This window comes from Orbicella franksi, chromosome 7, assembly GCF_964199315.1.
Source record: "Orbicella franksi chromosome 7, jaOrbFran1.1, whole genome shotgun sequence".
NCBI lineage: Eukaryota > Metazoa > Cnidaria > Anthozoa > Scleractinia > Merulinidae > Orbicella > Orbicella franksi.
In genome coordinates this window covers 10,919,253-11,044,252 of record NC_138151.1, presented here as the reverse complement: position 1 = coordinate 11,044,252, position 125,000 = coordinate 10,919,253, and the positions used below count along the sequence as shown (strand labels likewise).

Here is a 125,000-nt window from a genome sequence, read left to right as displayed (position 1 = left end):
AGAGAGGTGGATTGAGTGATCGCATCAGTGCTGTAATAAGTTCAATTGAAAGTCGCCTTTAAATCCAAACGCGGCAAAGGGGCGAACGTGTATGTCAGGCAATTTGAAGAACGCAGTGTCTGGCGCACAAAGTCGAGGAGCCAGTGTTGAAGTAAAGAAGAAGATGACTGGTGAGCAAGTTAAACATGCTAATGTTGAAGGGAATGGTCAGGACCCCCCTGCACAAGGCAAAGAACAGCATGTCGGTCCAAATTCCACAGTCTGTGATGAACCACGCCTCCTTCAGATGATTAACATTATGCAGTTGCCGAAGGTTGAGCTTATGACTTTCAATGGGGATCCATTAGAGTTCTAGATGTTCATGCGTAGTTTCGATAATAGCATTGGAAGTGCTGTTATAGATGATAGCACAAAGTTGAACAGGCTTTTTCAGTATTGTAAAGGAGAAGCCCTCAAAGTCATCAAGTGTTGTGCCGTCATGAGTCCTTCAGCGGGATATGCGAAAGTAAGAGCACTGCTGAAAGAGAGGTTTGGAGATGACTACAAGATCTCTGAAATGTGGGTTAAGAAAGTCACCGAGGGATCTATTGTAAGACATGGTGAAGGGCACTGCCTTCAGGAACTGGCGGATGATCTTAGAAGTTGTAAGGAGACTTTAGAAGCCATGAGCAAACTTCAAGAAATTGACACTCGCAGGAGTATGGTCAAGATTGTTGAAAGACTGCCACAGTCACTTCAGATTCGATAGAGGAAATTAGTTGCTAAGACCTTGGAAGCAACAGGCAGATGCCCCTCAATTGTCAAGTTGACACATTTTGTCTCGGAAGCTGCTCGGGAGGCCACCGATCCTGTGTTCGGAGTCTCGGAAAGCAAGTCTAAGGATTCCAGTGGAAGAAACCCGCGAAGGCCAGGAAGAACCTGGATCTAGTTTTGGAGTGCAAGGCCATGAGGAACAACAAAGCCCGGAAAGTCAGGGAAACATCAATGATACCAAGTTTAAGAACGCTAAGACTACACAGCATGTTTGTCGGCTGTGTAAGGGGGATCATGTCTTGATTGTTTGCTCCCGGTTTAAAGCTATGTCGCCTGGGGAAAGACTAAGTTTTGTTTGTGGTAAGAAACTCTGCTTCTGTTGTTTTGATGGTAGACACATTGTTAAGCAGTGTAGAGCGGACGTTATATGTGGTGTAGAGGGATGTACTATGAAGCACTCTAAATTGTTGCACCAATCCTTTGGACGATCTGGAAAGGAGGACCCTGCCTAACAACAGGCAAAGCCTAATCCTGAAACTAGAAGTCAACAAATTGAAAGCCACACCCATGCATGCAGCTCACCAAAACAAGGGCAGATCAAGTTAGCGCTGCCCATAGTTCCCGTGAACGTGAGAGCCAAGGGTCAAACGGTTTATTACTACACACATGCCTTGCTCGGTTCAGGGAGTACCAAGACCTTTTGCTCCGAGGCCTTGATTGAGGAACTTGGAGTGAAAGGCCAACAGGTGAATCTTTCCCTAACTACTGTAAACAGTAGAGAAAACGCCGATGTGGAAGTGGTGGCTTTAGAAGTAGCAGCGGCTAAGAGTGGGATGGGGAAAACCAGTGTCATCTAGCTGCCAAAGGTGTACGCCCTGCCCAATCTACCTACCTTGGAGAGTTGTATAGCCTCCGCTAGCGACGCCATTAAGTTGCCTCATCTCAGAGATCTTCACCTCCCTCGAGTTGACAGGTCGAGCGTTTCTATTTTGATAGGCCAAGGCGTTCCTGAAGCTCTTTGGTCCCTAGAGCTGCGAAAGGGGCAAGAAGGACAACCTTATGCCACCAGGACTCGCTTGGGTTGATCCCTTCATGGTCCCTTGGAATCTGAACGCCTGATTGAAGAGTCCGCCCTTTCCAATCTTGCTCGTGCCGATGAGAGTCTGGATGTGCAGGTAGAGCAGTTTTGGAAGATTGAAACAAGTGAAGCCTTGGCAAACAGTTTGTTACAGTTTTCAGTCGAAGATAAGGGAGCTGTTGATATATGGGAACAGTCGGTGGAGGTAGCTGAGGGACATTATCAGATGGATATCCCCTTCAAGTCCAAGCTCCCTAATTTGCCTGATAATCGAAGTGTTGCTGAAAAGAGGCTTCAGTCGTTGGCGCGTCGGTTCCGGAAAGACCAAGAGTTACACGCCAAGTACAAGGGCGGAATTCAAGACCTTCTTGACAAGGGTTATGCAGAGAAAGTGCTTGACGAGGAAATAGGTGCAACGCTTGGGTAGACTTGGTACCTTCCCCACCACAATGTTATCAATGAAAACAAACCCGAGAAGTTGCGAATTGTATTTGACTATGCAGTGACCTTTGGTGGCACGTCGCTGAACACAGAAGTTTTGCAAGGCCCTGACTTTACAAACAATCTCGTAGGCGTCTTACTACGTTTCAGGGAAGACCAAGTGGCTGTAATGGGAGACATTGAAGGAATGTTTCATCAGGCTCGGGTCTCTCCCAAGCCCCCTGATGCCTTGCGTTTTCCGTGGTGGAAGAATGGTGAGATTGGATGTGTGTGCATCTGTTTGGAGGAGTGTGGAGTCCGAGTTGCGCTAGTTTTGCCCTAAGGCGCGTGGCAGATGATCACTGAATGGATTTCCCTGAAAAGACGATCCCAGCTGTGCTGAAGAATTTTTATGCTGATGATTGCCTGACGTCTGTTGGTACTACTGAGGAGGCCATCAACATCGTACATAGCTTATGCAAGTTGCTTGCGCTTGTGGGCTTTCGACTGACAAAGTGGATCAGTAATGAACCAAGAGTATTTGAGGATATTCCTGTAGAAGAGAGAGCGAAGGGAGTCAAGAACCTCGATCTTGACCGCAGTTCTCTGCCTGTTGAGAGGGCCTTAGGGATTCACTGGATTCACTGATCAATTTGGCATTCAGATCAAGACTAAGCAGAGAGAGTTCACCCGGAGAGGGCTTCTGAGTATAGTTAGTTCTGTTTACGACCCTTTGGGACTTGTGTGCCCGTTTGTTCTTCGTGCTATGGTGATCTTCCAAGACGAGTGTAAGTCTGGCAAGGAATGGGACGATCCACTGAGCCCAGAGAATCAGGTGCGGTGGAGTAAGTGGTTGGAGGAGTTCCCACTATTGAATCAGTTCAAGGTTGAGCATTGTTTGGTGCCTGCCAGTTTCGGAAGGCCGTTGAAATGTGAACTACATCATTTCTGTGATGCTTCTATGTCAGTCTACGGTTCTGTTTCATATCTCCGCCCAGTGAACGCAGAGGGAAACATTCACTACTCTCTGTTGTTGGGGAAGTCCAGATTGGCCCCGATTAGGCAGATGACCATGCCAAGGCTTGAACTGTCTGCTGCCGTGATTGCCGTGAGAATGGATCGAATGCTATCCCGTGAACTCTCTTTGGAGATTCAAGACTCCGTATTCTGGACTGACAGTATGATTGTTCTTCAATATATCTACAGTTGTAGTAAGAGGTTCCAAACCTTTGTGGCGAACCGGCTGTCTGTCAATCATGATGGGTCAATGCCGAGAAAGTGGAGGAAGGTTGGCACAAAGGAAAACCCCGCTGATGATGTCTCCAGAGGTTTGAACGGGTTTGATATGATTTCCAGTGATCGTTGGAAGCGAGTTCCAGAATTCCTTTGGCAAGATGAGACTGCCTGGCTCACCAATCCAGCTGTGCCAGAAATTACTTGTGAAGATGAGGAAGTAAAGAATCAAGTCAAGTGTTGCGTTTCAAATGTGCAGTATGATGCTGGGGATAGGGGGGAGACACGGCATGCCTAGAGCGGATAAAGATCAAGAATCAGAAGACCCCATGATCCGTTTTATAGAGAGTTACTCTTGCTTGCATCGTCTGAAAAGGAGTGTGGCTTGGTTACTTCGCTGCAGGGATTGGCTGAGAGCGAAGACGAGAAGTAAGGAAAGGCCACCTTCAGTAATCGCTGATCCTCTGGACCCACCAGAGCTGCAAGCTGTAGAAACAGCTATCGTTAAGTCTGTTCAGCACAAACACTTCAAAGGCGAAGTGGGGGTTCTTAAATCAAGAGAGCCTGTTGTGAAGAAGAGCCCGATCTATATTCTGGAACCGTTTCTGGATAAAGAAGGGATACTCCGAGTAGGAGGCCGTCTGAAAAATGCACCCCGCCCGAGAAAGCTCAGCGTCCTATCATTTTGCCAAAGAATCATCACGTATCAATGCTTGTTGCAAGACGAGCTCATGAGTTTCAGAGCGGGAATTCTGGTAAGGAGTACGTACTCTCCCTCATCAGGCAGAGGTTTTGGATCGTAGGGGCTAGACCACTGGTGAAGCGGGTCCTGAGGGAGTGCGTACTGTGTAAGAGGCTCAAAGGAAAGCCAGGAGTTCAGTAGATGGCAGATCTACCTGCCGAAAGAGTAAAGCCAGACAACCCCCATTTTCCTATGTTGGTGTGGACTGTTTTGGCTCTTTTTTGGTGAAGAGGGGCCGGAGTCAACTGAAACGTTACGGCTGCTTATTCACCTGCCTTACTATGCGAGCTATACACGTAGAAAAGCCTGACAGTCTTGAAGCTGATTCATTCATCAATGCTTTCGTGGGATTTTGTGCCAGGAGAGGCGTACCAGAGAAGGTTAGGTCGGGCAACGGCACTAATTTCGTTGGGGGGGAAAAGGAATTGCGTGAGGCAATGCGGAGCTGGAGAGAAGATAGCAAGGCGAAAGCTCATTTTCCGCAGAAGGAGATCAAGTTGGAGTTGTATCCCCCGGCAGCTTCCCATATAGGCGGGATATGGGAGAGAGAGATCAGAACGATCGTAGATGATGAACGCTTGTCCACCTTATTCTGCGAGGTGGAGTCTATCGTGAATGGAAGACCGTTCACAGTTCTATCTGATGAGCCGAATTATGAAACCCCCTTGACACCAAATCATCTTTTACTTCTTCGTGGAGGACCTCATCTGCTCTCCGGCCGGTTTGACCAGAGTGATATCTATGGAAGGCGTTGGAGACATGTTCAGTTTCTCTCTGACCAGTTTTGGGAGTGCTGGGTTCGTGAGTATTTACCCACTTTGCAGTTGCAGGATGGAGATGTGGTCTTGATCAGGGATGAGAACACCTCCCGGAAGAATTGGCCTTTGGGAAGAATAATTCAGACTTTCCCCAGAAAGGACGAATTAGTCAGAGCGGCCCGAGTGAAGACCAGCTGGTCGATCCTGACCAGGCCTGTAACTAAGTTGTGCCTTTTGGAGTCTACAGGTGGCGAGATGTGAACCTGTATGCGTTATGCGATACACTATATACCGGACTTGTCTTAAGCAGGAATACTTACTAAAAAACCGGACTGTCGATCGTTTAAACACTGAACTGTAGAATTCTCGGTAAATGCTCGGTACTTACCTTTTCTCGTTTAGGGAACCGGGATGTTAGAGACAGTTTGCCTTACCGTGCCCCTCTGTACCCCCCTTGTGCGAGTCACGTGATTTTTGCGACCATGTTCTCTTAGCAGTTTGATGTGCGTTGTTTTGTGTGTAGGCGGAAAGTTTGCTTTTACCTTCGCCCTTTACTTTCTCGATGTTGACATCTTGATTAGGCCTGAAGATGCCCAAAAATATGTAAGTGGTCGCTCATTTGTATTGTTTTTTTTTTGTAATTCAATATTTGTTCGAGTCGCAAGCTTTAAATTTGCAACTTTCAGCTGTACCGAACCGACGGAAGGACGAGTAGCAGAATAAACATCTTCAATGTACAATTTGTGTGTGGATTTCTTCAACACCATGTAAATAGCACTTCCTACAAGTCATGCGTATAGCTCTGTGTACCCATAAGTACCGTCTAGGATGCAGTCCCCGCAAGTACAGTAGGCAAAGTTCTGTATGTGTCCCCACAAGAGTGTCCCACTAATAGATTTTCTAATTTCAAAGAGATGTTTTAAGAGGCCAAGAAGTAAGGTAATTAATACCCAAGTATTATTTGGATACCTGCTGTGGAAAAGGGTGTCCTCGCAAGTGGGGTTTAGAAACATGGTCCTCACAAGTAGGTAGGGGCGCGTATGTATGGAGTTCAGTTCAGTGTTGGGGTCAACAGCTTCAATACTTTAAAACTGACTTTCATGACATTTTCTTACCTTAAGGACTACCTTAATAACCAGTTAGACAAAGAAAAAACCTACTAAAGTAAGGATGAAGGAACATGGAATAAAGTTTTTTTTTTCATTAATTTTATTTGCTAGTATATATATTTGTTCCGTTTCCTCCCCTCCTGGGCTGAAACAACAAATCGATAAAAACAAAAATAGTCGCACAGACACAGAAGCCACTGAGCGTATCTTGTTTGTGCGGTTGCTTGGGCTTCATAAATAAATGAATAAATAAATAAATAAATGAAAGGGTAAATAAATAAATAAATAAATAAATAAAATCAAAATGATTTCGTGATTGCAATAACAGCAACGAACGGCTAGAACAACACGTTAATCATTATTACATTAAAAGTATTCACTTCCGCTATACTAACGTGCCGAGGAAATAATTACCAATTATCCAATTCACAGGAAAAGTGAACATTGGTGAATATTTACCGAGACGAAGTCGCGGTAAATATTAATCAATGTTTAAATGTAGTTCGCCTTCGGCAAATATTTGTTTTAGCATATAATTCAGAGTTGAAAATCAAAAACTTTAAAATAGCAAACGTGAAACGTGGAAACACAGGAATTGCAAGCACAAGTGCAGCCGTAGTTTTGATAATACGCCGATTATGATTCCATTTACACATCGTTCTAAGCGACATACTCTAAAAGAAAGAATTTACCCTGTACCGGGTGGGTGAAGGGATATTGATTCATCATAGTGATACTACCCAGCTTGGTGAACAATATCCCTTCACCCACTGGGTGTTTAATAATTTGAACCAAAAGCTTCAAACGGTCGGTGCACGGAACGCACTGTCAACGTATCATTCGACGAGTCTCGATGAAAAAAAAATTTTGGTCCCGGTGAAACGCCATACTTTGCGAGACAAGTGAATTGTTAAAATGAAATTTGCAAGGCACGTTAATCGGCAAAATTAATTCAGTTGGGCCAAACTTCCGTTGCTTGCCCGAAACTTTTTATCCTGTCGTATTTATCGGAATAGAACTCGCCAGGCGGCAAATCTCTGAGCGCTTTGCCGGTTATCTTAGCTTAACAGATATTTTTTAAAAAGGATAATAAGCTCATGCTGGGCGACGCTTGTTTTCTTCAGTATTGTGTTATAGTACACCTAGCTCATTAGTTTCTGTTTTTTGCCTCTACTGTGAGAGGCATGTTGACTCGATAATAAGAACCTTCTTCGAGGTTTCAACCCTGGTATTTTAGATCTTCATTCCACGTTATTTTAAGGGTGATAATGGCTCACAGGCTGAACTGACATTGGCCTAAACCTAAACTTTTTCCACACTAGGCAACTCTCTGGTTGTTATGTGGAAGAAGAATGCCACTGAATATGCATGCGCCTCTTTGACTTCGATCTAGAAATCTTCCGAGGCTTTACGTAAATTCTGTACACTTGCTAGCTCATTCATTTCAAACTCTGCAAACCTAGCACAAGCCTGGCTCAAGAGGACTCTAAAGACAGAGAACGGTAAGCTACAATGTGTCTTGCAATGTCTTGAGACTGAGTTAGCAACGGCAACTGAGTAACCATTTAGACGCCAAGCGTGGCTTCAGTATTAAATTTTGTAATTCACTGGCAGATGTCAAGCAAATTTAGTCACAAAGATCGGGCTGAACCAATGTCCCTTTAAGAGAAAATATGCCTAAATATGGATAACTTTTATCCCAAAATGACCGAATGTTTCACTCTGGAAACCAGTATGTCTTTTTAGAGAGCTTAGTGTGTCAGCAGTAACGTTGTCCCTGCGCTGGGATTTAGCTAGGTTACATCTAACTTAACCTAGCTGTCACGGTTTAATCGGTTTCTTCGGCGGCTACAGGAAAAACGAGTTAATATTGCACAATATTTCAACTTTATGTTTCTGCTTCGCGAGTGCTCTGCCTTAATTTATACCAGATATTGAAAAAAAACAAAAATGGCTACGCAAAACGTTTTGCCCTAGAACGTGATCGGTTTCGGCAAAATCAGTTTGCAAAAGACAATGCAAGGTTATGGACGTATATCTTCGCGAGAAGGTGCTCCTGAAATTCGAAACTGGCGTTAACCTTCTTCGGCATATTGCGAAAGTGATGTTGTAAATTACATTCAGATATTCTAGAAAGAGATTTCGGTCACTCGATGACACAGTTTGTCATGGTTACTTTGCGAGACAAACGAATTGTTAAAATGAAATTTGCAAGGCACGTTAATGGGCAAAATTAATTCAGTTGGGCTAAACTTCCGCCGCTTTAGTGGCTGCTTACTCCAGCCCTAAACTTTTTATCCTGTTGTATTTATCGGAATAGAACACGCCAGGTGGCAAATCTCTGAGTGCTTTACCGGTTATCTTAGCTTAACGGATATTTAAAAAAAAAGGATAATAAGCTCATGCTGGGCGACGCTTCTTTTCTTCAGTATTGTGTTATAGAACACCTAGCTCATCAGTTTCTTTTTTTGCCTTTACTGTGAGACACATGTTAACTTGATAATAAGAACCTTCCTCGAGGTTTCAACCCTGGTATTTTAGATCTTCATCCCACGTTAAGAGTGATAATGGCTCCCAGCCTGACCTGACATTGGCCCGGCTAAACCTAAACTTTTTCCACACTAGGCAACTCTCTGGTTGTTATGTGGAAGAAGAATGCCGATAACACTGAATATGCATGCGCCTCTTTGACTTCGATCTAAAAATCTTCCGAGGTCTTACATAAATTCGGTACACTTATTAGCTCATTCATTTCAAACTCTGCAAACCTAGCACAAGCCTGGCTCAAGAGGACTCTAAAGACAGAGAACGGTAAGCTACAATGTGTCTTTTGCAATGTCTTGAGAAAGTTAGCAACGACAACTGAGTAACCATTTAGACGGCAAGCGTGGCTTCAGTATTAAACTTTGTAATTTACCGGCAGATGTCAAGCAAATTTAGTCACAAAGATCGGGCTGAACCAATGTCCCTTTAAGAGAAAATATGCCTAAATATGGATAACTTTTATCCCAAAATGACCGAATGTTTCACTCTGGAAACCAGTATGTCTTTTTAGAGAGCTTAGTGTGTCAGCAGTAACGTTGTCCCTGCGCTGGGATTTAGCTAGGTTACATCTAACTTAACCTAGCTGTCACGGTTTAATCTGTTTCTTCGGCGGCTACAGGAAAAACGAGTTAATATTGCACAATATTTCAACTTTATGTTTCTGCTTCGCGAGTGCTCTGCCTTAATTTATACCAGATATTGAAAAAAAACAAAAATGGCTACGCAAAACGTTTTGCCCTAGAACGTGATCGGTTTCGGCAAAATCAGTTTGCAAAAGACAATGCAAGGTTATGGACGTATATCTTCGCGAGAAGGTGCTCCTGAAATTCGAAACTGGCGTTAACCTTCTTCGGCATATTGCGAAAGTGATGTTGTAAATTATATTCAGATATTCCAGAAAGAGATTTCGGTCACTCGATGGCACAGTTTGTCATGGTTAATTGGCCATTCACGAGAAAGGTCACAAAAGAAGTTAACCGTCATTAAAGCCAAATCGTTTTTAATTTCATTCTAAGCAACTGTCAGGTTGTTATGTGAAATGCTGAAATGCTGTATACAACATTAAAAATACAACAAATTATTTATTCTCTTTCACTGGCACCTTTACGTACACTGTACTTTTAGCTGCTTCATACCCAAACCGCAGTACGCAACGAGCAAACTCTGCCGACAAAGAACGGTACGTGTTACAACACCCTTGTAAATATTTTCCTTAAAAAGGTGCGGCAAGCAGCTCCGGGTTAAATACTTTAAGGACTAGAGTGTGTCACACTTTATGTATTACATTAATTCTAACAGAGGGGTGTAAATCGCCCTTTCGATGGTCTTTAACTGGCAAGTAATCACGCCATTATAGTGAATGCCAAGCACCCAATAACGGATGTACAGTTACATTTATGTTTATACAAGAGCAATAGATTTAGTAATTTCAACTTTTTAATCACGATTATAGACAGTTTGACCACGAAAATTAGGGCCAATTAGCTTAGCGTCTCAGTATCACCATTAGGGAGTTTACGAAACCACGACGCCGACGCCGAGGACAACGTTGATTAAAAAATGAATTTATATTTTACCTACGAATCTCGCGATACTCTTGAGTCATTCACTTTGTTTATCACTGTCAAAACTATCGCAAAACTAAATCCGGAACATAGCGATAAATTTGAAGTAAAAATTAAAAAAATTAGACGTCGTGGTTCACGTTCTCCAGACAACGCAAAATTTGGTCATTTCACGTTGTTGTTTTGCAGAGGACGGCAAAGAAATGTACCAAGAATTATAACGCACGTGCACAGCCATTGTACTGCTCATTAATTCTTTTGTTCAGTGACGTTCCCGTTGCCGTCGTGGTTTCGTAAACTCCCCATTGTATAATTTGGTAATATTCACTTTGTTATTCAACATTGTCCCTACGCAGGGATTTGGTTAGGTTACAACTAACCTCACCTTGCTGTTTAATCGATTTTCTATAGAAAAAAAAATACCACACGATATTTCTAATCTTCTTGCGCGTTTATGTCTGCAGTCTGCTTCGCAGTGTGCTCCCCTTTAATTTATACCAGATTATAATAAAAAAAATGTCCAAACCTGACTTTTGGTCTTAGAACATGATCAGTTTCTGGAAAATCAGCTCGCAAAAGAAAATGCAAGGTCACGGATTCAAATCTTCGCGATAAGGATCGAGCTCTTGAAATTCGAATCTTCGGCATAGTACGAAAGTGTTATCGTAAATTACACTCAAATTCCAGAAATATGTTTCAGTCACTTGACGCAGTTTGTCGTGGTTGCGATCTACGAAACCGTTGCAGTAACGATTTTTAAATGCCTTGAATAGTAGTTCTCTAAAACACTTTTGGTCCAATGGCGATGACAGTCACTTTTATATTTCCGTTGCCATGAATAGTGATGTTTTTTGATATTAATGGAAATTTCATTCAGCAGCTATCTACCTTACTGTTTACTTGCATAAGTGGCAAACGTTGCGTAGCTCACTAACCAGCCACTCAGATTTTATATTCACCGCCTAGCACGGTGTGCTATAGCCGGAGTCAGCGGGGTTTACTAATTATTTCAATTTTTGGTACAGCGCGAGAACATGAAAATTTGGATTTAGCTTTAGCTGAATCGAACCTATCCTTGTACACATATTGCTAACTATATGGACACTTCTCTGTCACAGACTTTTCACTATGCCCCAGAAAAAATCAAAATTCGTACAATCTATACCAGCCCGTACTAGCACCTGTTGCTTTTAACAGTAGAAAAGAGAAACGAAAACAGAGAATAAGAAGTTAACCTTCTCAAAGCCTTGTAAGTTGTGCTGGCTGGACTTTAGACCATTTTTTTTAAGCAACTGTCCCGTAGTTATGTGAAATAAGGAATGCTAGAAACATTAAATATACAGTAAATTATTTCCCCTCTTTCACCGCCTCCTTTACGAGAACCGCTCTTTTAGCTGCTTCATATATAACCATTATTCTCCGCAGGTTCAGTGAACATTGGTAAATATTCACCTCGACTTCGTCTCGGTGAATATTCACCAATGTTCACTGAGCCTGAGGCGAATAATTGTTTCAGAATAATTTTCAGAGGTGAATATCAAGGACCACAAAATAACAGACTAAAACATAAAAACATAGACGCACTTGTTCGTTTGCATACACGTATGCAGTCGTAGTTGAACTAATGAGCTTGCATGTACATCGATTGTTAATCAATTTACTCATCGAGTTCAACAAGCGAAACAATACAAGAATAAATTCACCCGGTACCTTGGTCTTATCGTTGTTGACTTCATGCATTCACAGTTGTCATCATCGTCTAAAATGAGTAGCGTTAGTTTGAAGAAAAATAAGGTTTCGTCAATCGATCTGACTTGCTGGTGATCAACGTAACCACTGCGTTTACGATTCTTAATTAAATGCCTTGAATTCGAGTTCTTGAAACGACGTTTGGTCCAAGGGCGACAACCGTCATTTTGAAAATTCTCCATCCTTTCAAATATCCTGGACTTGATGTTTTCCGAATAAATGAAAATTTCATTCAGCAACTGTCCGCCATATGTTTATTTGCCGAGATTGCAAAGGTGACGAGCTTAGTAACTATGCTTCGAAAATGTTATATTCGCCGCCTGGTGGCATGTTATTGATCTCAGTTTCAGACATACACGAAAAGGGTCGTCAAACATAATTTGCGCTATACCAACCACGCCTCGGAACAGGAAGCCTGTAGCAATGACGACCGCGACCTCAAGGACGACGCCCTCTACAAAAATGGATTAATATTTTACCTTCGAATGTCGCAACTGTGTAGATCTGTTCAGTTCTGCGCCAAAAGGTCTAAAAAACATGCTCAGGTTAAGTATGTAATGAAAGCGTGTGATTCCCAAAGAAGGCACGTCCTCCACAATAAGCAAAACTTGGTCTTTTCAGGTTTTGTTGTTGTTGTTGTTGTTGGTTTGGCAGTTGACGGGGAAGAAATGTACGCACCCAAAAGCAAAAGCTTTGTTCTGCTCGTGAAACGTTTTGTTTGTTGACTAACCCGTTGGTGTTGCCACCGAGGTTTGCTAAGGCTCCCTGTCAGTCAGGTGCCAGCATTAAGCGATTGCCAATGAAGTGATTAATTAAAAAAAAATTTGCAATTTTGTTACACTTTTAGGTCATAATCATCACTTTTTCTGCGAAACTGTGGATTGTAGATATTTTCAAGCACGTATGGATGCTCCTATTTTCGCCTTCTGTCTCTTTCTTTGCTTTTCGAATGGTCTGATAGCCTGGAAGAAGTTGATGTCGAAGATGACATTTTGGACATGCTGCAGGTAACGGACAATTTGAAGGAGGTGCCTGAAAAGGTAAGCTGCTGTGCCGCTGTTTTGCTTTCTCGAGTATTGCTAGATTTTTTCTTGGTGTGTGGCACCTAAGGAGAACGTAAAATATTCCTAAGTTTCATGGGTTCATTTTCAGAGTGAATTGATCCAAATAAATGCTGTTGCAATTAACGTTATAGCATGAACTTCATGGCAATCACGAAAGTGACAACTCTTATTAATCGTACGTACATTGCCACTTTTTTAACCCTTAGCTCTTTCGATTGTCTTTTTTTATTACTATTTTTCTTTGTTAACTCCTCATGCTAAAAGAGGATTATTTGGCGGAGGAGTAAGTAATATCTCATTGATTCAAATTTAATGTGCTTAATAGGTAAAGGGTAACTGAGGCTGCCTTCGGGAAAAACTTATCACCATAAACATAATTTACCATCGAAATTAAAGAGAAGCATTGCTGCTAATTTCCTCGAGCAACCAACTAATCACGCTTTTCGAAACATGATTGAAGTACTGTTAATTTCGCTAGGAATCATAAAAATTACAATTTCCTCGATTGTGATTGGTTTAAAAAACTCCTATTTTCCACTAATTCACTTGCCAAGTTGTTATCGGACAGTTTGTTATCGGACAGTTCAATAAGCCAATCATATTCAAAGTTGTAGTTACGTGCGTGGGTGTGTGTGCGCGCTTTTGTGCTTTTGGCGCCCAACTGCCGGTAGGAGGCGCGGTGGCCTTAAAATGTTTACATCTCCTTTGTAGGTATTTTAATGCAAATTTTCCGTTTCTTTCATAACTTGGCTATTCTTCTTTTCTCGGCAATTGTAACTTTTACGATTAATTGGAAATAAGACGTGTCGTCCAATTCGGTGTGTAATCATACTCGTGATAAACAATTCGGACTCCCGCTGCGCGGTCGTCCGATTTTGTTATCACTCTTATGATAACCGACCCCGGCGAATTGGACTCCACTCAGTCCTATTACCATTACTTAAAGTGCTACAATTATCAGTTCAATCGCGCTGCATGCACGTACTTTCTCTCTGGTGGAGAGAGGTACGCCGATAATGATTAGTGTTTCACCATCATGCATTCCATCTGCTCCAAGCGAGGATGCTATTGATTTATAATTCAACGCGGAAATTCAACTGTTGCAATTGAACGTAAAGAGCTTTTACATTCACCCGGTTTGCTCTGTTTTGCAGAACTTTCGCAACCACTCCCTCTTTCTCAATGTATTGTATGACCAGGAGGTTACAAGGTAGGTATAAATACTGGACACAGGAAAGTGTTTATAATACAATAATAAAATAACCTCAAAAAAGGATAACTGTAGTCTCAAGTGAAGGACATCTCTAGGAGCTGTTTATTTTTTTTTTAAATCTTGGTGTTTTACTTTCAAAAATGTATTTGCAAAGGACATGCGTTGACTTAAAAAGGTAAAATTACTCGGAACACTACTTCAATTCTATAGGATAGATGAAGCAAACATCGTATTTCAACCGTCGTACATGCGAAGGAAAGTAAAATCCAAGAGCATTCATCTCGAGCTAGAGCAACGCCGATAGTAACAACGTGAATTCTTTTAAGCTAGTGTTTTAGGTTTTAGGTATCACACCGTATCGATATACCGTAAAATCCCACGTTAGAGCCCCTCCTAGTCATAAGCCCTTCTATTTGCTAACAAAGAAATTATTCCGGATAAACCCCCCCCCCCCCGGATACAAGTCCATCTTCGGGCCTGTTTACAAGAAGGGAGGATTACCTTAGCAAGCGGGTTAATCCTAGCTGAAGGGCAAAATAAATCCTGGGTTTAAAAGCAAAATTTCACAGGTAGGGCAACCCTGCAACCCGGGACAACTTAATGCGCGGTTACACTCAAAGGGTCTGCAAACAAGTAGAAAGTTAACCCACGTAGGCGGGTAAACCCTACCTGTAGTGTTTACAAGGGAAAAAGTTAACCCGCCTGCCAGGGTAACCCTAGCACGCAGGTAGGGTAAGCCGCCTACCAGGGTAACCCTGGCTGCCTTGCAACCACGACGAAGAAAAAAAGAGGAAATGGAGAGTGCTAGGGTAACCCTCTCTCCAGTGTAAACAGCCCTAATGTATAAGTGCGTTCCTTTTGCGTTTCTTCGCAAACATCAAAATTTGTGTTCGAAAGTTAATGGTATATTAACTTTAATTCGTTTCTCAGATACGTTTTATCTTTTCGTTCCAAAGCATTTATTCCGCTTATATGCCCGCCCCGGATATAAGGTAAGGTAAGGTAAAGTCTGCATACGAGCCAAGTGACCCATCAGGTCGGAACTTATCTCGGTTTCTGTAGCATGAGGCGACTAGGAGTATTTCTACTCCCCCCTGGATGGGATGCTAGTCCATCGCAGGGTTACCCCCAGCATTAAGTTCGCCGGTACCCATTTATACATCTGGGAGGAGAGAGGCACTGTGAGAGTAAAGTGTCTTGCCCAAGAACACAACACAATGTCCCCGGCCAGGGCTCGAACCCGGACCGCTCGATCCGGAGACGAACGTACTAAGCATGAGGCCACCGCGCCTCCCATGCCCCTCCCAAGCCCACCCAACACTCCTTATGAAGTCATATGAACGGCCCAGTGATTTAACATGGTTTACGGTATTGTAATTTGAGTTGGTTTTTCTTTTTCCTTAGCTCAAGCGCAGTCTAGTAATTCTAGACCACACGACGATATGTCAGCTGGGGGAAAGGATCGTTCTCCATTTATTCAAGGGGAACAACCAGTTGCCGGTGGAGGGTTAATGTTGTTTTTAGGCTCAAATGTCATGAGATCGTGTTACATAGGTGTAATTGGGATATTTCTAATTATTATACTGTCTTTAAATGCATGTATGTAACACGGTAAATGGGACTGGAATAAAACTGGGCTACAAACTGCTTGCTCTTTTGTCTGTGGTATTACATTCCTTCTAAGCCATTTAGGACAGTTCGTTTGGGAATCTGTTGGAGGCAAGACTTGGTACTCATCCACATAACTAGTCTAAATTTTTATTATTACCTGGTACCTGTGGAAGAATTTCGAGTCTTACAGTTCTCCTTTCCCAAGGCAAGATCGAGTAAATGTATGTTTTCGATGAACCCAACTGCAAACAACTTTGATAGCGGCCATTTTTGAAACCAGTTTTACTCTCTGAAGTCTGAACTTTTTCCAGTCTTTGGATGGCTAAGGACACTTTCCCGTAATATACTCCTAGTAGCACTTCATTCCCCCCTGCTGAGATTGTTATGCGTCAACTCGAATCGTTGTAAGTGTTCAAGTTGTAAATAAAATTCCATTCAAGAAAAAGGATAATAAAACAGATTGAGAGGGAAAAACAAAACAAAACAAAACAAAAAAAAAACAATACAAAAACAAAAACGTTGTAATCGACTTGTTGTAATTTGACATTGGTCCAGCAAGCCCATTTTGACGAACAGTTCAAGACAGATTTTGGTCTTTTTACGATAATTCTTGCTTCTTTGTTTTGTTTTGTTTTGTTTAGTGTTTTTTTTTTTGTTTGTTTTTGGATTTTTGTTTGTTAGTTCGTTGTTGTTGTTGTTCTTTTTGTTTTTGTTTTTTAAACTCCAATTTTCTTATGCATCACTATAAAACGGTCCGAGGACTTTTAACTTAACGCAAAATAATTCTGATTTGCCTCAGCACAACCAGAAGCCAATTTAACCATCGGTTGAACTAGCGACATATTTAGAAGAGGTCAAAACAGGACTGGTGGAGTTCCAAACATTTAAGAATCACAACTTCGCCTACGATCGAAAATGCAACATCGTCAATGACTAATTATCATTAATTATTATGTGGCTGTGTTTCACAAGAACTGGGAACTACCGAATTCACGAATTTGACTGGCTGAAATCGATATTGACCGCGGTCTAGATTTTCCCATCTAGACCGGCATCTGTAGACCGGTTTCATTTTGCGTTGAAAAAGTAGCAAACTAAAACACAGAAATTTTCACCATTTTCTTTTATTTTCTTCTCAATCATTTATGGAAGTGCCAAAAAGCCTGATGACAAAAAAATAAAGAAGTAAAGAGGACGAGCAAATTTCGGCAGGTTTAAGTTAAGCTCATCGCCGTTCGCTAGCAAAATGTCAGCAAACCAGTTACATTATAAACGAATTAAAGCTTTCTTCTTTGCCATATAATAAACATCTTATTAACCGAGCTAAGTCGGTCTGTATGGGAGAATCTTGACCGAGGTCGTGAGTACAGACCGAACGCAATGAGGTCTGTACACACGACCGAGGTCAAGATTTTCCCATACAGACCTCCTGGCCTACTCGGTTAATAAGAGCTAATTAATTAATTATTAGTTAATTAATTATCATCGTCATTCACTTTATTAGCGAATAGAAATCCTTCGTCTTCTATCGGTCTCTACGAGTGCTTAAACGGTATAGCTAGCCACATTTCCATCGGAGTAAAAAAAGAGACCCGTACCATTCCTCAAAACATCAATACATTAGCAACTGATCATGACCAGATTTGAGGAAAGAATCGAGACTGCAGTCTTGCTGGCGAGAAACTACAGGGAAGAAACCATCCCTACATCACGACGAACTACTTGCTAAAGCAGCATCATTGCGTTCAGAAGAGTAGCCAGTTATTCTGACGACTAATTGCTAAAGATAGACGACGAATTTTCAAGCGCGAAAATCCAACCGACAGCAAACAATTCAAACCGAAAGAGCGCCAAGAAGGACAACTACTCAAACCGACGAAGTCGTATAAAAAACGCCACTGCGACGCCCAGCAAGGCAGTTACGAACACCTACAAAAGAAAAAGTCCAGTCCGATTTTAGCATGAAACTGCAGAGAACGTCGAGGAGAGGATCCCAAAATCGGAAGAGTTGTTAAGTAAGCTGCGATACGACGCAAGGGTGAATATTGTCCCCGATGAACAATTCAAACGCGAATTTTCAGAAAGCCATTTTCAGAAAGACCGCTCTGCAGAAATTTACATATTGGCACTCGAATTAAGTTTCACTATAGACGAGCAGAGCACAATGCAACCAAAATCCACTGCCTATTAAACAGCCAGAAACAAAGAAAAGCAACCACAAAAAGCTAATTAAGAGACAGGCAAATTCAACGATCTATAAACGGAGAGTAAGGGTGCGTTCCTTTGGGGTTATATGAGTCAGGATCAGTGATCCAAGATCACTGGGAACATGTGTTGCAAGTGTAGAAAAAAAGAGCCACATCCATTATCTAATACAGTACCCAGCCAGATACTTACGATCCGCTTGATTACTGAATCGCAAATGGCTGAAATGTTTGTCACGTCGTTAATTGCAGTTTTCAAGGTCCTTTCTCAAATCTAGTCGACCGCTGTTCAGAGATGCGTTTCATGAGGCCGCGATATTCGCGGTCAATGTTTCTGGTCTTTCAACCTTTCGACGACAGCTAGTAGTTGGTAAATGACACTGTGTTTTGTTGGAATCACAGGATTTCGATCTTGGTATACTTATTTCACGGTGTAATTTTAGGCTTGGTTGCATCTTTGTTATCTTTAGGATTGTCAAACCTAGCTTCACTTTCTACGATTACACTAGCTTCACTAGCTTCACTTCACTTCTACGATTACGTATTCCGAGGTAAACATTTCGACGAAAGAATGCAACAAGAAATAGGCAAATTGAGAACCGAAAAAACACAAATACACGGCTGGGTGGCAAGATGTGACACTGTTACCTTACTGTTACCTTTGATTTCTACGATTTTAATTCCCCGTATTCTCCTTAGTTTTAGTTTCGATTGAGTAGATATATCAAACACTCAAGACAGTGTTTGATCGCATTTCCAAACACCTCGAAGTTCGTCAAAAATACTCCGTTACGCGTCGTATTTGCAACTCTCTTCTCAGTGTTTGGAAATGTGGTCAAACACTGTCTTTCCTGTTTAGCATATTACGTAAAGGCAACTCTGAAATGGCTTATTAAATGCTCGCTGAACCCTACAAGTAATAGCAACTACTTACATCGTCAACAGTTGTTGCCGCTTTCAGCCACGGGTAAATGAAAAGTAGTGAAGCTCTTAGAAAGGGAAGATTCTATTCCCGGAAGCCATTCAGAAGTCCCATTTTCCTAGCATCTGAGCTTTTATTCAGCTAGACGACAACTTTGACAGACACAAATTAAACAAAAAGATGCAATGTCTTAACAGTTATAAGAAATCGTTCGTAAGGATGCAACACGTACACTAATTTTCATCATTTCTCCAAAGATCCGTGGCACGGTGTAATTAATTGGCGCGAGACAACAATAGGTTGTAACTAGTTTATTTACACTTTCAGCTCTGTTTAAGATTAGGCAATTTGTAACACCTTTTCAAAAGCTTTTGTTATACCTGTAAATTCTTTAATTAACTTCATTTAATAAATTGCGGTCTTAATATTAATAGTTCAAGCGAACAAACAGCTGCGGACTACAGCGAATTGATATTGCATTGTCTTTTCTGAAATGAATAAATTTTCCACGTCTTTGCTTGTTGGAAAAGCATTGTCATTTGACATGGTAATTAATTAATTTTCGACCAAGAGAGAACCCAAAATCCAGAAGGATAATTTATCTTTCTAATTAAGAAAAATGAGTTGCTAAGTGACCAGATGTGACATTTTCATCTTTCTTATGATTTAGGGTGTTAATATTTTATTACTTAGAGCGATAATAGAAGAGCTCAAGCAATGACGATGAAGACCCCGAGGACAACGGCTAGTGAAAAATGACTTTATTTTTTACCTTCGAAACGCGCAATTGTCTAGCTCTGTTCTGTGCACCTATTGCGGGCCTCAGAACTTGTTCAAGCTAAATATGTAACGCTAGAGTTTATTTCCGAATGAAAATACGAAAAATTAGCCAACGTGGCTTGCGTTCTCAAAATTACGCGGAACTTAGTCATTTCGCGTTGTTGCTGTGTAGAGGACGGCAAAAAATGTACAAAGATTTATAACGCACGTGCAGAGCTATTGTTCTTCTCAGTAAACCTTTTGTTTGGTGGAGTTCTCTTTGCCGTTGAAATAGTGGTTTGCTTAAGCTATCTAATATTTTTTTAAGTGCTCTGGCTTTTTACCAGGAACCCTTCTGACCCAGTTCTGTAATTCCTTTAACACAATTAACATTTTGCAAAGAGAAAATTGGAACATTGAATTATTAATTTTGCTTACCTCAGATTCATAAAAATTAAGTAATCGTCCCTATTATTGAAAGAAATTGTCAATTAAGCCCGAAAAAATAACGTGGAAGTAGCCATCACCAAAAAATGAATCTTTTGCATAGTTAGTGAAAGACAACATTTTTACCTGAATTATTTGATATGGAAATTAGGGCAAATAAATGGGTTAAAAGTTTCAAGTAGTCCATTATTGTTTGCAATTGAAGGGTCGCTGAATCCTTCAAGTAATGTCAACTACCTATAGCCGGTCTACAATAGATGGCAACAAGTGTGTAAATGGAGAGCAGTAAAGCTGCTTGTAAATAAAGATCCTCCGACATATCTTGCAAATTGTCTGCTTCTGTAAAAGGTTCTTGGCGAAAAATTTACAGTCTAAACCTTTTTTCTTGAAACTGGTTAATTGTGTATATCTTATATAGAGATTAAAGTAATTGCCTGATTACTTTCGACACTTATTTAACAAAAAAAACCCCGCTGTAAATACTATTTAGAACTAAAAGAATAAATAACATTCTTAACTTTATTGCTATATGTGCAAATCAGGGATAGCGGCGTGTATTTTTAATTGAGAGGGTGGGGGGGGGGAGGGGCTTACAAGCGAGCGACAGAGGCGCTAGCTTGTAGGGGGGTCTGGAGATACAGACATACAATGCTGGATCAACGATTAATCTCACGCAATGGACGAAATTTTTCCGTACACAACGCATACAAAAGAGCCTTCGGAAAAGTGAATCTCATAGTTTTGCAAGGAAATTCTAAAGTTGTTTTCATTATATCCGTTAGCCATTCTATTTCAAACCCATCTACCCAAATCACAGTCGTGACAAACGCCGAGAGACAATTCTTTAGCTTAGGTTTCGCCCGGGGTTTAACTGATAGCTGAGAAGTGATTAAAGTTTTAACTTTCAGCCGAGAGATGATTGGTTTTCAACTGATAGCTGAGATGTGAGATCAGCAGGATTGCTAATAGCTACGAAATGGGCTGCAATCTGAACTGATAGCAGAAATCGCCAAAAAAATAAACTTACACCTGAGATTTCTGCACCGCAGGCTAGACCTTGTTACTTTTTAAAATACAACCCTTATATAATATATGTGTACTACCTGATTATTAATAAGTAGTACAGGCTCCTTTTCAAGTCATTGGGTAATGCTATAGTATTGGAAGGACCCTTACAATTTTTGCCCCGTTAATGATCAAGCTTTGCATTTTTCTTCCTTTACCTAGACGGAGTTAAGCTATTTCTTACTGCAACCTGAGTGCGGGAATTTGTCCAAATCATTCAGGTGCGGAGTTCGTTTCTCACCCGACTATTTACGAGGTCAGTAAATAATTGCTCACAGTCTGTACATGTTTAAGAATCCCGGATACACCGAAGAAATGTTTGTTCTGCCGTCTAGCCCGGTGTTACTTGCAGTTCTCAAAATCCTGTCTCAAATCATGCTTCATATGGGGCCGTGATATTCGATGTGATCGTTTCTGGTCTTCGAAGCATTTCATGCTACTTGGTGGTTGGCAATTTTTTTTCACGGTGACTTCTCGGAATCCCAGGATTTCGATATTAATTTCAGCGTTTAATTTCAGGGCTGGTTACATCTCCGTTACCTTCACGATTGTCTTACCTCGCTTCACACTTTCACCATGGATTGTTGCCCTCGTTTCAGCGATGAATGAAGGCTGCTGCAGATCTAACCATCTAGGGAGCTGCTGCATGTATCAAGCGTGGGAGCAGACAAAGCCTTTTTTAACATAACCACACTGGGTGTTCCATGATAAAAATGAAACACATTAGTTGAATTGCAAGATACTGATCTTGCCAAGCGCTGGGTATGTTTTCCTACTATGTGCTGCTCTGGCGACCTAAATGTGTCCTTTTGCCTGATAAACTGAACGGCACCAACTGCTGACTGTACTGCTCGACGTTTTTTCATCCCTAACAGCTCGCGAAAAGCGTTCCTAAAACGGTGGTCTCTATAACAGTAAAGCAGTGGATTAAATAAAGAGTTCAACTGCAAAACCAACTGTGTAAGCCGGATAGAGACATTTGTACGAAAGAGTGGCACTACATTTCCTAATATAGCAAAAACAAATATTGGGATAAACGAGGATATTATCGCAGCGGTTAGCAAACCAGTTGTCTTGGCAACTTTAGACTCCAGTTTTGCTTTCATTAGAACGTCAATTTGAGAGATTTCATTTAGTTTACGATTTCGCATTACAAGGTAAACCTTACGATAAAAGAATGCAATAAGAAAAAGACAAACAGCTTCTACAGCTACCCAACCGGCGAAAACGCTGTTCAAAATTGTACTATCCCCAGAGACCACTGTTACAGAAACGTATTGAGCTGTTGGGAATAGCGAGGATAGCCAGGTAGCTATCGCAATCTTTTTCAGGCGGCCGTTTGTGATGATAAGCTTGTAGTCCATCCATTTTTGTACCGCCACGTACCTCTCCCAGGCAATGATAGTCAAGTGATGCAAAGTAGTTGAGAAGAGTAAAGGGAAGAAGATGTTATTCGCCGCAAATAACACACAGGTATACTCAGACAAAACTTGACGTAATGTAAAGAAATAAATAGCGGCAGTGAGCGGCATAACTATTGCGCCAACTAGAAGATCTGTAACGGCGAGGCTTGACAACATAATGCTTGAGGGTTTTTGCAGCTCTCTTCTTTGTTTTATAGCTAGGATTATGAATGCGTTCAATAGAACGGTGGGGAGTGAGAGCATGACCGTAATGATGCCTAAAATCAAGTCGAAACCAGAGCCACACGTTTCGAATGATACGCCGTGAGGTGCAAACAGGCAATTAAACGTTGAGCTGGAAGAATTGATGTTTCTTTCGTTGTTGCTCATATTCATGCTGAACTTTCATGAAGAATCTCTCTCGTTGGGATGTATACAGCGCCGTGAAATAACCAGTCACCTTTGTCACTCACACGTGGTCTTCAGCTTTAGCTCTTATGCCTGTCGATCTACAATGGTGTCAAAAACTCCAATTAATGACGTAAGATTTGAACAGGAACTAGGGTATCTAAAATATAGTATTGCTGCGGCACATTCTGTTGATAGTGACATAATTTACGAAGTGATTCATCTACTTGCGCGTTCCGAGACTTACATTAACCTTTATTTCTTAAGGTAGTGTCAAGTCGTGGGAAATCTGTCCTTGTATGCATCAACTTCATGCATGATAATGCATCGATGGCGAGGTGTGACAAGGGATCGTGACAAAAAAGCACATAGTGATCTGAACTATGTTTGGACATGAAACGATGCACATCAACCTCCTCTTTACCAGATCGCGAAAATCGAAAGATGTGGAAATTGTAGGAATAGAAATCTAACTTAAAATAAATTCTGTGCTGGTAGGTATTATATGTCTCTGTCTTAATGTTTACGGGCTGTGTCGAGGACGCGTCCATCGCGATGTGTGAAAATACTACTGCTTTAGCTTAAATTCAGGTTTGGATGAAAAGGAATAGATCACAGCATATATGAAACTGGCGTGTTCTACGGTTTTCGTTTGTTTTAATTATTCTACAAGCTTTAGTAACGACGAGACTGCTCGAAAATGATATACTAAGTTTAAAATTAAGATGTCACAATTAAAAAAACTTTCATATACTACTCCTGTACTGCATTAAGAACAAAAGCAAGAGTTGTGAAAGTCAAGCACGATCTCCTTCACATCGGTTTACGGGTAAATCAGAGTAAAACGTAACCATTAAACCTTTGTCATTGGAATCCATGAGCAAGGACGGTGTGACATCCTCGCGTTGTTCGTGGCGCAATGCACTCTGGTAAAAAGTGGTGCAGTGCACTTTGGTTAAATGCAGTGCATTCTGGTAAAAGGTGATGAATTCGAGAATTCGTACCCCTTTCTATATATTCTTCTTAGATCCTGATTATGTTGCTTCTCAGTCGCTACGCTCGCTCCGAAGTAATAATTACCTCTAAAATAAGCTTATGTTTCCTGACTGTAATGAACTTTAAGGTTTAAATAACAAGGACGACAGCTTTGTAAAGGCTCTGTAATTCCTGGCTCAACAGGTCAACACAATTTAACTCGTGGTCGATTCTGACTAAAGCGCTGGCGACCAGGCCGTATTACATAATAACGTTATATCCTCCTCTTTCTTAAATACAACATGACACAAACTCCAAGTGGCAACAAATAAAACAATATCACGATTAAGTCTGTAAAATAAAGAATGAAAGATGTCCACAAAGGCAAATTTAAATGCCCTGCACAAAGTCCATCCTAACATAGTTCAAATGGAAAACACAACAAAGTTACAGTTCTGCTTGACTGCACCCCTCAGGGTGGGCAGTAGTCTTTGAAATGGATTGGGGTCCTAATTAAACGCCCTCTGGTGGATCTTCTTTCAGATGGCTGTGGGATCTCTGGCGGCCTTTGAGGGGTCCCTGGTCGCTCTGGAGTTGTGTGGGCAGGTAAAGGCGTGCCTGGCTGAACTGGGTCAATGACTCTCTGGGACTGGTCGTCCGACGGGAGTGGCTCATCTGGTTCCTCTACGTGGCTATCGATTGCAGGACTCTCTTGTGTCGCTATCAAATCCTTTCTGTTTCTCCTGTATCTCTTCCCTTCGATGACTACTTCATAGGATCTTGGCGCAACTTCCTGGAGACTTTCTTCCATAGCTTTGTTCGATCTTTTGGATCTGGCTTCATTCTTACTATATCTCCAGGTTTGAGCTCTTTTAGTAGTTTGGCCCCTCTGTTGTAGTAATGTGCTTGTTTCTGCCTTTTCTTTGTTATGAGTTTCTTGACAGGCTTTAGAAGTTTGGGTTTCAATAATCTTGCTGAAGTTGGGAGGAGAGTCCTGGTTCTCCTTCCCATCAGCCTCTGTACTGGGGAGGAATCGAGCTCTTCGGTTGGAGTGTTCCTCCAGTCGAGAAGAGCCAGGTAGGGATCTTTGTGGTCTAGCTTTGCTTTCTTGAGGATTCGTTTGGCCATGTTAACTGCATTCTCGACTTTGCCGTTTGATCGAGCATGGTATGGAGAGGAAGTGATATGCTCGAAGTCCCATTCTTGAGAAAATGTTTTGAAATCTGATGAGGAGAATTGAGAACCATTATCACTTCTGACTGTGTTGGGGATGCCGTGCCTGGCAAACTGCGATTTCAGACTTGTAATTACTGACGAAGCTCTCGTATCGGACAGGGCTCGTAACTCAAAGAAGTTGGAGTAGTCATCCACTATAATGACATACTCTGTCTTATCCAGTGTAAACAGATCCACCGCAACCTTTGACCAGGGCCTGTCGGGTACTTTCTGTGGCATGAGGGGCTCTTTGGGTTGTTCCATGCGAAGTGAATTGCATGTCCCGCAGGAAGAGACACAGTCCTTGATGGCTGAAGTCATTCCAGGCCAATACAGGATTTCCCTTGCTCGCCGAAGGCAGCCCTCAATGCCAATGTGGCTTGCGTGGATTTTCTTTAGCATCTCAGATCTCATAGCTGCTGGCACTACGACTCTGTTCCCTCTGAAGAGTATTTCATCTTGTACTGTCAGTTCATCTCGGTAAGAGTAATATGCACGGATTTCTGAAGGGACTGCTTCTCTTCTCTCTGGCCACCCCAGCTCAATAGTCTGCTTCAGCTGCTGCAGGACTGCATCATCCTTTGTTTTCTGTTGAAATTCTGCGAGCCGCTCTCTGGTCACAGCAAGATGTTTGGTCATGTCGACTTCCTCTACAGATCGAATGAATTCTAGTTCGTTTTGTGAGATATGGTTTGGTAAGGGTAGGTATGCCCTGCTCAAGGTGTCTGCGATGTACATCTCTTGGCCTTTTTTGTAGACAACTTTAAGCTGGTAGTTCTGCAAGCGCATCATCATTCGCTGGAGTCTCTTTGGGGCTGTGAGTAGTGGTTTCTTTAGTATAGCCTCCAGGGGCTTGTGGTCAGTCTCGACGGTGACCTCTCGGCCGAACAGGTACTGATCAAACCGCTCGCACGCGTGTACAATCGCGAGAAGTTCCTTCTCAATCTGAGCATAATTTCTCTCTGAGGTTGTTAGCGCCCTTGATGCGAAAGCTACTGGCTGGCCCTCCTGCAACAGAGCGGCCCCAAGACCTGATTGAGATGCGTCGCACTGCAGGGTGACCTCTTTTGACACATCATAGTAGCGTAGCACGGGATGATTAGAGATGAGTTGCTTTACGTCTGTGAAGGCTCTTTCGTGGACTTCATTCCAGTGCCATTCAACATGTTTGTCTTCTAGTCGCCTCAGTGGTTCCGTGACTGTGGACAAATGCGGCAAGAACTTTGAGAGGTAATTTGCCATTCCCAGGAACCTCTTTACTGACTTTACATCAGTGGGCTTTGGCATCATCAGGATTGCCTCTACTTTCTTTGGGTCTGGTTTCAGTCCATCGGCTGTAAGCAAATGGCCGATGTAAGGTACTTCAGTAAGTCTCAAGCGGACTTTGTCTTTGTTGAGGGTGAGATTTCTCTCTCTGGCTCTTTCAAGGACGATCCTTAGGTTCTTGTCATGATCTGAGGTGGCAGTCTCCATGTCGTCACCTTCTCCGTACACCAAAAGGTCATCAGCAATCACTGCAGTGCCTTTAATATCTCCAAAGGTATCATTCATCCTTTTCTGGAATTCCTCGGGTGCTGAGGAGATGCCAAAGGGCATGCGCAACCAGCGGTACCGACCAAATGGGGTATTAAAGGTCGTAAGTCTGCTGGAAGCGTCATCTAGCGGCACCTGCCAGAACCCACTTTTGGCATCAAGTACAGAGAACACCTTTGCTTTGCTTAGACTGGTGGCAACTTCTTCAACAGTAGGGAGAGGGTAGTGAGGCCGCTTGATGGCTCTGTTTAGATCTTTAGGATCGATACATATTCTGAGCTTGTTGGGCTTGACCACTGTAACCATACTTGATACCCAATCTGTTGCTTCGCTCACTGGGGCCAAGATGTTCTCATTTACCATTCTTTCCAATTCCAGTCTTAATGGCTCTCTTAGGGTAACAGGTACCTTGCGGGGTGGGTGTATCACTGGTTGTGCTGTTGGGTCGATCTCTATGTGGTAAGGGTCTGCGAGGCATCCAAGGCCTTCAAAAACGTCTGCATACTCTGTAAAGAGGTCATCATCAATGACTGTCTTCAACGTTGATGGTGTAAACTGGCTGTCTTGAGTCACTGTATCCACATGATGGAAGGAGTCTTTCACCAGCACTTTTAAGAAATTCAACCTTTGGCATGTTTCTGCACTCAGAAGTGGTCTCACATCTCCGTCAACAACTTGGAACTCAAGGACATGGGACGAGCCATCTCTCGTGCACTTGAGCTTGCACTTCCCCACTGGGTACATAACGGCTCCGTTGTACATGGTTAACTTGGCCTTGCTTTTCTCCATATAGAGGTCATCAGGATCTCCCATAACTTTTGCATAGTCCTTCAGTGGTAGAAGGTTACAGGTTGCTCCACAGTCAAGCTGGAATTTGACATATGCATTGTCGTTTACCATCATCGTCACAAACAACTGACTTGCAACTTTATCATTACTCTCGGTGTGCAGTGCTCCGATTTTGTGAGTGACCATGTCGATAGCAAATTCGTCTTCAGTATCATCTTCTATTTCAACCAGGTGGAGTCGTTTGCCTGTTTTCGGTGGTCTTGTTTCCCTTGTTTTGCACTTTATTGCAAAATGGTTTGCTAGACCACACTTCTGGCACTTTGAACCATATGCAGGGCAAAGATTCTTGTTTCTTGGATGTCTTCTGCCACAAAATTTGCAATCAATCACAGGTAATTTACTAGGCTGTTTTTCAGGCAGTTTCTCAGTGTTAATGGCACTAATTGATTCATCGGTTGTTTTGTCTGCTGCCATTTGCTTCAGTTGGATTTGAGTGAGCTCGGCTGACCTGACTTTCTCGGTTGCACTTTCCAAGGTTAGCTTTGCATCTCTCAGGAGTCGTTCTCTTACTGAGGAGTCTCGTATTCCAAAAACGATCCGATCGCGGATAAGCGACTCTTTGAGTGCTCCAAATTTACAAGTGTCCGCTAAGTTCATCAATACAGTCACGTAGTGGTCGATGGACTCACCACTGTCTTGATTTCTCGAGAAAAAAACATAGCGTTCATAGATAGTGTTCTTCCTCGGGTTGCAAAACAGCTCGAACTTCTCCAAGACTTTTTCAATTTTGAGCTCGTCGCCTTCTTCATCCCACGTGAGTGTGTTGTAAACATCGACAGCCTCTTCGCCGATTACGGTAAGTAGAGTCGCGACACGTGTTGGTTCATCTTTCTGTGCTACGCCGGTTGCTATTTCATAATTGCTCCATTTCTGTCTGAATTTCTTCCACTTCTGGGCTGTGTTCCCTTGCTGGAGTTGTAGAGGCTCCGGTGGAGGCAAACCAAATGAAGCGGCGGCCATGTTGGTTTTCTAGGTAAGCTTGTTCGGGTTTGTTAGTTCGTGGCGTTCACAAGTTAACGCGAATCTTTGTGTGTAAATCCAAGGTAACCACTCTTCTGACACCATGTAATGAACTTTAAGGTTTAAATAACAAGGACGACAGCTTTGTAAAGGCTCTGTAATTCCTGGCTCAACAGGTCAACACAATTTAACTCGTGGTCGATTCTGACTAAAGCGCTGGCGACCAGGCCGTATTACATAATAACGTTACACTGACTCCTGTTCAATCTCATTAACCTGTATTTCGTACTTGAAAGCAAACCATATTCCAAAGGTACTAATGACCAATTTTCGATAAATCGACTCAAGAGAAAAGTAAACAAAAATACAGATGCTGCGTTTTTTGACACCGGTTTTCTTAGGAACCGAAAAGAAAACAGGCAATATGTCTGATATAAGGATATTTAATGACACTCGCAAGCAGGGCGCGTAAAATTTTGTTGCGCTAGCTAGGGCTAACTGCTTGCCTTATTTTGTTGTTGTTGTTGTTGTTGTTCGGTTTCTTTAAATAAAGGTATGATAAGCATTGGCCCTTCAAAAAGGAGATTGTCTTCCTGGATTCCATTGCCATTGCAGTTTTGTGTTAGCTAAGTTTATACTCAAATGCATTGTTCGGGAAAGGAGCTCACCCTTCTCTTTTGAACCAGACACGAGAGAGCGGAAGAAATCGTGCCTGTATGCAAAAGAACACTTCACTCACTGAAATTTTCGTTTCGAGATACGGAGGGAATATACTTTGGGGAGTTCTTCCGGTGTAATGAGATAATACCAGGAGCCATAATCGGGAACGGAGACCGTAAGTCTTGGGATCCGCGGGCACCTATGATATGGGACAACTTTTCTATTTTTAGAACAAATTGCGCCATCCTGACGTCATATATCCGCGCGGATCCACGCGCATGTCGGGAGCTCTCGCGGGGATGTTGTCACGTTGCGTGATCAAATGGTGAGAGTTGAGAGACCTTGAGAGATTATCTTGCGTATTTTTCGCAGCGATGGCAGGGAATAAGGCAGGGAATACGAAACAGGGCGCTTATATGTAGTTTTATGCTCCGAACTAACGGAAAAGGTGGGTTTTTCAGGGGCGAAAACAAGACTTCAATCTCGCGCTGGGAATGAATAATAAGATCTGCTCGCGCTAGTTGTAAGCTTACGCGTATGTTTAGTTCTGACTTAAGAATATAGGAAGAAAACTCTCTACTCTGGTATCGAGTTAGTTTGTGAGTTTCTCAGACAATGGTTAATCATAACCAAAACCTGTTTTGGTGGTTTCTTACTGTTTCTGCTTGTTTGGTGAGTTTGCAAAAGTTTTTGAAAGGAAAGTCTGACGCGTACAATTAGCTCATTTGCATAGTGCAGCTCGTGCACTTTCAAGTCCGAGTCGGTGTTTTCAATTGTCAACAAATCTTGACAAAGATTTCTTTTTTTATCTTTTGTGCTGAGATGCTGCAACAAATTTCACGAACGCAAAAAAGGCTACCAACACCATATGTCAGTTTCTTCAACATAAGCATAGTGAAGTTTTACACTGCGAAAATGAAAATAGACAAAGCGTTTTGATAACTCGATCAACAAAAGTTGATTAAAGAAAGTGTCATCGTAACTTTGCTGATTATTTCTGCTTTATTCACATATTTCCAGCTTAGCTTTTAATATGTTCTCAAACATTTATCAATCTCAAACATATTTAAAAACTATAGAGTTATTGTTTGAGTTCGATGTACGCTTTCACACGAAAGTGCGGTGGAAGTACAATTTGTCATGTACAAAACACGTATCGGCGGGCGCTCTCATTCATCGACAACAGAGAATTCATTGGATTTTTACACGAATAAAACTGAGCAGTATCTACGGACGTAAAGTTATTGGGCCTTGATGAAACATCAAGCGTTGCTTACAATTCAGGCGAAACTCAAACTGACCAAACTAGCAATTATTTTGTTTTATTTTTCAGTCGCGATAGACTGGCAAATTCCTCGCAAGAGTGTGGCAAGAGGAGCCAGGAAACTATGAAGTCCTGAAGCTCTGCTATATCTTAATATATCCAGCCAGTTTTTCGCTGTGTAATGGAAAAGCTGTTAATCTTCGACATATGTGAAATTTAAAGTGGAGTAATGTACAGCTCATGTAAAAGAAGCGTCCGTCGGAACACAACTTGGTCAGCGATATATATAAGCTTACAGCGGAACATACCTAAATTCGACACTGTGTTACTTCACTCAGACAGGAGCAGCTTACGACAAAAATACTTAAGCAAAATTCCAACAGACGTAAACGCGTTGAGTTGTGGGCAAAAACATGAAAAATTTTGGGATTTTCGCACGCCATTTCCCCCGCGCGACATCCGCAAAAATCCTCGCAGCATGTACGCGCGTGTGCCGCAGGCGATGGCGCAATTTGTTCTAACAATAGAAAAATTGTCCCACATCATAGGGACAGCCCCAATACTAGAAATGGCGCGCGCTTACGGTCTCCGTCCCCGATTATGGCTCCTGATAATACGCAAAACCACCGCTCGTGCGCTCAGGTTAGTAAGAAAATAATTTTCGCTTCTGTTTCTTCCCTTCGATTTTTCAAACGCCTTAGCCACGAGATATACCGCTTCGAACGGCGAAAGCGCCAAGGAAGTAATATTTAGAGAATTTCAAACGTCTTCCTGGGCCAATGCAAGCAACTCGAAGCAGGAACCTTCTTCGCTTAGCAACGCATCAGCCCAATTCTCATCGAATGTTTTTGAAACGTTTTCCACCGACGTTTTCCTCTGCGGTGCTTTCTTCGCACTTGCAAATGGACACGAACTTTTGCATTTCTTCAACGAAATATTTAAGCTTAAATCAACAATCTACAAACGGAGAACACCCAGACCAGCTCGTCTACTATACCAAACATCATTCATATGAGGCAATCTGTCACCCAATTAACTTTTAATGCAAGTTTGCTTCTCGTGACAATCCGTCGACAGCTATCAATATAGACAGAATTTTATAACACTTTGATTAGCGTTCATGCAAAGCGTCTTCTACAACCCACAAATATGAAATCATGAACCTAAAAAACAATGACTTAACTATCTCTGGGGAAAATATCAAAGGATTTGGCGCACTATAGCTAGCGGTCAGCTTTTTGACCTGTTACATTGGGGTTATTTTAGACTTTTCGTTCTAAAGCAAAACGTGTATCTAATTATTCCGGCCCAAATTGGTTCATGATGAACTGCAGATTAAAATGAAAACATATATTGACTGAGGAAGGACCACTGTATGCCGAGTCGTCGAGATAATTAGGAAAAACTACACGTTTCTTATTTAGTCACTTAATTAACAATAAAATGTGTACTTTGCTAAATCATTTTAACATGAAAACTCCGAAATTCCCAGAAGTCCATTATTTGAAGGGTCGCTGTGTGCTTCAATTAAAACTTTATAGAACCTAGTCATATCGTTTTGAACTAAGTGCACACCCAATAAAACAACAACAGAAAACATTTTGCTTCACATGGTTCACTCAATATCGTTTTAATAACAACTGACAAGAAATTTTATATAAATGGTATAAATGACAATCTTTATTTATCTTTATGTTTTGTTCAGACAATCAAATAACGACTATAAAAAAATAAAATTGTCGCCGTTAATTATCATTAAAACGGGAGAAAAGCAACCAAGCGTATGAAAATACAAGAGTTAAAATACAGGCATTGAAATAATATCTACCCTTCAAAATTGCACTTACCGGTACCTCAGATTCGCGAAATCAAGATAAAACGATTGGCCTCTAATAATTGTCCGCTATCTTGTTAGGGCTCAATGATTTCGCCAGAAATGCACATTTGTTCTTATATAGTCATACAACAAGACCATTTGTCGCTGTATCATTTGACATGGAAATTAGTAAAAGTAAAAATAATCGAATATTCCAAGCTGTGCATTACTGGAAGCTTAGCTGAATCCTGCTATTAACACATCAGACAGGCCAAAAAGTGCCGCTTTCAATTAAGTAGAGAATTGGAAAGTACTAAAGGCTTTGAGTAGGAAAGTCGTCAAGACAAATAACAAAAACGACTTCTGTTTGTTGGAAATGGACTTTGGCCGCTAATATATGGTTTGAACTTTTGACCTCTTTAAATTGAGAAATTTAGCGGCTTTCGTAAACAGTCTGCAACTATAAATAAATAAAAGATATATTTTTTAAGATTGTACTCGCATTACGTGCTCGAACAGTTTCGTGAGCCGTTTAAAGATTTACTCGTGAGACATTTATTACAAATATTATTAATTGTTGTCAAAATCATGCGATTACCTATACAAATTACATTCGTGGCATATATAAGATTATAGTGTTCAAGCAACCAATTACTAATCTAAGAGCGGATGAACTCGAGAAGCGTTTGAGAAATAGAAAAAAATAAGCACGAACAACATGAATATATATATATATTAAAGAGAAGGGGTTTCCTTCACTAACTTATATGTGCAAATTTCGAAATTCTATGGTGGCATCGTCACATACATACAGCTTTTCCATCTTATTCTTACGATCGATTTTTCTTTTTCTGTTACGTGATTTACATTCAAAATTATTTTATTACGCATGTCCATCCTGATTCATTTAGTCTCACTTCTTATTGAATAAACCTTTTCACCTTTATAGTTCAGGCAACCAAACAGAGGCGACATGGAATCTTGAATGTAAAGGTAGATTATGTTTAAAATTTTCATAAACGGAATAGACTATGTTGTAAAAGGGTAAAACTAATGGTGGTGATGTTTGCAATAACAATTTAAAAGCGGTTTCACTCTGTATGGAAAAGAAGAGAAGGGAATTTTATCCTTGTATTCGTATACATTTGAACCTTCCTTCTTTCCACCCAAAATGGCTGGTCTAGGAGGTTGCTGACGGGAGGGGGTCACTTACGGGAGCTTAGACCATATTAGGTCAAAATTTTGCCTCATATGGTTACTGCAGTGACTTACCCCAAGTTTTAAATCTTTTATTCCTGTGAAAAGTCAATTTCGAGAAAAAAATGTGGTACTTCCCATTGACAAATTTCCATCCCTTGTACTTACCAGGAATATAGTGCGTTAATATTACAACGCCTTACTATCCAATATCTGCGCAAATTATATAGCTATGCGACCACCTCTCGTACGCGACCGCAACCATTTTTATAGCTAAAAGTCTGAGATTTTCTTTTGTTTTTAACATCCTGTTAGCGACCATTTGACAGATAAGTATATGTAATAGGACTATACATGCTGTCCAATTTGGAACTAATTGGATGAGAAAAATACCAAGGACTGCCAATTTAATTATATACCTTTCAAAACAGATCAACATGGCGAACTTGCGGTCTCGTAGTATGCTGTAACTCTTTCCGTCGTTCTTTAGATGGTATTCATCTCCGTTTTGCTTTCTTATCTCAGCACAAAATCGGCAAAGAACGTCGTCAAGCTAGTCTTCGGGAATCTCTTCAAGCTTTCTCACCTCCCTTCCCTCAGCACGCCACAGGTCAAACACTTTAACCCAGGTTTTTGTGCTCCTTTGCGTGTTCATGTACTGATTATTCTCCCTCATCCTGAGTAAATCAGTAGCATCTATCTCTGGAAACCTAGCTGAAGACTCCATTTGAAAGTTTGAGACGTCAAAAAGGTGGAGAGAAAAGTCGGGAAAAATTCCGCGATTATCAAAACATAATAAAACTTAGCGAGCGACAATCGCTCGCAGACGTTTGATGGCAGTGATAATAGCTGCAACCTAATTGGCCAACGCTCGGTTCTTTTATTTATCTTGACATTTGATTGCTTGATGGAAAGTATCCAGATTTTTCTCAAATTAGACAGTTTGTTCAAAGCTAAACTAAACGTTCGAGCAAAAACTATACAATTTATTTTAAATTTGGACAGTTCGCAAAAATTAATGAACAATACATTTGCTGGCAATATTGGATTTTGATGCAAGAGATTCCAAATACAGTGAATTGAATGGGAAACTGCTGGTATTTTGGAAAACTGGTCACAGAAGAGACGTGGTCGCTTACGAGAGGTGGTCGCAGCCGGAGTTTCGACTGCATTTAGAACAGTATTCTCAATGTTTACCAAATTAGCGTTATCGTAATTTTAGGGTCTGTACATCTAATATATCTATCCGCTCTAAGGTGTTCCGAAACTAATTATTTGCGCGTTGGTCACTTTTTCCCATCGCTGGTCTCTTTCGTGCTGCTTCGTCTGTGTAGGCTGGGAGCTAGGAGGCGGGGAGAGGGAATAAAGGAACGCTTGAGCGTGTAATTGAGCAGTTTATTTTTACACATTGTCTCTGCAGACCGCAGGAAGGCTATGGAATCAGTGTAAGCATCCACTCGAGCATCATTAACGAGATATTTTGCAGCCTGAAGGATATTGACAAAAGCACGATCGAGCCTCTTTGACTACAACTAGAAGATGTCGCATCTCTGCCGTAAATTAACCATAAAATATGGATGTCCAATATCAAAGATGTAGCTACGGTAATGGTGCCACTGTTATTTATCAAGGTATGGGCTTGGCGTACGGACGTACGGACGTACGAACGTGCGGACAGTCAGTGTATTTTTTAGATCGATTGGCTACAAAATTTTCTAAGGTGTGGAGCTCCACTTCCGCGCCTTCGGCTGTAATGTAGAATTTATTGTTGCTTATGATTCAAATCTAAAATCTTTTATCGCATTTCTCTCCAGCCAGAAAACCCTCTGGATCCCTAAAAAGGACATATTTTGCTAAGGGCTTCGCTGAGCGTTCGGGAACTAAAAGTACAGAAGACGTCGCTGAGACAGCGACGCTTTGGGGTTTTCCCCTTCCAATCACACCAAAAACCTGACATAATATAGCGCACAGCTTTCTTTGCACAGAAGTAAAACGTTTTTTGACGGTTTAGATTACCCTAAGAGCATCAGAAATAATACCCTAAAGCCAAGCAAACCTGAAGTTTCCCGTCCAGGGACAGAGCAATATTATACAATCCCTTCAAGGAAGCTTTGCCAAAAACACCACCCCGAGAAAACAAAAAGAACTTTAATAAACCTTCCAATAAGTTTAATACTATATATGTATTGCGCAGTCTAGGCACGAACAGGCCCAACTGAGTACACCAACGTTCATTTAAATCTGCGCATTTCCAAATTAAGTGCCCTTCCTTTCTACGGTGAAAGCATTTGCCCTGTGTGCGAGGGTGGCGCCTCCCGCCATCAAAAATCCTGAGAGCTCGAAGAAAACGGCCCTAATGAAGCGGAGTTCGCGCGCGAGAACTTCCCGGACTAAGTATAAGGGCCTTAAAACGACGCCGGAATAAAACTGGATTTTAAGAGCTTATGGATTTGGACAGCAAACTGTTCCTCTATTTTGAATACTTGAGTACACTCTTTCTTGTTCTTTTTTTTATAAGAATATATTTTATAAGAATAGCGAAAGAAATAAGAAAAATAAGAATATTCAGTCTTGGCCGCAAAAACAATATTCTTATAAAAAAAAAAGAGCACTGTTAAATAATAACATTTGCTCGTCTCGCTTCTCTAACTACGCTTTAGGAGCCTGCTTTTCTTGCTTGAGGATGCCTCAAATCTCTTGCACTCCGGATGTTGATGGTTGGTGTCCCGGGATACATCCTCCAATTGCTCTATGGCAGCGAGTAGGGCATATGGGACAACCAAAGAACCGACAAGACTCGCCAGCAGTTGACGGATCATATCGAGAACTGAGTAAGCCGTATTCTTTGTGACAACTGATTGCAAAGTCTCAATCTTCTTTCGCAAGGCTGCAAAATCCTGAAAAATAAAGAAAATTGAAACGAAGCCATAAATTAAGCTTACAATTAAGTAGTGTCTGAAAAAGCTCAAAACAAACAACAAAGGCAAAACAAATGATCAATGATCATAAACTACTCAGTATGACGACTCATTACAGGAACTAAATTCCACACCGGATCTCTTGAAATAAATCTAGAGAGGCACCTTGTAAACTAACAGGAGCAGGAAACTTGTCAAAGACAAAACCACAATAACAATAAATGCAAAGGTAGCAATACATCGAAGAGACTTACGGAAACAAAAAAGCTAGACGGGATAAGTTATAAGTTAAGCTACCAACAGCTGGATTCACGCGTTCAACATCCCTACGAAGGCCGAAACACACATACAGAAAAAAAAAACGCAATACGGCGGGAGAACCCGCCGGAATGATTCTACAGTCCGTATAACGACAAATTTGTTGAGGGCGCCAAACTCGTTCTCACAACTTAAAGATCCGGCGAGAGAGGTACAAAATAGTAAAATACAAATTGCGCGCAAGCTAAATGACAGGACAGAATGGCTTAATCGGGTGAGACTAACTCACAAAAAGACGAAAGCAACTCACAGCGAGACAAAACCCGTAATCTACGAAAGCAGTATGACTCAAAAAAATAGAGTAGGCACGAACGGCCTCCTCAGAACTATATCTTTCTAGTTACGACATGAATTGTTTTGTGTAAATCAAACTTACAACTCGCTTACGACTATTGTGTACATCAAAAACGTGTCTTAGCATTTTAAAACATGTTTTAACACGCTGAGAAAATTGTAGCCGAACTGGCGATAGAAAATGATGTATTTGAGACAAATTTCTACTGAGTAGGGGCCGGGACGAAGTAGGTGAAGTTTTCTTGCGTCAAAATGGCGGACGAAATTATTATTTTACGATTCACATGAAGTCGTCTCGAGAAGTACTGTATGGATTAAAGCGAAAAACATCCCTTAAAAAGTTTTTTTTTTTTAAAGCGCAGGACAGCTTAAATATTTGTTTACCGTTTTTTTAGAACTTTCGCTTCGAAAATCCCGGTGAAAACATTAGAGTATTAATTTTGTAAGTGAAAATGACGTGTGCATGTAAATGGTCCTAAGTCATGTTGTAGGCCTGTCCTTTACCGTGTAAATCGACCCTAAGAAAGATTGCGCTGCTGAGTGACAAGATATGTTACTTTCTATTATTATATGGCTAGTGTGTGTAGCTGATATAACGAGCGCCATCATTGGCTGGGTGTAAGGCATTTATATCCCGTAATGCTCATTGGCCGATTAGAGGCCTACAAGGCCATAACAAAAAGCCATAAAATAGATAACTTATTAACCTCAACTTGCTAATCTCCCAATTGTCGTTAAGACCTTACATTGCTTACAGCGTCCCTATCTTTTAACGCAGGCGATGGCAAAATCGAACGAACCGAGCGTGAGTGCGAAAGCAAGATGGAGTGCATGGGGGCACTGAAGCGAGCAAAGGGACCCCAACGAAGAATAGAGAGACTGTAGACATATTTGGATCGGAAAAAAAGTAGACTTATTATGCTCCTCCCCCTGTTAACACCTTCTTGCTAACAGCTTCGCCCCTTGACCAATTACTTAAATCGGAACAATAAAATTTGAGCGGTAAATTGCTTGTCTAATTGATTGCAAACAGCAACATGTGCGCGTGTTCGGTACTGAGGATGTCGTCGCAGACGACGACTTCTTGAACTCCAAGAATACTTGTCAAAAGATAGAAAAAGCCGATATCAAGCAGTCCTTTCCATTTTGGCAGGATATTCGCTTGTTCCTTTGCTAATCGTTTGAGAAAATTTTCGCAAGACGTCTTCATATATCCAGGGGAAATTTATTTGTCGCGCCGAAACCCGAAGGTGTTACGTGGAGAAATTGGCGGACAATGAGCGTGACACAATTGAGCAGCGGAGAATATTTGTTCTTTGACATGTTTTGGAATTTTGCATCCATCATCCGCTGCACCGAAAACAAGCATGTATTTCGCTTCTCCTGTCGGCAACTACTTATAGCGTCAACAATACTTGCCACTTTCAAGTAAGTTTGTTAATGGAAAGTAGCCAAAAACTTTTGTGTAAACTTGAGAAATCGCTTGTTCGTGTGAAAGGTCTTTGGCATTTTTACCGAGAGCCCAAATGTCAATATTCTACTGTAATAGACGTATATATGCCATAGTATTAAAGTGCCACTAACCCCAAAAATTGATTTTCACTAATATATTCCTGATCTCCCCTGGGAAAAAAACATTGTACCATTCGCCCGTGGAAATAAAGGTCCGGAAAATTCACACCGAAATTTGTGGTCGAATGGAAAGCGCCCCCTGTCTCAAGTCGATTATGCTTCATATAGGGCGGTGATATTGGATGTCACCGTTTCAGGCCTACAAACAATTTCATGATACTTGGCGATTGGCAATTTTTTTTTTACGGAGATTAGTTGGAATCACATGATTTCCATCTTGATATATTTATTTGAGCGTTTCTTTTCAGGGTTGGTTGCATCTCCGTTACTCTCAGGATTGTCTTAACTCACCTCACACGCGCGCCGCTTTCACCATGGATCATTGCCCCTTGTTTCAGTAATGTATGTATAGGCTGCTGTGGATCTAAGCTATCTAAAGAGCTGCTGAATGCATCAAGCGTGGGAGCAGACAATGACCTTTTTAACATAACCACACTGGGTTTGTCATGAATAGAATAAAAAGCATCAGTTAGATTGCAAGATACTGATCTTGTCAAGCGTTGGGTATGTTTTCCTACTATGTGCAGCTCTGACGACTTAAATGTGTCCTTTTGCCTGATAAATTGAGCGGCACCGACTGCTGACTGTATTGCGTGAGATTTTTTTGTCCCTAACAGCTCGCGAAAAGCATTCCTAAAACGGTGGTCTCTATAACAGTAAAGCAGTGGATTAAATGAAGAGTTCAACTGCGTAGCCAGTTGTGTAAACCGGATAGCAGCATTTGTGCGAAGGAGTGACACTACATTTCCTAATATAGCAAAAACAAATAATGGGATAAACAAGGATATTATCGCAGCGGTTAGCAAACCAGTTGTCTTGGCAACTTTAGACTCCAGTTTTGCTTTTATTAGAACGTCGATTTGATAGGTTTCGTTTAGTTTACAATTGCTTATTCCAAGGTAAACCTTTCGATAAAAGAAGGCAACAAGAAATAAACAAACAGTTTCTACAGCAGCCCACCCGGTTAAAACGTTTCGCAATAGTGTAGGATCCCCAGAGACAGCTGCCATAGCAAAGTATGCAGCCGCTGGGAAGAACGCACAGAGCCAGGTACCTATCGCAATCTTTTTCAGGCGGCCATTTGTGATGTTACGCTTGTAGTCCTTCCATTTTTGTACCGCCACGTACCTCTCCCAAGAAATGATAGTCAAGTGATGCAAAGTAGCTGTGAAGAGTAATGGGGTGAAGAAGATATTCACTCCATATAACATACAGGAATGCTCAAATGAAACTTGACTTAATGTGAAGAAATCAATAGTGGCAGTTGCCGGCATAACTATAATCCCAACTAGAAGATCTGTAACAGCCAGGCTTGACAGCATCAAGTTTGAGGGTTTTTGTAGCTCTCTTCTTTGCTTGATCGCTAGGATTATGAATGCGTTTAAAACAATGGTCGGGAATGAAGCCATGATTGTCGTGAGACCTGTAATCAAGTGAAAAGCTGAGCCTTTGACTTCCCATGATACTTGCGGTGCGTACCGGCAATGAAACGCTGAGCTGGATGAAACAATGCTTATTTCGTTGTTGTTCATATCCATGGTGAAATTTCATAAAGAGAAGAATGTCTCTAGTTTGAATGCAGGAGCCGCTAAATAACCAACCACCCTTGTCAATCACACGTGGTCTTCAGCATCAGCTCTTACGACTGTCTGCAATGGTATCAATGAGTCCAGTTAATTCTGTGATATTTAAACAGGAATAAATATCTTTAAAATAAACTCATATTTCTTGACTCCTCTTCAATCCCACTAGCCTGTCTTTCCCACTGGAAAACAAACCAAATTTCAAAGGGACTGATGACCAATTTTCGATGAAGGGACCCAAGAGAAAAGTAAACACAAGTACTACACATGCTGCATTTTGTAACACCGATTTTCTTGGGAGCCGAATAGAAAATAGTCAATATGTCTGATGAGTATAGGATATTTAATTGCAATTGAAAGCAGCGTAAAGTTTTGTTTCGCGTAGCGTGGACTGTTTGCCTAAAGCTTTTGATCGTTCAGTTTCTTTTAATAAAGGTATAGTAAGCGTTGGTTCACGCCTAGTGCCTCCCAGGCCCTCGCGGTCAATTGATTTCGATGACGTATCCCAGACGAACAGCCCGGAGTCATTCTCGTCCCGAGGCCGCACCCCTTTTGGTCAGCACCAAGAATCGCGACCTCTGGCCGGGTCCAATTTTCTGAACATGCGCAGAGAATTCGTTTTGTACTCTCAGCCAATCAGATTTGTCAAACTTGACTCTGAGCATGCGTAGAGTGACGGGAAGTCCATGAATTGCGGACTTCCGGTGTTGAACCTTCCCAGAGGTTGCGATTCTTGATGCTAACCAAAAGGAACGCGGCCTCTGGGGACGAAAATGGGCCCGGAGTAGGCTAGAAAATAACAGAACGCGAATGTGTTTAGATCAGCAGTAAAATGCTTGTTGTTCATGTTGATTATGCTGAGGGATTTCAATTCATGGTCTTTCGTAAATATTTACGTACAGTAGAAAACCGAAGGGGCTCATTTACTCGATTGACTTTGCTACCCGGACACCTTCAATCACTCTCACCAAACAACTCAGTCGGAGAAGATGCTGATTGCTGCAACTCCTAGGAAACTGTATCTTCACTCTTTCAGCACGTTTTAATTTCTACAGTTTGGTACAGAAGAGGCACTTCCTTAGAACATACGTTTAAAACTTTTATGATGCTCGTCACACATTTTTTTTTCTTTATTTGACATGCATGAAGCCTAAGCGACGAATTGTATCAAGATTCGAATGCTAGCAGGTTGTGATTTATTAACTCTGTTCAACTTCGGAGTGTTTTAGTTCCGACTATTTAATGTTAACTCGACAACTGGAGAGATATTTCGCTTCGTTACAAATTTGTCATAACAAATTTTTAAATCTCTGTATAATAAAGAGAATTGTAGAAAAGATTGTATAGTCTCTGTTTGGTAAATAAGCCTGTGATTATTCGTTATGTGGTTCGTACAGAAATGTAGGTATTTAAATTGCATACAAGTTTAAGTTTAATTTCGCAAGGTAATTACGTAGCATAAAAATTGTCGGTTACAAGACAGCACTGTCAGCGAATTCTTGCTTACACAGCAGTCAAACCATAGTTAATTAATTAACTTACAAAATACCCTTGAACCGAAATTTAACAAAGTTTGTAATATTTTCTGTACTTTGATCGAGCGCGACGGTTACGTTTAAAAGAACCCTTCAAAGGTATAAGTATTTTTAGTGTAATCAGTATTTGCCTGTGGTTTGAAAGCGCGGATGCTTCTGACAAGATTATGTCCGTTTGGATCCAAATGAGCCGTTGAACTTGACCAGTTAACATTTAATCAAAAGCGAGGAGGTTAAATTGCTTTTCTCTAGCGGTCACTCCACAGGCAAACCACTCTATGTGTTGAAACGAACAAAATCTATGAGAGTTCTGAATAAAGCTCTGAAAATTGCATATCTAAATTACATGTAGGTCTGAATATCCCAATAAAGTTAAATGAAACTTTAATAGACTCATGTGTGGTGTTGTTTCGCTTTCCTGGGCCGTCTGAAGCGTCTTTTTACGAAATTACTTTTGTCTTACCGGTCTCCGGCCAGAAAATGACATGTATTGTGATTCAATTCTACCCTGATTACAATTTATTTACTTTTTTTTTTCTGGTGTATGGAAATAGATCATAATGGATACGAAAGAAAGGAAAATACTAAATTGTACCAAGGGTAATATTGAACCACGAATTGTGTATTCGGGGCATGAGAAAAAAGACCTGTTGTTATGTAGTCACACAACTAGAGAGGTATACCGCCTTATTATATTGAGGTAAAAGGCTCGAAAACTCCAAGTAGTCGATTATTTAAGTCGTCGAGATGAATATATAGGAAACACTAATTGTTTGTGAAAAGGGATTGTAGCGGCTGCCATAGCTAACATAACAGAGTTTTTAATTTGGGAAAGTAAATTTAGAAATTCTGGTAGCAGTCGACATCTATGAACGTTCACAGTCACAATTAGTCACTTTTTGAAATTCTGGTGGCAGTCGACATCTATAAATATAGTATTTCTAAGTGTCACGTATTCTTAATAATTTACTCATTCGTTCCATGTTACATAAAATTCAGTTGAAGTTAGCATATGAATCAACAATGGAAAGATGAACATAGCTGGTTTGGGTGGCCGTATAAACGGGATAAAACTATAAAGAATTGTATAGGTTGGGATTTCAGACTATATGGTCGTAATAACGAGGTGACTGTATTGACGAGGTGTCCGTAAGGCGGGATTCCACTGCAGATTTCATGTTGCCATGTCTCTATTCAGTAAATTAATTAGATCCCAAAAGACGTCAAAATCTGGTAAGAATATCAATGACCCACTCGGCTATCGCCTCGTGTGCCACATTTTTGTTCTTTCCACCAAAGTTATATATTCTTAGATACTTTAGTTTAATATTTATAACAAATTTTTCATACATTTTTACTTCGTTATTTTGGTTTCTTGGCGCACCTGTAAACTAGCTCAGCGTGCGTCCTATAGACTGCTTGCCCGGCAAGTCTATGGCTGTATGGGACGCACCGTTACCATAGCAAAGTGTGTTGTCCAAGAAAAATAAACTATATGTCTATATGTCTATATGTCTATGTCTATTTGTATTTGAAAAGACTCCGGCCCGCATTAGCCTCAACTGCAAGCTAGTACCAAAACAGAACCGAGAATACAAACATGGTGCAGTATTGCTTTTACCTTCGATTCTGTAAGTTAAAGTGCATTGATTGCGCCAAAGAATCGTTCACTTTCCTGAACGGAATTGTCGATTCAGCCAGAAATTCATATTCTGCGCAAAAAATCCGAGAGAACTAAAACGTTTTCTTATTTAGTCACTTAACAATAAGATGTGTACTTTCCTGAATCAGTTTATCACAAAAACTTCGGAATTACAAGAAGTCCATTATTTGAAGGGTAGCTGTGTCCTTCAATTAAAACTTTACAGTCACAACGTTTTGAACTAAGTACACACGCAATAAAACAACAACAACAAAAATTTGATTCACATCGTTCAGTCAATATCGTTTTAATAAAGTCAGAGTGCAACTTTAAACGGTAAATTAGAATTGTCATATTTTCTTGCTCAGGCAATCAAATAACGACTGATGAAAATGGAAATTGTTGGCGTTAAGCATGATTTAAACCTAAGAAACGCAACCAAGTGTATGAGAATAGAAGAGCGAAAATAAAAAGGGAACTGATCCCGAAATTTAATTGCAAGGAAAGTAAAACCTTCAAGCATTAAAATATGTGCTATTCAAAATTTGTACATACCTAAGTTTCGCGAAAGCAGGATACAACGGTTGGCCTCATCAAATAATTGTCCGCTATCTTCTTGGAGGTTAATGGTATCGCCAGAAATTCACGTCTGTTCTTATGTAATCATGCAACAAAACCATTTGTCGCTGTATCACTTGACACGGAAATTAGTGACAGTAAAACTACGGGATATTCCAAGCAATCCATTATTTGAAGGTACGCTGAATCCTTCCATTACGACATCGGACAGGTCGAAAAGCGCCGCTTCGAATTAAGTGCACGGTTGGAACGTACCAAAGGCTTTGAATGTGACAGTCGAGATGAATTACACAAACGGCTTCTGTTTGTTGGAAATGGACTTTGGCCGCTTAAATATGGTTTGAACTTTTGGCTTGTATAAATTAAGAAAAATTAGCGGCTTTCGTAAACAGTTTACAACTATAAATAGATGCAGCATTTTTTCTACAAATTGCAGTCGCATTAATTATTGGCTCGTGTAATTTTGTGAGCCTTTTGAAATTCAATTTACTCGTGAGACATTTATTGTAAATTGTTGTCAAAACCATGCGATTACCGTTACATTAAATTACATTCACAGTCAAGCAACCAATGACTAATCTAAAAGCGGATTAACTCGAGAGGGGTTTGATAAAGAGGGAAAGATAAGCGCGAACAAGGTTTTTTTTTTTTTTGAACAGCTTCTTCATTTCTTCATTCGACATTAAAGGGAAGTAGGGTTTTCTTCACTGTCTTTTATGTACAAAGGTGGCATCACCACATACAAACAACTTTTTCATCTTATTCTTGCGGTCTTCGTTGCATGAATTGCATTCAAAAGTATCTTATGACACCTGTCCATTACTCATTTAATTTCAAAGGCTATTGAATGGAACTTTTAATATTTATAGTTTAGACAACCAAACAGTGGGGATATGGAATCTCGAATGTAAAAGTGGATTATGTTTAAAATTTTCATAAACGGAATATATTGTAAAAGCGTAAAAATAATGGTGCTGATGTTTGCAGCAACAATTTAATAGCGATGTCACTTGCTATGGAAGAGAAGAGAAGGGAATTTATCCTGGTACATGTATTTTAGCACCATATTTTCAATGTTTACCAAACTGGTGTTATCGTAATTTTGGTGTCTGTATATCTAATATATCTAGCTACTCTAAGGTGGATCGAAACTATTTATTTGCGCGTTCGTTACTTTTCCCGACCGCTGGTCTCATTTATGCTGCTTTGTCCGTGTAGGCTGTGAGCTCGGAGGCGGGGAGAGGAAATACAGGAAGGCTTGAGCGTGTCATTGCGTAGTTTATTTTTCCACCTTGTCTTTGCACACTGCAGGGATGCCATCGAGCAAGCATCCACTCCAGCATTAGTAACGAGAGATTTTCCAGCCTTTAGGACATTGACAAAAGCACCATCGAGCCTTTTAGACTACAATTAAAAGATGTCGCATCTCTGCCGTCCAATAATCGCGGGTCTTGAAACGTGGACTAACAGGGACGTTAATTATTCCACCCCAGACAAAATCTGCATAAAGCATCGCTAAAAACTTTCAAAAGTCGAACATGGTACTCCGGCAGCGATGGGAGACGACCTTCCTATGAATCAAGAAAATGCCGGGATTCGATGTTCTTTCTTATATCATCTGAAACCTTAAGTAACCGGGGCGATTTAATAAAACCGGATTAGGCGCGATAAATCTCTTTGGCAAAGAGCCGGACTGCAGGAAATGCAGAGCAGTAGGATGAAATTTTGCCCGCTATTCGTTGAAGTGTCTTGATTGATACTGCCCAGTAGGATAAGATGTGCTCATGCATGCAATAATGAAAACTTTTCTTTCTTGTCCACCCGTAAAATGAAAACATATTGTTTGGAGTTTACCGAAAAACTAAGAAATCTTTCGATGCCGGAAGGATGACTCAGAAAGGTCCAGAACGTATCCCAGGGTGGTGGTTGTGGGTGGGGGGGGGGGGGGGAGCGGGGGGGGGGCAGTACTCCCAGGCAATTTGTGTGAGGGTGTGCGTCCCGCTTCCCTATTTATGACCGACATGGAATTATGGTCTGATTCAAAGTTAGTTATCTTTTGGCTTCGCTCAGACTCCTTCCTTATGAAAGCATTTTAGGTGTTCGTGTCCCAGAGGTCCCAATCCACATGGATCGAAGAGATTGGAGACCGACCTTTACCAAGCAGATGATCTCAGCAGAAGACTTCCCACCGAGGAACTCGATGGCCAATGGATGAAAGGTCCCGCTTTCCTAAGGAAACACAGGGAAGAGTGGCCCGCAGAGAAACTGGACACCCCTATGGCGAATGACCCCGAATGCAAAACACAAACAGGTCGGAGCTGTTGTCCAGAACCAAGATATTTTAAAGCCAAGTACCTTCTCAAGCCGGCAACGACTGTTCAGAATTGCCTACTGCATGCGTTTCCTGTCTAATGCAAAGAAAAAAGCAAGAAACCAGGTTTCCAGTAGGGAAGTACGCGAGGGACCACTTGTTCCAGAAGAGATGGAGCAAGCAGAGTGCTACTGGATAATGTCGGCACAGAGGGATCCGGAAGATTGGCAAAATCGCTTTAGCGATTTGGCACCATTTGTTTTAGAGGGCGTGGTGAGAGTAGGAGGAAGGCTAAGACATGCACCCCTTACCTATGAAGAGATCCACCCCATACTTCTGCCAACAAGCCATCTCATGTCCAAGCTGACCGTGCGAGAAGTACACACTCAAGCTGTACATTGTGAACCCGAAAGAACCCTGTCAGAAAGTCGCCAAAAGTTCTGGATAACTCATGGGCGAAACCTTGCAAAGGGCGTGGTCAAAGATTGTACAATATGTAGGAAGCTTCGCCAACCAGCACACAGTACCCTGATAGCCGATTTGCCGCCCGAGAGGTTGAAATCATTTTCTCCTCCCTTCTCTGTGATTGGTATTGATCTTTTTGGCCCCTTCAAATTGAAAACTGGACGAAACAGAACTAAAAGAGCCTGGGGAGCACTATTCACCTGCGCAACTGTTCGCGCCATTCATCTGGAGATTGTAGAAGATCTGTCCACTCAATCATTCATGCATGCCCTGCGGCGTCACGCAGCACACCATGGATGGCCACACACTATGATCTCGGACAATGGCAAGTCAATTGTTGGAACTGAGAAGGAGTTGAAGAAGCTAGCACAAGAGGGAAGAAATCAAATTGAAGAGTTTTCTGTTCTCCACAGAATTCGCTGGAGTTTTACCGCACCCCTCAGTCCACACCAAGGTGGAATTTATGACAGTCTTTTCAAGCAAACGAAGCGCGCCTTGAAAGCAATCGTCGTTTCTCAGTCTCTTTCCTGGAACGAAATGTCTACAATTTTCGCAGAAGTTGAATACCTCATCAATAGTAGACCATTAGGATACCCTTTGTCTCCAAACCACATTATCCTTGGTCGAGCAACAGCAACAGCACCCCAAGGCCCGTACCAAGAAACAAGAAACGTGATCTAGCTATGAACATGAACAAGAACAGCCCGTGATTTACGAAGAATGCGTGACTTTGAACAATGCAGGATTATCGAAATATGCGTGATTATTTTTCCATGTTTCTCTGTGGTCTTAAATAGTTTAGCGATTGCGGTTTCTAGTATATGGCAGCTCATGAATAGTTCGTTTTCCTACATTTGACAGCTCATGATGAATAGTTCGTTTTAGGACCAGAATTTTAGGTTTGGATTTCCGTTGCGATCAGCATAAGTATTGAAAACATTCAATTGTATTTAAGCTTCATCGTATTAGTTCTTCCATGCCACAGAGATCCACTCAATCAGAATCTACTAAATCAACTACAATAAAAATTAAAGAAATCTCTGGTGGTTTGACACGTTTTTTACCTTCTGCACCACCGACAAACCATTTTCTCTTTCGAAATTTGCCCGCCATTTTGACACCAATCAATCCTTGTTTTCGCCCACTTCGTGCCTTGTAATTTAGTGACCCGAGTGATAGCGGAACCCTACCTTTGAATTTTTTCTCGTAAACCTGGGCCTGCTTTAATCCCCTTCCTAAGTTAACCCTGAAACTAAGATTGCCCTTTTTCCTTGTAGTTAGGACCTAAGGCAAGTGGGCCTATACATGGACAGAGGGCTCACAACATAAAATGAATTACTTTTAGTTAGGTAATCATGCCACGTTACAGATTAAGACTTGAAGTGCTATTGCTATCTTACTAGTTCGATTTACATATAAATAATTGATTCATTGTTAATTAGCTACTTATTAATTAATTAATTAATTAATTAATCGAGTTGTACATAGAATTTTTTTATTAATTTAATTTTTTAATGGTTCCTATCTTGAGGAAAATGACAATATTTTCCCTTCAAAATATAATTTGCTGTTGCATGATAACTGAAACGGCACCCAAAAATTGAATTTCTTAAAAATGGCAAATAACTATGACAGAAAATGAAAGTAAAACATTTAAAAATGTTTTTAGATGCAATGTTTATTGAGTCACTAACGTCGCTATCTGCGTCTCCAAGCTTCTCCAAAATCAAAAGTTCACCGTTGTTGCATCATTAAAAAATATTAATCCAAGAAACTGATTCTCATTTAATGTCACAAGCGATTGACTCAATATTTTATATCTACCTGTCATTTATGCCTCGTAAATTAAGATACCATCTTGTATCAGTTCACAGGTTAATTCTTTGGTGACTGTATCTCTGGCGGGTGAACAACTACAGCTCAGTTTTTAGCTGCTTCATTGCAGCTAGTAACGAGAAAACAAAGGTTAAGTCTACAGTTCTTCAAAGTTCCTCTTGCCAATTGGTGGGGGATCAAAAACTGTACACGAAGCTGGCAAACTACATTGGAGTAGGACTTCAGCTGACGCCTTGGCAAAGTTTTTGCACACAGCGTTTCCCAAGTACTTGTCTCGGTTCTCTTCAGTCGTCAGATCTACAATTTGGCAACTCTGGGGTAATTTATCCACTTCAAACTGGCAAATTCTCAAGCCCGTCAGACCTTTCTCCCTTCCCTTTTCCATGTAATATTTGGCCACGTCCAAGGAAGCTGATGTTGATATAAACTGGGAAGCATACTGCGGACGACTGCCGCAGTTAACGTGGGAAAGAACAGTTTTTTGGGCAGCGGGATTTTTTGCGACAATTCCCTCTGGATTCTCGTCTGGTCGTAATATTCGATAAATGTTTTCTGGCAGTGTAAGAGGTTCTGCCCATAATTCTTCCTCCTCAAGGGAAAAGCTCGACAACTGGCACCCAATGGCATCAAACTGGGACTGGCAAGGAGGAACACATCCGTATCCGTCACAACAGCTCATGGTATTTTTGTTGCAGCACGTTTCAGTGGCATTCACCTTGCAGCAAGAATTTTCACCGGTGCAACAATTCTTCCCACAACAAGCAGCTTCGTCCTGGCAACAGCTTTCTTCGTTGCAACAAAATAAACCCGCCTCACAACAATTTCCTCCACAACATTTCTCTTCAGCCTCGCAGCACTGCTCCCCGCAACACTCGCGTTCATCCAAACAGCAGTTTTCTTCATTACAGCAAAAGCTACTAGCCGTGCAACAATACTCTCCACACAGTTTTGGATATCCCTCAGGGCAGCAAAATTCTGGGTCTTCTTCAGGTAAGCATAGTCGGTTATCTGCAGGGCAACACTTACTCTCCGGATTCCCTGGTGAGCAGCATCTTTCATCTCCTGGGCAGTAGTATGTCACGCCTTCAACTTCAAAGCAGACCTCGAAGTTTACCTTTGATTTATGCAGATCGCTTTTCTCAGGACTCGCAGCTTTTCTCAAGGCTTTCTTGCAGCCGTTCTCTCGACGTACTTTATGACCTGATACAAACAGGCTTGTCGCAAGGACAACGAGAATAATGCCTCTTAGCCTCCAAGCAAACATTGTTGCAACTGCCGTTACATTGTTCGGAGCAACTGAGAAATGAAGCAACCGCGCTCTAGGAAAAATACTTCCTTGTGGCGACACCGAACTCTCAGGATTGACATGGTAGTACGTCACAAGCCCGGAATGGCATATGCATGTTTCCTGAAATAGTGTCTAGGAAGTCTTGTCAGCACGCGTCCTGATGATATGAGGTAATTTGTTTTTCTTTCTTAGGATTTCGAAAGGTCAAGGCGTAATGTAGTGATTTCATGTCTTTTCAAAACACGCAAGGCAAAAAAAGCAAAAAAGTGTCTATTGTAAATCGCTCACTTCTTGAGCGATGAGCGATGGAGAATAAGGCGAATGAGAGCACTAGTAACCAGTTCCTTCTCATGAAATCTTCTAATTAACAGGTTCTTAATTATTTTCTTCTTATGTCTATATTACTCATAAGATAAATGATACATATCTTATGTTACAAATAAAATAAGAAATATAATAATAATAGAGAGATAAATATATTCGTTTAGCCCAGAGCATTTTATATTCAAATATGACATATTTGTTTGTACATTTATTCATTCATTCATTTTTTTTTTTTTTTTTTTTTTTTTTCACCGAGGTCCAAGACATTAAAGTGGCTTAGTGCCTTGTGACTTGTAGCCAGTCAAAACAGTCTCTCTTGGAGTCGTCACGAAACTTGGGAAAGGAGCCTTATGCAATGCTTCAAAAACAGTTTCTCAATATAAGGAAGTATCCGTAAAAAACACAATAACCATTTTTTAAAGATAAGTCTTGACTTGTCTCATACTACATTCATCATCTAATGGCTGACTAATGTGCTTCTGTAGTTATCTTTAGCGCACGCATTATGGCATTGCGTATTTGAGACAAATATGCCCTTTTTTGATTGTTTGTGTGTTTGTTTATTTGAAATTTGTGCCTGCCACTAATAATTTTATTGAGGAAAACCTCAGTATATAAAGACATGAAAATCCATTCGTCAAGTTGAATACAAATCGGTGCAGTGGCGAAATTCACACTTTTGCACGCACATATCCTAAGTTTTATGTTTTGGATCGATGTCACCATCAGCAGTGCTTTGCTGTGGCGTTAAATGGCAGAAAAATTTAGAAACAAGACAAGCCTGGTGCTGACGATGACAAAGGTGAACCCACAAGTCTGGCTGGCCTCTCCTATGGGCGATAGTTCACATTTCATTCCATTTTTGGCTGCTCTATTAAGGAGGGGGGGGGGGGGGGAGTTGGAGACTATACAAATCCCATTTCCCCCAGCCCAAATCCTAGCTTAAGGCTCGAATCTCCCTCAAGATCCCATTCCTAGCTGCAACAAAATTTAATGATTCAATTCCAATTGGCGTAAAATGCGAATCTTATTTCGCATTTTAGGCCATTCTCAGAGGCCCAGGGGCAGCTAGTAAGCGAAGGTTTGCCAGACACTTACGAAAATTCCTTTCCACCTGACTTACTACACAGGGTATCCGATGATGATCTTATCCCTTCAGGACCCTCCATATGTCATAAATAGATAATCATTTCCATGTCTACACGGTTGCTCAGATATTTCTCTCCCTTTATTTTTCTATCTATTTCCACAGGAGCAAAACCCTTAACATGATCTTTTACACGAAAGTTAGCTTTAGCCTTTTAGTTGTCTGCCTCTTATTTCACTTTATCTGCAAGAAGGACAGTGTAAATTTGGCGTCTGGAATTTCTAATCGACCCTTTTAAAAGTTAAATTCGTGATTTTAAGCGCGCAGATAAGATGACGTTTCTGAAAATTTGCTCCATAGATTCGAAGATTCGATGGGTCTTATATAATTGATATTAGTGCATTAGTCCGGCTAGTAATAGTACATTTATTCCTCGTTCATATTTTTTGCTTTGTTGTTGTGCGCTCAGCAACGACTTATTTGAAGGATAAGCTGGAACCAGCCGTTGACTCGTGCGACTTTCGAGTGACCCTCTTTACTTGAGCCTGCTGTTTTGACAACCCAACGTTTCTGTAGAAACCAATCTAATGAGTATGTTTTACCTTTCTTTAGTTGTCGATGTAGCGCAGTAGAGTAGATGGTTGCCCTTACAGGCGAGAGGCCGTGATTTCAAATTCTACAGGGCACAATGTAACACGGGCAGGCGGGCGGGCGGGCAGGCGGGCGGGCGGGCAGGCGGGCGGGCGGGCAGGCGGGCGGGCGGGCAGGCGGGCGGGCGGGCAGGCGGGCGGGCGGGCAGGCGGGCGGGCGGGCAGGCGGGCGGGCGGGCAGGCGGGCGGGCGGGCAGGCGGGCGGGCGGGCAGGCGGGCGGGCGGGCAGGCGGGCGGGCGGGCAGGCGGACGGGCGGGCAGGCGGGCGGGCGGGCAGGCGGGCGGGCGGGCAGGCGGGCGGGCGGGCAGGCGGGCGGGCGGGCAGGCGGGCGGGCGGGCAGGCGGGCGGGCGGGCAGGTGGGCGGGCGGGCAGGCGGGCGGGCGGGCAGGCGGGCGGGCGGGCAGGCGGGCGGGCGGGCAGGCGGGCGGGCGGGCAGGCGGGCGGGCGGGCAGGCGGGCGGGCGGGCAGGCGGACAGGCGGGCGGGCGGGCAGGCGGGTAGGCGGGCAGGCAGGCAGGCAGGCAGGCAGGCAGGAAGGAAGGAAGGAAGGAAGGAAGGAAGGAAGGAAGGAAAGAAGGAAGGACGGAAGAAATCCATACCTATCTCTCTTATTAATGTCTACGTCATTGTCCGAGTTAAAAACGATATGATATCCTGACATGCGAAGATATCATTTTTGATAACACTTTTTATTGTTCCTTTAACTACACTTAAATTTGTTTGTGTGTGATCGAAACATCTTGGGATTTTCTTCAGACGTCTTTGGTAATCTTCAGAAAATTTCCAGAAATCATCGAAAAATGTTCGGAAACGTTCGTCTGGCCCTCGCTTAAATTTTGAAAAATCTTCGGAAATCTTCGGAAAATCGCCACAAACGTCGTTATCTATTGTGAATATTTTATATGATAAAAAGAAAATTACATGGTCGCTTGGAGATGCGAAATTTACCTTCTCGTGTTGAAAAATACTTCGCTCGTTTGCTGCGCTCACTCGTGAAAAATTTTTCAACACTCGAAGATAAATTCTGTATCTTCGCGCGGCCATGTATTATCCTCTATTTAATCAAAACTAGACGCTTTGCTGCGTGTACCCAGGCAGTCGTTATACTAAGAAGCACGAGCTATATTGCAATTGAGCTAAATGTTCTGCATTTGAAGTTGTACGAAATTCAATCGAATCGATGTGCTTAAGCTATTCTGTTTTTGATTGCATTTCTTGGAATTGATTAATAGCTTATTACTCGTTTGCAGGTCTTTAGGGCGTGAAATGAGTCCAGGTCTTTATATCAGCCTATAAACGTTACGGTCTATTTTCCTCAGCCTTTGTCGTTGTTATTTGCGTTTCTCGAGCAAGCGAGACATTTTGAATTTCAGAGTTATGGCAGTGCGTGACATAGACCTACGAACGCGTTTGTCGAAAAACATATACTTATCTCGTGATTTTTAGCCCATTCAGAAGTTAAAGTACTTGGAAAAGTGCTTATGTAAATGCTTGTTTGTTCCGTACAGATAATCAGTCGCCTAGATAGCCAAAGTAAGCTCCAGATGTTTACACCATTTTCCGGCCGCAATGTTGGCGTACCGCGGAGGTACACCAATATGGCGGCTCTATACTGGTCTCTGTGAATTTGTGCAAAATATTTCGACGAATATCTGAGCTTGGGAAAACGTAGAGACTTAAAAATTAGAGAAGTGTCATCTTTATAAATCTCCTATCACATTACAATTTCTGATTTAATCCACTCAATGGTTTTCGAATAATTTTTTTTATTGCGTCAGGATTGCGTGACAGTGTAAGTCAAGAATTGTTTTGCTAGGGTCAACATACGTGTACATTGGTTTCTTTCAGCTAAAATGTACACTAATTCGCTACATGGGTTTCACTCATGTAAATACACATAACTCTGTTACAAGAAAATTACGAGAAAACATCGTTTAGTTCGAGATTTTATCTTTATTATACTTAACGAAGTTTCTCAGAGCGTTTTACTTAGGTGTACTCGGACAGATAAATTCGTAAACAAATTCTCTAACCTTTATGCTCTTGTTGCTCAGACGTTCTTGAGTTCGTGATGGGATTCTACTTGGTTCACGATCACGTCTAAAAATACGATGACGCTTCTGAGGATGCTTTTTATCAAGTTGAAGAGTTGATAGCCCCGATTGATGGCTCCTTTGGTATAACATGATTCTTGATAAATTCACTCAAAATGTTCGCTCGTAAATTGTCTCTCGTAAGGCTTGCAGACCGACCCGTTCCGAAAACGCTTAATGTCCTTTAGTGTTGGTTATCTCGAACGGTGTGTTCGTTTTGTATATGATTTCATCGCCCTGGGAATAATGGAATCCGTGCTAACTTTTCACGACGACAACTTCTGCAAATTCCATGTGCTGTACGCATGCACAGGTGACGCATGTGCTTTAGAGACCAGAGGGCGATTTGTGACTGAAAGAGGAAAAAAAAAAACGGAGCCGAAATTTAAACCCAGGCCTCACTGCCTGGGTAATAACATAATGGTGACTTAAAGAAATAATACCGGCCTGCATAAAAATAACGAAAACTGAAAATATTTAGCTCTTATTAACCGAGCTAAGTCGGTCTGTATGGGAGAATCTTGACCGAGGTCGTGAGTACAGACCGAACGCGGTGTGGTCTGTACGCACAACCGAGGTCAAGATTCTCCCATACAGACCGACTTAGCTCGGTTAATAAGATGTTTATTATATGGCAAAGAAGAAAACTTTAATTCGTTTAATGTAACTGGCTTGCTAACATTTTGCTTGCGAACGGCGATGAGCTTAACTTAAACCTGCCGAAATTTGCTCGTCCTCTTTACTTTTTTATTTGTCACCACGCTTTTTTTGCACTTTCATAAATGACTGAGAAGAAAATAAAAGAAAATGGTGAACATTTTTGTATTTTAGTTTCCTATTTTTTCAACGCAGAATGAAAGCGGTCTAAATGCCGGTCTAGATGGGAAAATCTAGACCGCGGTCATTATCGATTTCAGCCAATCAAATTCGTGAATTCGGTAGTTCCCAGTCCTTGTGAGATATATATTTTGGTTAAATCAGAAACTGGTATCTGTAATTTATATTTACAGCATATGTCATTAATAACATTTTCCAAATGATATTTTCTTTGGTAAACTAATTTCTTTACAACTTTGTACTTGCTTTCATGAAAATCAATGTATTCACTGGCTATATCATAACTGTTAACTATTCCACAATTACGGCATATATGAGCCTTTGTCATTGATATTGTCTTGTTTTTCACAACATAGTAGGTATGTTGTTGATGGTTGTTGTAATTCTTGATCACAGAATGGGCAATCTATATACTCCATGGTAATCATTTCATTGTGTAATTCTGTATTGCAGTTCATTACTATTACGTTACAATAAATTTAGTCAGAATCTGTTGATTGCGAAAAATCTGGTGACCATCCTTCACCCGAAGATTGAGAATCCCATGTTGAACTCTGACTTGATTGGCTTGATTGACTTAGACTTTGGCTTGTACTTTGGCTTGATTGACTTGATTGACTGGATTGACTCGATTGGCTTATACTTTGGCTTGATTGACTTGTTTCCCATGATTGACTTGAACTATATGAACACATATATTATAGGTTTAGATTTCATTTTTTATATATTTTTATTTATTATTAGTTTTATTATTTATTATTTTATTATTTTATTTTTTATTATAAGAATATTTTATTATATTATTTTTTTGTTTTTTTTTATTGTTTGCTTATTTTTTATTTTATTTATTTTTTATTTTTTGTTAAAAGAATATTTTTATTATATTATATTTTTATTAGTTTATTATTTATTTTTATTTATTTTTTATTTTTTTAGCGTAAGAATATTTTTATTTTATTATTTTTATTATATTTTTTAAATTTTTGTATTATTTGTTTATTTTTTAGTTTATTAGTTTTGTTATATATTTTTATTTTATGAATTATGAAGTATATTCTTTTAGCTTAGGAAAATAACCTAATAAAAAATTCTATAATGTTTTTAAAAAAGAATCATTTTGGAAAAAATTTAAACTTTTTTTTATGTAGATAATACTACATGGAAGTCATACGTTGGCTTTGTTCGTATTGTTGCGAATATTCAAATTTGTTAGCGTATATAGTTCAACATAAACAATGAAGCATAAGGAGAATAAAGAAGAGTTTGAGAAACGATATGATAAATAATATAATTCATATATATGAAGTCTTATTGTGTAAAACAGGAAAAGGTAACTGATTGTGTTCCAGGAACTAAAAAAATATATGAAGACTAAAAATGGAAGAACAATGTTAAAATGTAAATGTGCTGAATGTGGAATAACTAAAACCAAATTTGTTAAAAACCAAACACGGGGTAATTTACCAAGTATTGGGACGGCAATAGATGTTATTCAAACAACAACAGCAAAATTAATGCCAAGCAGTAAACCCGCTTTCAAAGATTTTTGGAGTGGTAAAACATTTGAGCGAGCTGGTGAAAATATCAAGAGACAGTTCACAAAATCAAAACCACCTTACAAGCAAATAACAAAGAAAAAGATACCTGGATGTGAATCCAATATCTATAAAGATGGTAAATGGTTCAATTTTGGATGTCCGGGCAGCTTAACCGTAGAAGAATCTTTTAATCGATAAGAGAGCATAAACTCACAAACATTCTGGGTTTTGTGTTTCTAACGTGTTAGAAATAAAGTGAGAACTATTACACAAATAATCATAGATAGACTTCCTAGGAATATTTATTCGACTTCCTGTCACGCAAGATTTCCTTGTTTTTATGGAGTATTTCTTCTATTTGTTTTATATCAAATTTAATTATACCTTGTTTCACAAATTTATCAAGACGTGTCCTATGATATTCCGTATTCTCATGAATTTCTTTTAGTATGATTGGAATTGACAATTGGCAGCTTTTACAAAATTAATGGGGAGCTTTCATTATATATTATCTTTAGAAAATTATTTTTAAATGTTTTCAGCATATATAGTCAACCATGAAAAGGTCAACGACTGTCTGATGCAATGATGTGTTTCTGATGCGTTAGAAATAAAGTGAGAACGATTAGGGAAAGTCCCGTGGATACATAATGTGTTTCTAACGTGTTAGAAAGAAAGTGAGAACGATTTATGGATGCAATTTTGACTGTCTAATCATAGAGTTGAGTTGGTTTGAGAGTAAAGGGAATCAATAAGATTATAATAAAGAAGGACATCATCATAGTAACAAGCAAATGTACCACAAGATGAAGATCAAAAAAAAAACTTTGTCATAAACTTTGTCATAAACTTTGTTATAAACTTTGTTATAAACTTTGTACTTTGTCATAAACTTTGTCATAAACTTTGTCATGAACTTTGTCATAAACTTTGTCATAAACTTTACTCAAAAATTTGAAACTTGTGATTGGCTGCAAAAATCATACGACTGTCTCATGGCTTGATAACAATAGAAATCAGATGACTCATTTCCTAGGGAAGGTCCCGTAATAGACTTCCTGTTTTCCGAGAATCTTCGCTTGATTGAGCACCATACAAACCACATTATAAATTCGAAAGGATATATAATATGCGATCAAAAACCGTCTTGTGGAGCTTGGTTTGGTGATCATGATGATTTCTATTTTAATTAGAGTAGTATAGAGAATGAGGGGAGGAGGAAGCATCAGAATTCATTTAAAAAGCTTGAAAATACCATTATTCGAGTTGGGGTCCGGCGAAGGTATTTTTTTAACTCGTGGAGCTTGTTGACAGCCATTTTTTGGTCCAATGCGCCCTGAAACCCTCACTCTCTATACTACTTGGGACGAATAAAGTATGTGTGTATGTATGTGTGTGAGTGGGAAAGGCTGGTTGAAAAACGAACTTCCGTAGATAACACATTCCATAGCCGTATCGGTGACATTGAAATATGCTTCTTAAGACGTTTAGATCATGGATAAGGTATTATTTCACTTCCACTCCGCTTCAAGTAAGGACTGTACTCCGGGATGGTCCGAAAAGCCTTGATATCTTAAGGATTGTGCCTCGTAATTCAAAGTTTATTTTTGCGCGATTGACTAAGTACTATGACGAAAAGAAATCTTGGAGAATTGGGAGTAATAACGCATCTTATAATTTGCATTACGAAAAGAAGTGCAACAGGTTCAGTTGTATAAAATTACACGAACGATTCCAGGAAAAAATTCAGATCTGATGCCCCTTTAATTCAATGAAACCACCAACTTTAAATTTTAGTAAAAACTATGAAAAGAAATGAACGGGTCGGAACATAAACTAGGCAAAACTAAAGATCTATAATAATTCTTAAACTTGACAAACTTCCTGATCTCTAAAAATAAATTAACAGCACGATGACAACTTGCCTTGGCACTTATCGTGTCGTAATCAGACAAACCTCTGATTTGAAAATATTTTCCCTTCAAAATATATTTTGCTGTTACATGATAACTGAAAAGGCACATAAAAATTAAATTTCTTAAAAATGTCAAATAACTATGACAGAAAATGAAACTAAAACATTTTAAAATGCTTTCAGATACAATGTTTATTGAGTCACTAACGTGGCTATCTGCATCTCCCTCCAGAGTCAAAAGTTCACCGTTGTTGCATCGATAATAAAAAAAAAATTGATCCACGAAACTGATTTTCCTTCAATGTCACAAGCAGTTGACTCAATATTTTAAATCTACCTGTCATTTATGCCTCGTAAATTGAGATACGATCTTGTATCACTTCACGTTAATTCTTTGTTGACTGTATCTCTGGCGGGTGAACAACTACAGCTCAGTTTTGAAATGTTACATTGCAGCCAGTAACGAGGAAACAAATGTAAAGTCTACAGTTCCTCAAAGTTCCTCTTGCCAATTGGTGGGGGATCAAAAACTGTACACGAAACTGGTAAACCACATTGGAGTAGGACTTCAGCTGACGCCTTGGCAAAGTTTTTGCACACAGCGTTTCCCAAGTACTTGTCTCGGTTCTCTTCAGTCGTCAGATCTACAATTTGGCAACTCTGGGGTAATTTATCCACTTCAAACTGGCAAATTCTCAAGCCCGTCAGACCTTTCTCCTTTCCCTTTTCCATGTAATATTTGGCCACGTCCAAGGAAGCTGATGTTGATATAAACTGGGAAGCATACTGCGGACGACTGCCGCAGTTAACGTGGGAAAGAACAGTTTTTTGGGCAGCGGGATTTTTCGCGACAATTCCCTCTGGATTCTCGTCTGGTCGTAATATTCGATAAATATTTTCTGGTAGCGTCAGAGGCTCTGCCAATAATTCTTCCGCTTCAAGGGAAAAGCTCGACAACTGGCACCCAATGGCATCAAACTGGGACTGGCAAGGAGAAACACATCCGTATCCGTCACAACAGCTCATGGTATTTTTGTTGCAGCACGTTTCAGTGGCATTCTCCTTGCAGCAAGAATTTTCACCGGTGCAACAATTCTTCCCACAACAAGCAGCTTCGTCCTGGCAACAGCTTTCTTCGTTGCAACAAAATAAACCCGCCTCACAACAATTTTCTCCACAACATTTCTCTCCAGCCTCGCAGCACTGCTCCCCGCAACACTCGCTTTCATCCAAACAGCAGTTTTCTTCATTACAGCAAAAGCTACTAGCCGTGCAACAATACTTTCCACACAGTTTTGGATATCCCTCAGGGCAGCAAAATTCTGGGTCTTCTTCAGGTAAGCATAGTGGATGATCTGCAGGGCAACACTTACTCTCTGGATTCCCTGGTGAGCAGCATATTTCATCTCCTGGGCAGTAGTATACCACGCCTTCAACTTCAGCGCAAACCTCGAAGTGTACCTTTGATTTACGCAGATCGCTTTTCTGAGAAATATCGGGAGGACTCGCAGCTTTTCTCAAGGCTTTCTTGCAGCGGTTCTCTCGAGGTACTTTTTGACCTGATACAAACAGGCTTGTCGCAAGGACAACAAGAATAATGCCTCTGAGCTTCCAAGCAAACATTGCTGCAACTGCCATTATACTGTGCGGAGCAACTGAGAAATGAAGCAACCGCGCTCCGGGAAAGGTACTTCCCTGTGGCGACACCGAACTCTCAGGATTGACATGACACGTCACAAGCCTGGATTGGCATGTTTCCTGAAATAGTGTCTAGGAAGTCTTGTCAGCACGCGTCCTGATGATATGAGGTAATTTGTTTTCCTTTCCTAGGATTTCGAAAGGTCAAAACATAATGCGGTGATTTCATGCCTTTTCAAAACACGCAAGGCAAAGAAAGCAAACAAGTGTCTACTGTAAATCGCTCACATCTTGACCGATGGAGAATACGGCGAATGAGAGCATTAGTAACTAGTTCCTTCTCATGAAATCATCTAATGAAATGGTTCTTAATTATCTTCTTCTTATGTCTATATTACTCATAAGATAAATGATACATATCTTATGTTACAAATGAAATAAGAAATATAATAATAATAAAATACAAATACAGAGATAAATATATTCATTTAGTCCAGTGCATTTTATATTCAAATATGACATATTTGTTTGTACATTTATTCATTCATTTTTTATTTTTTTATTTTTTTATTTTTTTCACCGAGGTCCAAGACATTAAAGTGGCTTAGTGCCTTGTGACTTGTAGCCAGTCAAAACAGTCTCTCTTGGAGTCGTCACGAAACTTGGGAAAGGAACCTTATGCAATGCTTCAAAAACAGTTTCTCTATATAAGGACGTATCCGTAATATCAGTTTTTATCACCGTTCGATTAAACAGCAACAAATTCACTCCTAATATTAAGCCGTTATGTGTGTACGTGTTCATGAACTAATTCCAAAAGCAACAAAACAACTTAGCCATTTTTTTTCTCGTTTGGAAACCCATTGAGACACTCGCCCTCATCATTGAAAGGTTAAGAAACGGCACAAAAAGCAAGCAAGTCTTGACTCGTCTCATACTACATTCATCATCTATATTTATCATTTGTTTGTCGGTTTATTTAAAATTTACGCCTGTCACTTATGATTTTACCTCAGCTTATAAAGACATGATAATCCATTCGTCAAGCTAAATAAATCGGTGCAGTGGCGAAACTCGTACTTTTGCAGGCACATGTCCTAAGTTTTATGTTTTGGATCAATGTCACCAACAGGAGTGTTTTGCTGTGACATTAAATAACAGAAAAATTAAGAAATAAGACAAGCCCGTTGCTGACGATGACAAAGGTGATCCCACAAGTCTGGCTGGCCTCTCCTATGGGCGACAATTCACGTTTCATTCCATTTTTGGCTGCTCTATTGAGGAGGGGATTGGGGGGTGGGGGGGGGGGGGGAGGGGAATTTCGAGGGAGATGGAAAACTACAAATCCCGTTTCCCAGCCCAGATCCCAGCTCGCCCAAGATTTCATTCCCAGCTGCAATAGAATTTAATGATCCAATTCCAATTGGCGTACAAAGCGAATCTTATTTCGCATTTTACGCCATTCTCGGAGACCCAGGGGCAGCTAGTAGGCGAAAGTTTGCCCGACGCCCACGAAAATCCTTTCCACCCGACTTACTGCCCAGGGACGTCTCCGAGGATGAGCTTATCCCTTCAGGACCCACCATTTATCATAAGTAGATAATCATTTCCGTATTTTTAAACGAAAGACTACATGGTTGCTCAGATATTTATCTCCCACTATTTTTCTATCTAAATCCACAGGAGCAAGTTTGCCAGACGCCCACGAAAATCCTTTCCACCCGACTTACTGCCCAGGGACGTCTCCGAGGATGATCTTATCCCTTCAGGACCCTCCATGTATCATAAGTAGATAATCATTTCCGTATTTTTAGACGAAAGACTACATGGTTGCTCAGATATTTCTCTTCCATTATTTTTCTATCTATTTCCACAGGAGCAAAACCCTTAACATGATCTTTTACATGAAAGTTACCTTTAGCCCTTTAGTTGTCTGTCTCTTTTCGCACTTTACCTGCAAGAACGACAGTGTAAATTTGGCGTCTGGAATATCTAACCGACCCTTTTAAAAGTTACCTTCGTAATTTTAAGCCCGCAGATGAGATGACGTTTCTTAAAATTTGCTCGATAGTTTCGAACATTCGATGGGTCTTATGATTCACATTAGTGCATTAGTCCAGCTATATAGCTAATAATGGTACATTTATTTCCTGTTAATAATATTTTTTGCTTTGTTGTTGATGTTTTTTGGAAGGGGGGGGGGGGGGGGGGCTTTGGAGGGGCTTCTATGTGTAGGATTCCACGTGCGAATTTTTATCTTAGCTTGCCATTTATATATGCAAATTAGGGCTATTTAAACGCTACGATTTCCTAGCGCGTCAATCTTTTCAACGTTTTCTCTAGCTTCAAGTAAATATTGTTGCGGAATCTATACTCTACCTAACTTCACCGTCATTGCTACAGTCAGGAAACATTTGTAAGTCTTTATATTCTGTCCTGTATTTTTATTATCGCTCGGCTCTTCTTCATATGTATTTTTATTTATTTTTCTAGTCGAACCTCGCTCGATCACTCAATACTCAACGGGCTCCTAGAGTCTCTTCAACAGTGCGTGAGTGCGAAATCTCTAGACGTAGCGTCATCAAGAACTGTAAGCTACGCTATGCACATCAAGATGTCCAAGATTGTTTCAGTTCACTGCTTTTTAAAAATAGTGAGGCAGATTCCTCGTCAATTTAAATCTCTGTTTTGTTTAACTCGTAAACAATTATTTACAGACCATGTATGAATGCTATCAAAATAACGGAGGGAATTAAACCTCTCCTCTTTTCCTATCCTTAGATTAAAACTTTGAAATATTAAGGAAGAGAGTTTGTAGGAAATGCAGACATCAAGTTTGGAATTCAGCTTGTTTTTTTTTTTGTTTTTTGTTTTTAATTCAACAGAGATAATTTTCAACCAAAAGTTAACTTCGAAACGCTTAGAAAGTGTCAAATTCAAAAACATGAGTGTTTGACGGGGACCTGAAAACTACACTCTTTAGAGCTCGGGTCTTTTGGCTCTGAATCCATCCTTACACCCCCACTTTAAAACTTTAGCAACTCCCCCAACCAATCTCTCTTCGCCCTTATATTATTTGCTGAACAAAAAACGTAACGTTGTCTTCAACTTACAATTGAAGCAAGACTTTGGGCACACCTCCTCCATACCTTCTCGATAGTCAGTGCAATAGCCATTCCTTTTGTAGAATGAGCATAATCCAATTTCTCTATCTGCGCAGATAGTTAATTAATTTAGAGGGCGGAAAAGCGGTCGTAGACTCGAATGAATACAAATAAAGACAACGTGATATATATACCAACGCCCCGCTAATGAAGCATTGTAACAACGTGTCACAATGACATAACACCCGAGGGATGAGGCTACACAACCCATGATGAATACGTTTACGATTTGCGCGCTTGCGTTCAAATTTGGGAACGTGAAGACTGTGCCAAATCACCTAACGTATCGCTTAAGAGAAGAAATTGCAAGACGCAAGGGATGAACAAAAGAAGCGAAATACCAGCCCGTGGATGAGATTGCCGCGAAAATTGTTACTGCTCAACTCAGGGGTTGACACATTCCAATTGGCTTATCACAGTTAGGGGAGCGTTGACTTGTTTTTAAAAAATCACGTTTTTCGGGTTAATAACTCGTTCGCGTTTTAAATTTTTTAAATAATTTTTTGAAGAAAATTTAAATTAAGAAGTAGTCTTGAATTTGGCGTAAAATGCATATATATTTTGGACAAAATCGCTTTAAGGCCGGTTTTCGCGCTCTAGGGATAAGACTGTATTTAGTTTCCGAACAAAAAGAATGTATAACGTTTAAAGCCATAAGCTAATTGCGAATTGTTGTGTGCAGTTCCACTAATAACAAAGCGTCTCCATCAGAAATGAGCCTAAGTTTTTAAAAGGGTGTGAAAATTGGAAAATAATTAAAACATCCTCTATTTGTCCAGCTTACAATTTTGTGAGTCAAATTACCTATTGGTTCTATGGCAGTTGTTTCTACATCAATAAGTATCAGTAAACGTATAATTGGGAGTGCACGCTAAGGATTTACACCACGAGTGATATTTGAAAATTGAAAACAGTCAACTTGATATAAACGATTCTTGAATGCTGCGAGGTCCATCAGGTTCAGCAGGTCAAATTCCCTAAAGCCCCTAATGGTAGTCATTGTGATCGAATATCCAAATCGAGAAACCATGGAAACAAATTAAAAGAGGTTGGGACAAATTAAAGAATATTTGCAAATACAAGAAAGAGAATCAAGGTTCAGCATATGAGTGTGATTAAAATTCACTTTGCGTATGTTAAAGCCCCTAACATGTTGGCAATCGATTATATTTTCTGCTTCGTTTCTCACTTCAGTCCCTACTATATAGTTGGTATCACTGCCACTTTTTTGGCGGCCGTTATTCTATTTCTAGACCAGTGTTGGTCCCGTTCTAGCGTGTCCCTCGAGAATACAGAAATCCAGTCCAGTGGCGATGGAAGACTTCGTCGTCCAGTTGGACCTCTGGAAAAAGGACTTATCAATGGCTTTGATAAACGACACATTCCAATGATCGTGGTCCTTCTGCGTCTTAAATCGAAAGTACACCTGGATCCCGAAAAGGTTAGGCAGGCATTGGTACTGCTCGCTAAACGATACCCACTTTTGAGGATGAAAATATCGAACGAGTCGCACAATGAAGAGCCGGTCGCCGAATACTTCACTGAAGTGGAAGATCCTAGTGAAATCAATTTTAAGGTAGTCAAGGCCTTCAATGTCGATGAGCTTGAATCTGCTTTCGAGCGGGAATTCGAGACACCGTTTGACCTTAACTTTGGTCCCCTTTGGCGCGCCGTTCTTTTGGATGAAATACAAGTTGACGGAGCGAAGGACGCCTACAAAAACGCGATTATTTTTAGCTTTCTGCATGTCATCACAGACGGTCGTTCAATCCTCCTATCGTTGGAAGAATTTTTTCGCTACCTGACCATGGTGTGCGAAGGACGAGAAGCTCAAGTCACAAGCATGCCATTCCGTCCTTCCACTGGAGTTCTGATGCAACACCGCTGCAGACCGTCTCTGTTGGAAAGAGTGTTTTTTAAGGCGTCCTCATGGTTGTCAAATATCAAAACTGTCTTGAAGGTTCGGAAAAATCCGGAAAATCTATACCTGGCCAGCTACCCACCAGTGTCCATCCGTGACCAGGCCGCACCAGATAAGACGTCGGTTGTGTACCGGGAGTATTCCTTCGAAGAAACACAGGGATTGATCAAGGCATGCAAAATGGTCAAGTGCTCGGTTCACGGGGCCATCACTGCAGCTTTACATATGGCTATGGCAAAGATCCTTCACAAAGGAAAAGCAGAAACGTCAACAGATCCACTGTACCTCAATTCAAGCTGCAACGTTGATATTAGGAAGGAATGTCGTCCCGTGATTGAGAGCAGCGAGTTCGTGTTGTGTGTGAGCAGTTTTCGTACTGAAATCGAGGTATCACCCTGGAACAAAGATTTCTGGAAGTTCGCTCAACATTGCGCTCGGCAAATGCAGTGGTCGTTCTTCACTGGACAGCACCACAAATTCCTGAGGCAGTGCCACCTTAAATTAACCGCAGGCGAACAGCAAAGGACGGCACCACGTAACCAGCAAGATCCGAGAGTGTTCAACTTGTCAAATCTTGGGCGACACGAGTGGAAAGCCGCAGAAAATGGTCCTTACCGCTTTGATGGTATTGCAGGCGCTGTATCTTTACGTCCTTCAGGGCTGGTCTTTGGGTTCATGTGTGGCACCATCAACGGAAAACTACGTTTCACAAATAGCTACAATAAGCGGGTCGCGAGTAAAGAGCAGGCTGTTGAGTTTCTCGAGCTCAGCCTGAACATTCTCAAGAAAGCATGTGATAAGGTTTCTTGCTCGTAAACTTGATAACTTAATTCATAGACATTTCAATTTTGATCCTCAGACGTACAAGGCGTCTTTCAGGAATGGGTTTTGGGTTCATGTGTGCCACCAAGAAAAACTCTGTTGCACAAATAGCTGCAATACGCGGGTCATGAGCAGCAAGCTGGCTGTCGAGTTTCTCGAGCTCACTCTAGACATTCTGCTCCTAAACGTAGTATACTTATCAAATAATTTTAAGGCCTTTAATTCACGGAATGTCCCCTAAGATAGCTTTTCAAATTTGCTATGGAGGTTAAAGCACATGTCATAATCAATAAAGTGTTGACTAAAACTACGTAACTTTGCTCATCCAAAATGCTGTATTGGTAACCATGGTACAGGTATTCTCGCACATCAACCTTTCTACCACTTAACTTTCCGGGGACATTCGATAAGTTGATTACCTGTAAGAATGCTATCGGAGACAAATTTCACATTAAGTCTAGAATGAAAATTTTTGTGGAAATTCAATTTTTTCCCCACCGCACGCGGATTTATTTTTGTCGTGCACTTCCAGGATAAATACGCCTATCATTTATTTATTTTTATTTATTTATTTTTTTGTTAAAACCACGGGTCTCGCAAACTTTTCGTCGAATTCCACAGGTCTCGAAATCTTGTTTTTTTTTTTAGCCGTTATGTGTGTCTCGCGATCTCTATTTCTTCACAAAGCTTTCTGGCACACTTCTCGACTTTTTGCAAGGCTAAGAAAGTCTCGAAATGCCGATTTTTATTATTACTATTCTTTTTTAGTAAGTGACGTCTGAACGTCTTAGAACCTGGACGTCTCGAGCTCGCATTTAAAACACTTTAACAGCCTCAATGTCTTGGGCTCGCAAAGAGAAAACGCTAATCTCGCCTTCTCGTAGTCTCTCACTTATCATTCACCACGCCTATATAACAAGTATAACCGTATAGATTACACTCTTTTATCTATGTAAGAATATATTTTACAAGATCAGAATATCGAGGCTGAAATGTGCAAATTATAAGAATAAACCCAAGGCCGAGATTTTGAAAACAATATAATTTGGGTGTTGAAATTTTGTCAACACTATGCAATTATGTTTTTAACTGAGGGCCTTTTCATATGAGCCGGGTCAACCGGGATCTCGCCTCGCCACTCTTTCCTTCGTGAAAATTTCGATGTGTTCACATGAGAAGCCGGGCTGGCCCGGTTGTCCATAAGAACTTTATCAAAAGCCCTTCGTAAATTATGTTTAGGGCAACTGTGCCAGCCCCAGCGGTCATAAATAGGGCATCGAATTATTGGCCAGGTCATAAATAGGGTAGGAAAATTACAGATTTCGGTCATAAACGGGTAACGGTTTTGGGAGGCGGGCCGCGCACAATCCCACCCATTTTTTTTCTGGAAGTACCCCCACCTCCCACTGGAACTAAACGCGCTTTTCTCATCTATGATCTCCTCGACAGATAGAGATAACTGATTGAAGTTTTCTCTGGTTTAATTATCTACACTGGATCATCAGTGTTCCTGGCTGTCACTCTCTGAACTGCTAGTGTCACTTTCACTGGTGTTGCGTCGCTTCTTCTTCTTCTTGCGTTCGCTGCGGTGTTTGTGTTTCTTTTTGGGTTTCCGTCGATGTTTGGGTTTGTCCGAGGAATGGTGCTTTCGCTTCCGATTTAGTGGCTTCTCGGATGACGTCAGGAGACGCTCGCCCTCTTCGCTGTCAATCACTGCGCCGTTGTCTTTGCTAGCGTCTGGCGATAGTCTGGAAGAAAATGATAAGCACTACTAATAAACAAATGTTCCTTCAATTTCCGCCCCCTCCTCCGCCCTCCCCCCCCCTCCCCCCCCCTCCCCCCACCCCCCGAGCTTCAATTCAATGCTCTGAGAAACTGGAAGTACACTAAGATGATAACTTATACATGTGGCTGACGATTCACGGTTCCTATAGTTCTCATTATTAGATTATTTATCAAGCGGTAACAAAAAAATAGAGGCCTAGGGAAAGTGAAAGGGAGCGAATTAATTTGTTTTCATTTCTGATACAATAACAATATTGCGAAGGAATCTATTTCTTATCTCCTCGGACATCTACCTTTCAGACAAAATTAATCCAGCAATGACTTGAAAATAGAGGGAAAGAGAAAGGGTGCGAATCTCTTTTATTTTACATTCCTGGTGCAATAACAGTATTGGCGAGGGAATTTGTTTTTAATCTCATTGCTTTTATTTCTTCTGTCTCGGACATCTTTTACCTTTCAGACAAATGCTTGTGTTCTGTTTCTCTTTCGCTCCCCTCGTCGCTACTATAACTTCTTCTCCTATTCCTTTGTTCTCTGTTCTCGTGTCTTTCCGAAGTCCCGCCACGTTCTCTCTCCTCACTTCGTCTACGATGCCTTCTTCGATAATCATCTCTGTCTCTGCCCCAGTCCCTCAAGCGTCGCTTTCTATAGCTGTCTTGTTCCCAGTCTCTGTCCCGCGATTGATCTCGGTCCGGATCCCTTCGTCGGCTCCACTGATCTCGTCTCCAGCGTCTCTCGGATCTCTCGGAAGTCCGGCCGCTGTCGAATGGCGTGCGGTTTGGTGAACGGTCGTCTCTGTGGCTGAACTCATTCCCTGGATTTCGGTACACGTGCAGGAAGTTGCAGTTCTTGCCTCGTGGACAGCGGTTTCGCTCAAAGAGACCTACAAACAAACACAACACAACAACAACTGAAAGCCATCTTAATAGTGCTTTCTCATGCCAAAAGTCTTCGTGTCTCGTGTGAGTGGCATACAATTCACAAGACTTTCTCCCACTTGTCACTCTTGACAGTACACCAGCACGAACTTCAAATATTGCGCCCCCAAGCTCCCTCTTCTCACGATCTGTTTCTGGTAGAAATAGGGATTGGAAACCTTTTACTACACGTCTTCTGATTTTACGCTTTCCTATGAAGCTGAACAAGTAACACGACAACAAGTTTTAGGAGGTAAGGTTGGGCTGGGAAGGGAGAGTAAAGAGAGAAGTAGATGGGATGTGGATGGGAAGGAGAAGAGCAGAACGGAGGGTACCAAACATTTTGAAAACATACCACATATTGCTGACTTCCATTTGGTTACGGGAGAAAATTCACAGGAGAGCTGCTTCGAAGCATACCATCGAGCATTAAATAATGCAAAGGCTTTGGCACATTCCTCTTCACTGCAAATCAAATGGAACGAATTTTACAGTAACAAAGTATGAAGAAGATAGAAATTCAATAGCAGCTGAGAGATAAAACGAGTCAATTAACAGACGAATGATGCACACCTGGTAAACTGCACGTACACATTGCCTCTCAAATGTGGTTCATGGTTGCAGCAAACCTGAAAATAAACCCGAGTTATGCTACTAAAACCGTGATATTGTTTATTATATGGCTAGCTCCGTGAGCGGACAAGATGAACCGAATCCTGCGCTGTGATTGGCTACCCGAGCGGGCAAGATGGCACTGTTTTGCCTTATCGCTGTTACCCACTGTGAGTTCGTTTTGTTCTTGAATAGTGTTGAATTTTGCTGGACTTGTCCCAACATAACCAAGACAAAAGATGCTCACAGACTACTAGCATTATACCGCGCAGAGCGCTTGTAAGCGACTGAGAGTCCTCTCAGTTTTACACCAATTACAGCGAAGCGCAAATGAATTTCCACATATCTTGCTGCATTTTATATACATTACTGTATTTTTTCCAAAACACTGACGTGTAAACAAGACAACTGTTACCTTGAACTGGACAACAGTGCCAGCTTTCCTGAACTCCGGCAAGGTGTCTTCATAAAACTGCTTGAAATTTTCGTACGCCTCCTTCTCATCGTACTGGTAGAAACGTAAAAGAAAAAAAAATGCTACTAGCACGTTTAGAGCGATTTTCACGTGAGTGTCCGCAAAGTAATTCGCGTTTGCTTCTGTCTGGCAATATTACTGCGCTAAGTGACTGGTTTAAAAAAAGAAAAGAACAGAAAAAAAAAAAAACACTCGGGCCACTTTGTTAGCCAACAAGAAATAAAACCAAAACAAAACGTGATTCGCTCCTGCACGTTTTCCCGCTTTTCGCATCAACTTGTATTTGCTTCCATTTATGATTGGTTCATTCGATTGCTCGTGTCCTTTGTGAACAGCCAGGGTGATTAACCAAAGGCTGGAAACCGCTCTATACCAGCTACGGATAGCTACACCTCAATATGATTACTATGTTACTAATGCGGCGTTCGTACTCTCTCTTACTTTTTTCCTAGGACTCTACCGGACCTTTTCACGATCTCCATAGATTTACCGCTACATAAGTCAGAACTCACCTCGAGACTGGTATCTTGATCAGCTTCATCAAGCATAGACTGCGACAGCCGGATGTCATTATACATGGCTGGAATCATCAGCGTCACACTCGAGCTGGGTCGAGGATGCTGTCTTGAACACCTACGGATACAACCAGCAAAGAAATTTGGTTTTAGGCCTAAGTTATCTCTAGACGTTTTAGCGGACAGCAGTGTCTACCAACACTGAACAGAGGAATTAGATCGTTGCTGTCCTGTAGCAAAACGGCCACAGGTCCTCGCGGTCTACGCTATATCGGCCTTACGGATAACTTCATACAAGGTTCAAAAACGCGAAGCGGAACCATGGGCACTGTGAGTGTTTTCACCACAGAGTTTTCAACAAGAATACAACACAGTGATCTGGTCAGCGCTCGCAGCGTACCTGATCCAAAGTCCACCATGCTAACCATTAGGCTACCGCGCCTCGCTCGCTAATTAACAAATGGACTTCAGTTTTTCATGCGTCTGTCCTGTTATTGATCATGAATTTCGTCATAACATTGTCAAAGTAATATATTCCCCAGCTAAAACTAGGGAATATCCCTGTGATATTCCATAAATTTCAAAACTGCGCATGTTGCGAAAAATATTTGAAGGATAATGAACACAACAGCCTCCATTCATCTTGGCGCCAAAATATGTTCAGCTATTTGTCCTTGGACATTATCTGTTCCTCAAAGCTCAAACTGTTCGCTTCTCAGAACAGATAATGTCCGCAGACAAATATCCGAGCATATTTTCCCGCCAAATGGTGGCTATTGTGTATACAAATGTATTCGTATTTTCGGTAGTAGACTGGAACTAGCTCGCAACTGAGGCTAATGCCATTAAATAGAAATGACATTAATCTACATTTTAAATGACATCCCCCTCTCCCCCTCACCCCCCCCCCCCCCCCCAATGAGCCTCCATTGCGAGTTAGTTCCAGTGCAAGAATGACCCATTATCAAACAGTAGTTCCAGTCGCTCTTCGCTTGCATTTCATTGGGTTAATAGCTTGGCTGTCTCACTCACCTATCGCCAAATCTACAGGCTCCTGTCTTCAGGTAAAACGAGCAATTCACTGTGTCCTGAAATTTATCAACATGATACCGTTCTGACAACATTCACAAAATTTTCGATCTACAATATATGGTTTGTTACTCATTGTTAAAAGGTGTAAAACTAAAGAGTGGAACAAACGTTTTGCAGGAGCTGAATTTTGCGGACTAGCAAGTCAGTGTCTTGCAGCATCGAATTTTTGCAATCGCCAAATAAGACTTATTTTGTGTGCGAGAAATAGATGTTTGCGATCATCAGCAAAATGCGTACAATTCTGAATTACAGTTCACGTTTGAATAACAATTTACAGTAAGTTACCGTTGTAAAAACACAAAAATCGGTGTTTAATTATTAGGCTATTACAATGACATCTTATTTGGCTACTGTGGTTAGTTTTTCTGGTGATGAAGTACCTCCACTTTATTAATTTTTTAACTGTCAGTTCTCCATGGATAGATCAAAAAAGAGGTAACTTGTAAGAAACACTTGATGGCAGAAAGTCTACACATGTACCGCAACGTTTGTGCTGGAATTCTGATACCCATACATGACAAAGTTGTCTCGTTATTGATCTCTTAATTTAGGTAAAGTAAAGTCGGCATACGAGCCAAGTGGCGCATCAGGCCGGAGCTTATCCCGGTGTCTGTAGCATTAAGCGACTAGGAGTATTTCTACTCCCCCCTGGATGGGATGCTAGTCCATCGCAGGGTTATCTCCAGCACTGTGAGAGTAAAGTGTCTTGCCGAAAAACACAACGCAATGTCTCTGGCCAGGGCTTGAACCCGCAACCGCTTGATCCGGAGACGACCGCGCCTCCGCAATCTCTTAATTTGATGCGGTTATATACATTTCAACACAACAAAACGTTTTTCACCTGTTCTGTGCCGTACGATTTCTTGTCATCTGAAGGTGGTGCAAGCGGGTTATGCCATGCTCCATTATTCTATAACACACAAAAGAAACATACTAATCTCTTACTAACCGAATACGAGGGCCGGGCCCTACTGGGGAATATTGCCCCGAGGTCTTGGCAGCACGAACCTCGCTACGCTCGGTCCGTATCAAAAAGACCGAGGGCCAATATTCCCCAGTGCGGGTCGAGAAAGCTAGGTTAGCAAGTAGTTTGTTATATGGCTCTTGTTTTGAATTCAATTCATCAGCCTCCCTGGTATTTTAACAAGTCCTCCCGGCGTTTCGATAGATTTATTACATTTACTCCATACTTAGTTTACTACATGCATTCACTCGAGGTTTTAAACTAGATAAAGGGTGATAAACAACAAAAGAAAACGCGAAAATCATAAAATAACAATGCACAACAAGGAAAGTCCCTTTTCCTTCTGACGCTTTTGTCAGATCACCCAGGTTCCAGGTTCACCCTGGAGAGCGAGCAGGCACTGCGAAAGTAAAGAGGCTTGCCTAAGAACACAATACAGCGACCTTGCCAAGCAGGCTGCAAACCTAACTACCTTGATCCAGAGTCTGTCATAGTAACCAGCAAAACAACCTACCTCGCCTCCTGTTACAATTTATAACGAATCCATGTAATTTGGTAAAGATAATGATATCGTCATACCTCTGAAACTGTGGGTTTGTTTAACTCCCTGAACAAGGCGTCCTGTTGGAATGAAGATGCCAAACAAGGTGCTTGAGGCAATGTTAAGAGTTTTGTCACCTAAGAAATACCTAACTGTGAACTACACAGTATTGTACAATAAGCAATTGCTAAAACACTGTTTTTAAAATCCAAAAGATTATCCGTCAAGCAATATCACGAAAGTCCTAAACTGGTCTACGCATAAAGCCTATCCCAATACCTGTAACATAAATATCATATGACTTAGAGGGGAAACAAAATCCAGGTTTTACCTCTGGGGTGACATAAAACAGACATCACTAATATTTAAAAACAAGCTACAAATATTTACAGATGATAAAAGCATTGGAAATTGCAAGTTTGGATTTTGAAACTCCCATAGAATACAATAACAAGTATATGAAATATAGACATTGGTTCATTACTTCTTATTTCTGATTGAAAGTATCACTGGCAGAGAAGCAAACCTCTTCAAAGGCACTAAATCGATTCAACAACCAGTACCATAGAGATCTAACTGCCAGCTACACTAATCTTATCTACACCATAGTTTATCTGAAATATACCATCTTATAAAAGATACAAATATGTCTTTGATGCAATGGACCCAATGTCTCGAGGACCAGAACTTGTGCAAGAACTTGGCTGTGTTGTTCCCAGTTTGTTAAGGATTATCAGTTCTAAGCTCTTCAATTCTTATATTTATTATAAATTACTTCAAGAATAATGTAACAAATGTATATATTTAATGTCTCAAAAAGGTTTATAACCATACTAAGGAAACTTTATAATGACGCCAAATGTGAATCATGCACAGAGCACAGAGCACAGAGAGTATTTTAAGAAACAAAACCTACAAACAGAATGCAAGATTTATACTCAAAAAAAGGGCAGAAGTCATTAATTTTTGGTGTTACTTAACAAAATGGCTAGCAAATGACAAAGGGAAATATATTACACAAGAATCATTTAATAAATTCAAGTTAAACATTATTTTACTATTAAAAATTCACTGAATGTTGATCAGGAACATTGGATACTCATAATTTTATGCAATGACAATGAGTTAAAAATTATCGTACTGATCCCAGGTTGTTCGAAGGCTGGATAATGCTATCAACCCAATAAATCACCATCCAATGGATAAACAAACCACACTATCTGCTGGATAGTAATTTACCCAGTGGATAGTGCTATCCACCTTGTGAACAACCCGGTCTGGTAATGTTTCTGCCATGCTAATTTCCTGGCATTCTAATGACATGGAACCGGCAATGATTTGTGCTGCAAACTTTTATGGATCGCTATTTGCTGTACACACATGTACGTAGCTAACCATGCAGTGCTCAGTGAGCTACAAGCCAACTGGGAGCTAGTCGTGTTAGTTCATATGGTAATTTGCCTACACATGTTAAAGAAACGCAAGTGAATACTTCAAGCGAACCCATCTAATATATTTTCAAGAGCTGTGGGAGAAATTTTTTAGTGACATGACTGAACATAACTTAGGCAGTGCAATAAGTAAGGCCTGATCTTTTTCCAGGTTTTGTTTTTCCAGATGTAACTAATCAATGATAAATGACATCAATGAGTAATCAAACTATCAATCAATTACTCATTGATCATCCGCAATAATCAATGACTACTCAGCTGATTACCCATCAATTACCCATTGATTACTCATTGATTTTGCTGACGTTATTGATGTTATCAATTGGTTACATCTGGGTTTCTACAACTGCTTAGGTTGTGTACAAAACAGCCATGATATGTAACATGCTTATTGATAATAACAGAATTTATTTATTAAGCGATTCACATTAATTCATTATAATCTGATTAACATGTAAAATAAGTCGGATACTGCCATTTTCAGTGAATACCCATTCCCATCAACAGTGATATCACCTCTTTCTCTTTGATTGCCCTTTGTTTTCTTTCTTCTCTTTCTTTCTCTCCCCTCTGTTCCTCTTCCCATTCTTTCTTAATTCGTTCCTACAACATAATGTACATTGTAATGATACAAAAGTTAACTAAAGGTACGTTTAAAGTGTTTGCACTGTTTCAGTTCTAAACCGATCAGTGAAAAAAGCAAAACAAAACAAGAAATATACCATTAATTAAATGCCATTATTTGTGACTATTTTTGACAAATTCTGGCTTGGCCTTTGTCTTAAAGTCAGAATGGGAACCACTCAACAAGGCCTTGGATGTTGTTGTGCAGTAATACCTACACATACAGTACATTTTGTCTTTAAGAACTCTTTTATAAATATGTACAATGCAGTCTACACTGCTTCTGCCTCATTACACAAATTATAACTGCCAACACTACTAATAGCACTTTTTTTCTATGCTACATGTATTACACATAATCAATCACCTCTTGTTCTAGCTTTTCCCTTAATTTTCTTTCTTCATCTTCCTTCTTCTTTTGAAACCTCTCCTGGGCAATAGCTTCCCTTTCCAGCCACAAGCGATGTTGGACTTTCCTGAGAAGAAGAATATCAATCAGTATACTTACTACATAACTCCTTTTAGTCCAAAGTTGACAAAAATGTTGATTCTCCCCAATAACTGCTACACATCTCTTTGAAATGTTAGTTTTGTGAGTCTGATGACCAATGATTACAGCATGGCTAAAAAGTAAGTTACCAACCTCTCGCAAGTGAAGACACTGCTTGAACTTCTTACAAGTGAGATATTAATAGCCAATTGTAAAGCAAACATGCAGTGACAATGCAGCAAAACATTGCGCACTGATGTAAATCTAAAAAAAATCCAGAATCATCCCAGAATCTTCAAAAGAAGTTCAATTTCCTCACCTCTCTTCCTCCTCTTTCAGCAATAGCTTCTTTTCTGCTCTTTCCCTTGCTTCTAACTTGGCTCTATACAAAAAGAACACACTTGACCCTTTCAACAACAGCCACTATAGAGACCAGAATCAAGTAGCTATTGGAGAAGAGCAGCTTTTGAAGGGAGGTTTTGAAAAGAGCAAAAGAAGTTTTCTTCACAGAATAATTTACAAGGGTCTATAAAGTATCTTGATGTAGAAAGAAAAGAATCAAAAAGGACTCCTTAATCAAAATTTTGAGCTGCCATTGCTTCAAACTGGTTCTACTGTAGATGAGCCGACCTACTGCACACCCAACTCTGGCTGTGACTTCCAATACTAAATGCAGGACCTATACTCGCTTTGTTGAAGTCGTTTTTCTTGAGAATTTATTTAAAAATGTCTGGCAATTCATAGGTAGACTTGTCTAAATGGCTTTCAAGTACAGATTCAGAGCAATGCTCTGGATACTTAGATGACAGCTTTTAGTCAGAAAATGAAGACTTTCCATCTTACAATGACAGTAAATCATATCACAATAAATTAAGACACTATAACAACTGTTACAGTAGCTCAAAAATTGCTAGAAATAAATTTTAAAAACCCTGTCTTCCTAGGTAAGGACAGCAAAACGATTTGGACTATACAATACATAAACAGTAAACAAACCACAGTGAGGATTAAAGCTGCAAGCTTGTGGGGCCATGTGGAAAATCAAATTTACGAGTATAAGTAAAAGCCATGGACAGGTTAGTGAGAACCATGTTATATGTACAAGTATACAGATTAAGAAAATGTAAGATATGGAAATACTGTACATGTATGAAAACTTTGATTGCACTGGCACTTCAAAGACATGGCTTTTAGCAGAGGATCATTTATAACTTAATTTAGTATAAACCGCACAAAAGAACAGTGCTTCACATGTGCTCTGATTGGTTAAATCGGAGGTGATTAGCAAGTACTATTCACCTCCGAGCAGCTGGCATTAGAGATTTTAAAATTTCTGACCGCTTGTCAAACATAAAATAATGTTTTGGTCTGCTAATTATTCAGCTTGTGTGGTATATACTAAAACAATTATTCACCTCAGTGTCTGTGAAAGTGATGGATATTTACCTCCACTTTGGTGAATAATTGTTAACTATCATTAATTTGTCAGTTTAACCGGGCTAACACCAGCAACATCAGTGAGAAAATCTAGCCTGCATACATCTGCCCCCTCCCCACAGAAAAACTTGGGTCCAAGACATATTTTTAACGGGAGGGGGCAGATGTACACAGGCTAAGCAAATCTAGCAGCAGTGCTGGAGGTTCACTTGGTCACAACCTCAGAATGCATGCCAACTAAGATCCCAAGATGACATTAGCCTGGGCTCCAGAAGAAAAGAGAAGACATGGCAGACCGAGAGAGATCTGGCACAGAACCACAGAGAAAGGACAGTCTTGAGTGTTGCATTGCAGAGCAAGGCAGCAGTTGTTGCATGTGACCAGGTGGCATGGCCAAGAAAGATTTCTGGCTCATTACCCCCAGGCACTATGGGCAAAAGTGAAAGTAAAGTATCATTTGTCTGTCTATGAAAGAGCAATGGATGACAGGAGACTTCTAAGAATAACCAACTCCAGAAAGATGTCAGTTTCTTATATGAGCAGATAATTTATACTCTAAAATTCCCTGTTCAGTGATTCTTGTGGGAAATAAGGCTCATCACTGCACAAAAACAGATGAGTCACGTCTCACTAGTTCAACAAGACCAGAGACTGGGAAAGGTACTAGTCGGTAGTTTGTTTCTGGTGGTTTTCACAGTACATGTAACTATGCAGCTCAGATTTTACACCCACCTCAATATTGGGTCATTTTCTATTCTCCACTTTTCTGTGAGAGTAAAACAAATGATGGAACAATTATAATAATTATTTCAAAATTTGTTAATATAAATTCAATATACAATGTACAGTGTTTTGGTTTGAGATTCTTCACACATTTGATATTTATTTTGTTTTCTCATATCAAATTCATTGTCATAATCTAACTCAGAGGTATAACAAATGAACCTGTAGGTTTCAATGAGATCGATATTTAAAAATATATAAACAACCAAACAAAGGATGGACAACTTACTGATTTATTTCAAGGCTAAGAAACATTGGCCAAAACAGTACATATTATTTGTTATGGACTGCACATAATAGTCTGTAAATTGGTGTGGCCTTTATTAATTAAATTTTATAGATGTAGTGTTTTTTGTTTTGTTTTTGTTTTGTTTTTTTGTTTTTTTATTAATATCACATTATTACATGTACATTCATTTGGCTTCCAATTGACACCACAGCACATAATTTTTATATACCAGTATGTTGTCTTTACCTTCAAGCTCTTTCTGCTCTCTCTTTTTAGCTGCTTCCTGTCTCTTTTGGCGTCGCCTTTCCTTCTTCAGAAGCCTTCTAAATTGCTTGTGGCTGAAATATTTAAAAGATCACTTAACTCAAATCCAGCTGAATTTTCCCAGATATTTTATCAATGGACAGCTTCTCTGCAAGAAAGGCTAATCAAAAGCTTGAAAATTTCCAGTTCAAAGAAAAATCCCTTACCCTTAGAATTCCAAAAAGCCGCCAGTGATATAGATATGGATATTTTCTGGAATCACGCATTTGAACTACAGTACTAGTGAAATAAACGTGGCTAAATTTTCGTCAATGCAGAATTTCCTCGCCTTAGGACTTAGCAAGAACACTTGAAATTGAAATTTGGTTCACCGAAAGATTGCACAATCCAGCACAATTTCTCACACCATCAACGTTTTTCCACGCACAATTTGGCTCCAAAATCCCGCACAATTTTCCTCGCACCCTGTCAGACGCCAGAATTTAAATTCTGTTATGAAGCGATGGTGAAAAAGCCATACCATAAGCTATACATGTACACTTTACTACTTAAAATACTTTGAGTAGTGTAAGCAATGTATCATGTTTCTCCAAACATTGTTTGCGACCGAAATTAACAGTTAGATGAATAAACTTGAATCATCATCACTGGTTATGAATGGTGAGCGTCACTTCGCAAAATGAATTCACTAATATTAAATGAAGCTACAAACTTTCAGGAAACGAAACCAACAGGAGCCTAAGGATGAACTTCAGGATAGCCTGTAGTATCTTAAAAAGCTAAAACTACCATACCTGAGCTTTACAGGTTGTTGTTGTTGTTTAGATCTTCCATCTTCTTCTTTCTCCTCTGCCGCCATATTGCTTAGTCTGCTTGCCTCGTTTTGGTGTTACTCGGTGCCAGTCAGCACTCCGTCAGCACCAGAAGCGAGCAGCGGCCCCGAGCAGCGCAGTTCGAGGAAAACTAAGAACATGCTAAAAACATGTTAAAAACATGCTCGATACATCAGCTTACAGTTAGCATAATTCACCCAACGACTGTAAAATTCAGGTTTTAAGCACTGTATAACGGGTTTTGGGTGAGCTTCGAGTAACAGATAATGTCCAAGGGACTGTCCAAGGGGGGACAAATATTCGAGCATAATTTCGCGCCAAATGGAGGCCATTTTGTTTGCAATCCTTCAAATGTATTTTTTTGATTTTGTGTTTTTGGCCTTTTCCTTTGCTAGCTTGTTCCAGGCTCTCGGTAGCTGGGGACGAGCGAAAAAAAAAAAAAAAAAAAAAAAAAAAAAACGAGGGGGATTACAAACATTTGCCGACGGATTCACCTTCATCTCCCGATTCTTCACCTAAGACTGGAGAATATTACTATATCGATGGTGATACCGGCACGAAATACAAAATATAAAATAAAATAATACAAAGTTCAATGATTAACAATCAATATTGGGAGAAAATCGCTGCGTCAATACCCGAAACAGTCCACTGCATGTTGAGTATTGCCTGAGTGGCGGGTAGACTGGAATATCTGACTCTTGAGGTCATCACGTAATTATAGTGACGTGGCTTACGTCAACCCATCTGGGCCGACGCACGTTAGTACGCTCGTGATATCGATGATTAGTTTGCTGAGACTTATCATCAAAGTTTTTTTTTTTCTCTTATTAATACTTGGAACTGATCATAGGAAAAAGAAAGATTAAAAGTATTGAGTCACACAGACGACCTTTGATATAAATTTAATACGTCCTTAATAAACACATCCTGTACAAACCCGTTCAGAATGAACAGTACACCATTTAAAATATCTTCAAAATGTCTCTCTAATTTTAAACACGAACTCATTTCTTTACGCATTTTCTCGCAAAGAACATTCATATTCCTTTATAATTAGGCATCACAATTTTCTTTAGTAACAACTGAACCGTCAACTGTATCTCAAATCTATTTCAGTTACGGCATTTAAATTCTAAAACGTGTTGCACGACTTCATTTTCAGTCTCTAGAACCTCGTCCTATTCTTTCAAGAACGAGAGGGTGGTTACATTCGGCTGCGTTATATCAAAAGAGCCTTCGTTCATCAATTCGCCATAAAATAGAAAAATTTCAAGCTAACATCAATGTCACTACAATATTAAAGCGAAAAATATCCTAATACGAGGAGCAAATAATGATAAACCCTAGAACAGACACAAGTCTCACTCTTGTTTATGTGACGCGACGAAAACCAGTTTCACCATTAAGTCATTTTATAAGTCTAATTTTGTTTCAAGTCAGGTCTCGCTATAAACTAATTCTGTTGATTACAGAATGAAATGATAAATTATTGTTGCAGACGAAGAGTATATCTATTTTCAAATAAAGAATGTCACTGGTTTCTCGGTGAAACATTTACAGGAAAACTAACAAAAGCAACGAAAAATAACGAGCACCTACCGACTTGTCTATATTTTGTCCGGCTAACTTGTAGCCGTGAATCTTGGCATATAAGGAAAAAAATATTTTTCTTTTCGCACGAGTTAAATAGTATTTCCATTTTGAGCCGCTAGCACAAGTCACAATATGATTTTTTTTCTGTTACATTCTAGTCCTGTAATGTAAACTCAAACTTACTTTAGTGTATAAAACTGCTATTAAAAAGAATTTCAACTGTTTGAATTTTATATAGTGGAGGTCATTTGTTAGAAATCCCCTCTGAGTTCTTGGGTTTAATGTTTGAGTGTGTTAATCTTCTGAATCGCATCACGAAGCAGGTTGTGGTTCCCGAACGTTTACTGACGAGAAAATGGGTGTCCCAAAAGTTCCCCTTTGGCGAGTTGAATCAAGCGGAGTAAGATGGGTGTCACGGAAACAAGCTGAGTTTCTGGCTCTGATCTTCCCCTTAAACCCTCTTCATAAATACGCGAGTCGACGCATTTTGTCAAAGCCTTGCTGAGTCACGTCATAACTTAGCCCAGGCAAGACGCAAATTGTAATAACAATCACTTGTCGCCACCAGTTGACGGCTTGTTGCTTAGCAACATCGCGCGCTCTGATCATGACTGGAAAAGCTGATTGCAGTCTCGCCTCCAAGCCTTTTCGGACTGGGTTGGGTTTGAACTTATGTCGTGGTGATGTTTTCCCCAGGCTATCTCAGAAATATCGAAGGAGAAACGTCTGGGACGAGACCGAGGATCCATCTCTGTTAAAAGACCGAGCTGATGCGTTTTTCTTTACTGCCCTTTTTTGAGCCTCGTAAACCAAAGCTTCTTCTAATGACAGACGATCTTCCGAACTCTTTGTCTTCATCATCTTGTTCCCTAAGGTCCGCACTTGATACTGGCTCTGGCAGCTGTAATGTGGGAGAAGGAGGTGCCTTGATTTCTGTGGTAGACTGAGTTTTCTGGAATGGCCTCTCTTTCTTTCCTGATAAAAAGGAAAAAAAAAAAAACTCAAGGAGCCATAGAGTGCGAGTAAATGTAAAGGCAAAGTCTGCAAGCCAAGTGGCCCATCAGGCCGGCGCTTATCGCCAGTTTCAGTAGCAGGAAGCGACTGGAAGTATTTATACTCCCTTCTGGATGGGATGCTTAAGTCCATCGCACCAATATTTATACACCTGGGTGGGAGGGGTGGCGAGGGCGGAGGGGGTGGGGGAAGAGGCACTGTACGAGTTAAATGTCTTGCCCAAGAACACACCACAATGTTCCTGGCCAGGGTTCAAACCCGGACCGCTCAATCCGGAGAGCGGAGGCCAATTAAATTGAAGTAGTCGGAAAGTTCCCGATTTTTAATATGCAATCATAACACAACACGACCGCTGACGAGTATGGCGAAAAAAAATGCATACTCCAGGTTGCTTAGCAATCTCCATGACGAAGATCGATCGTGGGCGCAGTGAAATCTCAAAGACGAGATTTCGTCGCAACGGGTACTTGTTCGAATATTAATGTAGTGAATAGCAACAGAACAAATTTTAACTGACTCACCATTGACTTTCTTGTGTTTGACGGATGCTTTTGCTGCTCGCATGGCGGCTTTTCTTGTGTTTTGTGATATAATGAGACCTGAAACACAGATACGATTTGTTCTCAAGTATAAATTACGTTAAACTTGAACTTAGAGTTAGCATAGCCATTTTTGCGGCTCTACTTTTCCTCCAAACAATGTAAACACAGTTTGCGACTTCACAATGCCGTGACATGCACCTCCGTAGGGGATGAAAAAAAATCCTATTTTTTCAATGCTATAAGAAATGAAATTTATACACGTATCTTCACGGCCGGCGAACATGGGTGATCTTTACAATATTTGATTTCTAACCCTAACCCTAAAACTAACCCTAACCTAACCCAATTCTCTGCCTAACCCTAAGTTAACGTTAAGGTACTAAGCTAGGTCTGAAACATTGCTTAGCCCTAAATACTAAATCTCCACTGCAATCCCCTGAATTAGTCTTTCCGTCGCTATAGCGTTCGAGTAGAATTGTCACGCAACATATCAGGTCCCAGTCTCCTTTGTCACATCCTCGAGAGACTTTTTTTGTTTTTACCTGTTTTTGCATCTTCTTTGACTCTCCGCCTCTCGTCTTTAAACGCCTTCATCCACCTTTCTTTGTGAGCCGCTTTCTTGGTGAAGAATATGTACCACTTCTCTTTCTTGAAGTTGTAGATTTTCCACGCGTTGTTAAGAGGTGATCTATCGAGGGTTTCTTCAATAGAAACACAAAACGTCTTATTAGCAAAGCTTCCTTTGGAATCAGATGCAATCTCGTTTCCATGGTCCGCGCATTTTCGGTCTGTAGTGACCGAACGCTCGACGCTTAGGAAGAAACAATAAACCGGAATCCGAAGATCCCGGTCTGTTTATTGTGCGCATGCGTTCAAAGTCAATAACGGTTTCTCAACATGCGTAGAGAGAGTAACCGCTGTGCCTAGTGTTGGTTCAAATTCCCATTTCCCCCAGAGGTCTCAATTTCTTGGTGCTGACCAAAGGGATCGCGGCCTTTGGGAAAAAGATTTTCCGACTTGCGGTCATTATGTGTCTTACGCTCTAACGCAGAAGCTCTTTGAGCCTGTCACAAACTCTGTTGAAGGTTCAATTGCGTGACAAGCACAAAGCACGTCTACATGACGCTAATGTAAAGTAGGATTAGAAAACTTTTTAACCTAAACTTACCTTCTCCGTCTCTAAGCCAAATCACTGTGCAATCATCCATGTCTATTCTACCTTTGTATGTCAGGCCGTTCTTCTTTAAGATGTCCTAAATCCAAGAACAAAAAAAGCCCTTAGAGCAACTTTAAATTGCGAGCCTGCCGTAATGAAAACTAAATCATTTTTCAATGTCTAATCGCAACAAAGGTAAAAGCACGTTAACATTCTTTTGAGATGGACGAGAGCAGAGGTTTTTTTGTTTTGCTTTTGATTGGTCTTGTGCATGTGTGTCTCGAATATATTTTTTCTTTTATCAATCACAAAGTGTAGCAAAGCAAAACAAAACCATTCCAGAAACCAATGTAATTACAAGAGCCAATCACAGCAAGCATTAGCAACACAACGGACCAATAGGAACTCGAAACAAATACACGCACCGGGTAAGAATCGCGGGAAATCGTCAGTGACAGCGTTAACGTACGATTCGGTTTTTCATCATTGATTAAACAGGTGGCGTGAGTTTGTAAAACGATTTCTCAGCGAAGCAAAGTAAAAGTAATTGGAAGCAATCAATATTACTAAGTTATAGAGCGATTTTTATTTGGGTACAGTAAAGTAAATGGTTTTGCATAAACAACGCTACACATTTGGCATTAAAAACTCGCGCTACTCTGTCATCCAATCAGAAGTAAAACCACAACCAAACGTCACTCGCTCGCACACGTTTTCCCGCGCTTTGCGTCAGCTAAATGTATTTACTTCGAGTTTGATTGGTTCACTGTATTCTCTGTGTCCTTTGTGATTGGTCTGAGGGCCTACTTTGGTTTTGGCTTTGAGCCACTTAATTGAAAACCGCTTTATCGCGTAGGTGAGAACCATTTGGGGTTAGCTAGAGGAAGCAAACGTCTTGGCAAAGAAAGCCGTAGATGTCCGCTTGCAAGCTCAGGGTTTAATTGTCTACTTGTACTTTCAAGCAAACAAATTCCTACACGGTGTGCTTCGATCTCAATCTTCTCTTTAACGTTAACCATCGTTGTTTTTTTTCCCGTTTATCTTTCAACTCTTGGACATATTTTTCGAATTACTTACACTGTTATTTTAAAGCTCCCTTACCTTTTTACAATACACAAGTTGATGATCGAACAAAAACATGACGCGATCTTGCGAGCTTCCATTTGACGTCTTGATCACATCTCCTGAGTGAATCAGCTCCGAGCTTCTCTCTAACACGTCCTCTCCCTTCATGGAGGAAAAGAGAAAAGGTTACAAATATAACAGAATTCAAAAAAATAGCAATCTTCAGTGGTGTTAACTCAACTCCCCTCCCTTAACAAGTTCTGTTTCCCTCCGTCCCACCCCACCCTTCATAATGAGTAATTTCAACTCACCTCCCACCCCTCGATCGTACTTTGCCACTTGGCGATCTTGTTGATGCTTTCAACTTTTCGTTTGCGTTCGTTAATTAACGAAGCCACGTCTTTCATGGTTTCTAGTGCTTGCTTGACCGTCTGGAAATCTTTGTGAGCAGGGCTCGTGTGCTTCTTCAGCTCCTGGACGGAAGAAAGGGGAAAAATGAACTTTAGATCTCACAACATCCATGTTGAAAATGTAAAGTCCTTGAACCACACAAAAGGTAACAATGCCAAGGCAACAATAATATTGATTTAGTTTTATTCCCAAGTCCAGGAGCAGTTAATAGAGTCGGTGACAACTCCAGTTTTAGCCCTCTCCTAGATGGTACCCAAATCCATCAGAGGTTGTCCCCTACCCCTTCGCATCTCAAGCATTCTGTCGGGTTGTCCCGGCGGTTATCCGGTGTCCATCATTCTACAGCGTAAATAGCAGTATTGAAGAGCAGTTTAAAGTGTCTTGCCCAAGACACAACGGAATAACCTTGAATCCAGGGCTTGAATTCTGGGGATTCGACGCGCTACCAATTAGGCTGCAAACTCTGCAGAAACGACTTTATGCCACGTTTTATAAGGCAAAATCTAAATGTGCAAAAGAAAGCAAAGCCTTGAGAATAACGAACACACAAACAGTGACGAGACTTACCGCTAACTGCAAGGGATATTTACAGATCTTCTGCACCGGTGTCAGCAAGAATCCATCCAACGATATGCTGATCATGTCTCGAAGAAGACGGCACGCCTAGGAAAATAACAAAATATATTAAGCTCACATACGTCATTGATACTCATCCAAACATACCTTAAACTTATATTCTAAACTACAGTGGAACCTCTCCATAGCGGCCACTTCGCGTACAGAGGAAAGTGGCCGTGGAAGAGAGGTGGCCGTTATGGGAAGTAGCGGTGTACCTGCAACATTTTTATTTTAATACAATGCTTATTCAACACGTAAATACGTAACACAGTCAAAATATATCGATAACACAGAAACTAGACAGAAACAGAGACCAACGAAGAGCGGTATAGATCAATTTTCGTCACCTTACAATACAAGATGTAGTTTTGTAATGCACTGTTAGTCAATCGTTGATTAACTGACCGTTTTTAAGAGGTTGTTTAGGCAGTTGGAACGAGTTTTTGTGGCCGCTGCTGTTGTAGAGAGGTTAAAATTAGAGTGAATGTATGGACCGTCCGCCGGGACATTAAGAAGAGGTTGTTGTAAAGAGGTGGCCGGAAGTGGAGGTTTGACTGTATTGTTTATGTCTTTTGTATGAGCCAAGGCGAGACGCACGAGGCCGTTACGACATGACAATTACGGTTCACTATTCTAAAGACAAAAGAGTGCCATACCTCAAAAAACTGCTTGTACTTGTTACTTGCACACAGGGTTTTAAGCTCAGCCATTGCATGCGGATGGTTGTTACAATACTCAGAGTAAATGTCGAAGCCTTGTTTCTGTAACGCGTAACAGACGAGACCAATTAGCTTCAAAAACTACTAGCTGCTGGTATAGTGGAGCAATGAGAAGGGATTGGAGCGGGAGGGGTGGGCAAAATACTTCGTAATGGTGTGAATTTTCTGCCCCCACCCCCCATTGAAAAATCCCTATTCTAGCCTCTCTTTCCCCGCCTCCCGTAGACTTCTCGCACCCTTGACTTCCGAGTTTCCCTCTCCTAATATCATGATCGCAATAAAACTTACGTTATTAAGAAACACAGCGCCAATTTCAGATGCGTATGGGTCATCCTCCACAAAACACTCCTCGAGCTGCCTCAAGATTTCCTGGTGAAACAGATAAATCTGCTCGATGTTAGAGAATATCTTCGTAATCTGCTCCTCGGAAAACATGTCTGTTCTTTTGCGCGCTTGTTTCAGATAACCCTGTCAGAAGAATAGGAAAAACTTCACAATTAAGTCGAGATAGCCTAAACAATTACTCGTTTTCCTTCGTGTGCTGAATTGCTCGTCCCGTCCCTTTCGAGATACGTCTAAGAATTGTTAATCGCGGGTTCTCCCTTGACTTATTAAGAAATGAGGATCTCGGTCACGCTTTTTTGACTCTAAAAAGTTGTTTCTCCAGTCATTTATCCCCACTCGCTCCACAAACAGCTGATCGATTACATGTATGTAAGCTTTGCCGGCTTATGATAGTGGGAGGTCACTACACAATTGAAGCACTCTCTCCAGCTCACCTCGACCACATCTTCCAGGTTCTTGACGTAATCTCTCTCGGTGCTGAGGATCTCTAGCACAACCCGTGATCTGATGACGTCGTCAGACAGGAACCCCTCATTAGTTCCTTTTCTTGTCCGCACAGGAGGAGCAAGTTTCGTTTCGTCAGCGGCCAACGTCTGTGACACACGAACCTAAAGAATAGAAAAAGGAAAGATTCGAACTACAATCGATTGAAGATTCTGGTGAAGGTGGGATTACGTCAGGAATCAATTATCCCAGCCATATTAAGTTGGCGTGACACGACGACTTTCGTCACGCAATCCGAGAACTCGAAGTACTTGAACATTTACATGGTTTGCAGAGTGGCGTGTTCTTCTCTAACTGTGACAAGTTGGCGTGACGACGTTCATCGCGCCACTCCAGAAAAATTCATGTCACCCTGTCTATCTACTCACCCGAACAAACGGCGCAGGAAACCAGCCGACCTGATCCCCGACTTGACCGAACCACCAATCACATGACGTCATGGTCAGCACAGTGATGATGTCACCCGCTTGGAAACTCAGCTCCTCCGGGTCCATGGTCACGTGATCCCACAGCGCTTCTGCAAAGGCTTCTGGTACATCCATCTGTCACGTAAAACGGAAGTAAGAAAAGAGAGTTTGAAGTAGGTGCGTGCGCGTAAAAGAAGCGACTTGAAGTTATCGGCTGATATTGGTCTGCAAGAAACTGGGCCTGATATTGCGTTGGTGGTGTGCGTGTGTGTTTGGCATTTCTGCATCAACTAACCTCTATTTCAGTATTTGCGCAAACTATGACGCGAGCGAGTTTTTTTTCCATGAAATGCTCTTAAACGGTGACCGAGGTAAAGATAAGGCGCAACCCACAAATATTTCCACATAGTAAATGTCCCTAGAAAATGCGTGTTTATGTTTACGTGCGCTTCTTCTCCAATTCACAGACGTATTTTTATTTCAATTCTCGCCCCACAGAGTGAAAACCACTAATTAACGCGCCGGCTATTTAGAAGTATATTTTTAACACATTTATATATTGGAAAGATTTCTCGCAAGGCAGAGTAATTAAAGGCCAACTTGAAGCCATTAAAATGAAACGACACCCCAGTAAACAACAAGGAAACTCCAGTGGCATATCAACGAACGATTGACAACTAGAGTCAAACCGCGACGCCTTTACCTCGTTGAATCACTTTAAAAAAAAAATCTAAAAAACGTCTCTTGTCTCTCTAAACCTTGTCTATTGATTTAGCTTATAAAAGGTAAGTCCAGTAACTGTTTTGATCAAGTCTGGCCCTTTTACTAAATTCATCCAAGTTTTATAAAAGCGCCTATCAGTATGAGATGCATGCACAGTATCGTTAAGAACTAAACTTCACGAAAGGAAGAAACATCGACAAATATCCCGTTTCTGTTTACACGGTTTACCGCGAAAACGTCCGAAAACAAAACGATAGAAACAAACATGCCTTTGTGGTACATTCGTTGGATTTTTGACAAACAGAAAGGCACGCTTTCGGAGAGGCAGCTTAAAGTAGTCTTGTTTTCTCAAGAATGAACTCAGTATAGATCGCCGGATATATAAGTAGAGCGAATGACAAAGTAGAATCACCGTGCTCTTAGCAATACCTGGACGCTCAGCACTGCTCTAGTTTCAAAATTGAAATTCTTCTTACAGATTTCAGTACATTTCCTGTAGTTTAGTTGGGAGAATTTACCTTAACGACTGCTTTTCCTTTGTGATCTATATCTTATTATTCTCGCGAACTCTAAAACCCGACTTCGAAAAGATTCTTTTGGAAAATTTACATGCTAATTGCATCGCTCAAATGATAACATTTTAATTAACAGTTATTATAATCATATTAATGCAGCAAAGACCATTTACCGACAAAACACCCCACAATGAAACGCAATCCCGAAGACACAGTAACATTCTACGATGTTTGCAAACACAGGGCATAAATTTAAATTCAAACAAAAGGCGCACATAAACAAAGAACACAAACACATTTCTGTGGTTCGGCACTTTCAAAAAATAACTTTCCCACGGATATTAAATAAAAGTTAATGGATAATGAATTAAATACTCAAAGTGCTCTAATGACAAATAATGACGTTCTCAAAATCACCGTGCGAATCTCAACGATATGAACGTTTTACCGAAAACAGAAACGCGAATACAAGGAGAATTTGATCGGTTTAGCTTTGTGCCATTTTAAAATGTCTATTTATATTTCCACCAAGTCTATATTAAGTTGTTTTGTTTACACACCAATTTGGACGCCGGTAAGCATTTAGCACCCAAAAATAAATGTGTTTTTACTGTATCGATATTTGAAAGCTAATAGCCGGAGTCTGGCGAGACCGAATCTGGTACAATTTAAGTGTAGATTTAGAAAACGAGGGTACAAGCCGAAAATGAACCCGCGCGCGCGACGTGTTCATCGTTCAGTCGCTCACATCACCTCTTAGAATTGTGGTGAATTCTGAGCGCATGAGATTTTGCGGTTTAAATCCACGATGAAATGATTAGAACCACGACTTCAATTAAAACTGGGACTTTTATAAATGACGATGTTGTACAGCAAGGAAGAGGGCAATTTAATTTTATATGACTGACGAGCTGTGATGAATTCAGACATCCACGAATACTTCTGAAGTTTAATATGATCTCTGTTTCTATAACTGACATCCTTTTGAATTTTTTGAGTGCGTCATTTTCACCGTGAAATATAAGACAAGACAACACCATCAAGGTGGTAGCAAAAGCGTTCGCAAACATCTGTAGTTTACATCAGTGAAAGCACGAAACTTGCTAATGAACTGTTTATAGTTTCATTATCGACTGCATTGAAATAATAAACAAAGAGAGATTCTTGCATGTATCGGTAGTCATGATTCATAGGATAACCATATCTCGACCTGGAAGGTAATATTTTCTAGTTATCGACTGATAAGCACTAAGCGTGCAAATAGGGGTACGTAAATGATCAATGTCAGACCTGGATTAGCTCAAAGACCAATACATTAAAAATAACTGCGATTGGACGGATGATACGAGAATTATCTTACCTCGTAAGCTTATTGTGCAATCTAGTAACAGCAACGAATTCAGATACTACAGATATAATCAGATATCAGAGCGGCCATGTTCTGCTTCCAACCTGTGTGATTTCTTGTGGGAGGGCGATGGAGCGAGTTACGTTTTTAGACAACAGTTCAACACAATCCCTAAACACTGGTACTAATGACTTTTTAAATTGTGAACTTGACTAGAACAGCAGCTTCACTCGCTATCGATTCCACGAATCTAAATTAATTCCAAACTGCTCAAAAAACTGGCTGCATGGTTCTGGGAGTTCAGCACTGAAACTCGATCTATCCATGGCCCAGTTTGTTTGCTTGGTCTGACGAAATCCCTGACAGCACGTCAAGCATGCTAATTTAGCTGTAGCATTTTCCATGCCTCGGGCTGTCAAAAATCTGCCGGTGCAATGTCAGAAAGCAGCACATCTTCGGATATCTAAAGTTGATAGAAAGACCTAAAGTCGCATGTTAAAAAAGTTTACCTTATAGATTTTGCTCTTGCTTTTCACGTTCTCGATCTGCAATGGTCATTCAGGCTTATTAATTAAAATTTTATTTGACCTTTTTCTATACCTCTGTGAACGCAAATCCAAATGAAAACACTACTTTGCTATTATTTTACGCGACTTAATTCCTGCATTCCGGAGCAACAATCGATAACTCTGCGAAGTAGATTACTAAACAAAGCTAAATAACCCTCTTGAGGATTAGAAGATCAAGTAAATTTTTCATTCAAATAAAAAGTGGATTATCACGTTAAATTCTTAAAGTTGGTCGGTCAACGCCAAAAGAGGCGAAAATGCAATTATTTGCAAGTATGTTAAAGGGGCTACGTCACGGTTTACGTATCTTGAAAAGTTTAGCCTAAAGTTTTGAAGTTCGTCGTTTGTAATCCGTGTCAATCTTCTCAATCCTTTGTGTTTTACCATTATCTCTTTGGTGTTTTTTTTTCTTTTTTTTATCTTAGTAAACTCCTATTTTCAGGTTTCCTTCAATTTGAAGGGAATTTTGTACTCGCCAAAAAAGCTTACTCAAAATGCCGTGACTGAGCCCCTTTGACTATAAAGACTGATCACACATTTTATTTCTGATAACATCTACATTTGCAACATCAGTATGCTACAAATATTTCTTTTTCTTTTTTTTCTAAAAACAAATATCATTTCTGGCCACATGCGTTTGATTTTAATATCTTGCAATTTTTATTCATTGATATTTACTGAGGAGTCAAAAATGATGGGGGGTGCAAGAAGGGGGGGTAGGGGTAGGGTGAGACTATGAAGTAGTGTGGATGTGGCAAAGGAAGGTGGATAAAGAAAGGAAATCACAGATGTTATTAGAAGTATACTGCTGATTTATTTTAACAAATACATGTAACTTGGAACTACAATCCTGATCAAAAGTCTTGGGACACTTTGCACTTTTGCCAACATATGGTCGTTCTGTCTACCTCTACCTCCCCACCCCCAATGCAATGTTGATGTTGTTTCATCCAAAGTAGACCCACTAGTCCACCATTGCTTTGGGGGGATGGGGGTTCCCAAAATTGAATAATGACTTCCCACTGAAAAATAATGTGTCATCAGGTTGGCATTTTGTCCCAAGGACTTTTGGCCAGGATTGTAGCTAGTAATGGAAGTTCATGTGGGGTGGCCTGTGAATCTGTTAACACTCAGCAGCACTGTGAAGACTGTGAACAGTGACAGGTAGCTGCGTTTTTTCTCCTTTAGAGCATCATAACAATAAAACACCCAGCTGCATGACATTCTCAAATTAAATCTTTCCCTGTGTTAATCTAAATATGTAAGCCTATATGTACAGTAGCCAGACATAAATTCTTATGGACACAGTCTCAGAAAAGGGAAAACTATTTCTTTCATACTTGACTATTACTTTTCGAATATCATGTTCATTATTATTATTATTTTTTTTTAATGTAGCTGTTACAGGGTCTTAAATAAAGAAATAACGTCATTATGTGTTTTTGTTTTTTTGTGTGTGTGTTACTGAAGCAAGTGCCTTGGTCGGCCTGTTAGTGGCTACAGTCTGTGAGGCCCTGTTGTTTGCAAGTTGTTAAAGAATGGTAAAAACATTTTTAAGGCAATGGAAAGGGGCAAAAGTTTGCAATCCAACCAACGCCCACATACACACTACTAGAAACAGATTTTATATAGCATGAATGACTAACAGAATTTATAGTTATCCACCCCACCCCCGTTCCCCGCCAAAGGATTCTAGTGTAACATTCAGGTCACATAACCCTCACCTTCCCCACACCCCATTTTGTTTTTGTTGGGCTCCCTTAGAAGATTCTGTCACCGATTTGAACTCCTTGATGGAGAGAGCTCGACATGCATGAACTATGTCACAGAAAACAGATGACGACAAATAGTTTTAATGACCAATGGATTCCATGGAGCACTGTAAATCTGGTTGTAAACCATCAGTGTGGCAACACTTCCACAGCCTTGTAATAAACAAAAATGATTGAAATCCAATTTCTCCTTTTAAAAGAAAATACACTGACAAGTAGAAAGCTAATGACAATATAAGAAAATTATCAACCAGGAGATATTGCCTTAGACAGTACCATCACATTCAGAGCTAACATTGAAAGAAATGTGTGCCAATAACCGAGGTGAATTGAACATTTTATTTAACTGTAAGTCACTCTAGATCTCGTTTAGTTGGGAAAACCCTTCTCTCAGTCATCAAATCAAACATGTTTATCTAAACTTGTTATTATAATAATTTCGCACACTTTTCTTTATAATATTTTTTTTCTCTTCTTCCTGCTATCGTACTCTCCAATTAACATTTTCCAGTATTTATATTATATACATGTACGCCCTTAATGCACATATTGTACATAACACACTAATAAAGGCAGATATTTTTGCTGAAATTTCTGCTGAAATTTCTGCCAAATTCCTTTGAAATTAATTGTTATCTTCCTTCTGTCCGAACCTTTCGGAAACTTCAAGACTTTTCATTATAGACAAACAGGTGAAGCAGCATTTGAAGAGTCTCTCAAGACATTTGCTACATTCTAAAGACGTTAAATTTGTCTTGAAAAGCCCTAGAAAATCGAGATCTAGCTGTTTCGTATGGGCAGCTACCGGCACATGTCTAAGCCCGAAATATAAATTTCACTGGCAATTTGGTGAATTATTTAATAAAATACGTATGTACATGTACTAAATAAGTTTATGATATATGGCATAATAAAAATAAATGTCATAAATATAAATAGATTTTGAGACAATATCACTAAGCTGATGAATCTGGCTATTCTCATCATCTGTCTGGTCCAGAAAGCATTCATGTTGCAAAGGGGAAATAGATTCTGAAAGAAGTTAGAAATTTTGTCTTGCTTCCCGTTTTCATTGAAAAGACATTTGGAAATATGTATGTAGGGAAGTCTGTATTTTAGCCCAGTGGCCAATCATCATGTATGCAGGCAATAAAATTATCATTTATTTTATTTTGAGGGATAATTACCCTAATTTGAAGATACTATTCTCATTTACCTTCATTTAGGTTCCACTTGAGCCATTAATAGAATAAATAAAATTAATGTTCCTACCTCACCGTCCACATCATCGTCATCATCGTCATCACTGTTCTCTGCTGATTTGCTAGGCCACTCCATTTCTGAGACTGAAGCACGTTCTTCTGGGATGGGTGAGGCCTGGCGGATATCAGCGATACCGAAAAGCCCAGGCACACTGCGTGAACGGCCCAAGCTCTTATCCAAGACACCAGGGATGGAAAGTTCTGACATGATAGAGAAAGTGCTTCCAAGCTCATTTTCTGTGAATGATGACGAGGAGTTGAGAGATTGCAGTGAACTGTTGCAACTGTCTAACTGGCTTTCGGCACTGTGGGATCTATGCAATAGATGTGGAAGCTCAAGGAAAGTTCTGTCACTATAACCACCATATGAATGACGCTTGCTCTTGTCAATCATACCATTAAACTCATTGTCGACAAAAGATAGAGAAGCAGTATGCTTCATTCTAGTTTTCCTAATTATGCTTTTCTTCTTTCTGAGGATGACCGCTGCTGTGCATGGCGGCAGCTCCTCAAGACTCTGAATGCGTGGTCTGACATAAGGTGGGCTGGTGCATGTTGAACTGTCATCGCCATCCTTATCCAATTGTGAGCAAGATGCAGAACGGTTCTGTGTCTGTAATACCCGATGTAATGGTGACTTAGATGGTATTCTTGCACTACACGAACGCTGCCTTTCCTCGGGAGATGCTGGACTCAAGTTAGACTTAACGATACCTCCATGTTTGGAACAATTTGAAAGGCCATTGGAAAGCATTGGATTGTTTATCTTTCCACCTCTGTCAATACTTGCATTGTTTTCAAAGCTGTGTTCCACATGTAAACTACTGGATGAAAAACTATCACTGCTTTCTGAGAGTTTTGGTGACAAATGTTGAGAATGCAATTTTCTAATGTCTGGGAAACTGCTATGCATTGTTTCAACAGGCAATACACTTTCTCTGGGCGAGCAAGGTAAACTATTCACTTTGAGGTTTCTAGCCAATCCCTGACCGCTATTGCAAATCTCGCCTAAGCCGCAGGTGATTAACTGCGCTGAGATATGATCACGCAACTTTTGTTCGCTCAATACACCGGGATTTACTTCTCGTGACGACGGATCAGGAAATACGGGCGAACATCGCCTCAACTCAGTATCTGTCAACTTGTTTCTTGTTTCCTTACAAGATAAACAATCTCCTTGTTTCGATGAGTCGTTGTGCCCTGTTTGTCCAAAGGTCGAAGAACAACACTTTTCTTCGCAAACTTTTTCTTCTTTGTTTACATTTTCATTCGGTAAACGTTCTGTGTTTTCACAAGTACATTTTTCTTCGTTAGATCGGTTTTCTCTGCTTTGATTTCCACTACTGTTCCAGTCAGCTGTTGATTTAAGATCGGAAAAATTTTGCGTATAATTATTTCCTTGAAGGGCATCAATCATATGTTCACTAATTCCAAGCGCTTCACTTCCCTCGTACAATGAATTAGAGTTGTCTTTTGTAAGCTCATTAACCGGGCTGACGTCTTTGGCGAGATAATTTAATCGCCCATTTTCAAGTTCTCGTTCAAAACTTTCCAGATAGTCTGTCTGCTCAATGATCGGGTCCTCTTCGCCATCATACGACTTGACGTGGAAAGTTTTACCATTTCTCTTGATCGATCGAAGGATGACTGATTTGAACTTAACATCTTTCGAATTGAATTTTCGCGGGTTTTGCGTTCCATAGGACAGGTTGTTCCCCATATCTGATTTTAAAATGGCAGTGCATTCGACGGTTTCTGAAGACGAATTTCCCTTCTCTGAAAAGTTGAACTGATCCTCATCGCTGTTACCTTCCAATTGACTCCTGCTCTCAACTTTTACAATATCCGTTTTCAATTCGTGGAATATTGGCGATCCAATATTTGATGAGCATTTATCAGTAGAAAATGACAAAATAGGTGGAGCCGACCGTCTCTTCCATGCGTCAGAACTCTTTTCGGCAACGTCGGTGATATTTGGCGCTGTTGCGGGTTCAACACCATTTTTTCGAGCACCACTTGAATGCGTGTACGAGTTAAGCACTTGTGCTGTGCGTGAAGCCGAACATCCTGTCAATTTTTGATAATATTCGGGTCCCGTATCGATTGTTACCGAGCCAGAGGACCCTGGATTAAATTCTACCGTAAGTGACCTCTCGAAACACCCGCGATTTTCGCGGTATTCTTCTACCCGGATGCTCGGTGGAATCGCTGCCAGTGTTCTAGATTTTTCCATCAGAGAGTCGTTACAAGGATCCAGTGAATTGTCCAAGGAAAACGATCTCGCGAGGTAATTTTTCGGAAAAATCAAGGATTTTTTTGACCGTTTCAAGGAGTAATACTTGCTACCACTGAAGCGAGAATCGTTATCACCAAACGAATCAATCGACGAGGAGCTGACAACAGTATCTGTTACCAAACCATCAAAATCAGCACTGTTAGTAGCTGTTGAAAAATCTTTCGCATCCGCAAATGACGAATTTTTCCCACGGTTATTTTTGTCCTTTGAATTGCTGGAACGCTTGAATAAATTCGTCAGTATACTCAAGCTCTTAGACTTCGAGAGTGATGTCCTTTCCGTGTTTGTGTTAGCTCTGTGTCGTTTAGATTTGTGTGATTTTTTCTGCTGGGCTGATCCAACTTGACTGTAACCTGCCAACTCACTGACGTGTGCAGGCCTCGAAGTCGACTCCGCGGCATTTTTTTCGCTCTGATTGTTATTGCCGTTTGTTTTGCTTTGCTCAGATTTCCGCTTATCAAAACCATAGCTGTCAAGTGATGTTTTTCCATTCACGTAATGCGAGTGTGAAGTTGTTTTCTTGCCATTTAGCTGTTTGGTTGGCGCGCCGTTGTGTTTTTCTCTCCTCACGTGCTTGTCGGATCGATTCGCAAGATTTTCGTGATCGTTTTCGAGAACACCACAATGCTCTCCGTCAACACAGGAGGCTGATTGCGGTGAATTTCTCCTTTTTAACCGCACTGAACGCCTCAAAGAACTTTGAAACCTCTGGAGTCGCGATTTCCATCGTTTCGGGAGCTCGGGCAGCGCCATGTTTATATTTTCAGCGTCTGCTTGCGGCGATGACATTGCCTCGGTTTTCATCGAGAGTTTATCATTTATTCATCCAGTTCCTCTTCCTTCAGACTTCTCAAAGGCAGCACTTAACCACAGTTCCTGCGTAAACAAACGTCAAAGTTTACAATGATATCTGTAAATGTCGATGTAATGAAAGGTCGATCTGAAAGTAAACGCTGTCGGTTTGTACTCTCGGTTTGAAATCCGCTCACCAGCTTCCGCTGTAACAGATCTTGTCAATTTCATTTACTCCTGCATTATTTAAACGTAAACATATCATCGCCCGAGCAACAAGTAATTCTACGTTCACGCATTTTCTTTGCAGTGTATTTCCACATAAAGCCGGACGAATAATTATTATCGATTTTATGACTGACAACTTCAATCATGTCAAAATATACTTCGGTGAGGCCATAGCTGCAAGGCAAATTCACATCCGGTGTAGGTTACAGAAGTTTTTTGATGGCTTCCAGCTCCTTGGGTAAGTTCGACTCAACGACACTCGTTAGTTCTAGTCAAATCTTTATCGATCACAATTTTTGCAGAGGTGGATTAAGTAATTTTCAAACGCGGTGTGCTCGTCTTTTCTCGCGGATAATAAATCTTGTAACCTTTGCAAATTTGCATTCCATGGGCCACTGAAAACAAAAAGCAATTACCACAAAGAACATGCATCGCAATTGGTTCTACCGAGTTGTAAATAAAACAACGATTAGCAAGGGTCCTGTAGCATGGATGCCAATTGGAACACGAGATCGCTAAATAATGTAAAGTAAACAAACAGGCGGAAAGTGAAATCATCATCATTAAAATAATTGTATGTTTGTTAAGGGCTTACAGAAGCTTGTGATTTCGTCGCCAGTTTCCTTTCTCACTGGAAGTTCAAGTTTACGGCAGATCAGTTTCAGACAAAGATCACCTGAAGCAGTTTTCAGCGAACAAAGCGAGTTGTAAATGGATTGTTTTCGCGAACAAATTGAACACATGACATCAGAGGTCAATTGATCTCGCCTCCAATAAAACACGCTGTGAGTCACACAGACGCCCTGGGGATATTTTGAATATGACCAATTGAGCGACCCACTGACAAATCATCCAATTTGCCTTAGTAACAGTTATTCGCGATGACAAACAAAAACCGTTCGATGAGAAACGTTATCAAGTGATCGCTAAACTCAAATTCTCACGCGTCGCCAGACGAGGAGTTCTTAGCACGAAAAAAAAGAGAAAAAAAGAAAAAGAAAACGGGAAGAACTGAGCGGGAAAGCGCGAGGGAGAACATTACTCTCGTTTACAAAAATGAGCAATTTACTAGAAACTATAAAAAAAAAAAAAAAAAAAGCTGAGGAACATGAAAAGAAAAAAGGCATTTACAGAATCCTTTCTTTTAGCTCAACTAAACCGTTGCAGAGATCAGTCCGAATGTTTCAGATTGACTAGCCTGCAGAACAGGCGGATTAGCGTTTTTCGTCTCGCGCTTCGCGCTCGTGGTCGCGCTCCGCGTTCGTGCATCGCGTTTTGTTCTCTGTCCCACTAATCCGCCTGTTGTGCTGCAGGCTACAGATGTACTGAGTTCTTGCATGATTCCTTCGCATCATGTCAGTACGTGACGCATTTTGAGCCAACAATGCAGACGTGACATAGGCAAAAAAGCACGCTCTTAGAACTGTTGTATATGCTCACTGGCCGTATCCCTCCATCGGATGTGAAGTCATAACGCAAGGAGTCGATAATGACCGAGAACTATAAGTTCGGCTTCATTTGTTTTTCATAGTTCAAGTATAGAGTGTAGCCTCCCACGTAGACGCTATATGGTCACGTCACGCAATCTTCCTACCTCCCTTCCTCGAGACGACCCCAAAGAGCGTTTGCGTGGGAGGCTACCATAGAGTCTGAATTATCACTTTTTTGTCGCTTACATCTGCAGTACAAGCATAAGTAACTAAGAGCTAGCCGAAATCAGGGTTGATTTACTGAAAGGAGTTCGGCTCTCCCTTTTTGGCCACGTGACATCCTAATGGAGCAAGAACCGTTCGTCATACAGGGTCACCCTTTTTCCCCTATCAATCTCTATGGCATCCATTTACTTTTGCACCTCTGGATCCACCACTGTAGAGGAAATTTCTTACTTTTCAAACTCCAACGCAATAGTTCTGATTGTTACAGTTTGAAGTAAGATTTCCTTTACAATTCAAAAACAATTCAAAACTTGGACTGACTTATTACAGTAAAAACTTCGAAATTGCATTTTGTCCCAAAGTCAGATACGACAGAATTTTTCCTTCAGCAGGTTTATTCACTTGAAACCAGTTAGACTGTTGCCAAGTTTTGATTGGTGCGATGGACCTTTGCCGAAACTGACACGTGACAAAGTCGATCGTCAGTATTAAAAGCGCCAAAACAAAGTTGCCAATTTTTGAGACCACTTTCCATATAAATAGTCTATTTCCTAAAATTTTATGTATGAAATTTTCATCCTTCCACCTAAAAGCATCCATGTAAAAAGTCCAGTCACCGGTCCCAAATTTGGCAGCCTCATCTAATTCTCTAGCTCTTCACACTCCCTTTAGAGGTCTTTGGAAACCATTTCAAGCAATTATCTTTTATCGATGCAACCCAACAGCCCATACAAGCGAGCGGACGATTACCCGTTTTTAAAATTTTGAAAACTTGCCACAACAGCTTTAAATTTGGATAGCGTCCAAATTAACAAGTCATTTTGACAGTTCGCATTCAATATTAACAGGTGGCACAACTACTTCCAATTTGGAAATAAATGATTCACTTTAAAATTCCTCAGACGGACAATTTGGCACCTGGCAATCCTCGAGATTTGTCTATTCATGATTATTCATTTACTCCCAGATCTAACACAACAGTAGTCCTTTTACTATAGATCGTTTGGCAGGCGACGGGGTAGTGTGTCCACAAACGTTTGTTTCTTGGTTATTTGTTGCTGTTGTTGTTGTTGTTTGCTTTTTTCCTTCTGCAAGCGTTTATATTTATCCTTCCCCTTGGGTTTTGGCTCGTTCTTATCCCCCGGCTCCCGCGGTTAATATCTTGCTTGCGATCTGGACGAACGCTAGACAAAATAGAGGGTTTGTGGACAAACTAGCGATGGAGTAAAAACACAAGCCCCTACGTTATGTTCGCTCCGTAAAAGGTACTCCAAGAAACAGGACAACATAGTCTACTTTTAAAATGTCCTTACATAAAGTAATTCTACAACCACAAAAAGACAACTTAATCTGGATTCAAAGTGAGTATATCTCAGTCAACTGAGGCCATTTCAACGGCAGACGCCATATATATCAATGAAATATTGCTATGTCTAAGCCGTATGCATGCTAGACCAAGACACGCATGACTCGACAAAACTGGCCTGATATTCGCAGAGAATTGCCAGTGCAGTACAAAACATATACCGGCCTTATAGTGTATAATTACTTTCATATAAAAAATCGATTTTAGGCCATGCATCCCAATTAATATATTAGCTATCACAATATAGAGAGGAAAGTGGGTCGTCCATATGTGAGGCTCCCTATCATTTCAAAAGGTGTTTACGCCTTTTAAAATGGCGACTGTAATGTCAGAGCTACTTAGGGTGTGTTTAGAAATGAAAAGTAATTGCAGGCAAATAATAAGCAAGTTTTTTCAGCTTTTTCTAATGTTGGGTCACTTGGGCGAGGACTATAGAGCCATTTTATTTGCATGGCAATAGGCTCAAACAGAAGTACCTTCTGAGATGAAAGAAAAATCGTATTGCTGAAAGTGAATTGACCATTGAGATTAGAAGAGTCGGTTTACGTCAACCACTTTGCAAACTTGTAGATGTGCGATGATGACGCAGGTATTTGAAAGTTATGTCAACCAAGGCTCAATTTGTTTGAAATCGAAATATGTTTTTTATAACAGGTCTCTCTCACGGACATGTCAGGTTTCTGAAAATGAACGCTGGCCGCATAAAATCTTTAAATGGTCAATCATTTTCCGAAATATAACTTTGGTCGACTTTTGTCCACCGGTTCTTGAAGACACCGGGACTAGCGATCAGTAACGTGTCTGTCATTCAATGAGTCAATCACGGTAATTTGTCTCAGTAATACAGGCCCCACTGCGTAATGATCAAATTTAAAATGAGCTTGTTCGGTAACTTTAATATAGGATGCTTTAAGAAGGCCTCTTAGGGTTTTCCGGGAGTGCATTTTACTTCAAATTTTCTCTTTGAGAAAGGCAAAGCGTTTTGTCAGCAATCTAAGAACTGTTTCTTCTCTTCGCTTCCTTATCCTTGGTGATTTTGTCACCTTATAGCTAAAAACGTTATGTTTCCAGTGTTTCTTTAATAATCTTTAGACAGTAAAGCGTTTAACGTGAAATAGAAGGAGTAACGTTATTCGACGTTTCGATGTATTCTTGATAATGATGTTGGATACATCGGAACGTCGAGTAACGTTACTCCTTATATTTCTTGTTAGATGCTTTAACAAGCAAATGACCATTCGATCTAAGAAAGCCTTTGACAAACAAAACAACAAGGTTTAACGTACCAACGATCAAATAAAACAATTTGTAAAAATAAGCATGAAAATTAACAAACGTCAGTTTGAATAAAAACGTCAAAGACGACACACTTGAAAAAGAGTTTTTCTTCTTAATAGGAAAACCTCAACAAAGACCTCATTGCAGTAATGTTGTAGTGTGGCCAAATAAATAAATAAATAATAACTGAATAAATAAAAAGAAATAAATCAAATGAAAAGGGCATAATAATGTTGAAACTCTGCGTATTAGCTAAGTGGAAGGGAACCCAATTAGGAATATCCAAGTACGACAACGAAACAAAAATCTATATCTCGATGTGTATACATGGCGAAATATCAATCTAACGGATGACAAGCTGATCTTGTCGATTCAGTTACTTTTTGTACAGACCAGTAGCTCGGCAGAGTTTCCTGCACAAAATCAAACTTCAAAGAGAAAATCTGACTCATGGACATTTGATGTAACTTCAGCGTTGACGTCGCGTGCTCACGTGTCTTAGCGTAACATCTTAAAATTAATTTTGTTTGACAGCCATTGTGTAGTTACAGATACTGATCATCGCTCTTGAATTCCAACAGATCACTCTTCTCGAGATTTCAAGCATTATTATTCGCATTGCATGCCTTTTGTGAGTAAATTACACACCAAACAGCCAATATACTGTATATAGTGTTTGTATCGATACATTTGGTGTAAATTGAAAGTTTCCAGTTCAAACCGGCGTGGCCGTAGCCGCCAACTACAAAAAACAAAACAAAACAAAACAAAACAACACAAAAAATCGTGGGCGCGGGAAGGCTATGATGTGATGTCCTAATCCCTAATCTCTTCTCTACCCTGCTGTGCACTCACGGATAATGATCTTAGACGAAAGATATCCTAACGTTCTCCGCAGGGATTCATTGGTTACACTGCTAGTCTACTTGTCCAGCTAGGTAGCATTAAACACAACCTTCGTCTGCTTTGAATCGCCTTGATCGGATTGACGATAACAGTTAATGGTTTTATGTACAATTAGAGAGCAATATGTTTAATAAGTGGTGGCGACCATCAACGACCAGCTAGTATGTAAATAAGATAAAATCTTGCTTATCTATAACCTGAGTGGATAGTCGTCCGCCGAAACTTCATACAGGCGCCGCCCCCGTGACTGAAATCCCAGGGACAGTTGTACCCTGACGCTATGGTCATGCCAGCCTACAAATGCCCCCTTTTCGTGGGTAATTGTTGAGGCACCAAACTGATAAATGGAATTAAAATATGCTGGAAAGCAAACTTCAGCATGACTTCCGAGTGCCCTTGCTGTTTTAATTTCTCCTTAACCAAAACCCGCTGTCGATTTCTTTTTTGCTCAAAGAATGCAACTCGTGAAATGTCTCCAAACTTCCGGATTTAAACCGTATTAGCTTTGCCAAAAATTTTACCACAAGATATCCGTTTGTCAAGATATCAACTTCGCCAAATTGTGTCCAAGAAACTGGATGAAAGATCAGGCTCTTTGTTTTCATAAGCTATGAATAGATGTGACGTAACTTGCACGCAAACTGCGGAAACAGTCATCTTCTTCATGTTATTATTTCACGATTTGTCTCCATAAGTGATCTTCTCGTCGAAGCACATAACAGATAATATCTAAATACCTATTATGGATCGAAAATATTACCCGCGACGATTATTAATCATGAACATACAATAAAGTCACAAGCCCGCACTCGGCACGACGGTTCAATGGCGGTGATCAGAATTTGAACTCAAAGGGCTATAAACTTCTCATCAATTTGATATAATTTATATTAATACCTGAAATCATTGAGTAATTGATATTATTACGTAACTAGAGAAACTCTCCCACATAAAGTACGAAATAAAGTAATTTTAGGCAAGGTGAAAGCGCTCTGAAATTTCAAAAAGAGAAACTAGATTTAAATGACCGATTCTATCATGCATAAGTTATTACCTTTTTCAGTGATCGTGACCTCTTACTCGGCGTAACTTTCAAGGATTTCAGATTCTTTCGAACAGGCCTTGACTGCCCAAACACAAATTAGTCCCTGTGTCTTTTGAATATTCGCTACACGCTTCACAAGCCGTATCTAAAGGCGTATACCACTAACTCTTTCGATACGAAAGAATTTTCAGTGTAAGACCGGAATTCAAATCTTCTTAAGTTCAAGGGTTATGTATCAAGTTCCAAAACGCCTACCATTCACACCATGAAACGCCAATCAAAAAGGCAAATGCTCCTGCTTGTGGTCAGTATTCTTCCTTTGTATGAATTAACCGCGTCTGAAATGGATTATCGAATCCGAACAATTCAAATAGGAAATCACGAACATGCACCAAGGGTCATGTATCTTTCTTATAATGTATACGACTTATTGGAGCCGAAAGCCATATCTGTTTCCTGTTAATGCATGTGCCGTAAATCTATTAAAAGGAGAACTGTCTCCCAACTAAACAAGTTGCATGAAACATAACACCGTGTGTCATGTGATAAATAATAAAGAATAATGATGTAATCGCGTAAAGTCAGATGCTTATGCTGTTTTAATCGTTACCGTGTGTTGGCTCGGGGGAAGGGGAGAGGGGGGAGGGGGACGGTATTCCCAAAAATGTGCGGTCCAAGTAGCTTCTTCTAAAAAACATACCCAATTCAGAATGAGACTGCTAAAATCATGCCCTATTTAAGACCAAAATTAAATGCCCAAAATCGATACCCTATTTATGACCAAAACGGCTGAAAAACCCTACCCTTTGGGCCGTACATACCGATATAGCCCAAATAAGGGAGAACCCTGCCGGATTTTGGCTCATATAAACTGTCCAGTAGGGCTAGCATTTCTCAATTCGTGTGACAACTTGTTTCGTAAGAGATTCTTACTCCGACTTAAAACTTTGTTAGAAGTAATTTGTCGGCCACAGGACTCCCTAATGACTCTATTTAACGCGGCGACCAATTTCGTTCCCAGAGTCTTCGTTCCTCTTGACCAGCGGTTGGAAAACGAGAGCTCTGGGAGCAACCATTTTAGGCATGCGCCATAGATGCAGACTGCGCAGTGAAACCGGATGGGCAGAATCACCAGAATTTGGTTATTTCAAAATGGTTGCTCCCAGAGCTCTCGTTTTCCGACCGTTGGTCAAGGGGAACGAAGACTCTGGGAACGAGATTGTGCGGCGACAAGTCCTAACGCGCGCTAGCGTGCAACAGGCGCTAGCAATGACACATGTACAGCAACTAGCCGGGTAGCAATTTATCTTGACTTGTGACCGATCAAAGTAAAAAATCGGGCCCTCCCTCAAACAGTATTAATTTTTAAAAACTATCCAATATAAAGCACGAATAGAAGAAAAAAATGACTGAATGAATAAATAAGTTTATAATAGTGAAAGGACTGAATTTAAAGCAGGTTCTTATCCTAGATCAAGACTCTCTTAATCCTATAAAATTACTAAGCCAAGGGATTTTAGTCATAGCAACTGCAGAGGCTTTAAAAGAGCTCTCCTTGTTATCTCACTATATAATCGACTTAAAGGCGGCATGGCCTGACTGAACAGAAGATTGGGTTTGAAATCCGAACACAGCCATCTGGTCGCTCTTTAGCCTGCATGGCAAGCGTTTCCGTGGTGTTCGGGAGCAAAGACTTGCCTCGTGAAAAAAAAACTCTCTTTCTTTTTGTGGCTCTCGCCCCAGTTTTCGCGTGGGCAAAACACCGAAAATCCTGTTCCTCGGTCTTTCTTTGCTCCCCAGCCCCACGGAAACGCTTGCTACGCAGGCTAGTCGCTCCTCGGCCTCAGCAAAGGCGCCGAGCACAATCAAATGGCCGAAGTCTTCCACCGCGACGGATTATGGCTAGGTTGACGACCTTTCAAGATAATGCTTTTATCAAATCCTTAATCAAAAATCTCCCAAGAGATACCGGATTTGGAATATCCGACTATTTTCCTAAAGACGTCGACGACATAATAGAAAAAAATAAAGCCGGTACTAAAGGTGGCCAAGCGCAAGACTGAGGACTGCATCCAGTTCAACGTCGAAAGACTCATCATGGACGGTGCCATTTTCCGTGGCGAAGGACTGAACACTATGTATAATTTCCTAAAAGCTAGAATAAGCTCTAAACTCTAGTCTGCTTTATGTCCGCTTCCCAAAACCCTTACTCTATTTAAGACAAGCTTTTCAAGTCAAGCAGCAATCGGATATAATTTTCTTGCGGTCCAGCTACGGCCCTACTCACGGTAGAAGAGTTAAGATTTCGTTCAAATCACGTCAGTCAGTTGACATTAATTTCGAAAACATTACTTCCGATAATTATGGCAGATGAATTTTATCCGAAACTACTGATGAGGTCATTTTCTATTGATGGCACTAAAACAGTTTTGGCGAACATTTATGCGCCAAACGATGCAACCCAACAAGTTATATGCTTCAGAGACCTTTCAAAAGAGTTTCTAAGTCCGTGCGCGACTGAGGTGATTTAAACTGTACAATTAGCACTTAAGAATTAAAAAAAAGAGGAAATAGACCGATTGAAAGCAAAAACGTTTCTCTTAATGAGCTTCATTGGTTGATCACCGCGCAATTTACGCTCCTGGGAGGGGGTGGGGGAGATACCAAGACGCTGCTTTGTAGGTGTGGCTTGAAATTTTTTTCATCTCTAAGAGGTACCAATTCTGATGCAATACAATATCTCCTGTCATATGTTTTTCTGCTTGATACCCTAAAACGTACCGCAGAAGCTCCCACTGTGGACCTTTTGAGGCTGAACACCCATAGAGTCACATGTACCAAAACCACTTTTTTTCGTCTAAAAGGTACGACGATTGGCACTGTTTGCAAGTACAGTATTTATGTTTTGCTTCTTGTCACGGATATCATATTTGTCCTCGTCCGGTTGGAGTTCTTCGGAGACGCCGTAGCTTTACTTCGAGAAAGCTATACGTTTGTCTCGAGACATTCCTATGTTCCTTCATAAAATTGACGAGCTTATGGCTCTCGAGCTCCGCGTGTAGCCGAGTTTATTCCTTAGGAACCGGCAGCCAGCCAGCCACACTCGAGGAAGGTGAGTGAGTACGCTGTGTAGTGGCAGACGACCTTTGATTGGTTGATTGAAAAAGCCTGTGTATTTTCTGGGAAAGTGACAGGATCGTTGTGTTGAAATGTACACGGTTTTCATAAATCCAGACATATATTCAGGCAGAATGATTTCGGGATCATTATGTTAGCTCGTGTTGCCCCTAACCATTCATAGGACACTTCCTGGTGGCAGGTGCATGCTGGGTGGAGTATAATAAGCAAGTAAACCTTTATTAAGTGTCTATGTGTTTAGCCTAGATAGACCGATTGGGGACACTAGTAAAATCGCAACGCTAATTAACATACGGTACTTATAAAATTTGAATATTTACAGGAAAATGATAAAAACTTAATGAGTATGAGAGATCCTATGTTAGGTTATGTACAAGATAAAATTGTAAAAATTAAAATAATTCTATTGGCTACAAAGACTACAGCAACTGCTGCTGTTGGTCGAAATGTCGGCAAGGTTCAGTTTTCTTATCCAGGCATACTATCCAGTAGTATCCAGGCATTCCTTGCCAATAATTATGGAAGTACAATATTGATCATAAATATTAGTGCAAGTGTTCGCCCCGTAAAGAAAATTGCGTTAGATAAAAAGAAAGGCTTTAACTGAAAAAGGTCGAAAGATGGGACAAGAAAAGGATGGACGGTGGAGATTTTTCGCATAATAAAAAAATAGATAAGAGATGGAAGTAAGCAGTCTACAGCAAAGAGAACGAGAATTCTCGGAAGTCCACTGCTTTGGTGGTTCATCGCAGCATTTTCAAGTTCAACTCCTTGCTTGAGCTTAAACGCAAACTGACTCTTGCCAGCTCCTCGCCAGTTGAAATTATTAAAAAATTAATGTTTCGATGCACGCAAGTCATTTTAATATAAAAATAACGACGACTCTTTTTTTTTTTTTTCGATAAAACAGTTGCTGGTGGGTCCATTGTATTGTGACCCGGAACAGTCATCCTAATTGAGCAATATTACCAACCAAAAAACAAAAAACAAAAACACCAAACGAAAGCGAAAAGTGACATTGATTTCATCGCAAAAAGATAAAAGCGAAGCGAAATGGTTATGCTTCACATCCAGTAAATAGTGAGCTTAAACTGGCAATACGAAACTAATTAAAGAAGTTGGGAAAATGGTCATAATTTGGCATTTTGTCTGACCAGACGAGCAAGAAAGAATCCGATGTTTGAATATGCATATACTTTTTAAGCCTGGAATATGGCCAGAACAATATTGAAGCTTGTATCGTGTTATTTTGTTTCCAAAATGGTGCAACGATTCCTCCGGTTTCAGCTGCGAACGCTAGAAGCTTAAAGGAACTCAGTCACGACATTTTGAGTTATTTTGGTTACGTACAAAATTACGTTTAAATCGAAGTAACCTGAAAAGAGTAATTAACTAAGATATAAAAACACCAAAGAGATAGTAAAAAACCATAAAGGAACAAAGATGGTAAAGGATGGGGAAGATTAACACGGATTGCAAAGGACCAACCGACCGAAAAATTTGGGCTAAAATTTTCAAGATGCGCAAATCGTGACGTAAATATTTGTAATCCAAAAGGATCAGTTACCGCATGGCACAGTAAACAGTTCAAAAGTTGTAAATAGTAATAACGCAGTGCCGAATCAAAAACGATGTTTATGGCAGACGTTTCGGGCCTAGCCCTTCCTCCGTGCTAAGTTAGCACTAAGGAAGGGCTAGGCTCGAAACGTCTGCCATAAACAACGTTTTTGATTTGGCACTGCGTTATTACTATTTACAACTTTTAACTGAACCGTGACGTAGCTGCTTTAAAACAAAGAGTCCTCAAGGTGCACAGCACGGAGTCCAGATTTCACTAAACTGAGACTCACAACACTACACTAAGGAGTTTTGTATGTTGGAAATGATATGCGCCAAATAACTATTAAAAGTCACTTTTAGTAAGATTCGCCAGTAACTTATAATGCCTTAATTGATTGACATTAAACCGATCTAAGACTAACCTGCTTCAAGCGCTAGCAAAACCGGGAAACCAAACAAGTGTGGCGTACAGGGTGTATCTAGAAACACACGTACTGTATGTCTGATCATGAATCCTCATTGCGGTCTCCACAAAAACGAAATAATAAACATATTTTACATCTTTTGTAAATCTTCTCCAGGTGGTATATACGCACTGACGTCATAACACAGCGTTTAGTAATTTGCATTTCAATTTTTAAACAAATTCTTGTGCGGTATAAGTTGCTGTCAATATGACAAGTATTTAGTGGCAGTAGAATGTCGAGAACCTGTCAGGGAATTTCATTTGCTATCGATCTGTATTCAGATATGATTAGCTCCTAAAAAGCTATGTTGGTGCTTCGGGGAAGCCTGAGAAAGGAACACGTAGTATAAAAACGGCATTTACATTTTGTGGGAAAAAGGTGAAGAGAAACACACACAGAAACTATTTCGTTTAGTAATGGAATTACTATGACCAATGGGTCGGAGTTCTGAGTTCATCTGTGGTTGCCAGGGTGTTTTTCCCGTCAGCGCCTCCTTGATAACGTTATCCCCGCGATAAACGCAATGAGCAATGACTTAGTTACTTCATCAGGATGAGGGGCGACCTAGCTACGTTTTTATTTAATTATTTATTTACCTTTTTTTTTGTCAATAAGCATGTCTGGATTTTTGCTCAAACTTTGAAGTTGAATTGATATAAGATTTATATTGGGTTATTAGATATGTATCCTTCTCTTAGAAGAAACTTTGCATGTAACCAAGTAAAATACAAGATGAGATATGGTGTTCAAACATCGAGAGACTATTTTTGGTCATAAAAAATGTGAAGTTGGAAGTTGAAAATGTGGTGAAGCGATGTCCGAGAAAACTAAAAATAACCAATTGCACCTGACCAATAGTACAAATATTCCTTTTTCGCAACCTACGCGCTGCGTCAGTACTAAATATTCCTTTATTTATTTTACACCTTTTTCGTCTGCCATTTGTAGTCTGCCATTTCTGAGCGACGTTAGCTATACCTATTACGTGGAGGCGCGGTGGACTCATGGTTAGTGCTCTCGCCTCCGGATTGAGCGGTCAGGGTTGGAGCCCTGGCCGGGGGTATCGCGTTATGTGTTTGGGGAAGCCGGGCTCTTGTTTCTCACAGTGCCCAACTAAAAATATCGCAAGTAATATTCAACTCCATCAGTAACCCATTGAGTCCACGCACAACACGTTCAAAACAAAGGAGGTTCCCCTTGGCCTGAGGAGGCACCTTTTATTTGTCGCATTATTTGGATCACGTGATAAATTAATAAAGATGGTGAATTTTAAGCTCGGTAATGAAATGTGAAGGTGAATTAATCAACTTGACACGAGCGTGGAACAAACAGGAATCGAACCCATGACCTCCCGAACACCGGGCGGGCGCTCTATCCATTAAGCTACGAGAACTCATGGAGAGCGAGGTCATTTAACTGAGTTCATATATGACAGGTCTTCTGCATACTGCTAGGATCAACGCTATCGAAGTCATCGTGGATATCATGTTTAATTTGACTGGGAACTAGGAAGCACCTTCCATTTGTCGTTTGTATTTTGTTTCATCGAGTACGTGCTCGCAAAAGTAAAGCAAGACTTTCCAAAACAAAATTTCTAGTAAGATTCATATTTCCTCTATCGTCTTTCAGTTTTACTGTCGGCCGATGACTTTGACTCGATCGCCATTTTTCGTGTTTAAGTTCCAGTGTTCCAAGTACTAAATATATCTAACTGTTTTCGTTGGTTTGTTTAGCAGATGTTTTATCAGGCGGCTACAGTGAAGTCCGTTAGACTGTTACTATGCAGATGGGAGACAAGAGATCTGTGTTGTAGTTGTTTCAACGTTTTTTCTAACGATTTGTGGCTTCTAAGTCAGCTTCCACCTTAGACCGGAGGAATTTGAAAACGCAGCCAAGTTTATTTCTACGGCTAAGCCTACCTTCCACAATAATCCGTTACGAAAACGGAGCTTTTCCAGAGCGCTCTTCAAACAGGAGTAATTTGAAAACGAGTGCTTTTCGTTTTCGTGTGGACGGAAAAATATTTGAAAACGGAACTTTTCGAAAGCAATGGCGTCACGAAAATCATGTTATTTCCTTGACCGAGTTTTCCTCAAACACCAATCCGTAATGACCAGTGATTGTTGTTTTTTTACTGAAATTCCTCTGGCGTATGTGGACGGAAAACATTTGATGCGTTTTAAGATGGACAACGCTGTTTTCGAATTCTCCCGGCGTAGTTTGGACGGGGCCTAAGTCATGTTTTTTGTAATTGTCAGTTTACAACTGGCCCCATTCATTGGGAAAGCCTCGGACTACACGGAATCTTACTCATGCAGCTCAATTGGTTTCCATCATTAACAATGAACGAATTTTAATATTTTGCTCATTTAAAATAAAACAAGTTCATAGCATAGCTTTAAGTGAAAGAAAAAGAACTCTTTTTGCCAAGGTTCTTTTTGCTAGTGTCTCAGATCAGAGTGTTCTTTGCATTAACCGTGATCAGAATGCGATCCTGCACATGCCAAACCCTTGACTCCATCACCTGTGAACATTGTAGACGACCTCCAGGATCTGCTTTTGTCCAAATACAATGGATAAAAATTTAACTAAAAGAAGTCAATTCTAATTAAACCCTCGATATATACGAAACACTAGACAATGTACTTTTATGGTTACAGAAACTAACCAATTAAAAGAAAAAAATGTTATCGTTTTCGGAATCTTATTTTTCCAGATGTCCCAACTGGTTGTAAATACCATAATCTTTGGCATCACAATCAAGTTTTAGAGGGCAGAATTTAAAGGCCTTTCAGAACATAAATTGTATTCTAAATTGTCAGTCATGGCAGTCTCATTGACTTCATTAATGACTTCTTTGAAGTCAGGATTACAGAATAATTCTGGAAGCATGAGAAACACCACAATAATAACAAAAGATCTCCAAAAGATGCCGCTTGGAAAACTGAGCTTTTTGCATACGTTATTTCTCGAGAACGAAGAGCGTCCCAGCCAAAAAAAATCCAGAGCAATGTTTCTGAGGTACAACGAAGCATACACGCCAAAATTCAGCTATTTTTGAACACTTTCAAAATGGCCAAAAAATCTAGGGTACGTTCTTGCACGCGGCCTTTCAATTGCTCTGCTTATATTCGGCCTGAACGCTGTTGTGGAAAGTGAAGGTTTCTTTAAGTGTCCGCCAGACAATTTTGCACTGCAGGCCTATGATGCTCCCTCATCATAGGCCTGCAGTGCGTGCAGAGAACTAGATAATAAAGCTCTGAGGAGATTGCTCTGCTTATATTCGGCCTGAACGCTGTTGTGGAAAGTGAAGGTTTCTTTAAGTGTCCGCCAGACAATTTTGCTTTTTATGCTAGCTGTTTCATTCTTATTCCTGCCATTCTTTTATTTCTGGTGACGCTATTTCTTCACAACGGATTTTGGAATTTTGTTCGCGGGTGTTGCTTCTATAAAGAACCAGAAAAACAAGGTTTGAAACGAATCTGTTACTGCTTTTATTCGCGGTTGAGATGCAACAAATCCTCTGTTGAAATGATCTTTCCAAGTTCCTTGGCCGGTTTTTTGTGGAGTTTTTGGACTCTGTTACAGCGTGATTATTATATCTGCGCTGTTCTTGGAGGCACCAAAGAAGCAAAGTTGACCAACGCTATAGTGGAAGAGAGTTTGCAAATTGAAGCCGACTACGCGAATGCGGGAAAAACCTCTCAAGCACCTGCCTTGCTGTTACTCGGCGGTGCATTAGTTACGGCCTTTGTGGTTCTTACCGTCCAACGATGCTGTTTTCAGCGAGAAATCGGCTCTTTACCAAGTCCATTCCAATACCAGAAGTTAGAGCCTGAGTGCGAAGCGGCAGTTAACACGTTCAAAGAAAACATGGAAAAGCTTGCAAGAGACAATTGCAAGGAAAAAGACGTGCGGACTTGTACTTTGCAACCCCGAGCAAAACAAACCTTCCGATTTGCTAAGAAATGCTTATCAAGACCTCATCAAGGTAAATAAATTAAATTTAACGATGAGTTTCCCTCTTTGGAGGATTACCAGCATCTTCAAGCACAAGCGGCAGTCACTGCGTTCAAAGAAAGAGCTTAACAAGAAGGGAAACAAAAAGTCGAGCTGACATTCGTTGACTCGACTTGATGCGAATGCGAATGCGAAGGAAGCAACGCACTTTCCCTTGTCCGCAACGCGTACGAAGGAATGGCAGAGCGATATCCTCGATCACCAGGAGAAAGAACACAGCCATATGTAAGGGAAAGTGTAAGGCAGAAGGATGCGAGCCCAAATGAAGCTTTGGAGCCGATAACCAGTCCTGGAACCTGACATGACCTGAACGGATCCTAATGAACAGCGATAATTGTTGTTATTGTTATTGTTATTGTTATTGTTATTGTTACAATTTGCAAAGTTGTAAGTTCTTTATCTTTATCATCCTCGGAGACCCAGGGGCAGTTAGTTGGGGCGGAAGGAAATAAATCGGGCAAAAATTGAAGCGCCGAAGGTTTACAAGTAAAACGCTTTTCAAACCGAAGAAATTTGAAAACGCCGGCTTTGCGTCTTAGTGTAGATGGAAAACCTTTTGAAAACGGAGCTTTTCGAAAACGATGACGTCATATAATCATGTGATTTCCCTGCTCGAATCTTCCTCAAACACAAATCTAAAATGGTGGCATCAGACCCTTATGCGCTTGCTCAAGGTTCCACGTCGTAGCCTGGACGGGGCCTGTATCGCAGATGACGATTGCAAATCATTTCTAAAAGTGTTACTTGGTACTTTTACTGGAATGATGAATGAATGAATGAATGAATGAATGAATGAATGAATGAATGAATGAATGAATGAATGCTTTATTTAACGTGGATATACCCTTACCTTGAGAGCTAGTTTACAGTTATTCCACCAAATAACTAATTAGAACCTAACAACTAAACAACGTAATATCACAATTCATCAGGTAAAAATCACAAATTAAATACTGATTAAAACTGTTTAAAACTATTATTACAATATTACCGCCGCAGTCAAAATACTATTAAAAACTAATGTCACAAATTTACTAATCCCCGAAATTTAGCGATCTAATTCTGTTTACTATTTCATTGGTGCCTACTTTTATTCTAATGTCATATTATAAACATTTAGTTTTGTTTTCCCGAGATCCATGCTTAAACATTGAGATTTCAAGGAAAAAAAATTAAATGTTGCCCATGCAGAATAAGAAATGAATCTCTGCCCCGCAGGGAAATGGAGGGCTTAGATCCGCCACTGAGTCCTGATGAATCATTCGTTAAACTTCAGGTACTGTTGTCAAGAATTTTTCCACGCCAAAATGAAAATGGAGGCAAAAAGGTGTTCACTGGAGTGGTCTTTGACAATTGCAATTTCACGTTTAGCGTTAGGGATGCTGGCTCCTCTACTACCGACTATTCCGTGGTCCCAAAGAAGCATTTCAAGAGATTCTTGCCGATCATAGATAGTAATGATGCAGTTAAAACGCACTTTTACCGTTCAGATCTATCAGAAATGTATCTAGCCTGATTCTTAGATGGTCCAGTAACTTCATAACAGACAGTCCCTGAAGGAACATTCGACGAAATTCCTCTTCAATGGCAAAATATGTTTACGTAATCAGATGCAACACTAGAACGCGTCAGACAATTAGCAGCATCTCAACTGCAATGCACCGTAATGAAAATATTTCGCAATTAATAAACGGCGAAGTTTTTAGACAGGGTCCACACTACGCCGGAGAAATTTGAAAACGTATAGATTTATTTCTACGCTTAGGGCTACCCTTCAACACAAGTCCGTCACGAAAAATTGGAGGAGTTTAAAAACGCCGGCTTTTCGACAGAAAACATTTTGAAAACGAAGCTTTTCGAGAATGATAGCGTCACGATAACCAAGTGATTTCCCCGACTGAGTGTTTTTCAAAGACAAATTCAAACTGACTGCTAATTGTTGGGTTTTCACATTTTTTTTGCGGTGTAGTGTGGACGCAAAATCTTTGATGCGTTTTCAAATTCCTCCGACGTAGTGTTGACGGGGCTTTACATAGAAAATATTTGCAAGTTTGAAACGGTGAAATTTTGGACTTTATAATATATAGAGAAGATGTATCGCAGTTATAAAACGGCAAGGTTTTTAGTCCCATACAATATACAGATAATATATTTCGAAGTTATTAAACGGCGAAGTTTTTAGTTCCTTACAATATACGGTGGAAATTGCTCGCATTTATTAAACGGCGAGGTTTTTGGCGGCTTACAGTACACAGAAAAAATAGTTTTTAATCCCTTACAATATACAGAGAAAATTTCCCCCATTTATCAAACGGCAAGGCTTTTGGTCTTTCCTATTATACAGAGATACTATTTCGCATTTATTAGACGCAAAGTTTTTAGTACCTTACAATATTCAGGGAAATATTTCGCAAATTATTAGACATTCTAAGACTTCGGCATTTTACCAAAGTAGACTAAATTAAAAGCGGTACTTTTTGGCCGGTCTTTTTTCTTTTTTCTTTTATTTTTCTTTCTTTTTTTTTTAATGGAAGGGTCTTCACTCTTACTACATTATGCACTTGCAAAAAATTTCGCACGATCTTAATTTCGCACAAAAAAGAAAGTGTCCAAAAATAAAACCATCCGAAATTTTTACGGGTCCCAAATTTTAAGCGCCTGAAATATTTACAGTACAGTATCAAACGTTTAAATGGCTTCAAAGCTCTTAGTTTTCGTTTTGGAAGGAACTCTAGTTGAGACACTGCTTAAGATACGTAACGGCATAAAAGAATTTCTGCCATTTTTTTCGTCGGTGTATCAGTAAAACATTGAGGGAGCATTTAAACTATCATTTTCACAGCTGTTGTTTTAGTCCAATTCGTGTTTTGTTTACGGGTAATTTTATTAAAGCTATGTTTCAACAAAGTGTCCGAAATTTCTGTCCGAAATTTGTCCGAAATCGGATAAACAGTGTCCGAAAATGAAACGTCAGAAATACGACGTACGAAATTCTAACGTCTGAAATTTTTTATAACTTCCATGTCAAATGATAGAAATCTTTTTTGTCGCTTGAGTACATAAGACCAAATGAGGATTTTTAGCTAATCAAAACTGAGCACTTTTTTTTTATGTATATTGTTACTACCATTATTAACACATATTGTATTCCGTTTTTTGATAATTTTATCGCTTTAATCCGTCTTTACTTTTTGATTCCTTGTCACAGCTGTTTGGTTGCCAGATCTATAAATATTTAAAGTGCAGTTTATGAAATGAAAGTAACAAACGAATTGCGTGCGGTGTAGTAAAATAATTTTGGATGAGATTTATGTTACAAAAGAAAGAATCGATCGTAACAATGAAATGGAAAAATTGTAGTTGAGTAAAGATGAAACCCTAAAATTCTAACATTTGATAGAGAAATATATTAGAAGAGAAAAACCAGGGTTCTCTCCTAAATATCAAACGAGGGAGGTTTAAAAAACTTCACCATTGAAGTGATCTTTGGGACCCTTCGGAAATCTGCGAGGTTGTCGGGTGATCTTCGGAAGTGTTCAGAAATCTCTTAGTCTTGTGAGCCTCGACTACTTTCGAAATACCTTGAATGACCGTCAGCAGTTTAATTTAAAAAATTGACAGTTGCCATAAAAATGATTTTTTTTTTCTTAATATAAAACGACAATTAATGTAAATACCTCCTGGCACCAACTCATCACCAAAGGAGCCCACGCAGCAGAGGAACGCAGGTCCCGTCAAGCCGACGAGAAGCGAGCAGTACGCAAGGAAAGAGCCGCTAGCACTAATAGCACAGCCCCTACCCACTTCTACCCTACCTGCGGGAGAGGCTTCCTTACCCGGATTGGTCTCATCAGCCACCTCCGGACACACCGTAGAAATTTATTAACAAACTAGATGTCTGTGGTCATCTTCGACTACGAAGGACGAACAACACCAACAGCACGGAAATAAACTGTGAATTTATTTATCTTTGTAGACTGTTCATGCCTGCCGTTTAATTTTTTTTTCAAATACGCAGCGCTAACGATCTCATCATATATTAGCGGCCAAACTCCGTTTGTTGTTTTGTTTTTGTTTTAAAAAAGCCGTTTTTGTAATTTGCTTCGACGAAGTTCACTCTCCTAAGCCTCTGTCACTTTACAATCGTGCACTTAATTAAAAGCGGCTCTTTTTAGTTTGTCTATTTAATTTTAGTGGAAGGATTCAGCTAACTTTCAAACAATGGACTACCTGGAATATTCGAGTCTTCTTATTCTAACTAATTTTCATGTCAAGTGGTAAGGCGACAAATGGTCTTGCTGAATGACTATATAAGAAGAAATGTGAATTTCGGGCGGAAAATCTTTGACCCCTAACAAGATAGTGGACAGTTATTTTCGGCCAATAGTTGTCTTAAGCTTTCGCAAATCTGAGGTAAGAGCACTGAAATTTTGAATGACAAATAGTACTGCAGTGCTTAAAAGGTTTTCATTTCTTGCGATTAAATTCCTGATTAGACAAATGTTATCAACCAGAGTCCTTTTCCACCATCAAGCAACTTTTCAAATTGTCTTGGCGAATTTCCGATCTACATGTGTTTTTTTTTTTTGGCAGAATGTGAAATGGCTAAATCGACAATTCCATTCCATAAAATAATCAACTGTTTGCATTGGGCCCAAAATTTCAAGTCTATTTTCAAGTCTATTTTTTTGAATAATTGAAACATTATATCAGTATCCCGAAGCTGAGTTTCATCTTTCTCTCTTGAGTAGAATGTGAACTTCTGGCTAATTGCACAGTTCCTTTAGAGTAAGCGGCCGGTTCGTTAGACTCAATCACTGAAGTTTGAAACTCTGAGGTAGAAGCAATGTTGAATGAGATCTGAATTGAAGCCAATTTACCTTTCCCAACAAAGTTCTTTGCTGTACGACTTTGTTTGCTTTTTTGGCTCTCACCGTATTCGCAACGATAGCTTGTGTTACAGCTACTCTCTCGGAAAGGAAAAATTCGATCAGAGACTGAGACAGTGGTGCATGTTATACCAAACATACATGTAAAGGATGATTTTAATACAAAGAGCCGTCTTTCTCTGAGAGCGATGTGAATATGCACAAGTTTTTGGCTGAACTTAATGGAGATCTCAGTGCGATAACCGCGATTCTACTTTCTTGTTGGATTTCTCAAAATCAAAAACTTTCTGGCAAGTTTTAGCCTTATTTTCGAAAATAGTTCACCAAAGTAGGAAGAAATCCATGATTTCAGTTTTGGAGGTAAATTCTCGATATTTAGACTCGTCTTAAAAAAAACAAAACAAAACAAAAACAAAAAGACAATAACAACAACTGAGACTGAGGTTTTAGCCCGGACTGAAAATTCCTGCCCGAAATTGAAAATCTTATGTGATATTTAGCTAATTTCAAAGCCCCCCCCAAAAAGAAAAAAAATTGAATGCAACAATTATAACTTCAATGCAAACAAAGGTAAAGCAGTACGAAGCTGTTTGGGAAGCCATGGCTCCCAAACAATGTATGAAGACGAACAGACTTCCTTCATGTCTCTTCTTTATATTCCAGTATTTTTCTTTGGCTGGCAATTACATGACTTACTGTTACTCAGGGTTAGTTTGTATTTCTCATTCTTGTAAGCTACTTCTTTCCCCAAAAGTTGAAAATTAAGCGCTAACAATTGGCTAAATTGCTAGAGAAGCACCCATTTTCTTATGCGTCCGTGACACTGTTCGGATTCTCGGCCCTCAGGTTAATATTCTATTCCGGACCTAAACTCGTCATGTAATCGCAACAAGATTTCAGCCCACGCCTTCCCCCCCACCCCTTACAAGGATTAAATTTCAGTCCGGGCAGAAAGTGCTCATGGAACCAGCCCCTAACCTTTTACACAAAGTGCGAAGGAAGAGAATCTGGTGAGTTTGTCGTAGTTGTGTGAATTATGCAGCCAAAATGGTGTTTGGTGTAATATACAGGGATCCACAAACTTAAAATAAGACAAAAAGCAATCGCTTAACAAGCAACGCAAGTTTCATAATACGTCAAGAAATAATTTGAAACCGTTATTTGAAGTAAATTTTAGTAAGAATTCTACTAAAACAATTAGATTATTCGCTCTCGATTTCTATGAGGTGATAGCTGATGAGGTCGAAGGCCGATTTGATAACGATAGGTGAAATAAACTGATTTTTACACAACATAGATCAAAGATAAATTATTACGAGCGACTCAAAGAACAAACTTTAAGTTTTTTAATAGATATTGACTACTGCCAGAATTTCGAAATTTCTCACCATATATTAGCGGCTTAAGTCCTTTACCGCAAACAAGCAGATTCTCCAATTGATCTCGACGGCTTTAAGAGAGTGTCTCTGTAAGAGCGGTCCGGTCGATTTTGCTTGAGACACAGATTTAGCTCATTTCTTGTGTGTTGTAAGACATTCATGTACCTATACTAAAACCATAATCCGTTGGATCGGATCTCTTTATTTTTCAGAGTTTTGCGGAAATTAAATTTCAATCGAGCGAAGGCCTGTCGTGACACTTTTTAAGACTTAAATTTGAGACAACTTTGGAGGACAATTTACAAAAAACTGCGGGACTCAGCAAAGAGCAAATACCACAGCCATGTATATTAACTCTATCTTATCCATCGAGGTGACTTTCGTGAACATCACGTTTTAATCAAGAAAACAGGAAGACTTTAGTGACACCCTATCGGTTCGCTTAAGTCACACACGCGAAAACCGATCAAATTCAAAGTAAAATTTTGAAAAAGTGAGGCGTTCTTAACTGATCCAGCTAACATAGCTAGGAAGTAGGTGCCATAGAAAAGGTAACTACAGAAAAAAACTTTGCGGCCCGACCTTTACTAAAACTTTATAACTCCGTGAACTTACCTAATTTTCGGCAATCTTCAAGTTTGGCCGTCCATTTTGAGGGACTTGTCAACATGAAGCGTAGCAGATATAAATCGAGCAGGTAGATCTAAAGCCGTCAGAAATATGGAATGCTAACGTGAAAACTAACCTGGGAAGGAAGTTCCTAAACATCATTGACAGATGCTTCCCTAACGGACACCCCCTACACAAGATCTTCAACAAGCACACACTGAAGCTCAGCTACTCCTGCATGCCTAACATGAAGAGTATCATCTTGTTACACAACAAAGCACTACTATCAGATTACCACCAGTCGCAAACACAAACAAACGCCAAAGAATGCAACTGCAGAAAAAAGGATCAATGCCCGCTGGACGGAAAATGCCTCACACAAAATGTAGTTTACCAAGCCACAATCACAACACAAACGTCATCGGAATCATACGTGGGCCTCGCCACAAATTTTAAAGAGCGCTACAGGAATCACACAGCATCCTTTCGACACCAAAACAAGAGAAACGAAACTGAGCTATCTAAACATATTTGGACACTCAAAGACAACAACAAACCTTTTACCATCAAGTGGAGAATCATTAAGCAGTGCAGACCTTATAGCAACATTACTGACAAATGTAATTTATGTCTTTTTGAAAAATTCGTGATCATCTGTAAGAAGAGTTTGTGTACTTTGAACAAGCGAAACGAACTAGCAAGTGCGTGCCCCCACAGAAACAGATACCTACTCAAGAACTTTGTGAGCAAGTAACGCAATCTTTTAGCAACACGAGATTTCAGATTTTAAATCCCATAGCAACTGCTTCATTTTTTATTCTTATTTTACTTTTTATTATTATTATTATTTTATTATTATTTTTTTTATTGCCAGTTTTCAATGTTATATAGCATCTGTTTTTCCATATCATAGCAACTGTTTTTATATCTCATAGCAACCTAAAGTTAGCTTTTAATTGCCAGTTTGTGAAATTTAACGGTCATTCGTTGATATTGCCTATGAGTGTGGTCATCCTTTGACCATACGAAACAGCGTTGTCGCAATAAAACGATGAATTGAAGTCTTGCTACCATTGTTTATTATCTATATATATATATATATATATATATATATATATATATATATATAAAACACACACAAAGGTTTTTACAAGTAAACTGTTTTTTGTGTACCAAACTAAATATATACATATACTTTGTTCTGGCAAAATGGTGGCTAAGAACGACTGAATATATACGTACTCGGAAATAAAATTATGCTGTTTGGTTTCTCGTTAAAACATTACGTAAGAATGACGCGTGTCTGTTCAAATTGTGACAAAACCACGTCACAAAGTCAAAGCAAAACAGAAAAAAGTGTAATTTTCATAACCAACTTACAATCTCTCCATTACAGACAGCAAGAAGGGCCATTGCGTCACTGCTTGATGGTGTAATTAACCTTTTTAATGAGCACTGGCATTCATGAGTCATTTCCTTTATTTTTGACATTAGAACAGCTTTGGAATCTCTAGATTTAAATGGGAGCTCGAAGAAAGTACAGCTTTCATCAGCATGGAAACAGTAAAATAGTTCAATTTTCTCTTCTTGACGTAGTCACACAAGTCATAAAAGTCACAGATAATCGGATGCGTTAAGCCAATTTCTGTTACAACTGATTCGACGGTGGTCATGTGACTCACTTCTTTCTCGTCAATTGATTCCTCGTCAGATTTATCGTCACCGCGGTGCTCGGAGACGAACCTGCCCGTCTCCTTCTCGAGGAGGACAAACGGGAGAAAAATCCTTGTATTTGGGCTTCGGTTAGCCACTCTTCCCGAGAAAACAGGCGTTCCCCGTTTTACCCCATCGCTTTCCTCATATGTTGCGGGACTTGTCGCGGATCCTCTCTCCTTTCCGGATTTTTCACCAATTTCAAACTTGGAGGTGAGACACTGCCTTACTTTCTCTAAGAAGCGAACGGCGCCACCTTTTGGTTTATTAAGTGCCCATCCTTCACGTAAATTCGACTGGAAAGGTTCGCTACCTTGTCTCTCGATAACATTGGTACTGTCGTCTTCTGAAAGAGTAAGGGGTGAGAATTTTTCAACCCAGTCTCGTTTGAGTTTGTCGTACACACTCTCTCTATGTTGTCCAACAGATATGTGCACCTCCATTTCTTCGTCACCATTTCTTCGGAATGTCCTAGCACATGCTGGTTCTGGGCATTCCAACACTAGCCCCAATTCACAGCTGCTTTCCGCATCACAACTGTCACGCGCGCTTCCATGCGTTACTCTTGGAGTGAAGCCAAAATTCTCCTGTTCTGTTGTGAGATCGGTGGCGCCTTGATGCTTAATTAATGTAAATTTCATCCCACGGAATGAGTTTGCCAGGGCCAACTTGGAATGCCTTCCACACTCTGAGCCCGTCTTGTTGATACGAAAAGTCGTGCATGGCACTGAATTGCTGGAGTTTCTTGATATCTAAATCTTTCTTAAATAATAAAGTGTATTATCGTTTGTCTCACGATGTAGTCACTTGAGATGTAGATCGCGACGTTTCGACTGCTTACTGCTAGTCTTCTTCAGGCGATAAGGTCGACTGATTGCACGGTATCATTTATATCACAAAGGTCGGCTGTGATTGGTGCATTTCGATCCGCCTATTGTTCCATTGTTCCGGCGAGTAGCTGTTCCCTCAGTGGTCCGCTGTTGTACCGTTCTCCTGTTGTTGTGTTTCTTGATCGTGGGTATCCATGCTTCAGGAATTTCAATTCCACTATCCCTGTTGATGTTGTTAGGGTGAAGTCTTATGTGAATAGCTTCCTTGACCCTACGTGTGTACCAGTGAGGATCTCGATCAATAAACTTGACCTCATTCCAGATAGGATAGTGGCCGGTCTCGTGGGTGTGTTCAGAAACGGCGGAGGTCTGGGTACGGACGAGTCGTATATCCCTGTCGTGTTCTTTGATCCTCTCCTGCATAGATCTCCCTGTTTCCCCGATGTAGACTTTGCCGCACTCACAGGGAATCCTGTAGACAACACCATCTTGTTTAGCCGGGTTGACGGTGTCCTTTGGTCGCACTAAGTGTGACCGAAGTGTCGTGTCGGACTTAAAGACGGTGCGAATGCCTTGTTGTTCTAGGCAGCGGCGGAGAGACTCCGAAACTCCTTGGACATAAGGTAAAACGGCGGTGAATTTAAATTCCGCGGCAGGCTCTCTTCTTGGGGCTGTTCGTGCCTTTGTGATCTTCTGTACAAAAGAGGAGGGATATCCGTTAGAAACAAGTACAGATGACAGATGTTTCTTCTCTCCAGCGATTAATGATGGTTTGGTGACGAGACGTTTAGCCCGGTCGTACAGACACTTCACAATACCGCGCTTTACTGACTGAGGGTGGTGTGAATCATACGCTAGGTACTGATCAGTATGTGTTGGTTTCCTGTAGACACTGGTGGTAAGGCGGCCATCAGGTTCTCTGTAAACTGACGTGTCGAGAAAGGCGATCTTGTTGTTGTTCTCGATCTCCATGGTGAAACGGATTGATGGTTGTTGACTGTTCAGGTGTTGCAGGAAGACGTCAACTCTATCCCGATCCAGGATGGTGAAAGTATCATCTACGTAGCGTTTCCAGATCTTAGGCTTGCAAGGTGCGGACTCTATTGCTTGTTCTTCAAATATCTCCATGTAGAGATTAGCAATAACCGCGGATACAGGGCTCCCCATGGCTGTGCCGTCTCGTTGTTCGTAAATCGATCCGTTGTACTGGAAGTACGTAGATCTTAATACGAAATTCAAGAGGTCCGCGATTTGAACTGGTGTAAGTGTAGTGCAGTCAGCCAGGCCTGCGTCGTTCTCCATTTTTTGTAGCGCGGCTTGTACGGCGCCCTCGATCGGTACGTTGGTAAACAGTGACTCTACGTCGAAAGACACCATGATCTCGTGGTCCTGGATCTTCTCCCTGGCGATGGTGGAGGCGAAGTCAGTTGAGTTCTTCACTGTGAAGTTCGAGTTACCTGCAAGAGGAGATAATACGTTAGCCAAGAAAGCAGACAGGTCGTATGCAAAGGTGTTGACACACGACACAATTGGCCTAAGCGGTGTGTCGGCCTTGTGGATCTTCGGCAAACCATAGATCCTAGGTGGTTGTTTGTGTCGGGGTCTGATCTTATTATAAACCGCCTCTGATATGTGTCCACTCCGTTTCAGGGTTAGCAGCTTCTCAGATAGCTTCCGGGTCAAGCGGTCTGTCGGATCTTTGTTGAGCAGCTGGTACGGTCCGGAATCAATTAGCGCTGACATTTTTGCGTGGTATGTGTCAGCGTCCTTTTGCTCGACATTGACCAGAAATATGGGCGCACAGCCCTAAGGTTGATTCGTCGACATGAGCGTTGCTCAGGCAAGCTCGCACGCTATACCAACCATCTCACCTTTCTCACAAGGTGTATTAAGAACCACATTGTTCCAAGAGATCTGCAAGTTCGGCCGCCAGTTCCCACCAGAGGCGCACGCAGAGTCGCTGAACTAGCATCCATGAGATTCCTGAGGGAAAGAATCAGACTGACGCAGAGAGCCAAGGCAGATACGAAGAAAGAAGCCGAATCAACAGCACAGACCATAACATCTGCTCTTTCTACGGATGAAGCTGCAGAGGTACTCGACAAGGTTAAATCCACTGCCCAGCGAGTCTTTAATACCACCAAAGACCGTCAACAGCGCAAGTTTGAGAAACTTTTGCGAGAGAAACAGTCTTCTGTTGCTCCTACAACTTTTGTTGACAAAACAAAATGGGTTATCAACTTGTCATCCAGGACCCTTAACGAAGCTGAAGTGTCTTTACTGAAGAAAGGTCTAAATTTCGCCGTGACTCCTACGAGCGTTCCAGCCACCGAGATCATCGCCAAGATTGAGTCAGCAGTCAGGCCACTAGATGCGGAGCGAGCAGACACAGTCCTTCAACAGGCACAACCACCCACGCCCAACATCACGAAGGAACAGCAGGAGGCTCTTAAAAGCTTAAAAGAGGACAACTCCATCATGGTCCTTCCGGCCGACAAACGACGCGCCAGCGTAATCCTGGACGCTAACACATACCACGCAAAAATGTCAGCGTTAATTGATTCCGGACCGTACCAGCTGCTCGACAAAGATCCGACAGACCGCTTGACCCGGAAGCTATCTGAGAAGCTGCTAACCCTGAAACGGAGTGGACACATATCAGAGGCGGTTTATAATAAGATTAGACCCCGACACAAACAACCACCTAGGATCTATGGTCTGCCGAAGATCCACAAGGCCGACACACCGCTTAGGCCAATTGTGTCGTGTGTCAACACCTTTGCATACGACCTGTCTGCTTTCTTGGCTAACGTATTATCTCCTCTTGCAGGTAACTCGAACTTCACAGTGAAGAACTCAACTGACTTCGCCTCCACCATCGCCAGTGAAGAGATCCAGGACCACGAGATCATGGGGTCTTTCGACGTAGAGTCACTGTTTACCAACGTACCGATCGAGGGCGCCGTACAAGCCGCGCTACAAAAAATGGAGAACGACGCAGGCCTGGCTGACTGCACTACACTTACACCAGTTCAAATCGCGGACCTCTTGAATTTCGTATTAAGATCTACGTACTTCCAGTACAACGGATCGATTTACGAACAACGAGACGGCACAGCCATGGGGAGCCCTGTATCCGCGGTTATTGCTAATCTCTACATGGAGATATTTGAAGAACAAGCAATAGAGTCCGCACCTTGCAAGCCTAAGATCTGGAAACGCTACGTAGATGATACTTTCACCATCCTGGATCGGGATAGAGTTGACGTCTTCCTGCAACACCTGAACAGTCAACAACCATCAATCCGTTTCACCATGGAGATCGAGAACAACAACAAGATCGCC

The 125,000-nt window shown here is 40.6% G+C and overlaps 8 protein-coding genes and 2 pseudogenes across 13 annotated transcripts in view; 3 read left to right on the top strand and 7 right to left on the bottom strand.

Moving 5' to 3' along the window:
- Nucleotides 1-20,719: 20,719 nt before the first annotated feature.
- On the bottom strand, nt 20,720-23,171 carry LOC145493230 (5-hydroxytryptamine receptor 1B-like). The gene has a single exon (XM_081472649.1). The coding sequence runs from the start codon at nt 23,033-23,035 to the stop codon at nt 21,860-21,862; it is 1,176 nt and encodes a 391-aa protein (XP_081328775.1). The 5' UTR covers nt 23,036-23,171; the 3' UTR covers nt 20,720-21,859.
- A 15,704-nt stretch (nt 23,172-38,875) lies between these two features.
- Nucleotides 38,876-40,256, bottom strand: LOC145493767 (trace amine-associated receptor 365-like). Its single transcript, XM_081473223.1, has one exon. It carries the CDS (start codon nt 40,214-40,216, stop codon nt 38,966-38,968), a length of 1,251 nt encoding a protein of 416 aa, XP_081329349.1. The 5' UTR covers nt 40,217-40,256; the 3' UTR covers nt 38,876-38,965.
- Nucleotides 40,257-45,978: 5,722 nt separating this feature from the next.
- On the top strand, nt 45,979-48,323 carry LOC145493409 (uncharacterized). The gene has a single exon (XM_081472877.1). The coding sequence runs from the start codon at nt 46,302-46,304 to the stop codon at nt 47,472-47,474; it is 1,173 nt and encodes a 390-aa protein (XP_081329003.1). The 5' UTR covers nt 45,979-46,301; the 3' UTR covers nt 47,475-48,323.
- A 26-nt stretch (nt 48,324-48,349) lies between these two features.
- Nucleotides 48,350-50,256, bottom strand: LOC145493408 (uncharacterized). Its single transcript, XM_081472876.1, has one exon. The coding sequence runs from the start codon at nt 49,891-49,893 to the stop codon at nt 48,766-48,768; it is 1,128 nt and encodes a 375-aa protein (XP_081329002.1). The 5' UTR covers nt 49,894-50,256; the 3' UTR covers nt 48,350-48,765.
- Nucleotides 50,257-57,425: 7,169 nt separating this feature from the next.
- Nucleotides 57,426-60,269, bottom strand: LOC145493214 (uncharacterized). Its single transcript, XM_081472629.1, has one exon. The coding sequence runs from the start codon at nt 59,997-59,999 to the stop codon at nt 58,845-58,847; it is 1,155 nt and encodes a 384-aa protein (XP_081328755.1). The 5' UTR covers nt 60,000-60,269; the 3' UTR covers nt 57,426-58,844.
- A 4,044-nt stretch (nt 60,270-64,313) lies between these two features.
- Nucleotides 64,314-66,065, top strand: LOC145492035 (uncharacterized). The gene has a single exon (XM_081471350.1). The coding sequence runs from the start codon at nt 64,314-64,316 to the stop codon at nt 65,898-65,900; it is 1,587 nt and encodes a 528-aa protein (XP_081327476.1). The 3' UTR covers nt 65,901-66,065.
- A 458-nt stretch (nt 66,066-66,523) lies between these two features.
- LOC145492034 (U2 small nuclear ribonucleoprotein auxiliary factor 35 kDa subunit-related protein 2-like) lies at nt 66,524-79,029 on the bottom strand. 2 transcript variants are annotated; one of them, XM_081471347.1, is made up of 15 exons: nt 78,880-79,029; nt 78,068-78,159; nt 77,542-77,575; nt 75,692-75,754; nt 75,250-75,358; nt 74,775-74,861; nt 72,846-72,887; nt 72,144-72,212; nt 71,243-71,298; nt 70,208-70,328; nt 69,636-69,728; nt 69,182-69,237; nt 68,964-69,073; nt 68,145-68,574; nt 66,524-67,654 (listed from the first exon to the last, which is right to left on the bottom strand). In XM_081471347.1, exons 1-15 carry the CDS (start codon nt 78,942-78,944, stop codon nt 67,408-67,410), a joined length of 1,674 nt encoding a protein of 557 aa, XP_081327473.1. In that variant the 5' UTR covers nt 78,945-79,029; the 3' UTR covers nt 66,524-67,407. The 2 variants fall into 2 exon arrangements, with proteins under 2 accessions (XP_081327473.1, XP_081327475.1); XM_081471349.1 differs by lacking the exons at nt 75,250-75,358; nt 75,692-75,754; nt 77,542-77,575; nt 78,068-78,159; nt 78,880-79,029 and adding an exon at nt 73,450-73,522 and having other exon boundaries at nt 72,846-72,916; nt 74,731-74,863.
- A 779-nt stretch (nt 79,030-79,808) lies between these two features.
- Nucleotides 79,809-103,387, bottom strand: LOC145491683 (uncharacterized). 4 transcript variants are annotated; one of them, XM_081470918.1, is made up of 13 exons: nt 103,060-103,387; nt 93,495-96,656; nt 87,257-87,430; nt 86,819-86,992; nt 86,328-86,507; nt 85,977-86,081; nt 85,270-85,365; nt 84,603-84,764; nt 84,328-84,453; nt 83,239-83,323; nt 82,613-82,771; nt 82,050-82,127; nt 79,809-81,489 (listed from the first exon to the last, which is right to left on the bottom strand). In XM_081470918.1, the coding sequence occupies exons 2-13, from the start codon at nt 96,582-96,584 to the stop codon at nt 81,269-81,271; spliced, it is 4,650 nt and encodes a 1,549-aa protein (XP_081327044.1). In that variant the 5' UTR covers nt 96,585-96,656; nt 103,060-103,387; the 3' UTR covers nt 79,809-81,268. The 4 variants fall into 4 exon arrangements, with proteins under 4 accessions (XP_081327044.1, XP_081327048.1, XP_081327046.1 ...); XM_081470922.1 differs by lacking the exon at nt 103,060-103,387 and adding an exon at nt 97,396-100,941; XM_081470920.1 differs by lacking the exon at nt 103,060-103,387 and adding an exon at nt 96,770-97,377.
- A 7,600-nt stretch (nt 103,388-110,987) lies between these two features.
- Nucleotides 110,988-112,535, top strand: LOC145492623 (uncharacterized; annotated as a pseudogene).
- Nucleotides 112,536-120,477: 7,942 nt separating this feature from the next.
- Nucleotides 120,478-125,000, bottom strand: part of LOC145492621 (uncharacterized) — a 5,959-nt pseudogene continuing 1,436 nt past the window's right edge. Inside the window, exon 2 of the transcript XR_014050039.1 lies at nt 120,478-121,577. The product of XR_014050039.1 is annotated as an uncharacterized LOC145492621 (transcript). The remainder of the gene's footprint in view (nt 121,578-125,000) is intronic.

Coding starts and splice junctions, on each gene's coding strand:
- LOC145493408 (XM_081472876.1), bottom strand. CDS start 49,893: ATGTTTGCTTGGAGGCTAAGAGGCATTATTCTCGTTGTCCTTGCGACA.
- LOC145493409 (XM_081472877.1), top strand. CDS start 46,302: ATGACCCCGAATGCAAAACACAAACAGGTCGGAGCTGTTGTCCAGAAC.
- LOC145492035 (XM_081471350.1), top strand. CDS start 64,314: ATGTTGGCAATCGATTATATTTTCTGCTTCGTTTCTCACTTCAGTCCC.
- LOC145493214 (XM_081472629.1), bottom strand. CDS start 59,999: ATGGCAGTTGCAGCAATGTTTGCTTGGAAGCTCAGAGGCATTATTCTT.
- LOC145491683 (XM_081470918.1), bottom strand. CDS start 96,584: ATGAAAACCGAGGCAATGTCATCGCCGCAAGCAGACGCTGAAAATATA. Junction 86,508..86,818: donor ACCTGGAAGATGTGGTCGAG/GTGAGCTGGAGA, acceptor TTCTTCTGACAG/GGTTATCTGAAACAAGCGCG. Junction 84,765..85,269: donor AATATCCCTTGCAGTTAGCG/GTAAGTCTCGTC, acceptor TCTTCCGTCCAG/GAGCTGAAGAAGCACACGAG.
- LOC145492034 (XM_081471347.1), bottom strand. CDS start 78,944: ATGGCGGCAGAGGAGAAAGAAGAAGATGGAAGATCTAAACAACAACAA. Junction 75,755..77,541: donor GAAAATGACCCAATATTGAG/GTGGGTGTAAAA, acceptor CTTTTTGTATAG/AGCCAAGTTAGAAGCAAGGG. Junction 72,888..74,774: donor GGGCAATCAAAGAGAAAGAG/GTGATATCACTG, acceptor TCATTCCAACAG/GACGCCTTGTTCAGGGAGTT.
- LOC145493767 (XM_081473223.1), bottom strand. CDS start 40,216: ATGGATATGAACAACAACGAAATAAGCATTGTTTCATCCAGCTCAGCG.
- LOC145493230 (XM_081472649.1), bottom strand. CDS start 23,035: ATGAATATGAGCAACAACGAAAGAAACATCAATTCTTCCAGCTCAACG.